This window comes from Lutra lutra, chromosome 17 (assembly GCF_902655055.1).
Source record: "Lutra lutra chromosome 17, mLutLut1.2, whole genome shotgun sequence".
Taxonomy (NCBI): domain Eukaryota; kingdom Metazoa; phylum Chordata; class Mammalia; order Carnivora; family Mustelidae; genus Lutra; species Lutra lutra.
In genome coordinates this window covers 32,939,936-33,049,933 of record NC_062294.1, presented here as the reverse complement: position 1 = coordinate 33,049,933, position 109,998 = coordinate 32,939,936, and the positions used below count along the sequence as shown (strand labels likewise).

The following is a 109,998-nucleotide window of genomic DNA, read 5'->3' as shown; positions in this document are numbered from 1 at the left end:
ACTTCAGTGGTTCCCATTACCCACAAGATAGAAAGTTTAAAATCGGGCACCTGGGTGGCTCAGTTGGTTAAGCGACTGCCTTCAGCTCAGGGCATGATCCTGGAGTCCCAATATCAAGTCCTGCATCGGGCTCCCAGCTCTACGGGGAGTCTGCTTCTTCCTCTGACCTTCTCCCCTCTCATGCTCTCTCTCACTCTCTCTCTCAAATAAATAAATAAAATCTTTAAAAAAAAAAAAAAAAAAGAAAGAAAGAAAGTTTAAAATCCTCGCCATATCCTACAAGCAGCATGACCCCTGGGCCAGGTTTGCCTGATAGAGTCCTGATAGAGCATAATTATCGACAGTACTCTGACTGCCAAGACAACCCTGGATGAGTATCAGAATGAGTTGATGGGACAGTGTGAGATCCAGGACTGGGTGTGGGACCAGGATAGAAACAGCTGTAATGGACAAAACAGACAACTGACCAAGTCGAATCTGCAAAGTGCACTAGATAACTGATTCATCAATTTTCCATCCCCAATTTGATCACTATTTATGGAAGAGACTATAGGGACAAGAGGTCTCTGGCTTTCTCTCCAATGATTCAGAAAAAACAAAACAAAACCCATTTGTATATAAATGTAGAGAGAAAGAAGAATGAAGCAAGTAGAGCAAAAGGTAAACAAATAGTAAATTGAGAAAGGACACATGGCGCTTCTCTGCACTACTCTCACAACATCTCATTGTTTGAAATGATATGAAAATGAAAACTTAGGAAACTAATATGTAAAAGGCTGAAAAAGCCAGTGCTCCAGTTTCGAGATGGAATGATACCGTTATCCAACCCACGACTCCTTTGTGTCCTCTGGCTCTGCTTGGCCCTCTGGTCTCCCACTCTGCTGTCTTCCTCACTCAGTAAGCATCGTCCGTTCTGCCCTTTATTCATGGCTTGAGCATGCCATGCTCTTTGCATCACATGTATGTGCATACCCATTGCTGCGTTTCTTTTCCCACTTCATCTAGTGAACTCCTACTATTCATCCTTCAAAACTCAGTTCAGGGGTATATGGCTGGCTCAGTAGAGCATGTGAGTCTTGATCTTGGAGTTATAAGTTCAAACCCCATCTAGGGTATAGAGATTACTTAAAAATAAAATCCTAAAAAAAAACATAGGCAGGGGGCGCCTGGATGGCTCAGTCATTAAGCATCTGTCTTTGGCTCAGGTCATGATCCTGGGGTCCTGGTATCAGGTGCCATATCGGGCTCCCTCCTCAGTGGGAAGCCTGCTTCTCCCTCTCCCCCCTTCCCCTGCTTGTGTTCCCTTTCTCACCGAGTCTGTCTCTGTCAAATAAAATCTTAAAACAACAACAACAACAAAAATGAACCCCACAATTCAATCAGTAATTCCCATAGGGAAACTTCCTGTAACCATTTAGACAAGATCAGGGGTCGGTGTCCTAGACACTCAAGCATCTTGTACCATATATTTACACTTTCTTTATATAGCACTGCATTCTTTTTTTTTTTTTTTAAAGATTCTATTTATTTATTTGACAGAGATCACAAGTAGGCAGAGAGAGAGAGAGGAGGAAGCAGGCTCCCTGCTGAGCAGAGAGCCTGATGCGGGGCTCAATCCCAGGACCTTGGGATCATGACCTGAGCGGAAGGCAGAGGCTTAACCCACTGAACCACCCAGGTGCCCCAGCACTTCATTCTTGATCAGATTTATTGAAGCTCCTGTGTGCTGAGCATTCTGTTAGCTATCGAGGACACCAAGGTAAGCAAATATAGTCCTTGTCTTACATAGCTTAGGAGCTGGTAGGAGACAGATAGAATCTATGTAAAATTACAAGTGACAAATGCTACAAAGAGTGTAGCTGAAGCTATGAGGCCACACTGGAGACCAGGAAAGACTTCTTGGAGAAGTGATAGAAGCAGTTAACTAGGAGAAGAAGCAGGACAGATCATTTCCAGGAGGAAAGAATATCATATAAAAGATCCTGGGCCAGAGAGAGTGAGACAAGGATGAGGGACCAATGGAAGCTCCCGTGTGGTGGGTGTTCATTGCAACGTATGACCAGTGAGGCAGGTGGGGGCCAGACCACCAGGGTTTTTTAAGATGTTACGTCTTTATCCTGCAAGCAATGGGAAAATGAAGTCCCTTAAGTGTTTTTTTTAACAGGGAGGGATAGAGAGGAGGGATGATATGATCAGACCAAAATTTTGGAAACCTTTGCTGTTGGAGGTGAGTCAGAGGAGAAGCAGGTGGACCAGCCAGGAGGTTACTGGGGTGGTTTGGGAGATAGATGGTGTTGGTTCTGATCAGTGTGGTGTTGATAAAGTAAAGAGATACAAAAGCAGGTGGTGATGGGTTCGACACGGGGGGATAACAGCAAGATGGAGGGAAGCGTCAGGGTTGAGTCAGGTTTCTGGCTTACATAAGTTGTTGGATGGTGTTACCATTTACCAAAATAGGAAACACCAGAAGAGGAGCAGGCGGTGGGGTGGGGCGGTGGGGGGACTGATGAGTTTTTGATTTGCTAAGTATCACATAAGTTGTTTTTGAGTGCAAACAACAGAAAATGTGGATCCACCGTCTTAAATTGTAATGAACTTACTACCTCACATAAAATCTGGTGAGAGGGCTGGTTGATTCAGCAGCCCAGTGGTATCAAATATCCCATCTTGGGGTGCCTGGGTGGCTCAAGTGTAGTGATCTCAGGGTCCTGGGATCAAGCCCCACATCAGGCTCTCTGCTCATCAGCAGGGAGCCTGCTCCCCCCACCCTGCCTGCCTCTCTGCCTACTTGTGATCTGTCTGTCAAATAAATAAATAAAATCTTAAAAAAAAAAATCCCATCTCTACCCACATTTTTGCTCTGCCTTGTTCAGAACACAGGCTAGCTTCCTTTTGTGGTTGGAAAATGGCTAGAGACATTAGGGTCCAGAGCCAGAAAGAGGACTTTCTCTTCCTCTCTCTCTCTCTTTTTAAATATTTATTTTATTTATTTAAATATTTCTTAGAGAGAGAGAGAGAGAGCACGAGTGGGGGCAGTGGCAGTGGGAGAAGGAGAATCAGACTTCCTGCTGGGCAGGGAGCCCACATGGGGCTCGATCCCAAGACCCTGGGGATCACGACCTGAGCCAAAGGCAGACACTTAACCGACTGAGCCACCCAGGCACTTTCCTCTTCTGTCTCTTTAGGAGCTGAATACCTGTCCCAGAAGCCCTCACAGCATATCTCTCTGTATCAGTCATAGTATTTAATGCTATATGCTGTAACAATCTCAATGACCAAGTGACTTAACACAATAAAAATTTATTTCCCACTCCTATCACAGTTCCATGCAAGTTGGGTGGCTCTCTTGAGGATCTAGGATCCTTCTTTTACATGATTCCATGATATTGGAGTCCAGTCCTTTTAGCCTCATGGGTGAGTAGAAGAGAAAGACCCAAGGATCTCACTTGAAATTTTAGGGCAAAGCTCCAAAGTGGCAGCTCTTATTTCTGCCCACATTCCATTGGCCAAAACTGGTTCCCACACTACCCTCACAGCATAAGAGGCTGGGGGATGTAGTCTTAGTCTGTGCCCCAAAAGAGGAGCTGAGGTCGGTCACCATGCAGCCAGTCTGCTGTATCCTCACATTATCAGCGGCCAGAATTAGGTCAAATACCTTCCTTCTGCCACTGATAAGGGGAATGGAATTACCGGGATTGGCTTCTATTAGTCATATCTGTGTGAGTCTAGATTTTCCTTCTATACTTCAATCATAACAACATATTGCAACAGATTGAAGGCAAAAACAGCACTACTGGAGCCATCTTGCAGCCACAGAAGGGAGCTAACCACCCCCTTCATTGGATTTTTTATGAGATAAAGTCATTACGGTTTAAACCAGTTGATTCACATTTTCTGTTATTTGTACAGAATGGATGTGGAAACTGTATGACCCTCTTAATAGATGCAGAAAAAGCATTTGACAAAAATCCAACATTCTTAGCAAACTAGGAATAGAAAGAGATTTTTTCAAACTTTTAAAGAACATCTACAAAAAAACCTATAGCTAACATTGTACTTAATGGTGAAAGACTGAATTGTTTTTGCTTAAGATCAGAAGCATGGCAAGGACTTCCAGTCTGACTACTTTTACCCAGTATCATATTGGAATTCCTAGCCATTGTAATAAAGTAAAAAAAAAAAAAAAAAAGGTAATATATGTACCAGAGAGGAAGAAGTGAGACTGCCTTTATTTGCAGCTGTTACGTATGTAGAAAGTCCTTAAAAGCATACAGAAAGGCTACGAGAATTAGTAAATTTAGCAAGATCACAGGATTCCAGATCATTATACCAAAGTCAGTTATATTTCTACATATTAGCCATGAAGAATCCAAAAAGAAATTCAGATAACCATCATATTTATGTTAGCATTCAAAAATGTATGTAGGAATAAATTTAGAGAAGATACACAGTATACGGGTGCCTGGGTGGCTTAGTTGGTTAAGTGTCTGGCTCTTGATTTCTTGATTTGGGCGCAGGTCGTGATCTCAGGGTCCTGGGATCAGCATCCCAACCACCCCCGACTCCCGCACCACAGCCTTGTCTTGGGCTCCGTGCTCAGTGGGGAGTCTGCTTTTTGATTCTCTCTCTCCCCCTCTGCCCCTCTCCCCCACTCTCTAAAATAAATAAGTCTTAAAAAAATAATACAGTACATGTACATTGAAAACTACAAAACATTGTTGAGAGAAATTAAAACCTACATGAATGGAGAAATATACCGTGTGCATGGATTGGAAGATGACATTTCTCCCTAAATTGGTCTATAGATTCAAGGCAATCCCAATTAAAATCTCAGCAAGTGTTTCTGTAGAAATTGATAAGCTGAGTCTAAAATTTATGTGGAGGAGCACCTGGGTGGCTCAGTGGGTTAAAGCCTCTGCCTTTGGCTCAGGTCATAATCCCAGGGTCCTGGAATCGAGCCCTGAGTCAGGTTCTCTGCTCAGTGAGGAACCTGCTTCCCCCTGCCCCCTGCCTGCCTCTCTGCCTACTTGTGATCTCTCTCTGTCAAATAAATAAATAAAATCTTAAAAAAAAATAAAATTTATGTGTAAATGCAAAGGATTTAGAATATCCAAAACAGCCTTTTGTTTCATTTTGTTTTATTTTATTTATTTTTAAGATTGTATTTATTTGTCAGAGAGAGGGGGAGAGAGAGAGAGCACAAGCAGTGGGAGCAGCAGAGGGAGAGGGAGAATCAGCCTGCTGCTTAGCAAGGAGCCCAGTGCAGGACTCAGACCTGCGATCATGACCTGAACCGAAGGCAGATGCTTAACTGACTGAGCCACCCAGGCTTCCTCAAAACAGCATTCTGAAAGGTGAACAAATTTGGAGAATTTATACAACCTGATTTTAAGATGTACTGTAAAATTATAGTTATTGAGGCAAGACATAGAGATCAGAAGAACAAAATTGAAAGTCCAGAAATAGACCCATAATTATATGGCCAATTGCTCTTCCACTGAGTTGCCAAATTAATTCAATAAGGAAATACGGTCTCTTTATTGAATGTACTAGTATAACATACCTGTAATGGAAAGAGGTATGTTCAAGAGGCAAGGTTTAATAAAAGGTTTAATAAAAATATTTTTACTAATTCATCAAGTGCATTTTTTAAAAATTTCAGTATACTTAACATACAACATCAAGCACATTTTTTTTTTAAGATTTATTTATTAGGGGCACTTGGGTGGCTCAGTTGTTAAGCGTCTGCCTTCAGCTCAGGTTATGATCCCGGGGTCCTGGGATGGAGCTCCACATCGGGCTCCTTGCTCAGTGGGGAGCCTGCTTCTCCCTCTCCCACTCCCCCTGCTTGTGTTCCCTCTCTCGCTATGTCTGTCTCTGCCAAATAAATAAATAAAATAATTTTTAAAAAGATGAATTTATTTTTTAAAAATATTTATTATCATTTTTATTTATTTATTTATTTATTTATTTATTTATTTATTTTTAAAGACTTTATCTGACAGAGAGAGAGTGAATGCATAAGCAGGGAGAGGCACAGAGAGGGAGGGAGAAGCAGGCTCTCTGCTGAGCAGTGAGCCGGACGTGGGCCTCCATCCTAGGACTCTTGAATCACTACCCAAGCTAAAGGCAGCTGCTTAACCAGCTGAGCCACCCAGGTGCCCCAAGGTTTACTTATTTGAGAGAGAGAGAGAGTGGGGTCAGGCAGACAGAGAAGCAGACCCTGCTGAGCAGATGCAGAGATCCAATGCGGGGCTCGATCCTAGGACCCTGGGATCATGACCTAAGCCAAAGGCAGATGCTTAACCAACTGAGCCACCCAGGAGTCCCCATCAAGCACCTTCTTAAGTGCAGCTCTTTTTTCTGTAAGTGGGTGATAGGGACGAATACAATAACTATTGGTACAGTTTGGTGTCAGTGCCTTGATTCATAGGAACCATCAGCAGTTTGATGAGCCATTGCTTTTGTGCCCACAGGCAATGTGTCAACACAGCGAAAAAAGCAAGTCACATTTTAGTATTATTACAAAAATAGTTTTGACCTTGTGGGGCCCCCAAAAGGGTGTGTGGAACACACTTTGGGAACTATTTGTCTAGAAAGAAGTAAAAAGAGAAAGGAGGGAGGAGTGAGACCAAGCCTTGGAGAAATCTAGTATTTGGTGGCCTGGCTGGAGGATGAACCTGAAGGGAAACACAGAAGGAATGACCCTGGGAGGTCGGAGAAAATCCAGAAAAATGAAAGGTCAGGGAATGCTTTCAGAAGATGGACGGGGCCAATCGTGTGGAATACGGGTTAAGATCCACTAAGAAGAGACATGAAGAAGTTCCACTGGTTTAGGGACATGGATAGGAGTGTGCGAGGCGGGGAAGGGAAGCTGCTAGGGAGAGAGACCTTGGGGAATTTGTCAAGGGCAAAAAGAGACAAGAGCAGCTGAGGGATGGAGTTAGGCTTAGGGTTAGGGTTGCTCATTTACTCTCGGCGAACAGATGGGTGACTGAGTCATGACTTCAATGTGGAGAAGAGAGCAAAAGAAAATCCCAGGAGCACACCTGCTTTAAAGCTTCCGGAGCAAATCAAATAATGGTCTATTTCTTGATATGGGAAAGTTAGGACCGAGCTAGGTGGAACATACCTGTAGTGTGAGTTGAGGAAGCATTTCCCTCCCTAAGAAATTCTAATTTCCTTTTTAAAGATATTGGTGTTTTTTTTTTTCCCCCTCCTATACCTTGATGCCCATTTACGATTTCTGTTGGTAAGAAGCATTGAGAGTTTCCAGGTCTTGTGTCTTGGGCTTTTTTATCTTGTCCTCTTTTCCAGTTAAAAGTTCACCTTTGTTTAAAAAAAAAAAAATCACCTTACAGGGCACCTGGGTGGCTTGGTCAGTTAACCATCTGCCTTCAGCTCAGGTCATGATCCCAGGGTTCTCAGGAGCCTGCTTCTCTCTCTGCCCTTACCCCTGGTCATTCTCTCCCATTCTGTCTCAAACAAATAAGTAAAATCTTTTTTTTTTTTTTAAGATTTTTCGTTTTATTTATTTGAGAGAGAGAGAACACAAGTTGGGGGGAGCAGCGGGAGAGAGAGAACCAGACTCCCCACTGAGCAGGGAGCCCGTTGTGGGTCTCGATCCCAAGACCCTGAGATCATGACCTGAGCAGAAGGCAGATCCTTTAACCGACAGCCACCCAGGTGCCCCTAAATAAAATCTTTAAAAAAGTAAATAAATAAAAAAACAAGTTCACCTTAGTACTCTCTAACCAAAAAAATACATATATATAATGTCTTCATGTAGTAGAAGATTCTCAAATTTTGCCCTATTGGAAAAATTTATATCTTTAATTGAAACTATTCTGGCCCACTTAATTGAGCATTTTCTTATTTTAATGAACAGAATTAACTTGAGATATTCTTTTTCTATGTAGAGTGAGAAATTATAAGCAAGTGGTTTCCAGTATTTGCTTAAGTATATTTTTATCCTCCCTAATCTTATATAGGAATCCTAATTTTGAGAACACAGCTGCCCTCAAATTTTAACATTTTCAGTGATGTATGCCTGTCCATAAAAAGAACAAATTCTTTTTGAATAAAGGAGCTCCTTTAATTACTTCCATTTAGTATGAAATCAGGAAAAACACATTTGCTACTCTCATTTGTAGGGACCCATTTCTTGAGTTTATTTAACATAAAAGACAAAGTCATTCAAGTAAAACAGGAAGGAATGAAGATTTTTAAATTTTAAAAATTTTTTTAAAGATTTTATTTATTTGTCAGAGAGAGAGCACAAGCAGTCAGAGAGGCAGGCAGAGGCGGAGGGAGAAGCAGGCTCCCTGCTGAGCAGAGAGCCCGATGCAGGACTCGATCCCAGGACCCTGGGATCATGACCTGAGCCGAAGGCAGAGGCTTAACTGACTGAGCCACCCAAGCATCCCGAAATGAAGATTTTTCACAATAAATGTTGTTAATAGGAACAGTGGGTTATTTTTAGGGCCATCAGATTTTATTTTATTTCATTTTTGTTTTTAGTTTCTTCTCTCTTAATGAGAACTTTTTTTTTTAGGTTTTATTTTTCATTATTTATTTGACAGGCAGAGATCACAAGTAGGCAGAGAGGCAGGCAGAGAGAGAGGAGGAAGCAGGCTCCCCGCCAAGCAGAGAGCCCAATGTGGGGCTTGATCCCAGGACCCTAGGATCATGACCTGAACTGAAGGCAGAGGCTTTAACCCACTGAGCCACCCAGGCGCCCTGGGCCATCAGATTTTAAATTGCAGACAGTGGAACGGGTATAAGACATAAAGCCAAAATGATTTCACAAAGCTATTTGAAATTGTTGCCTGCTTTTTTTACCTTTTTTATTTCAAAGATTAGTGTACAAAGTCAGAGAGTGTTTAAAATCACATTTTAAAAAAGATTTTATTTATTTTAGCGATAGCGCAAGTAGGGGGACAGGTAGAAGGAGAGAGAGAACTTCAAGTGGACTCAACGCTGAGTGTGGAGCCTGATGTAGGGCTTGATCTCACGCCAAAATCATGAATTGGACACTCAACTGAGTGAGCTTCCTGGAGTCCCCCATAAAATTGTCACAGTCTATTTAAAAATTTTTAATTATTTATTTATTTTTAAAGGTTGTATTTGTCAGAGAGAGAGAGAGACAAGAGAACACAAGTAGAGAGAGCAGCAGGCAGAGGGGGAAGCAGGCTCTTTGCTGAGCAGGGAGCCCAATGTGGGACTCAATCCCAGGACCATGAGATCATGACCTGGGCCAAAGCAGATGCTTAACTCATTGAGCCATCCAGGTGTCCCTGTCACACTCTTTAAAACATTACACACTCCAAAGAAATCAACCATATTATGCAATTATTTCCATTAAAATTTGCACATGAATTTAATGCTTTTCACATTTTGATAAAATAGCCTGATGGGGCGCCTGAGTGGCTCAGTGGATTAAGCCTCTGCCTTTGGCTCAGGTCATGATCTCAGGGTCCTGGGATCGAGCCCCACATCAAGCTCTCTGCTCAGCAGGGAGCCTGCTCCCCACCCCCACTTCTTGCTGCTCTGCCTACTTGTGATCTCTCTCTCTATCAAATGAATAAATAAAATCTTCAAAGGAAAAGAAAATAGCCTGATAAGCTATCTCCTTCCCCCCAGTTTATTTTTTATTTATTTTTTAAAGATTTTATTTATTTATTTGACAGAGAGATCACAAGTAAGCAGAGAGGCAGGCAGAGAGAGAGGAGGAAGCAGGCTCCCTGCTGAGCAGAAAGCCCGATGTGGGGCTCGAACCCAGGACCTGGGATCATGACCTGAGCCGAAGGCAGCGGCTTAACCCACTGAGCCACCCAGGCGCCCATCCTTCCCCCCAGTTTAAAGCCACGTGAAAGATAAAGAACTTAATCACTTTTGGTCTTTCACCTTGAATTATAAGGTAAGTAAGTTCTGCAAAATTCAAAACATGACATTTTCCATAGCTCTATTTTTTAAACAATTTTTTAAAGCTTTTATTTATTTATTTATTTATTTGACACACAGAGAGAGATAGTGGGAGACAGAGCACAAGCAGGGGAAGTGGCAGGCAGGCAGAGGGGAGGGAGAAGCAGGCTCCCCGCTGAGCAAGGAGCCCAATGTGGGGCTCGATCCCAGGACCTCGGGACCATGACCAGAGCGGAAGGCAGGCACTTAACTGACTGAGCCACCCAGGCGCCCCTTCCATTGTTCTATTAAAAGAAGTTTTGGGGCACCTGGGTGGCTCAGTCAGGTCATGATCTCAGGGTTGGTCAGGTCATGATTTCAGGGTCTGGGAGTCAGGCTCCCTGCTCAGCGGGGAGCCTGCTTCTCCCTCCCTCCTGCCCCTGCGCTCTCTCTCTCTTAAATAAATAAATAAAATCTTAAAAGAAGTTATAGTTCCTTCCAACTTTTTGAAGTTACATTTAACTTATATATTATGAAACAGGTATTACACGTGTATGATAAACAGTTAAAACAATGCCAGAAAAAGTCCATGAAAAGTTTTTGTGTCTTCCCTTTCCTCCCGGAAAAGTACCCCTACTCGTTTTGCATGCGTCCTTCCAGCAATGCTCTTTTCATAACAAAGCACATATATGTGTTCTTCTCCCATCTGGGATGCAAATGATTGTTTACTCTCTGTACTGTTCGATACCTTGATGTTGGTAGTTAATATCTTAGGAGTCTTTCCATACCCACATCCACAGAACTACCCCCATTTTCTAAACCAACTCCATAGAATTCCATTGAAGGGCTGGAACCATAATTCGATTAGTTTTCCCCTAGAGCCAGATAGTGCGGGTTCAAATCCTGACGTTCCCCCCTTCCTCACTGCATAAACTTGGACAAATGACTTAATTTCTATGCCTCGGTTTCGTATCTGAAAAAGGGAATCATGAATAATGACCATGCCACCGGCAGGTGTGTTGTTGAGTCTTAACGTGAGTTAATGTTTATGAGACACACAGATGTTTCTTATGTAAACGGATGTCTAGGCTGTTGCTAGTCTTTTTCTGCTACAGGCAATGCTGAATATTTGAGGACTTGTGTGACCGTGCACAAGACCCTAGCTAGAGTCTGAATCACTAAAGGGTAAAAAGGAAGAAAAAAAATATATATATACATAAATGTGTGTGTGTGTATATATATATATATATATATATATATATATATATATATATATATATATCCCCTTTCTCTGCTGTATTTTTCTTCTCTGGTACTTAACACCATTTGACATATACATTTAGAACATTGTATTTTTAATTCCATAAATTGGCCCAGATTTCTTCTCTTAACATTTGGAAAGAAACATGACAACCAGAAACCTGAGAAACCTCCTGCATTCTAGATTTTTGAAGAGGGCTTTCGAAAGAACAGGGCATCTGTAGTGCTCACCATGCTCTTTCCTGAAGGAGATGACAGGTGAGGGACTCACTATGTGTGGGAGGTGTGTATGTGTATTGGAGGGGTGAGGGGGGCTTGCAGAGTCCCTGCCGACAATGGAAGACCTGTGAGTGTCTGTGATATGTGTAATGACATGCACAGCCGAATAAATTCTTGGGGGGAAGAGAAGAGATGCTATTCATTTTATTGTAAGTTTCAGGACGAAAGATGTGCCGATCTACCCTCATTCTCACCACTTCGGTGCATGTCAGCCGGACTTCCAGCTGCCAATCCCCAAATTTCCTTGCCTGAGGACTCTCTTTGACCCCTAGGTCCCCATTGGCCCTAGCATGACAGCTCAGAAGTATAAGGAATGGATGAAATGATCCTCCAACCCCACCCCACCAAAATCCCTCCATCAAAGACTGGCAGGAAGAAGAAATAGGAAGAAAGAAATACCCAGCTCTCTTACCCCATCCATGGGGAGCCTCTGAGGTCCCAGAGTTCTCCAGCAGGATTAAGTCTTAGTTAATCACGCTGGGACCCTGCTTGAAGAAAACCTTTGTTGCTGTCCTCCCCTCCCTATCTGATTTCCCCTCCCCCCACTGGCATCTCCTGGGATCACTGACATAAACTGCTTGTCCTTGACACCTTGGCTCCGTGTCTGCTTCCCTGAGAACCCAAAGCAACACAAGACGTATTAGAGTTGTGTTTTGGGAAGGAGGAGGGGATTGTGCATGTGCGTAAGATTTGTAAATTCATAAATTTATATTCTGGGTGTACAATAGCTTTGTGCATTAGCCATACTGGTGGAATACTGTTAGTTAATGGGCAAGGCGATTATCTTCGATTTCTCGCCTTAGGATAGAAGAGAATTCTCATTTCCATTTATCAAACCAATTTCCGTCTGCAGATATCAAAAATTGCTTAAGTCAGTTTACATGTCTATTTAGGAGAAATTAATTTGATGCTAGATTAAATGATATTTCGGTCTCCTCAGGATCGGAACCATACAGTTGTTTGAACTTGGAAAGCGACATGTTAAAAAATTTCTATTGGGAAAATACGAGGGCACTCCCCGCCCTTTGCCATGTCATTGCTGGTTACATGGGAAGTGAATTCAAGAGGGAGGTCTTTCACCCTAAAACTCAAAACTTGCAGATGCCCGGGCATCTTCAAGGCTAAGTTTCAAGATCTAATCTGTGGGTGTGTGGATGAAAATTCTTGCTGAAGCAAGTGTGAAAGTGCAGCTGATAAGGGGATTGCTAAGTTCTTACTGAAGAGGAATGAGATGAAATGAGATACTGGAAAATCAGAGCAATACACCTTGCCTTGAAAAACAATGTATTCATTTAGGAGCAACAACAGGCATTTAAAAAGTATATATATAAGAACTCTCTTATCCAAACTGTGCCCCTATTTCTTTTTTTTTTTTTTAAAGATTTTATTTATTTGTCAGAGAGAGAGGAGAGCGAGCGAGCACAGGCAGGCAGAATGGCAGGCAGAGGCAGAGGGAGAAGCAGGCTCCCCGCCAAGCAAGGAGCCCGATGTGGGACTCGATCCCAGGATGCTGGGATCATGACCTGAGCTGAAGGCAGCTGCTTAACCAACTGAGCCACCCAGGCGTCCCTGTGCCCCTATTTCTATCTGCGGAGGGGGATCACCCTGATGAAGGCTTGGATAGGTCTGGGGAGTTAATTTAAAAAGTAGAAATAGAGTTGTTATCAAAAGACCTGCTTTTTAAAAAAAATTTACTTCTCTTTATTAAATTTTAAAATTTATTTTAAATTTATTTATTCTTTAAAAATTTTTAAATTAACATACTATGTGTTATTAGCCCCAGGGGTACAGGTCTGTGAATCGCCAGGTTTACACACTTCACAGCACTCACCATAGCACATACCTTCCCCAATGTCCATAACCCCACCACCCTCTCCCTACCCCCCCTCCTCCCGGCAACCCTCAGTTTGTTTTGTGAGATTAAGAGTCTCTTATGGTTTGTCTCCCCGCTGATCCCATCTTGTTTCATTTATTCTTTTCCTACCCCCCAAACCCCCATGTTGCCTCTCAACTTCTCTGTATCAGGGAGATCATATGATAACTGAGAAGACCTTTTAAGAGGTAGAATGACGTGAGCTTTTCTGAAGATCTTGCTCAGAGCAGTGTTTATACCAGCAAAAGATTGCAAAGCACATAAATGTCCCTCTCACTGCGGTGTGGCTAAGTCACTACGGTGTGGTTTCGTGTGCAATTCTCTACAGAGTTGAAACGATAGGCAAGTAGTCGCATGGACTAACACTGAGAGAGGTCTAAGATGGTGGAGTGAAAAGAAAGTTACAGAAAAAAATGCACATCTATATTTCAGAAAGAAACTGATTTTATAAAGATACATATGTATGTGAATCTAAGTGTGTGTATGTGTGTGTGTGTGTATGTATTGATTTTTTAAAACAGATTTTATTTATTTGAGAGAGAGAGAGAGAGCACAAGCAGTGAGGAGGAGCAGAGGGAGAGGGAGAAGCAGACTCCATGCTGAGTGCAGAGCCCCACGCAGGGCTCGATCTCACGACCTCGAGATCATGACCTGAGCTGAAATCAGGAGTCCATCGCTCAACTGACTGAGTCACCTGGGAGCCGCCGTGTATTGAATTTTTATTTGTCATTGTCTCTCCTACTAGATAGTAAGCTCTATAAAGAGACTATGTTTTCTATGTTTTGTTCATTGCTATACAGCGGCTTTGTAGTTAATTTTTTTCAATAGTTATTTTTATTTACTTTTGTGTGTATGTTCCTTTCTCTGTAGTGAAATATACATAACATAGATTTGCCATTTTAACCTTTTTAAAGTGTATGGTCCAAAGGCATCAAGGAAATTCACGCTGTTGTGCGTCCCCATCATCCATCGAAACTCTGTCCCCATTAAACATTACCTGCCTCCTCCCCTCACCCCCCCACCCCTGGCAACTACCATTCTACTCTCTGTCTCTATGAATTTAACTACTCCAGGTACCTCGTATAAGTGGAATCATATAGTTATATAATATTGTTGTTTTTGTGACTGGCTTATTTCATTTAACATCATGTCTTCAAGGTTCATTCATGTCTTAGCATGGATCAGAGTTTCCTTCCCCTTTTTTTTTTTTTAAATTTATTTATTTATTTTAGAGACGGGGGGAAAAAGAGAGAGCACAGTGGGAGGGGCGGAGGGAATGGAAGAGAATCCAAAACAGACTCCCCAGTGAGTGTGCAGCTAGTCACGGGCCTTGATCTCATGATCCTGAGATCATGATCTGAGCCAAAATCAAGAGTCAGATGCTTAACCAGCTGAGCCACCCAGGCACCCCAGAGTTTCCTTCCTTTTTAAGGCAGAATATTATTCCACTGTGTGTGTGTGTGTGTGTGTGTGTGTGTGTGTGTGTGAATGTATATTTTCCCATATAACTATCTCAATCTCTATCTATCTATAGAGAGATACATACCACATTTTGTTTATTGATTCACCTGTTGATGGACACTTGGGTTGCTTCTACCTCTTGGCTGTGAATTATGGTGCTATGAACACAAATAGGTATCATCAAATCTCTGATTGCAATTCTTTTGGGTAGATACCCAGAAATGGGACTGCAGGATCTATGGTAGTTCTATTTTTAATTTCTTGAGGAACTACCATACTGTTTTCCACAGCAGCTCAGCATCCTGTTCCCACCAGCAGTGCACAAAAGTTGCAATCTCTTCACATCCTTGACATTTTGTTATCTTCAGTGTTCTTTATAATAGTGATCCTAATGGGTGAGAACTGGTCAACAGTCATTTTTTTAATGAATCAACAGTATTGCTAAAATTAGAATAATTACTATTTATTGCATTGTATTTTGTCTAAGGATACTAGTGTTATCAAAGAACGCTTATATGCTTTTGAGATACACTGTTTTCAATAGCAAGAACACTCGAGTGTCCATTTTCTACAAGACATCTAACAGGCCCTAAATCAAAATATATTGTTAAATCCAAGTTACTATTTTAATTTAGATAATATAATGTCCATTGTCAATGTCCATTAATTCTAGAGATGTACTAAAAGATCTTTCAAGATCCTTTCCCATACCATTTCCTTTATGGCATGAAATTAAATATTTACACAGGAAAAACCAACACTCATCCTCAAAAAATTACACATAGAATTACCCAACAAGCCAGCAATTCCACTCCCAGGTATATACCCAGAAAAACCAAAAACAGGTATTTGAAAACTTGTACATGAGAACGCCTGGGTGGCTCAGTTTGGTGGCTCAGTTGGTTAGGTGTCTGCCTTTGGCTCAGGTCATGATCCCAGGGTCCTGGGATCGAGTCCCACATCAGGCTCCCTGTTTGACAGGGAGTCTGCTTCTCCCTCTCCCTCTGCCTGTCACTCCCCCAGCTTGTGCTCTCTCTCTGTCTCTCTGACAAATAAATAAAATATTTAAAATTAAATAAATAAATAAAGGGGCGCCTGGGTGACTCAGTGGTTGGGGCCTCTGCCTTCGGCTCAGGTTATGATCCCAGGGTCCTGGGATCGAGCCTCACATCGGGCTCTCTACTCGGCAGGGAGCCTGCCTCCTCCTCCTCTCTCTCTCTGCCTGCCTCTCTGCCTACTTGTGATCTGTCAAAAAAAAAAATCTTTAAAAAAAAAAAATAAATAAATAAAAAACTTGTACACGAATGTTCCGAGCAGCATTATTCACAATAGCCCCAAGGAAACAACCCAAATGTTCATTAACAGATGAATGAAAAAACTAAATGTGATCTATTCATACAGCCATAAAAAGGGTTACATGCTACAACACAGATGAACGTCAAATCTGGCTGACTCCGTTCGTAGAGTTAGACTCTTAATCTCAGGGTCCTGTGGTTTTTTTTTTTTTTTTTTTTTTTTTTTTCAGGGTCCTGTGTTTAATCCCCAAGTTGGGCATGGAGACTACTTTAAAAAAAAAGAGGTGGGGGGCCTGGGTGGCTCAGTCAGTTGAGCATCTGACTCAGGTTTCGGCTCAGGTCGTGATCTCAGGGTTGTGATCTTGGGGTCATGGGATCAGCCCCAGGTTCTGTGCTCGGCAGAGAGTCTGCTTGAGATTCTTACTCTCCCTTTCTCTCTGCCCCTCATTCACTCATGTGCTCTCTCTCAAATAAAATTAAAAAAAAAAGATATTTATTTATTTGACAGAGAGAGAAAGAGAGCACAAGTTGGCAGAGAGGCAGGCAGAGAGAGAGGGGGAAACAGGCTCCCTGCTGAGCAGAGAGCCTGATGTGGGGCTCGATCCCAGGACCCTGAGATCATGACCTGAGCCAAAGGCAAAGGCTTAACCCACTGAGCCACCCAGGCACCCCAAATAAATAAATCTAAAAAAAAAAAAAAAAAAAAGGAAAAGAAAACATTACCCTAAGCAGAAGAAGCCAGAAACAAATCCCACGTATTATATGATTCTATTTCTATAAAACATCCCTATAGGTAAATCTGTAGAGACAGAAAGCAGATTAGTGGTTGTCAAGGGCTGTGGGAGAGGAGAATGAGGACTGAGCTGCCCACCTGGGGTGATGAAAATGTTTGCAACTCTATAGAGAGATCCTTGGGTAACACTGTGAAAGTGCTAAGTACCCCTAATCATACACTTTCCAATGGTTACAATGGTGAAGTTTTTGCTCTGTGAAATTTACCTCAACTTTTAAACAAAAGTAATATACCTCCACACAGCAGGGAGGGCGGCCTAAGTACAGACAGTGGGGAAGGCTGGAAGAAACAAATGCTTCCTCCGTGCTCCCAGCCCACTCCTCTGAGCTAATGACTGTCAATGGTTTCTTACAAACCGTTAGAGAAAATACTGGTACTTAAGTTTTTTGTGTTTTTTTTTTTTTAAATAGAAATTGGATCATATCCCACACACTTCTCTTCACCTTGCTTTTTCCACTTAATGATAACATTTTAGTGATTTCTCTATGTCAACATGTTTAGTGCTGGTTCATTCATTTTAACAGGTGCATAGTAGTATTTTATTGACCGAAGGAAGGTACCTTAATTTGTGTAACTGCCTCCTTCTGGGTGGGTGCTTATGTTGGCTACTATAGACAAAGCAACTTTAAATACTTTTTTTAAAAGATGTTATTTATTTATTTGATAGAGAGACAGAGAAAGGGAACACAAGCAGAGGGAGTGGGAGGAGAAGCAGGCTCCCCGCTGTGCAGAGAGCCTGATGCGGGGCTCGATCCTAGGACTCTGAGAACATGACCTGAGCCCAAAGGCAGAGGCTTAACTGTCTAAGCCACCCAGATGCCCCTATGACTGCTGTTCTTTTTTTTTTTTTTTTAAGATTATTTATTTATTTATTTGACAGAGAGAGATCACAAGTAGATGGAGAGGCAGGCAGAGAGAGAGAGAGAGAGAGAGAGAGAAGCAGGCTCCCTGCCGAGCAGAGAGCCCGACGCGGGACTCGATCCCAGGACCCCGAGATCATGACCTGAGCCAAAGGCAGTGGCTTAACCCACTGAGCCACCCAGGCGCCCATGACTGCTGTTCTTATAAGAAGGGGAAGAGACACCTGATTTCTCTTTCTGCATGTGCACATGTAAGCACACAGGAAAAAGATGCCACCTTCAAGCCAGGAAGAGAGGTTTCACCAGAAACCAAACTTGATTGCGCCTTGGTCTTGGACTTCTAGCCTCCAGAACAACGAGATTACATTTCTGTTGTGGAAGCCACGGAGTCTGTGGTTTTCTGTTATGACAGCTGGAGCTGACTAATATACTGGGTCAAAGGATATACACATAAGTTTGGTAGATAGAACCAAAATAGTCTTCCAAAGCTTTTTCTCTGCTTTATCCTTCCGTAGACCGTGAACAAGACTAGTTTCTCCCATTCCCTCACCAGCACCGGGGATCATTATACTGTTTCACATTTATCAGTCTGAGAAACACAGATTTTAGTGTATTATAATTCAAATGGACGCTTGATGTTGAGATTTTTTCCAAATGTGTGTGTGACTTTTAATGAGTGGATTTTTTATCTTCCTTCTCCATCCCTGAAAGCCCATTATTCAGTATTACATAAAAGCTGGTCCAAGGGGCGCCTGGGTGGTTCAGTGGGTTAAAGCCTCTGCCTCAGGTCATGATCCCATGGTCCTGGGATCGAACCCCACACTGGGATCTCTGCTCAGCGGGAGCCTGCTTCCCCCTCTCTCTCCCTGCCTGCCCGTCTGCCCACTTGTGATCTCTGTCAAATAAATAAATAAATAAAATCTTAAAAAAGAAAAAAAGCTGGTCCAACTCCACAGGGACCTTTCAAGAAACGTTCTTTCTTTTTCTTTTTAGGGGTGGGGGGCAGAGGCAGAGGGAGAGAGAGAATCTTAAGCTGGCTCCGCGCCCAGCATGGAGCCCAATGTGGGACTCAGTCTCACAACCCTGAGCCAAATCAAGAGTCAGCCACTTGACTGAGCCACCCAGGCGCCCCTCAAGAAATTTTCTTGTGTACTTTCCATATTTTTGTGCTTCTTGCATGTTTTATGAGTTGGAAGGGCTACAAAAGAAATGAAAATAAGAGAACATTACTTTGGGGTCTCTCATACTTGATAGATATTTAATTCAAAGTGATTTGGAGAAATGAGCCATGGGTGATACAGTATTCTAGATGAACACAGTCTTCTACTACAGTCAAATTTTCTCAACTGCTTGGTCACAATAAAATAGATTTGAACAATTTTAGAACAGGGGTGCTTAGCACATGTGTCCACACCACCATTATAAGTAGGGAAAGGAGGGGATTGCACACTTTGTTTCTTGAAATCTGTTGAGCTAGATTCTCCCAGATCATTCTTCGTTCCTCCCTCTTACCAGTTGGAAGTCCAAAGATGTGCCACCAGGACACTCTGCTCTAGGGGGTCCCAGGTGCCCCATTTGAGTTATACATCCTTCCAGCCTGTCCTCCAGGTGCTTGCATTTCAGCCAGAGGGAAAAAGATTTGGCCACGATGACATATATTAACTAGAAACACAAGCACACAGCCATGGACCACTGGATTGTGACCAGGTCCCCTTACTTAACCCCCTCTGTGCCCCAGTATTAAATGATGGTGGAATGAATGAACGAATGTATGAATGAATGGCAAAGACTCCAGCTGGTTAAGCATCCAAATGTTTCCTGGGAAGGATGTTATTTTGGCTAAGAGGATGAGTTCTGCTTTTGATCTTCATAGGAGTCAAAGTCATGACCTTGGAGCCATGGTGGCAAGATGTGTGGCTTGAACAGATTCATCAAGCTGATGCAACCTTAGTGTCACCCGTGAGATTATAACGTTTTACACACACACACACACATACACACACACACACACAGCCCTAATTATGATTTAAAAAGCTAAATAGAAATGCTCTCTTCTCACTGTTTTTTGGCCATCCATTCACAGATGCTGATTAATCATTGAACATTCATTGTGGTTGTGTGTTTTCAGGTCCAGTTTTAGAACTTTGAACAAGGTCAATAATCTTGTTTTGCTGTGGTCATAGTCCCCTGCGATTACTGACAGTGAATAACTGAGTCTCTATTCTCTCCAGCCCTAGGAGGAATGACTTTCGCTGTATCTGAAATTTCTTATATAGACTAGTTTCGAAGCAGATCGGGGGCTACAAACTGGAAACTGTTCCACTAGCACTATGTCACAGTGTTTTTTTCCAAATGGTAACCTCGGCAACTTCTCTTTGTGGCACACGCTGTGTGGCCTCGCTGAGGCTGTGCTCTGCTCTCTGACTTGCCTTTTCTTGCTGTGTAATGGGTGTGGTCCATTTGTCCTCAGCCTGCAGAATTTTCGTCTGCTCTTTTGCACATCCGCCAAACAGATACAGAAATTGCCACTCGCCATTTTGACTGCACTTAAATTATTCAAATTTTCCTTGAATGAAATGCCTTTTGGGCTCAGATACACAATAAGGGAAACACTTGGCACCTTTTTTTTTTTGCATTTTACCTTAGAAAAAGCCCCTGTGGCTTGGCTTACACATGTCCAGAAATCAAATTTGCCTTTCTGCTTCCTTTTGAGGCGGTCCAAACATGATGTACCCGTTCCAAGCATATTTACTTCTGTTGGATAGCAATTCTCTCGTTGAAGAGGCTTGCCACAAAACATCCGGGAGGGGAGTGGGGTGGAAATGAATGACAGATCAAGTGTTGCCTGGCCAGGTTGGGCAGAGTACCAACTAAGCACTTGAGTGTTGAAGGAACAATTTGACTTTGGAAATCATTAAAAACGTGAAGTCACGGGGCGATTCGTTTCTGTTGTGTGTGGGTTGTATGGGTGGATGTGGATTTTAAGTATTTAAAACTTTGAAACCAAGGAGAAAGCCCTAATTGGCCTCCGAATTGCCTTTGGGATCATTCTTCCCTTGTTTTGAAGAATAATGTGTGAGCTCAGCTAAATGGTTCTATGGGCTGATCCTGTAAGACCCACGAGGTCGGACAGCCTTCCTTCTTTCGTTCTTTCCCATATCCTCCTCCTAGCAGTTATCCTTCTGGGGATGGCTGATTAATCTGTGGCTCCCACCCACACTCATTACCCAATAACTCAAATGGTTGCATGGCCATATCCTTATTGTTCTCATTTTTTGTAATATGCATAGGCCGAAAAATTTCTAAATCATTAAGTTCTACTTCCTTTTTGCTTAACAATTCTGTCTGTAACTCATTTCTTTCTTCTTGAATTTTACTATAAGCAGCCAGGTAGAGCCAAGCTGCACCTTCAACCCTTTTTTCTTAGAAATTGCTTCAGTTAAATATACAATTTCAGGGGCTCCTGGGTGGCTCAGTGGGTTAAAGCCTGTGCCTTCAGCTCAGGTCATGATCCCAGGGTCCTGGGATGGAGCCCCGCATTGGGCTCTCTGCTCGGCGGGAAGCCTTCTTCTCCCTCTCTTTCTGTCTGCCTCTCTGCGTACTTGCGATCTCTGTCAAATAAATAAATAAATCTTTAAAAAATTATATACAATTTCATTGCCTACAATTTCTACCTTCCACAAAACACTAGAACTCCAGGACTCCAGATTCACAACCTGAGCCAAAGGCAGTCACTTAACCAACAGAGCCACCCAGGTCTATTCATGGGGCACCTGGCTGGGTCAGTCGGGAGAACATGTAACTCTTGATTTTACGGTTGTGAGTTGGAGCCTGTGTTGGGAGTAGAGATTACTTAAAAATAAAATCTTGGGGCACCTGGGAGCCTCAGTCAGTTAAATGGGTGACTCTTGATTTTGGCTGAGGTCATGATCTCAGGGTCCTGGGATCGAGCCCTCCATGGGCTCCCTGCTCAGTGGGGAGTCTGCTTCTCCCCTTCCTCTGCCCCTCCCCTTGCTCATGCACGTGAGCTCTCTGTTTCTCAAATAAACAAATAAACAAATCTTTATAAAATAAAATCTTATAAATGAATAAATGTCTGTTCATGCCATGTGGGCTCTTTCCAGCATGGACTTTCAAACTCCATTTTCTACCTATTATCTGGTTCCAAAGCCACTTCTGCATTTTTAGGAATTTGTTACAACGGCACCCCCACTTTTCATTTTCATATGTCTGACTTATTTGGATTTATTGTATACCTAATATATATCCATATGTAGAGGGTTGTTTTTTTTTTTTTAAGATTTTATTTGAGAGAGAGCGAAAGTGAGAGAGTACAAGCAGTGGGAGTGATAGAGGGAGAGGGAGAAACAGGCTCCATGCTAAGCAGGGAGCCCAATGTGGGACTTGAGTCCAGGACCCTGGGATCATTATCTGAACCAAAGGTAACCAAATGAGCCACCCAGGTGCCCCAATATGTAGAGATTTATATGGATATTTATTTATTTTTATTTTTTTAAAGATTTTATTTATTTGTTTGACAGAGAGAGACATAGCGAGAGAGGGAACACAAGCAGGGGGAGTGAGAGAGGGAGAAGCAGGCTTCCTGCTGAGTAGGGAGCCCAATGCAGGGCTCGATCCCAGGATCCTGGGATCAGGACCCGAGCCGAAGGCAGACGCTTAAAGATTGAGCGACCCAGGCGCCCCGTATGGATATTCATTTTGAGAAATTGGCTCATGCACTTTGGAAGCTGAAAAGTCCCACAGTCTGCTGTCCACAAGCTGGAGACCCAGTCAAACCGGTGGTATAATTGAGTCTGAGTCTGAAGGCCTGAGAAGCGGGGATGCCAATGATGTAAATATTGGCCAGAGGGCTGGAGAAGATGAATTGAAATGGCCCAGTTCTATCAGTAAGGCAAAAAAAAAAAAAAAAGGGACAAATTCCTCTTTCCTCTGCCTTTGGTCCATTTGAGCCCTCAACTGATAGAATAAGACCCACCCACATGGGGGAGTCCATGTGGACTAATTTAATTTAATTTAATTTAATTAATAACCATATCAAGTAACTTTTTAAAGGTGGCGGCTCTGGACTGCATTTCAAGTTATATGGGGTCTAGCAAGAGAACATTCTGGAATGAGATTTTGATAGTAAGAGCCTTGTTTTTAGAAATGGAATTTCAGTGACAGCTGACAAAAGCAGTTGTGGGTGAGCACTTTCTTAGGCAAGACCACCTTAGGGAGGTCTTCTCTCCCTCTCCCACAGACTGCCCAGCAGTGTGCGTTAAAAAGAAATGGTAATTCAGCCGGAGTCATGATCTCAAGGTCCTAGGATTGAGCCCGGCATTGAGCTTCCCACTCAGCAGGGAGTCTGCTTCTCCTTCTCCCTCTGCCCCTCCCCTCCCTGCTTATGCTCGCTTACTCTCTCTGAAGCAAATAAATAAAATCTTAAAAAAAAATTTTTTTTTAAACTTAAAAAGATTTTTTAAAAATTTAAAAAATTTGCCTTCAGAAAAGGCAAATCTATAGAGATAAATAGTAGATTAATACTTGCCTGGGCATGGGGTTGGGGAAACAGATTGACTACAGATAAGCCCTGGAGATCGTTTTGGGGTTGGTAATACCTGCATACGTCTGTAAATGTAGTAAAAATCATTCATTAAAATGTACACTTAAAGCAGGTGAATTTGGGGGCGCCTGGGTGGCTCAGTGGGTTAAAGCCTCTGCCTTTGGCTCAGGTCATGATCCCAGGGTCCTGGGATCGAGCCCCCACGTGTGGCTCTCTGCTCAGCAGGGAGCCTGCTTCCCTTCATCTCTCTCTGCCTGCCTCTCTGCCTACTTGTGATGTCTGTCAAATAAATAAAATCCTTAAAAAATATATTTTAAAAAAGGTGAATTTTATAATATGTAAATTATACTAAAAATTTCCTAAACTTAGACACGTGTGTACACACACACATACACATACACATTCACTCCAAGAATTCCAGAATGGCACAAAACTTAAGCAATTTTGTTTCTAAAACAGGAATGGAAGAAATTTTGACAGTCCAGAACAAGATACAGGCCTCCACATTGCCTATTATTTTGAAATGTCATTGAAAAAGATTCTCCTATTTTGGAATCCTATTTGTATTTATGAGGAAGAAAAGAACCATGGTACAATGATGTATATTGTGTGCAAAAGGGAAAAGTTTGTAAAGGGGGCCCAAGTCCAAGATTATTAATACCAGGAGCAAATGCTTCAGAACCCAAACACTGAGGATGTTAATAACTTTAACTATATGACTTATCGTTTGTGATTCTTGTTAACTCTGGAGTGAAATAATATGATCACATCCTGCCTAAGATTTAAATATAATGACAATTATTAATAATGCCATGTAGTACAATGTGTGTGCCATTTCTCTTCAGTTTTATTCAAGTTAATAAATCAATGAAATCATATTTAAATTTGTTTGGTTCTTGGGTAATTTGCTTTCTTCTCATTTTTGCACTTGATTTTTACTCTGCAGAATCTTGATGTTTCAGTAAATCTTCCAAGTTGAAAGCATTGACTCAACATTTTCCCCCCTAAGAAGAAGAATACTGAGAATGAATAGGACATTAGATTATGGAGCAAAGTGTCTGGGTTTGTGATAGCTGTGTTTTTTGGCTCATCAATTTAATGCAGATGGTTTTGAAGACTGTAATAAGTGTGTTCTTTTGTTCTAAATAGCAAAATGAAAAGGTTGAGTAATCAAAATTTATTATTGAAATTAGTGTAGTCTATCTCTCTGAATGCAGTAGTAGATTATTTTGAGACAAAACACTGCAGATTTGTTGGGGAAAATGAATACATTTTTGTGTATATAGAATTCCCTGCTGTTTTACTTTAAACTGGATGATTTTTGAGGAAACTTCCACAAGAATTACTTTATAATTCTATGCCATGGTAGACATTCAACACTCATTACAATTTTATACCATGGCATACACTTCAACACTCAATTACATTTCCTTGCCATTTTGCATGCAAAGTATATTCCTGCCTCAGGGCCTTTGCACTTGCTATTCTCTATGCTTGATAGATCATTCCCTAGATGGTCATGGCCCACTGCTGCATTAATTCCCTGCTCAAATATCACTTCCTCAGAACAGCCTTCCCTGATTAGCCCATCTAAAAATAGCACACCATCACTCTTCCTTTAGCCTGCTTTTTCTTTGCAGCACTCAACAGTGTCTGACCTTACAAGCTTGCCTTATTCACTAGAATGTAAGGTCCATGAAGGCAGGGACCTCATCAGTATTGTTCCTTGCTGTATTGCTGTAGCCCCAACAATGGTCCATATTTGCTCAAGACATACTTGTTGAAATTAATTGAATAAATTGCAATTTGACTTTAAATGTTTACCTCTTTTTCCCTCCCTAACCAGGCAGTAAATTCATGGATGGCAGCCAAAGACCCTGGCTGTTTATTTATCCTCTCTAAAGCAAATAGTTCGTTCTGCATGGATGATAGACATTTAAGATTTACTGAAAGAATGTTATGAAACATGGATGTGTTATGGGGCTAAGTAGTCAGCATTCCCTGCAGGTGAACTAACAGTAATGTCTTGCCTCACAGCCTGCATTTCATAGAGTTCTTTTATTTATATTAACCCATTTGATAATTTTGCCAATACTTTAGTAGTTTTTAGGTTTGCTTAAATAAATGGGCTATCAAATATAAAAAATGTTAATTTCTTTTTTTTTCTTTTTTTTTAAAGATTTTATTTATTTGACAGACAGAGATCACAAGTAGGCAGAGAGGCAGACAGAGAGAGAGAGGAGGAAGCAGGCTCCCTGCTGAGCAGAGAGCCGGACGCGGGGCTCCATCCCAGGACCCCGGGATCATGACCTGAGCGAAGGCAGAGGCTTTAACCCACTGAGCCACCCAGGCGCTCCAAAAAATGTTAATTTCTGGTTAGAACTATTACTAACTTTGACTACTTTATTTTTGGCTTAGATATCAGTGGCATTTAATATGTTCTTGGACATCTGAAAAAACACATTTTAAAGACTGGATAGCATTTAAAATAAGTAAGTAAAAATAAAAAAGCCTATCTTGACACATAACATGCAGGGACAGGTTTTTGGAAATGTTTTAACAAAGTCTTCAAGGGGATTATTTCTATATGGTGGGGCCTTGATAATGTCTACATTTTTCAGCTTTCCAATTTACTTCGGCTTTTCTTTTTTTCTTGACCAACTGAGCCACCAGGCGCCCCTCTTGGTTGTTTTTTTTTTTTTTTTTTAAGATGTATTTATTTATTTTACAGAGAGAGAATGAGAGAGAGAGAAAGCTCACACAAGCCAGGGGGAGTGGAAGAGGGAGAGCAGGCTCCTTGCTGAGCAGGGAGCCCTAGCGAGCCTCCATCTCAGGACCCTGGGACCATCACCTGTGCCAAACGCAGACGCTTAACTGACTGAACCACCCAGGCACCCCGCTCTTGTTTGATTTTTGAAACAAATTTGAAGTCATCAAACAAACCTGTTTCTTTTTTTTTTTTTAATATATTTTTTATTTTTAGGTAATCTCTACACTCAACCTGGAGCTAGGAATCCAAACCCAGAGATCAAGAGCTGGGCAACCCAAAAGAAACCCGTTTCTATACAACACTTTATGTTTGTATAATTTGTCAGCGTGAATAGCCTTAAAAATACCACTCATTTTCCTGGCTTTCTAATTCTCAGTATAGAGCAAATTTTATTCTGAGGATACTTTTAATATTAATTCATAGTAAATCAGCAACAAATAGGATAAACCAAATTTCTATTTAGGGTTTTTTGGGGTGTGCTTTCCTGTTTATGGCCATGTTATTCCTTCAGAAGAAAAATGGTAGAGCAATGCTTCCGAATTTGACCAGTATTTTTTCATCTTTGCCCCAAATCCCAAACTTTCCAGGATACTGAGCTCCCAAAATAGAAGGCCAAAATCGGGCATCAGAGCCTCGTTCTAAACTTTGGACCAACCTCAGAGGGAACAGAGGAAACGTGCTCACTCATTTTTTTTCTCTTTATGATTTAAAATACTTAAAATTCCCCTTTCCTTGTCGTTTATTGGGAATTGGGATTGGGAAGACATGCAAATAACCACTTTATGGAAAATCTCCCTACTTATGCCAACGACATGGTCTTCATTTTAGGCTTAAAAGGTTTTGGGTTTTCTTAAACTTAATTCTGTACCGACGAGAGCTTTCCATGGCTGCTGATGCACCCCGGGGCAAGTGAGGATTCTTTCCACACCAAGCAGCATGTGTACCTGCTTCCTTGTCTGTGCATCCGTGCGCGTCCCTGTGTGCGTGTGTGTGTGTAAAGCGGGTTTTGGGTGTGTGCAGGTGGTTCTGAGCCCATGGCGTGCACGCTCAACGAAGCAGCACGTCCAGCTACGCGGGCGGGCGCAGGCTTCCCCAGTCTGGGCTGGGGTAGGAGAAGATCCGCCTCGGCCTGCTGCTCCAAAACCCCACGAGGACGCAGCGTCGCGGGCCCGGGAGGCAGCGAGGGTGCCCACGCAGCCCACGTCCATGCAGGGTCCAGGGCACATGCTCGAGGATGGGTTACGTTTTCTTTCCCCCACCGCTCCCCCGCCCGCCCCAGGCGGGCTTGGAGCGGAGATCTCGGGAGGGGTCGCGAGAGCGTAGGGTGTCCCCGAGGCCGCTGGGTGGGGGAGGGGACGATGTGGAGGCGGCGCCTCCCACAATCCATTCGCTGCGGAGCCGGCCGGCGTCCGGCCGGCCTCTCCCGGTTTCAGAGACCGGGAACCCAGATCAGGGACAGCGCGCGCATCAGGGGTGCCTGGACGCTCAGGTAAGTGCGGCTCCTTCTTCAGATGGCGCGGGGACGGTTGGGCCAGGCGGTTGTGGCCCCCGCCTTGCCGCACCGCGGCCTCTGTGACGCACGGCGCGGCCGCCGGGGCTGACCCGGTAGCGCGGCGCGGCGGGGGCGGGGCGAGTGCGGGAGGGCGGGGGCGGGGCGGAGCGAGCGGGGCGGGGCTGGCGGAGGCCCCGCCCCGGGGCCGGAGGAGCGAGGACGCTACCGAGCAGGCGCGTCCCGCCGCCGCCGCCGCCGCGCCGCCGCCGCCCCCGCTGCCCCCGCTGCCCCCGCCGCCGCTGCCGCCGCCGCCGCCGCTGCCGCCGCCGCCGCCCCCGCCGCCCCCGCCCCCGCTGCCGCCGCTGCCACTGCTGCCGCCGCTGCCGCTGCTCGCTCTATTCCGCAGCCGCCGCCGCCGCCATTTGCACGGGGACCCCAGTGACAGGGGCTCGGCGGAGGGGCGGAGGGAGGGGGGGGAGGGCCCGCGGAGCCCCCGAGGGCGGGAGCGACGCCGCCGGCGCCGGCCGGGTTCCCTGCGCGACCGCGCCGCCCGTGGCGGGCCCCGAGCAGCAGTAGCAGCAGCGGCAGCAGCAGCAGCAGCGGCAGCGGCAGCAGCAGCAGCAGCAGCAGCCGCCGAGGCCGGGCGTGCGCCTGAGGCGCGGCGGCGGCGGCGGCCCTGCGGGCGGCCGGGAGGGGCGGGGGCAGCGGCCGCCGCCGTTTGATGGATCCGAGGATCGCCTGGTTCCAGCCAGAGCAGCTCGGACCGTCCAACAGTCTGTGGATGCAGATCTGGGAGACGACCCAGGGGCTGAGGAACCTCTACTTCAACCACCACTGTCACAGCAGCGGCGGCGCGAGCGGCGGCGGCGGCGGCAGCAGCACGGCCACCGGCGGGAGCGGCAGCAGCACCGGCAGCCCCGGCGGTGCGACCCCGGCCCCGGCCCCGGCCCCGGCCGGCATGTACCGCTCCGGGGAGCGCCTGCTGGGCGGCCACGCGCAGTCCGCGGAGCAGCGGGACTTCCTGCCCCTGGAGACGACCAACAACAACAACAACCACCACCAGCCGGCGGCCTGGGCCCGCCGGGCTGCCGCGGGCCCCTCGGCGTCCCCGTCCCCCTCCGCGTCCTCGTCCCCACACTCCGCCGCGGTCCCCACCGCGGATCCCGCGGACCCGGCCTCAGGCAGCAGCAACAAGAGGAAGCGCGATAATAAGGCCAGCACCTACGGACTCAACTACAGCCTGCTGCAGCCCAGCGGAGGGCGGGCCGCGGGGGGCGGCCGGGCCGACGGCAGCGGGGGCGTGTACAGCGGGACACCGTGGAAGCGGAGGAACTACAACCAGGGAGTCGTGGGGTGAGTGGTGGCCCTTCGGCCTGGTGGCTTGGCCCTTGCACACGCGCAGCCGGGCACACGCCCACAGAAAGTGAATTGGGGGAGCCTGGGTGAGGCCACCACCTTCGGCCTGCCTTCGTTGCCGCTTCCCGGCGGGATGATGGCCTTACCTCCATCCCTCCACCATCCATACCTTCCCCCACTCCTTAGCGGTCCACACCTTTTCCTTCTTCCCCTCAGCCTTCCAGGCCTTTTCTGGACATCCCCTTAGCCATCCACATCCTCCACTCACCTCCCTTAGTCATCCACACTCTCCCCACCTTTCCTGGCCCCCTTATCCATCTGTTCTTTCCTCCCATCCCCCCAATCAAACATGCCTTCCCCTCTCCTCCCTCCAGCCCTCCCCATCTTGCTCCCCATCAGCACACCCCAAAATGAAGTCTATTAGCACAGGCAAATCATTGATTCCCTGAGAACATTCCTGTGTTAGTGCCTTTCGGTGGTATAGGACCTGGAGGTGCTTTCCTTGCCAAGAATAGAAACATCCAGAAAGCTCCTCCCCCTCCCCCAATCCCAAACAGGAATCATGTCAGCCCTGTAAGGTTTTGCCTGCTGTTGACCCTTTTGCCCATCTTTTAGTTTTCTATTTAAAATAAATTTCTGGTATTAGCAATGCCTTTTTCTGTGGGGATTGAGAAATAGGGTGACAGCTAAGTTTAGGCTGGAGGAGATAGTGAGCTCTTCTGAGGCCAATGGAACTTTCTAGGAGTTCAGGAGCCTCGGCTCCAGCTTCTCACCGTTAGGTGTCATCCTGGCAGATACAGCCAATGCTTTTCATTCTAGAGGGGGTAGGCTCATGCTAATGAGTGAATGTTGCACCATTAATGACTTTCTGTATAAAGTTCAGCTGTTACAAAATGGAATCTTACCTGGCATTTGGTGAACTATGGACATAAGCAGGGAATGTTTCCGGCTAGATAGCCCTTTTAGAAGAGCCCCTGTGAAGGAATAGGTTACTGAGCCTTTTTTTATTTTGTAAAATAAAAATTTGGGCTGTGTGTGTGTGTTTAGCTTGATATGGAGGATGAGCTTTCAAATTATTTTTCATTTTTCAGATCCTGTTTTACACTGGGGGCTACAGTAGGCAAATGCAATACCATAAGTAATCCTTTGTGAAACATTTTAGTATATTCACTCATTCAGATCTGCCCTGCTTTGGCAAGCACAGACAGTTCTGTGTACCTTTTTGGAGGTCTGGGTAAAATGAGTTGGTGGGTTCCATCTGCTTCTAGTGGGCTGGTGTCTGCTAGATGCTACTATTCCAAATCCCACCTTTTATGGAAAACGCAGTCAAGCGTTTTAGGACTGGCGCTGGGTTACATGTCAAACCCATCCTCACTTTCCAGAGGGGAACCTTTTAGAGTTGAGTCCTCTGTTGCTAAGCTTCAAGGGCGCTCTCCATGGTCATCACGTTTTAATAAAAGGCTCATGGGTTCTATCCTGTTAGCATTTCCAAGACCGAAGCATAGACCTGTGGTTTAGCAACAAGCCAGTTGATATCTAAAGGTTCTGGTAGTTTCATTTCGCAGAAATAAGCTCCAGTTAAGTAATCACCTGTCAACTAAAACCTTGAAGTTCCCTAGTTTCGTTTTGCTGAAGCTTCTGCATATGTGTCTGGCTAAGATAGGTAATAAATCCAAAACAGGCTGCTTTTCTTTTTGACAGATTAGAAATGGTCTTCTCCTCTACTTGCTGTTTAATGTTAGGGATACCGTAAAGGTTCACATTTGAACTTATGTAGAGACAGGATGTTGTTATTCCTGATTCAAATATATTGCCCTCAAAGGGATTAAGGAATTTCCATTTCCCAGAGGTATTACTGTTTAAAAACTGATTGTAAACCCGTTTTTAAAACTTTATCACTTCCTAAGACTTTCCATTCTTCTGCCTTTTCTTTTAGAGGATGTCAGTAGTAAAATTTTCTATGTTCTTAAGCAGTTTTTGGAAGAGTGTCTGAGTTTAAAGATTCTTGTTTTGATTTGTAGATCCTTGTCTTGACTTTTACAGTAGTTTTGCTATTTTTAGTACAGGTGTTTAAAAATCTGAAATCACAGTGCACCTCAATGTTACGCTGTTCTGAGATTAGATTTAGTAAAACTGTTACTAACATTCTAAGTTCTGGGGACTGACGTTTAGCTAATAGGTCAACAAATTGTAGTGGTTCCTGGCCTCTGCACTGACTCAAGTCCAGATAGGGAGAGGAGTAGAAGGCATATGAACCATGGACTGGAACTGTGGGACGGCTGTAAACATGCACTCTCTCCCATCTTCTTTGGTCTCTGTGTTCTCTGCCCCAGCCAGACTGGTTGACATACTCCCTGAACACTCCCAAGATACAGTTCAAAATCCTGACTTCTTTGTTGTCCAAATCCTTCATTTTTGTGGTTCCTCTTTTCAACTCTTGAATTACTTGCTTCCCGCTCTTGCTATAGCCTGCCTCTGTTTATTTTTCCTCTCATATATATGTTTTCTCTAACCTACTAGGTCACAAGTTAGGATGGAATTTTTTTTTTCTAAGATTTTATTCATTTAGGGAGAGTGCACAGGAGTGGTGGGGAGGGGCAGAGGGAGAGACTGCATGCTGAGTGTGGAGCCCCACGCAAGGCTCAATCCCAGGACCCTGAGATGACGACTTGAGGAGAAATCCAGAGTTGGTTACCAGCTGAGCAACCCAGGGGCTGCCAAGATAGAAATTTCTTTTTCTTTCTTTCTTTCTTTTTTAAAGATTTTATTTGTATTTGAGACAGAGAGAGACCACAAGCAGAGGGAGAAGCAGGCTCCTCGCTGAGCAGGGAGCCCGATGTAGGGCTCGATCCCAGGACCCTGGGATCATGACCTGAGCCAAAGGCTGACGCTTAACTCACTGAGCCACCCAGGCGTCCCATCCATCCATCCATCCATCCATCTATCTATCTATCTATCTATCTATCTGTCTATCTTTCTTTCTTTCTTTCTTTCTTTTTAAAGACTTACTTTATTTACTTGAGAGAAAGAGTGTGCATGAGCAGTGGGGAGGGGCAGAGAGAGAGAGAGAGAATGGCAAGCAGACTCTGTGCTGAGCACAGAGCCCAATGCAAGGCTTTGTCTCTTGACCCTGAGATCATGACCTGGGCTGAAGTTAAGAGTCGGATGCTTAACTGACTGAGGTTACTTAAATGTAGAGTAAGATTTGGATTTCATCTCGTAGCCTTCATATTCTCTTTCAAAATTAAATCCAACTGGGGGTGCCTGCCTGGTTGAATCCTTGGAGCACGTGACGCTTGATCTTGGGGTTGTGTATTTGAGCCCCACTTTGGGAAGACAGATTACTTAAAAGTAAAATTTAAAAAAAATTAAAAATCCGCTCACCACCCCAGCCTTCTCCGTGTATGCACAGACTCGGAGTTTGCTCGTGTTCCTTTTTTTTTTTTTCTTTTTTTTTTCTTTTTAAAGTTGCTTTCACCATCTATTTCTTGGAATTCTTTCCCCTCCAAGGCTGGCTGTGGTGTAGGAAGCAGTCCACCTGCTCCTTCTGGTTGTCCGTGAAAATGAGCCATAAGCCCTTTTCAAAGATTTAATTGTTGTTGGCCATAGAGAAAGAAATGATGTCAAAAAAGTAGTGAACGCAGTTACCTTCTGGGGATTCAGAGTCCTTGGTCTTGAGCCCCCTTGTGTCTAGAAGGTTCTTGTGGAAGGTGCTGGGAGCTTGTCCAAGCTCATCAGGATGGGTTTGTGTTGGCTGCATTGCCAGATCTGTAGGTATTTTTTTTTTCAAGGCTTGGATGACTTGTTCAAAATAATGTTTTTTTTTTTTTTATTTTTTTTTTTAAAGATTTTATTTATTTATTTGACAGAGAGAGATCACAAGTAGACGGAGAGGAAGGCAGAGAGAGAGAGAGAGAGAGGGAAGCAGGCTTCTCGCTGAGCAGAGAGCCCGACGTGGGACTCGATCCCAGGACCCTGAGATCATGACCTGAGCCGAAGGCAGCGGCTTAACCCACTGAGCCACACAGGCGCCCCCAAAATAATGTTTTAGAGCATGAATTTGGCTGTGGAACTTTGAGAAGGCCCTGCTGGGAAACTTGGGTTTAAGGAATAATTTCTTGACGGGGGCTCCTGGGGATGCGAACAGTAAAGAACGAGTGAGTGTGAGTGATGCTACAGGGGAGAGTGGAGAGGATCCTAACTGCCTTCCTGGGTTGAATGATCACGCTGTAGCTTTGAACCAGCATGAGGAAACACTGCTGTTATCATTGCAAGTCAGTGGTGGGATGGTCGATTTGGAGTAAAAATACAAGGTGATGTTTAGTTGACTGTCTAGCGGTGAGTTGAAATTTGGGGACCAAGGCGTAGTCCGCTTTGCTGCAGCGGGACGGTGTCCTTCCTGACGTCCACGGTACTCTAGATCGCGGTAAGTCCAGGATGCTGACGCTGTTCTTCAGCAGTAGCATTATGACCTCTTTCTGCTAATTTCTCCAGCTCTGATCAATAGGATCGCTGTTAATGCTATGCTCCAAAGTAGGTGATCAGGCAGATTAACATGGCATTGAGTATAAAAGAATTTAGAGACCTTATTCTAAGCGCTTGCCCTAAGTATTAATTTCTGTGCATTTGCAAATGTAGCCCACAGTAATTCTTTGGGGGACTAGAACCCTCAGGTCCTTGAACTTTACTGCATTTGATATCAAGAAGACATTAGGTTTCCTATGGATAGATTCTGCACTGTGTAATTCATGTTTGTGGATTTCCTCAAGTTTAGTAGTATAATGTGTTCAACTAAGATACTTCCATGTCACGACTCATCTTCGCCTTAAAATCTGTGACCTGAAAACTGTCGCTGTTAGAATCCTTCATGTGTCAGGGTGTGGAGTCTTTTTTTCAAACCCCATTAAGTTTTTAGCTGTTTAGGAACCAGTGAGTGAATAGAGCTTTTTGTAGTCTACCCTGGGTTCACACAGAAGGTTTAAGATATTGCAGTAAAGGAAGGATGGGAAAGAGCTACTAGAAGGATCCAAGGCAGGGAAGTGGAGCATGTGTTATAACAGGGCCGGTCCTGGTGTGATAGATGGCCTTCTAGCACAGCTCCTTCCATGAAACGCCTGCCAGTACATCCTAGTGTTAGGAGTTCAGAAGAGTCCATGGGAAGAAAATCCAGGGGCTCCCCTGCTGATATGGGCACTGGTCAGATGGTTGTATTTAGATATTCTTATACCTGCTGAAGCTGAGAAACATTTCAGCCACTTTTTCTATGGAAGCTAGAGAAGCAAGCTGTTGTATAATTTCACTCAGCTTTCTATTCTCCCTTCTGTTGAATCCGTTGGAGTAATATTCGGCAGAGGAAGCTATTTCAGGATCACACCCACGGCACTGGAGACTGTCTGTATTAATCACGTATACACACACAGGTGTGGAGTAATGCCGAAGGGGGGCGCTAGGCCAAAGAGGATGCTTATTTGAAGAATCAGGGTCCAGTTCCCAGCAGCTGGTCTGAGACTCCTGTCTTTGCTCATTCCTGCAGAGCTGACTGGACAGCTCAGAGCCTGTTTGAGGAATTCAGAAGACTGCCAGTAGAATGTTCTTTCTATCCTTCAGAATATTTGCTAGGGATTCAGCTGCTGCAGAATAACATAAAAGCTTTCAGTTCATTTTCCCGTTTTTAACATGATGGGGAATTATTTTTTTTCCTAAGGGAATATTGGAAATAGAGGATGGCCTTGAGCTAGACTTTACATTAATTTGGATCCAGACAGCAGGCAGTACATTTATTTTCATCTTACAAGTTTTATTCGATGATACAAGAGACTTTTGTATACTAAGGGCTTTGGACCCTAAGGAGATTGAAGTTGAAGATTTTTTTCTTTTTTTAAACATTTTATTTATTTATTTGACAGACAGAGATCACAAGTAGGCAGAGAAGCAGGCAGAGAGAGGAGGAAGCAGGCTCCCTGCCAAGCAGAGAGCCTGATGCGGGGCTCCTTCCCAGGACCCTGGGATCATGACCTGAGTGGAAGGCAGAGGCTTTAACCCACTGAGCCACCCAGGAGCCCCTGAAGTCAAAGATCTTAGAAAGAAACATTTTGGAAACATTTATGTTGTGCACTAGTTTCTTACTCACTTAAATAGTTTGAAGTCTGGAAAAAATCTTGCCCTGTCCATAAGAGATTTCATGTAGTATCTGGTAACTAAACTCAAGACTTCTACCTCCAGTCATGCTCTCAGCTGAAATAGTTTGAATAATCTGCAGAAACCCGTGTTTTCAAATTAGTTGATTGACTAAGGGCTCAAAAAAGTCAAAGTGTTCATGGTAGCCTTTTTGCCATGTTCCAAATGCTATGTTAAATTTTTTCTATTTGGTATATTAGCCTTCTCACGCATAGCCTCATGTAATTTTTTTTTCTTTTTCTTTTGAAATACAGATTCACAGAAAATTGCAAAACAAACAAACAAAAAAACCCAGTACAGAGGGGATCCCATGTTCCCTTCACCTAGTTTCATGCAGTGGTAACATGTTATATAATTGTAGTTTAATATCAAACCCTGGAAACTGACATTGTTACAGTTCATAGCCTGATGTAGATTTCTCGTGTTTTACATGTGTTCATTAGTGTGTGTGTGGTTCTGTGCGGTTTTGTCATGTGTAGATTTGTGTGACACCACCATAATCAAGATCCAGGACAATACCAGCACCTCAGGGATCCCTTATGCTAACCCTTTATTTTCATGCTCGTCGCTAACCCTGAGCAACCACTAAGCTGTTCTCCATCTCTGTAATTTTGTTATTTTGAGAGTGTTAGATAAATGGAATCACACAGTATGTTACTTTGGCTTTTTTCCTGTTACCATAATTCCTTTGAGATCTATCCAAATCGTTTCATGTATTAATAGTTCATTCCTTTTTAATGTTGAGTAGTATTCCAAAGGGTGGATGTACCATAGTTTGTTTAATGATTCACCCATTGAAGGACATACCAGAAGAGTTTCCTGTTTCTGGCTACTACAAATAAAGTGGCTATAAACTTTTGCATACACGTTTTTGAGTGAACATTAAGTTTCCTTTTTTTTGGTGGGGGGATAAATGCCTAAAAGTGCTTGGTCATATGGTAAGTGCATATTTATTTTTATTTTATTTATTTATTTGAGAGAGAGAGAGAGAGTGTGTGCACATCTGGGCAAGGGACAGGGGGAAGAGAGAGAGAGAGAATCCCAAGCAGACTTCATGCCAAGTGTGGAGCCTGATCCAGGGCTTGGTCCCACAACTCTGAGATCATGACCTGAGCTGAAACCAAAAGCCAGGTCAACCTATTGAGCCGCCCAGGCACCCCAGCTACATATTTAGTTTTTGTTTTTGTTTCTGTTTTTTTTTTTTTGTTTTTTTTTTTTTTTTTTTGGACAGAGTGAGAGAGCACAAGCAGGCAGAGCATCAGGGGAAGAGGGAGAAGCAGGCTCCCCACTGAGCAGGGACCCTGGGATCATAACCTGAGCCGAAGGCAGTCATTTAACTAACTGAGGCACCTAGGCGCCCCATATTTAGTTTTAAAAGAAACTGCTAAACTCTGGTTTAGAGTGGTTGTGTCATATTACATTTCTACCAGTGATGCGTGAGATCCCATTTCTCTGCATGCTCGTCAGCATTTAATGTTACCACTGTTTTTTACTTTGGTTGTTCTAATATAGGTCGTGATGGTTCATTGTGCTTTTGTCATATTAACCTCATAAATAGCCTCACCTAATTTTAACTTCACTTTTTATTTTATTCTTTTTTAAGATTTTATTTATTTGTTTATTTGGAAAGAATGAGAGTGGGAGTGGAGAAAGGACAGAGGAAGAGGGAGAAAAAATCTCAAGCAGATTCAGTGTTGAACTTGCAGAGCCCGACGTGGGGTTTAATCTCACGACCCTGAGATCACAGTCTGAGCCAAAACCAGGAGTTGGAGGCTTAACCAACTGAGCCAACCAGGTGCCCCAACTCTATTTTTATTTTACAAACTTCTTGGCAGTATTGAGAATGTCCTTAATTAAACATTTCTTTTTTTTTTTTAAAGATTTTTATTTATTTGACAGAGAGAGATCACAAGTAGAGAGGCAGGCAGAGAGAGAGAGGGAAGCAGGCTCCCTGCTGAGCAGAGAGCCCGATGTGGGACTCGATCCCAGGACCCTGAGATCATGACCTGAGCCGAAGGCAGCGGCTTAACCCACTGAGCCACCCAGGCGCCCCTAATTAAACATTTCTAAGTAAAACTCATTTTAACTCTTTTTTTTTTTCTCTGAAGTACTTTGCAGTGTTTCCTTTACATGTTGCTTTTTCTTCAAAACTAGTCTGAAGTAGAGCTCTATTTTCACTTTTTAAAAACTTGTAAAAATACAACTGCAGAGTTGATTTCAAAATTTTCAGTTCTGTCCTTTTGTATGTGACAAGTAGCTTTATTTTCTGTCAGCTTGTCTGTCTTTTGGGGAGTAAACACTTGTTAGTGGTAGTTTTTGTTGTTGGTGAAGTTACAGTATTTTTTTAAAAAGATTTTATTGATGTGAGAGACAGAGCAAGCACGTGAATGTGCGCACGGGGTGGGGGAGGGCAGAAGGAGAGGGAGAGAGAACCTCAAGTGGACTCCCTGTGAAGCATGGAGCCTGACACAGGGCTCGATCTCACGATCCTGAGATTAACGACCTGAGCCAAAATGAGGAATCAAGGTGCCTAACCGACTATGTCACCCAGGCGCCCTCCTTTTTTTTTTTTTTTTTTTTACTATATTTTTATATCTGAACAGTGCCTCCACACTGTGCAGAGTAAATGCTTCATCTGCACACTCAGTCCTCCAGTATACCATGTTTCATCAGAACCAGTTCCTGGACTAAGAACGGGGATCCGGTCCTTCATGTTTCCCTTACTGTTTTGATTTTTGTCAAAATAATGTAACTTTTAGTTACCATCAAGTGTTATAAATTTCTGCCACAGCAGAAGTAAGACTCCATTAGGAGTGTGGTTGTAGAGGTTTAAAAGTTAACTTCCAGTAATTTGGATTTAACGAAGTGTTAGGTGTCTGATGAGGTCTGGAATTTTGATGTCTTTATTCCTTGGAGTTAGTTATTCAGCCTTTCTTTCTTGGTATGAGGTGTTAATACCACTGTCCTCTAGAATACATGTTTTTAAAATCAACAGATTGTTTAAATACTACTACTAATTAATACTAATTGTCAAGAAACTAGAAAATAATGCCAAACCAAAGAAATAAAAAAATAGCCCCCGTTATTTTTCTTCAAAAATACTACTTCCAAGATATAAGGACTGTTAACATTTTGGTGTGAATTTTTTTTTTTTTTAAGATTTTATTTATTTATTTGACAGAGAGAGAGATAGATCACAAGTAGGCAAAGAGGCAGGCAGAGAGAAAGTGGGAAGCAGGCTCCTCCCTGAGCAGAGAGTCCGATGGGGGCTCGATCCCAGGACCCTGAGATCATGACCTGAGCCGAAGGCAGAGGCTTAACCCACTGAGCCTCCCAGGCGCCCCTGGTGTGAATATTTTTAAACTTCTACTATATGTATACATGTATTTCCTTTTTATCAATATGGATTCCTACTGTGAGTATACTCAAAATTTTTTTCCCAATTTTTTTTGAAGGAATAAACTCTTCCTTTTTTTTTTTTTTTTTTTTTTTTTAGGATTCCATTCATTCATTTGACAGAGACAGAGAGAGTGAGATCACAAGCAGGCAGAGAGACAGGCAGAGAGAGAGGGGGAAGCAGGCTCCCCTCTGAGCAGAGAGCCCAATGTGGGGCCCGATCCCAGTACCCTGAGACCATGACCTGAGCTGAAGGCAGAGGCTTAATCCACTGAGCCACCCAGGCGCCTCTTTTTTCCAATGTTAAAGAATTAAAATTTTTTTTTAAACAACAAAAATTTATTCTCTCACAGTCTGGAGGCCAGAAGTTAGAACTGGTTTTATCCTAAAATTGTTTTCTTGTTTGGGGGAAGGGCATTTGAATATTGTGGGTATACTTTTTTTTTTTAAGATTTTATTTATGTATTCATTTGAGAGCATCTTGAGAGCATGTGAGCAGGGTGAGGGAGGGGCAGAGGAGAGCAAGACTCTCAGGTGAACTCTGCGTTGAGCTGAGCTGAGCGTGGAGCTGGACACAGGACTGGGTCCCACAGCCCAGAGATCATGACCTGGGTAGAAATCAAGAGTTTGCCGTTTAACTGACTGAGCCGCCCAGGCGCCCCATGGGCATTCTTTTTTTTTTGACCGATGAAAAATTATTGATAGAATGAATATCTTTCATATAAAATTCATTTCTAAGGCATTATTTATATATTTTTGATAGAGAGTGCACAGGCAAGCATGCGAGCAAAGGGTAAGGTTAGAGGGAAGGGGAGAGAGAGAACTTTAAGCAGCTTCCATGCCCAGCGTGGCGCTGGATCTCACAACCCTAGGGCTGAAATCCAGAGTTGGATTCTCAACTGACAACCTTGTTGCCCCTCTAAGGTAATTTTTATTTTTATTTTTTAAAGATTTTATTTATTTATTTGACAGAGAGACAGCGAGAGAGGGGACAGAAGCAGGATGAGTGGGAGAGGGAGAAGCAGGTTTTCCATGGAGCAGGGAGCCCAATGTGGGACTTGATCCCAAGACCCTGGGATCATGACCTGAGCAGAAGGCAGCCACTTAACCAACTGAACCACCTTGGGGCCTCTAATCCCCAGAACTTTTTCATCATCCTAGAACGAAACCTCATACCCATTATCACTCCCCACTCTACCCTTCACTTCCAGCCCCTGGCAAACTCATCCAGACCTTCTGTCTCTATGGGGTTACTATTCTGAACATTTCATAAGAACGGAGTCATACAATACATGGCTTTTTGCTTATCCATTTACCAGCTGATGGACAGTTGAGTTGTTTCCACTTTTGGGCCATTATGAATAATACTGCTATGAACATTCACGTACAAGTTTGTATGTGGACATATGTTTCTATTTCTCGTGGATAAATATCTAGGAGTGGAATTGCTGGATCATAAAAAGCAGCTGTAACATTTTCCATTCCCACCAGCAATGTAGGAGGTTTTCAGTTTCTCTGTGTTTTTGTCAACTTTTTTCATTATCTTTTTGAATATAGCCATCCTATTGGGTGTGTAGTATCTCCTTGTAGTTTTGATTTGCATTTCCCCAAAACTAGTGTTGAACATCTTTGCATGTGCTTGCTCATAGGACTTTTTTTTTTTTAAGATTTTATTATTTGACAGAGATCACAAGTAGGCAGAGAGGCAGGCAGAGAGAGAGAGGAGAAAGCAGGCTCCCTGCTGAGCAGAGAGCCCGATGTGGGGTTTGATCCCAGGACCCTGGGATCATGACCTGAGCTGAAGGCAGAGGCTTTAACCCACTGAGCCACCCAGGCGCCCCTCTTATAGGCCATTTTTTAATGGGCTTGTGTTTTTGTTGAGTTGAAAATTTCTTTATTTTTTCTAGATGCTAGACTCTTTTTAGATAGATGATTTGCAGGTACGTTTTCCTTTCTGTGGATTGTCTTTTTACTTTCTGTGTAGTGTTCTTTGAAGTACAAAGGGGTGTTTTTTTCCTATTTCATAAATTCCAGTATGCGCATTATTTTTTTTCTGTTGCTTGTGCTTTAGGTGTCATATCCAAGAAACCACTGCCTAATTCAAGTTCGTGAAAATTAACCTATATTCCTTCTAAGAGTCTTACAGCTTTAGCTTTTACAGTTAGGTATTTTATTTTATTTTTATTTTTTATTTTTTTAAGTAATCTCTGTGCCTAACATGGGGCTCAAACTCATGACCCCGAGATGAAGAGTCACCTACTGACTGAGCCAGGCAGGTGCTCCTATGTTTAGGTTTTAGCTCCTTTTTTTTTTTTTTTTAAATGCAGGTCTTGAACCCAGGTCCCTGAGATTAAGACCTGAGCCAAGATCAAGAGTTGGATGCTTCTTTTTTTTTTCCCTAAGATTTTATTTATTTATTTGACAGAGAGAGAGAGACAGCAAAAGCAGGAACACAAGCAGGGCGAGTGGGAGAGGGAGAAGCAGACTTCCCACCGAGCAGGGAGCCCGATGTGGGGCTCGATCCCAGGATGCCGGGATCATGACCTGAGCCGAAGGCAGACGCTTAACTGACTGAGCCACCCAGGCGCCCCGGGTCTTAGATCCATTTTGAGTTCATTTTTGTATATGGTGTGAGGTAGAGGTCCAGCTTCATTCTCGTGCCTGTGGATATCCTGTTGTCTCAACACGATTTGTTAAAGACTGTTCTTTCTCCAAGAACTGTCTTGGCACATAAAGTTAGACTGGAGGGTATTTGTGTCTTGTAAGGCGTTTGCCACTCTTACTGTGGAAAGATTGAGCCAATTTACGTTTACATGATCAGTATGCAAGAGTCCCAGTTTCCCCTAAACCCTCACCAATGCTAAATGTTATATTTAAAACTGATACAAAAGAATTTTTTGTTGCCAATTTTACAGGTGAAAAATAGTATATTACCGATACAATTTGTGCATACTTTCATATTAATTGGCTATATTTTTAATTGCTTATTTCCCTTGCCTAGTTTTCTATTTTTTTCTTTTCTTGCCTTTTTTTTTTTCAAATTTTTTATTTTTTTGGGTCCATTGAGACATTTTATTTGCGTGTTATGTATTCCATCCCTAGAGAAAGAACCCAGGATTTTCCATCCTGTGTGTTTTCGTCATGCTTCTTTGTGGTCCATAAAGCCAGCTGAGGTCATCAGGACAAAGAAACCAAACTGGGGTGACGGGAACAGGTTATTCTGCCATTTTCCTAGATCTTTAAGTTGTACATCAGATCTGGGGCTGCTACTCCACACTTGTTTAACCTGCCCATGAGGTTCACCACAATTTTCCCAGCTCTGTGATCATTCGTGATGTCAGATTTGCCAATGTAACCGAGCTTCATCTTCTCAGAAAACTGGTGATGACTTTGGAGCACAACCTAGTAAGAACCTGGTGTTTGCCCCTCTCCTCAGCATTGTTCATGCTCTTGAGAGCATCTGCCAGGACATTCGTGTACACTATTATGGTGGCATGGAAAGATGGTGGAAAGAGCGTTGCCTAGCTTTCTTTCTTTTTATTTTAAAGATTTTATTTTTTTATTTGACAGACAGAGATCACAAGTAGACAGAGAGAGAAGGGGAAGCAGGCTCCCTGCTGAGCAGAGAGCTGACGCGGGGCTCGATCCCAGGACGCTGAGTTCATGACCTGAGTGAAGGCAGAGGCTTAACCCACTGAGCCACCCAGGTGCCCCTTTTGCTGCCTGTCTTACTGATTTGTAAGAGCTCTTGTTCTGTCCTATTACAAATATTTATAAATTTGGAGCACCTGGGTGGCTCTTTTGGTTAAGTGTCTGCCTTTGGCTCAGGTCACGATCCCAGTGTCCTGGAATGGAGCCCCACGTCGGGCTCCCTGCTCATCGGGGAGCCTGTTTCTCCCTCTCCCTCTTCCCTTTCTCCTGCTCCTGCTCATGCTCTCTCAAATAAGTTAAAATTAAAAAACCCCACAGGGATGCCTAGGTGGCTCGGTGGGTTAAGCATCTGTCTTGGGCTCAGGTCACGATCCCACAATGCTGGGATCAAGTCCCACATTGGGCTCCTTGCTTGATGGAGAGCCTGCTTCTGCCTCTGCCTGCTGCTCCCCCTGCTTGTGTGTTCTCCTTTCTCTCTCTGTCCCCCTCTCTCTGACAAATAAAATCTTTAAAACCCCCCACAAATATCTATAATTTTTAATTCTAATTTATGATATTTAACATGGTTTTATTAGGGCATAATGTGTAATTATAGTATTCACCCATTTAATTGTACAGTTAGATGACTGGGCAAATATATACAGTTGTATAACTATAATAATCAAGACTTAGAAAGAGATACAGAATATTTCCATCACTCAGAAAGTACCCTTGTGCCCTCATAGTCCATTCTCTTACCTCATCTCTTGTTTTAAGCAACCACTTGCCTTTTCTAGGGTTTCATGTAAATGAAATGATACATACTCTGTAGTGTTTCATACCTGACTTCTTTCTCTTACCGTGATGTTTTGGAGATTTGTCTATTCTGTTGTGTGTAATATTGGTGTTACTTTTTCACGTCAGTAGTATTTATTCCGTTGTATGGATCGATCACCGCTTGTTCATCCATTCTTCATGATCTATAGGATTCATATATGTGTCTGCTGCTTTTGATCTTGTATTACTTGTTGGTTTTGCCACTCAACCCTGCACAGGCCAGACCTGACCCACACATTTTTTGGTTGGGTAATCAACTGTTATGTGCAAAACTATTGTGCTAGACTGTGGGAAGTGATGACAGTAAAACATGTTCCTTGCCTCCTGGAAAATTAGGGTCTGCTTGGATAGACAGTGCATAAGGTAGAGAGATTGCTTTTGACTAATGAAGGAGGGGCAAGCTTTGGGTGGAGATTTCTGCTACTTGGAAAGATCGGTTAGGTTGTGGAGGTGTTGGAAAAGAAAAACTATATCAGTTTCAAATGAGAAAGCTCTAAAGGGACAAGTTGGATATCTCGTATTTAGCAAATTTGAGGTAGATAGTGAGCAGAATCTACTGTGATGGAGACCTTAACCAAAGGAGGTTTGGAATTATTCCAGGTAATTTTGTAAAACCTATTTATTGTGGAGAATCACAAACAATATGGAAGTAGAGAGGGTAGGATAGCGAACCTCCATGTACTCATCATGCAACAGTGATCAACCCTGGCCAAACTCACCTCACCTGCCCACCTTACATTCATCCCTACCCCCCTTTATTTTGAAGCAAATTACAGATGTCACATCGTTTTGTGTAAATGTTTCAGGCTTTGTCTCTAGATATGGACTGAAAAAGGAACCATAATCACAATACCGTAATCACACCTACACAAATTTACATTATTTTCTTAGTTGCGTCAAGCATCCAATGTTCATATTTCCCCAGTTGGGCCATAATTATTTTTTAATGGTTTGTTAAAATCAGAGTCCATATGAAGTTTTGCAGTGCCATCAGTTGAAATGCCTTTTAAATCTTTTTTTTTTTTTTTTTTAAAGATTTTATTTATTTATTTGACAGAGAGAAATCACAAGTAAGCAGAGAGGCAGGCAGAGAGAGAGGAGGAAGCAGGCTCCCCGCTGAGCAGAAAGCCCGATGTGGGGCTTGAACCCAGGACCTGGGATCATGACCTGAGCCGAAGGCAGTGGCTTAACCCACTGAGCCACCCAGGTGCCCCTTTTTTTTTTTTTTTAAAGATTTTATTTATTTATTTGACAGAGAGAAATCACAAGTAAGCAGAGAGGCAGGCAGAGAGAGAGGAGGAATCCTTTTAAATCTTTTAATCTACAGCTTTGTCTGCCATCTGTTTTCCCCTCATAAATTTATTTGTTGAAGAAATCGAGTTTTTCCTGTAGACTTTTCTGCTGAGTTTTGCTGATTGCATTCCCTTGGTGTCAGTTTAATATGTTCCTTTGTCCCCCTGTATTTTCTATAAATTTGTAATTAGATCTAGAGGCTTGTTCATGTTTTTTTGTTTTTGTTTTTGTTTTCAAGAATACTTCCTAGAGAGGGGCAACTGGGTGGCTCAGTCAGTTAAGCGTCTGCCTTTGGCTCAGGTCATGATCCTGGGATCGAGCCCCGCACTGGGCTCCCTCCTTTGAGAGAAGCCTGCTTCTCCCTCTCCCACTCCCCTTGCTTGTGTTCCCTCTCTCACTGGGTCTCTCTCTGTCAAAAAAATAAAATCTAAATAAATAAATAAATAAATAAGACACTTAACCAATTGAGTCACCCAAGTGCCCCAAATAAGTAAAATCTTTTTTTTCCCCAAGTAAGTAAAATCTTAAAAAAAAAAAAAATTCATAGATGGTGATGTTTACTTTTCCAGAAGACACATAATGTCTGAGTGTTTTTCTTTTTGTGATATTAGTAGCCATTTGTGGTCATTGCCTGTCTTTATTTGTTCATTATTAGGGTTGTAAACTTAAAATATTTTAATTCTCTTGAACCTCCATCAGTTGTCACCTGCAACACTTGTGAAAGGAGAAACATTTCCTCCTCAGCTCTTTGGTTATCCTAAGGGCGCAGTTTTTACAGGGGACAAGGAATAAGGGTGAGAAGCGGGATATAACTTTTCACTGGCTCTGTGAATGATCAGAAGGAAGCAAGATGGGCAGCGTCAAAAAGCTGAGGTAGGGGGGCACCTGGGTGGCTCAGTGGGTTAAAGCCTCTGCCTTCGGCTCAGGTCATGATCCCAGGGTCCTGGGATCGAGCCCCATATCGGGCTCTCTGCTCGGCAGGGAGCCTGCTTCCTCCTCTCTCTCTCTCTCTCTCTCTCTCTGCCTGCCTCTCTGCCTACTTGTGATCTCTGTCTGTCAAATAAATAAATAAAATATTAAAAAAAAAAAAAAAAAAAAGCTGAGGTAGGCTTTGGGCTCCCTAGCACAGGATGTGTGGAAAAGGCAGTTGCTTCTCCCTGTAGTGAGCCACGCGTGTCCTTCCATGGGTGGCTGGGACTGCCCAGGGAGCCCCTTGCGCAGCCATCCCTGACCTTTGCTTTCTGCTTGTGTTAGCTGAAGAAAACCATGGTGGATCTTGTGGCCCGAGAGCCTCTGCTTAGGAGACTGAGTCCTTACAGCTTTAACACAACAACCAGGAACAACACATTTGTCCTTGAAATTAAACTTGGGTTATATTTCTTCCTCTTGTTCTAATAGTCTTTAACCTTAGTGTGAATCGTCCCTGCCCTCAGGCCAGTATAACCTATATGGTATTCTAGAAAGGATTCCCACAGGTAGTAAATCTAGTGATTTTTTTTCCCCCACCATCAAATATTTATTTTAAAAGCTACTATTTACATATAAAAACCACATAGCAAGCCCTGGTGGCAGCTGTGTAAAGAAAGGGCTGTTTGACCTTGGTAAAAGAGGGCTCCAAGATGATGCCCGGGACCGGCCTCGAGGTCATAGCTTGCCTTCACTTCCTTAGGAGTTTGTGGTAGCCCCTTCTGGAAAAGAGGTAGGTAAGGTCACCTCTGAGGCCAGGCAATGTAGAGATAGTCAAGGACTCTTCTGTTCTGAGGTAGCTGTTCCTCTGTTTTTCCTCCACCACAAGGTGTGCGTGCGTGTGTTAGTAGAAACTTTTTTGAGCGGTGTTGTATTTACAGGATAATTGAGCAGAAAGTACAGAGTCCTCGTATACTCCCTCACTCCCCTGCTCCCATTCCATTTCTCCTGCAATTAACATCTTGCCCTTGTTACGTACGACTGTTGAGCCAGATACCGATGCATTACAATTAAAGTCCGTGGTTTACATTAGGGTTCAGTCTTTGTTTTGTGCACCTCGTAGGTTTCGGCAAATGCATAGTGATGTGTATTCATCATCATAGCATCGTCCAGAATGGTTTCACTGCCCTAAAAGTCATCTGTGCTTCCCCTTCCCATCTTTCCCTCTGCCTGAGCCCCTGGCAATCGCTGATCTTTTCACTGTCTTCTTAGTTTTCCATTTTCCAGAATGTCACGTAATTGGAATCATACATATCTGTCTACTTTCAGTGGTAACAAATTTAGGCTTTCGCCGTATCTTTTCCGGGATCCATGGCTCTTTTTTTTTCCTATGTATTTTTTTAATTGCTGAATACTACTTCATTGTATGGATGTAACGCTGTTTATCCAATTACATACTAAAAGACAGCTTGGTTGTTCCAAGTTTTGGCAGTTAGGAATAAAACATCTGTAGGCAGGTTTTTGTGTGTATATAAGTTTTCAGCTCATTTGGGTAAATACCAAGGAGGAAGATTGCTAGGTCGTATGGGAAGAGTATGTTCGGTTTTTAAAGAAACCGCCAAGCTGTATTACAAAGTGACTGTGCTATTTTACGTGCCCGCCAGCAATGAATGCTTTTCTGCCGTTCCCTGCATTTGCCACCACTTGGTATTGTCAGTGTTCTGGATTTTGGCTAGTCTGAGAGGTGTGTAGTAGTATCTCATTTTAATTTACAGTTCCCTACGGACATATGATGTTGCGTGTCTTTTCATATACTGACTTGCCTCTGTATATTCTTTGGTGAGGTGTTTGCTCAGGCGTTTTGCTTGTTTTTTAATTGGGTTTTATTTCCTTACTCTTGAATTTTTTTCTATAAAGATTTTATTTATTTATTAGAGAGAGAGATCACAAGTAGGCAGAGAGAGAGTGGGAAGCAGGCTCCATGCTGAGCAGAGAGCCCGATGCAGGGCTCTAGTCCAGGACCCTAAGATCATGACCTGGGCTGAAGGCAGCGGCTTAATCCACTGAGCCACCCAGGCGCCCCACTTACTCTTGCATTTTAAGAGTTCTTTGTATATTTTGGATACTGGTCCTTTAATTGGATATGTGTTTTGTAAAAATTGTCTCCCAATCTGTGGCTTGCTTTTTCATTCTTTTGACAGTGTCTTTTGCAAAGCAGAAGTTTTTGCTTTTAGTGAAATTCAATTTAGCAATACTTTTCTTTCCTGGATTGTGCTTTTGGTATCGTGTCTGAGAAGAGTCATTGCTAAACATAAGGTCACCTAGATTTTCTCTTAAGTTATTTTTTAGGAATTTTATAGTTTTGTGTTTTGCATTTAGGTCAGTCATCCATTTGAGCTCATTTTTGTGAAAGGGGGAATATCTGTGTCTAATTCATTTTTTTGCATTGGAATGTCCAGTTCTTTTGGCACTATGCTAAAAAGACTGTCTTTTCCCACAGAACTGCCTTTGCTCCTTTATTAAAGATCAGTAGATGAGGCGCCGGGGTGGGTCAGTCCTTAAGCATCTGCCTCAGTCTGCCTTCGGCTCAGGTCATGATTTCAGGGTCCTGGGATCTAACCCGGCATCATCGGGCTCCCTGCGTGGCAGGAGGCCTGCTTCTCCCTCTCCCACTCCCTCTGCTTGTGTTCCCTCTCTCACCATGTCTCTTTCTGTCAAATAAATAAAATCTTAAAAAAAAAAAAAAAAAAAAAGGCCAGTAGACTCTTTTGTGCAGGTCTCATTCCGGGCTTTCTGTCCTGTTCTGTGATCTATTTGTGTGTTCTTTTGCCGGCACCACACTGCCTTGATTACTTTAGTGGGTTTTGTTTTGTTTTTGTTTTTTATTACTTTAGTTTTTAGTAAGTCTTTTTTTTTTTTTTTTTAAAGATTTTATTTATTTATTTGACAGAGAGAGATCACAAGTAGATGGAGAGGCAGGCAGAGAGAGAGAGAGAGAGAGAGAGAGGGAAGCAGGCTCCCTGCTGAGCAGAGAGCCCGATGCAGGACTCGATCCCAGGACCCTGAGATCATGACCTGAGCCGAAGGCAGCGGCTTAACCCACTGAGCCACCCAGGCGCCCAGTTTTTAGTAAGTCTTGAAGTCAGGTAGTGTCAGTCCTCCAACTTTGTTCTCCCTCTGTGTTGTACTGGTTATTCTGGGTCTTTTTTATAACTTCCCATATAAGTTTTAGAATCAGTTTGTTGATAATGCGTAAAATAATCGTGCTGGAATTTTGATTGGGATTTCATTGAATCTGTAGATGTAGTTGGGAAGGAATGACAATGACATGTTGACAGTTTTGAGTCTTCTTATCTGTGTGCCTGGGATTGCCTTCCATTTCTTTAGATCTTCTTTGATTTCTTCCATTAGAGTTTTGTGGTTTCCTTCACAGAGGTCTTATAAGTAAGTATTTCTTCTTTTTTTTTTTTTAAGATTTATGTATTTATTTATTTGACAGAGAGAGACACAGTGAGAGAGTGAACACGGGAGTGGGAGAGCAGGGAGCCCGGCATGGGGCTTGATCCCAGGACCCAGGGATCACGACCTGAGCCGAAGGCAGACGCTTAATGACAGAGCCACCCAGGGGCGCCGCCTTCTTCTTCTTTTTTTTTTTTGGATGTTAATGTAAATGGTATTGCATTTTAAATTTCAGTTTCCTGTTGTTTATTGCCAGTATATAACAAAGCAATTGACGTTTGTTTATTAACTTTGTATTCTAAAACCTTAATGACTTATTAATTTTTTGTTGTTTCTTCAGGATTCTCTACGTAGACAATCATGTCATCACCAAACAAAAGCAGTTTTATTTCTTCCTTCCCAGTCTGTACACTTTTTTTTCTTGTGTTACTGTATCTGCTAAGGCTTCTTTCTAATATGCTGAATAAGAGGGATGGGAGTGGACATCTTGCCTTGCTCCTAATCGTAGTGGGAAAGTGATTAATTTCTCCTCTTTAAGTTTGATGTTAGCTGTAGGATTTTTGTATATGTTCTTTATCAAGTTGAGAAACTTCCCCACTGTTTCCAGTTTGCTGAAAATTTTTGTTTGGGTGTTGGATTTTTTCAAATGCTTTTTCTGTATCCCTTGATAAGATCATAAGACTTTTTTTTTCTTTAACCTGTTGATGTGATGGATTACATATGTTTATTTTTGAATCTTGAACCAGTCTTCCATACCTGAAATAAATCCTGTTTGGTCATGGTGTATCATTTTTTGGTACATTGTTGGATTTAGTTCACCAATATTTTGTTCATGAGAGATACTGGCTGTAGTCTTTCTTCTTTCTTTCTTTCTTCTGTCTGGTTTGAGGATTAGGGTAATGCTGGCCTCAGAGAATGAGTTAGACAGTATTCCCTCTACTTCTGTTTTCTGGAAGAGATTGCAGAGAATTGAGATAATTTCGTCCTTAAACTTTTGGTAGATTTCACCAGTGAACTCACCTGTTTTCAGTTTTAAAATGTTATTAGTTATTGATTCAGTTTCCTTAGTAGATATAGACCTATTCAGATGGTTCTTTTCACCTTGCGTAATTTTTTTTTAATTGAAATTTAAAAAAAATTATTTATTAGAGAAAGAACTTGCAGGGGTGGGCGGCAGGGTGGGGCAGAGAGAGGAGGAGACAAGCAGACTCCCACTGAGCAGGCAGCCTCACGTGGGGCTTGATCCTTGTATCCTAAGATCATGACCTGAACCGAAACCAAGAGTCGGACACTCAGCCAACTGAACCACCCAGGCGCCTCTCACCTTGTGTAAATTCTGATAGATTGTCTCGTTCAAGGAATTGGTCTGTTTCATCTAGATTATCAAAAAAGAGTTGTTCGTAATAATCCTTTACTGTCCTCTTAGTGTCCTTAGAGTTAGTAGTGATGGCCCTTATTTCATTTCTGATATTAGTAATTTGTGTCTTCTCTTTTTTTTTCCTCAGTTAATCTGGCTAGAGATTTATCAGTTTTACTTGTCTTTTCAGGGACTCACCTTTTGGTTTCATTGATTTTTCTCTATTGATCTTATTTTTATTTATTTTCTTGTTTTTACTTTGAATTTAATTTCATCTTTTTCTAGTTCTGTAGGGTAGAAACTTAGATAACTGATTGTTAGATCTGTCTTTTTTTTTTTTTAAGATTTTATTTATTTATCTGTCAGAGAGAGAGAGAGAGAGAGCGAGCACAGGCAGACAGAGTGGCAGGCAGAGGCAGAGGGAGAAGCAGGCTCCCCACAGAACAAGGAGCCCGATGCGGGACTCGATCCCAGGACGCTGGGATCATGACCTGAGCCGAAGGCAGCGGCTTAACCAACTGAGCCACCCAGGCGTCCCAGATCTATCTTTTCTAATATTTGCATCCAGTGCTATAAAATTTTTTTAATAAGTGCTGCTTTCTCTAAATTTCACAAGTTTTGATAAGTTGTATTTTCATTTAGAAATAGCTCTTGAGACTTCTTTGACCCATGTTTTATTTAATCTCCAAGTGTTGTCTGTTTAATCTCCAAATACTGTATTTTGGGATTTGTCAGCTATCTCTTTTTACTGATTTCTAGTTTAATGCCAGAGCATACTTTATATGATTGCTATTCTTTAAAATTTGTTAAGGTGTCTCTTATGTTCTACAATGTGGTCTGTGTGCTTGGGTATGTATTTATTTATCCATAAGAAGTAAGGTGATGTAAGGTTCACTCATCTTTATTGTATGTGACTTCAAAATACCATATGGTTAGAAAAATCAGAATGAAGCAGCTCCAGTGTTGGTGGATGAATGAATAAAAAAATGTGGCATATGCATACATGGAATATTATTCCACTTCCTTAAACAGGAAGGGAATTCTGACCTGTGCTACAACATGGGTGAACCTTGATGACATGCCAAATGAGAAAAACCCAGTCACAAAGGACAGATACTGAATGATTCAGTTTCTCTGAGGTGCATAGAGAGTAGTCATTCATAGAGACAGAAAGCTGATTTGTGGTTGCCATGGGCTGTGGGAAGAAGAGAATGGGGAATTTTAGTGTTAATGGGTACAAACTTTCATTTGGGGAAGATGACAAAATTCTGGAGTAAACTTACTGTTGTGTAGTATGAAAACGTTCTGGAGATCTGTACGCACAGTGCCTGTAACTTCTTTTTTTTTTTTTTTTTAAGATTTTATTTATTAATTTGAGAGAGAATGAGTGAGAGAGAGCATGAGCAAGGAGAAGGCCAGAGGGAGAAGCGGACTCCCCAAGGAGCTGGGAGCCCGATGTGGGACTCGATCCTGGAAGTCTGGGATCATGACCTGAGCCGAAGGCAGTCGCTCAACCAACTGAGCCACCCAGGCGCCTCCCCCCTCTTTTTTTTTTAAATGAAGATTGTTTATGTATTTGTCCGAGAGAGCATGTGTGCACAAGTGGACCTGCGGGTGCAGCATTCAGAGCGGCAGAGGGAGAAGCAGGCCTCCTCTAAGCAGCGGGACTGATGTGGGGCCCGATCCCAGGAGTCTGGGATCATGACCAGAGCCAAAGGCACCTGCTTAACTGACTGAGCCACCCTGGCGTCCCTGCCTATAACTTCTAAGACTGTACTGCATACCTAAAATTGGCTAAGAGAGTAGCTCTTCTAAACAGAAAATAAAGGGGGCAGGAGGAAATTTGGGAAGGTGGTGGATATGTTGCTGGCCTTGATAGTGGTGACAGTTTCGTGAGTATATACTTAACCCCAGACTTACTGAGTTCTGTTTCATGTCAATCATAATTCAATAAAGTGGTTTTAAAAAAGGTTCTGTAGGTGGATAGTGGTGGTGGTTACATGACATTGTGAATGTACTTAATTCCATAGAACTGTGCACTTAAAAAATGGTTCGAATGGTAAATCTTATGTGTATTTTACTACAATTTTTAAAAATGGAAAAAAAATTTCTAAAAATTAGAATGTTGCCAAGGAAAAAGTGCAAGTTATTTGAAATTTTTCTCTCATGCCACATGTTTTTATTTATCTTGGGACTTATTTGTCTAGTTTAATTTTCATTTATGATTGATCTGATAGGTCATTGTGTTCAGTAAGGATTTCTTACGGTGTGATGAGGAATGGGGTTTTTATGTAGACAAGCACAGAAATACATATCTGATGAATCTGAAACTTGTAGAAGATATTCATGCATTTAACTCTGCTTAGTTAGCCCTGACTGACTTATAGCCATGGGGTACAGTCATCATGGGGTTTGAGATCAAATGATCTTCTTGAGGTTATTTGTTCCAGTCCCTTTAAAAAAAATTGATCATTTGAATCTCAGAGAGGTTAAAAAACTTCACCAAGTTTCACATTACCTTTATCTGCCGTCAGACCTGCTTAATCCTACCTTGTAGCAGGTCTCAGTGCATTGAGAGTCAGCGCCCTATGAACCCAAACTGTGTGACCACAAATAAAGCCCTATGTCAGTGTCCTGGCCCCTCCCCTAGCACGCTGCTCGTTTCTGCAGCCCAGGCACAGAATGGCGTTCTGCTTAATGAGCTAAGAGGAGCTCCTAAACCGGTTACTTCAAAGCAGCATTCTCAATCCGAGGAAATTAAAAAAAAAAAAAAAAAAATTCTGATGACTGGAACCTGCTCTTCAGAGATTTTGATTCAGTAGGCCTGCCCGGGGGGAGGGGTGGCTTTCACATCTTGTGGTAAGGAATAGTCATCGTGTGCAGCACAGGTTGAGAAGGACTGCTTAGAGCATTTTTTTTTTAAGATATTTATTTATTTATTTATTTATTTATTTATTTATTTATTTATTTAACAGAGACCACAAGTAGGCGGAGAGGCAGGCAGAGAAAGAGAGGGGGAAGCAGGCTCCCCTCTTTTTTTTTTAAAGATTTTATTTATTTATTTGACAGACAGAGATCACAAATAGAGAGGCAGGCAGAGAGAGAGAGGGAAGCAGGATCCCCGCTGAGCAGAGAGCCGGTGTGGGACTCGATCCCAGGACCCTGAGATCATGACCTGAGCCGAAGGCAGCGGCTTAACCCACTGAGCCACCCAGGCACCCCCTAGAGCATCTTTTAAAGCATGGGTTCCCTGACCTGGCTAATTCCTAAAATCCCCTAGGGAGCTCAGAACCGTCAGACCTCCCTGCCTTGGAGGGACTCCTTGCCTGGGAGGGAGACGAAGTCCTGGAAATCATCTGAGGCTATGCTCGCCCTGCCTCCCCCTAACTTCGTCTGGGTTGATTAAAACCAGACCAGGTGAATGAAACAATTTCAAAAATATTTACGTGGGCAACAGACATTTTAATGAAGTGAAGTTTGGCTCAGGTCTTGTAGCACTGTCATTTTTTGGATTAAAAGTAAAAATGCTTATTAAATAATTTGAGATGATGTGTAAGATGTTTAAGAAATTTGGTCTTGAACTAAAAGCGCTTTTTTCCCCATATTTTTTTGTTGGGGGGGTCCGCATTTGTTTTTAAGCAAGGAAGAGCATATTGTTGGAGAGGCACAGAGGGGAATGTTTGTGTATTTAAATGTGGAGACAGTGTGCTTTCACTTAGATCCAAACCACCTGCGTTCATAGAGGTTGGAATCCCCTTAATGAAGTACTAGATAAAGCATATGCAATGTACCACCCAGAGATTTGTCTTAAATGGTAATTACGTAAGTCAGGCAGGCATGCATTTATTCTTGTAAAAACTTGTAGACGTTACAGAAAAGTCCAGAGTCTCACGTGACTGCCTTTCTTAATGCCAGCCTCTTCCTCAGCGGGTGAGGTCGTTTCCACTGTCCTGTGGATCCTCCTAGAACTTTTCCTTATCAGGTTGACTGACCAAAGAAAATACATACCATTCTGTAACTTTTGCTTGGAAATGTGTTCGTGTAAGCGCTATGGAGAATTCAGCTATAAAACTGTGCCATAATTGTTTAAGTCCTTTTCCTGTTGATGAACACAGAGGCTGTTTCCAGGGCTGTGGTAAGCATCCTTGTGCAAGGCTCCATGTGCACGTGTGCCGTGTGATTGCTGGTGTGGGGTGGGGGGGTTGGGGGAGTGTATGGTTCAGCGCTAAATGGTCCTCGGGCCAGGCAGAGCTGCAGAAGCTGATGGAATTGACTTTGCTGGGCGTCACCTAACTTGCAGGGATTTGAGTGAAGACATGAAATGGCAGAGCAAATGTCAGCTTTTTGTTCGTAATTGTCATAAACATGAGGAGTCTTCTGGGTTTTATGCTGAGCACTCCCCTCCCCCCGGCCAAATAATGTCTGCTAATAACTAACTGTGTGCCCTGTGCCAGTGTGCTGGGTGCTGACTTGGAAACATTCTGTAAAAAAATGCTGAATTAGGTTAGTGATGTGAAGATGATTAACAGATAATGGTAGCTAGAATAATTGTGTCAAAACAGCAAGAAATACCAAGAGAATCTGACATGTTCTGCGTTTTCTCTGGTGCTTGTCTATTTTAATAGTGTTAGAAACTTTATGTTGTATATATAATAATCTTTCTTGGGTATTGGGTCCGTTTGCCTGTAAGATAACAAACATGGCCGTTTCAAAGAAGCTCTTCATTCTAAGGTATCAGCTGTTTCCGAGTCTCCATAAACTCTTCTCCGTGTCGTTGTAAAAGATCTGTTTAAAAATTGGTTTTCATCAGGGCGCCTAGGTAGCTCAGTCAGTTAAGTGTTTGACTCTTGATTTGGGCTCAGGTCATGATCTCAGGGTTGTGGGATCGAGCCCCACGTCAGGCCCGTTCTCGGCATCGAGCCTGATTAAGATTCTCTCTCTTCCTCTGCTCCTCCTCCGCTTAAAAAATAAAAACAATTTTCATCAGCATGCATGGTCTTAGTGCTTCCCCCAGTCTACATTTTGCATGGTCTTTTCCATAAATGCAGCCTTTTTTTTGGAAGGGGGTAAATATATTTTCCTATGGGACTGTACCAGGGTTACTTAAGCTCTCCCCTATTGTTGGACATCCAAGGCACTTTCTATTTTCTTTCATGAATAAAGCGTTGGAAGCATACTTTTTTTTTTTTTAAGATTTTATTTATTTATTTGACAAAGATCACAAGTAGGCAGAGAGGCAGGCAGAGAGAGGGGGGCGGGGAAGCAGGCTCCCTGCTGAGCAGAGACCCCCCCCCCCCCAATACGGGTCTCGATCCCAGGACCCTGAGATCATGACCTGAGCCGAAGGCAGAGGCTTTAACCCACTGAGCCACCCAGGCACCCCTGGAAGCATACTTTTACACAGAGTGTTGTTTGCTTTTTAGCTCTTATCTCCATCTGTGTTCCTTAGAGTAAGTTCACCGGCTTTCTTCTTCTTCTTTTTTTCCTTTTCTTTTTTTTTTTAATAGGCTCTGTGCCCAGTGTGGGGTTTGAACTCACAACCCTGAGATCAAGAATCGCATGCTCTACTGACTGAGCCAGACAGGCGCCCCATGCTGGGTTTCTTCTCATAAGTTGCCAGGAAGATGGTGAGGCGAACAGTGAAGGAAGGGAACTTTAAGACTTTTCTGAAGGCTGCTCAGGCTCTTCCCCCCACCCCCCCAAGTAGATGAGGCTTTATTGTTTTATTTATTTTTGTCTTGGTGCCGTGGTTGTGAGATTTTTGCCCCATGGGTTTGTGGTGTGGGTGTTGGTATTTTGACATCTGTGAAGGTGTGTTGTTCTGATGTTCTGCTCTGAGGTTGCACTAGTGTGTTAATGTTTTCATTTTTCTCATGCTTATCACTCTCTTATCTGAAAGTGAGGCGGTGATGGACTTGGCACTGTTGACTTCAGGCAGTGGCTGTTTGTCCTTGGCCCGAAGATCATCTGACCAGGAGTGAGGTGAGGTGAGGGATTCAGCAGTTCCAGAAACGGGTGGTTGCATCGTGCAGTGGAGAAGAATGCCAAAGAATTGTCCGAGTCTGTGCACCTGTCTGTGGAAAGTGACAGGGCTCCCTAAGTAATTGTAAATTTAGGGACATGTAATATGCGCTCATTGGTAAGGAAGTGCATGGTAAAAAGAGGTTTTGGGGGGTTTTGTTGTAGGTGTTGTTGTTACCTTCTGTGGATGCTTGAAGATTGTCCTGTGAAACCAGCAGCACCCAGGAGGGAGCTTGGATGGACAGGTGCAGGTTCATGGGCTCTCCAGTGACACCTGGAGAAGCTACTGGGACTCGAGCATTAGATTGTTTTTACATTAAAACCTGTCAGTGGCCTTGGTTGGTGACCCTGGGATTCCTAGACATTGGGGGTCCTAATATAATGTGGTCTGCAGGTGTTTTCCATATTTCAAAAATTGTAACACTTTTGTCTGTTCCCTTGGGAACAGTTGGTTTTGATTTCATTTGGTTTGAGTAAGTCATTCATTACCTGGATGTATAAATCTTTTTATTGACTTACAGACTCTTCTCGTCCTCTTTTTTTTTTTTTTAAAGGTTTTATTTATTCATTTGAGAGAGAGACAGAGCATAAGCAGGGGGAAAGGCAGAGGGAGAGGGAGAAGTCAACTTCCCTCTGAGCTGGGAGCCTGATGTGGGGCTCGATCCCAGCACCTGGAGAACATGATCTGAGCTGAAGGCAGTGACTTAACCATCTGGGCCACGAAGCTGCCTCTCTTCTCTTCCTCTTACGTTGGTTTATGGTAGCATAAAAATGAATGCAGAATCTTTATAGGGCTGTGATGGCAGCTTGTCCTGCCTCCCCCCCCCTTTTTAAAAAAAAATTTTTTTTTTTTTAAGATTTTATTTATTTATTTGACAGAGAGAAATCACAAGCAAGCAGAGAGGCAGGCAGAGAGAGAGGAGGAAGCAGGCTCCCTGCTGAGCAGAAAGCCCGACTCGGGGCTCGAACCCAGGACCTGGGATCATGACCTGAGCCGAAGGCAGCGGCTTAACCCACTGAGCCACCCAGGCGCCCCTCCCCCCCCCCTTTTTTAATAGCAGCACCATTGAGTTAAAAATCACAATCCTGTAGTTCACCCATTTAAGATGTCCAGTTCAGATAGCGTTTAATGCCTTCACAGAGTTGCGCAGCCATCACCAGCATAAATTTTAGAACATTTTCATCACCTCCCAAAAGAAATCTCCCATCTATTAGCAGTTATTCTCTGTCTTTCCCGAAAACTCGCTAGGTAATCAGCAGTCTACTTTCTGTCTCCATGGATTTCCTATAAATGGAATCCTACAGTATGTGTGGTGTCTGCCTTGTTTTTCAAGGTTTCTCTGTGTTGTGGCATGTGTCAGAGCTTCGTTCCTTTATGTGGCTGAATAACGTTCCATTTTATAGGTACACCGCATTGTGTTTATCCATTCATCAGTCAACGGACACAGGTTGTTTTCACTTTATTGCTGTTGTGAATAATGCTGTGAGTTTTTGTGGGGGTTGCTTTTTCAGTTCTCTTGGGTAGACACCTAAGAGTTTCCCCTTTTGGGTCTTAGTGTCATTTTGACCTGGTATGCTTTCACATCTCCGATACTTGCGGAGTATGAAATAGTGTTAGTAGTGAAATAGAAATAGCCTTCAGCAAAAAGAAGAAAAAAAGGCCTCCTCGTATGTGTCTGTGTAGGGGAAGACTCGGGTTATTCCCACCCTGATCTTATTTGTACAGTCTTGATATAAACAGGCAAAAATTGCAGTTCTCACATTTTTATTAGTGACTATTTTCAGTTACCTGCAGTAAGTGATGATGAAAGTCTTTTTTTTTTTTTTCTTTTTTTGAATAGGGTTCCACGCCCAGTGTGGAGCCCAACACAGGGCTTGAACTCACCACCCTGAGATCAAGACCGGAGCAGATAAATCAAGAGTCGGATGCTTAACCGACTGAGCCACCAGGCACCCTGAAACGGTCCTTAACTGTTTTGTTAGCCTGATGTGACTTGACTTGTTCATTGGTAAAAATGATGCAGTCTTTACGTGAATTCTAGCGGGAACTAGTGTTTACTTAACTTACAACTTGGAGGCAAGCAAAAACTGCAGGACTTTTGTGTTCTGAGTGAGAGGTCAGTCTGGCTAGCGAATGCTGACTGACAGTTCTGATTGCCGTTGGTGGCGTCTTAGATCTGTGGGGAGAGAGGAGGGAAGTCGAGGTGCTCTTGACGGTGAGTTGGGAACATGGCCTGTCAGTGGGCTCTCTGCTCATTCATTGTGTAGAATGGCTAAAGGAAGTTTTAACTCCTCATTATGTAAACTTCTGATTCTTAGTCATTTTGTATTTTTCCTAGTAACTACTTTAAAGGTGTAGAGAGGATACAAAGTGCCATAATGAGCCTTTGAGTACTGGATTTAACAAAGGTGTCTTCTTTTCCTTTTTCCTCCCTCTGTCCTCTCCTTCACTCCTTTTTTTAATTTAAGGACTACAGCTTTTTGGAGGCACTTGAACACCCTTTGGTACTCCTCCCAGTTACCTCCCTCCTTTTCCAGGGGTACCCACTTTTGCAAGGCAGATAGATAATGCCCTCTGCATCCATGTTCTTATGCTTCTGCGTTTATGTCCATAGGAATATATATCATTATGGGGCACCTCGGTGGCTCAGCGGGTTAAGCCTCTGCCTTCGGCTCGGGTCATGGTCTCAGGGTCCTGGGATCAAGCCCCACATCGGGCTTTCTGCTCAGCAGGGAGCCTGCTTCCCCCTTTCTCTCTGCCTGCCTCTCTGCCTACGTGTGATCTCTCCCTCTCTGTCAAATAAATAAATAAAATATTTTAAAAAAGGAATATATATCATTAGTATCTGTATTTTTAAATATTACGGAAATAGCTTAATTGTTACTTCTAACCCTGTAGCAGTATCTCTCAAATTACAGTCTTCACAAAATATTTTTGGCAAATATTCAGTGTTACTAAGTTTTTCTTATTGTGATAAAATATGCATTACATAAAATTTACCATTTTAACCATTTTCAGGCATACAGTTCACTAGCACTAAACTAAGTACATTCACATGAGCAATCACCATTTCCAGAACTTTCTTGTCATCCCAAGTGGAAGCTCTGTACCTATGAAACTGTTATTCCCCATTCTTCCCTCCCCTGCCCCAGTAACTAACCTTCATCCTACTTTTTTTGTTGTTGTTGTTAGGTTCTATATTTTAGAGAGAGAGAAAGCAAGAGAGAGCACAAGTGCGCAAGTACGGGGAGGGGCAGAGAGAGAGGGAGAGGCAGGCTCCTGACTGAGCAGGGACCCCAACTCAGGACTCTGTTCCAGGACCCTGGGATCATGACCTGACCCAAAGGCAGACACTTAACGGCTGAGCCACCCAGGTGCCCCTTGTATTCTGCTTTTCCTATGAATTTGCCTATTCGTGGTACCTCATGTAAGGAGAATCATACAGTTTTTTTCCTTTTTAGCTGGCTTATTCCACTTAGCTTAATGTTTTTACAGTTTATCCATATTGTAACATGTATTAGAATTTCCTTTTATGGCCGGCTAATATTCTCAGTAGAGTCATACCACATTTTGTTTATTCATTCGTCTCTTTGTGGACATTTGTGTTGTGTTCATCTTTTGGCTCTTGTGTACAATGCTCTGAATATTGGTGTATGGGTATCTTGAGTTTCTGCTTTCAGTTCTTTTGGGCTTAGCTCTCTTTTCTTTCTTTCTTTTTTTTTTTTTAATTTAAATTCCGTTAATTAATATATAATGTCTTACTGCTTTCAGAGGTGGAGGTCAGTGTTTCGTCAGTTGCACATAACACACGGTGCTCGTTCCATCACATGCCCTCCTTAATGTCCATCACCCAGTGACCCCATCCCCCCACCCCCTCAGTTCTTTTGGATTTATACCTAGGAGTGAAATCGCTGGATCATATGATAATTCTATGTTTAACTCTTTGGGGAGCTGCCAGACTGTTTTCCATCACAGCTAAATCATTTTGTATCTCCACCAACAGTGCAAGGACGTTCTGATTCTTCCACATCCTCACCAGCACTTGTTATTTTCTGTTTCTTTTTTCTTTTTCTTTTGGATAACAGCCATCCTAACAGGTTGAAAGAGTATCTTGTGGTTTTGACTTGCTTTTCTCCAGTAGCTAATGATGCTGAGTATATTTTCATATGCTTATTGGTCATCTTGTATCTTCTTTGAAGCAATGTCCATTCAGATCTTTCCCCAGCACTGTTTTTTTAAAAATTTTCTTCCCCCATAGGCTGCTCTTGGTACACGAGCTTAAGTTGTTTTTAATGTAAGAATGCATACAAAGATATATTTCTTTTTTTTTAAGATTTTAAAATTTTTTAAATGATTTCTTTCTTCTTCTTCTTCTTTTTTTAAAGATTCTATTTGTTTATTTGAGAGAGAGAGAGTGAGAGAGCATGAGAGGGGAGGAGGTCAGAAGGAGAAGCAGACTCCCTGTGGAGCTGGCAGCCAGATGCAGGACTCAGTCCTGGGACCCTGAGATCATGACCTGAGCTGAAGGCAGTCGCTCAACCAACTGAACCACCCAGGCGCCCCAAAGATAGATTTCTTTTGCTTAAAAGATTATAAAACAAGACAGATGAACAGATTACAGATAAAATGGCAAAACCAGTAAAATTAAAATTAATTTTATGGGACAGATGATGTTTTACTCAATTTGTATAGTCAATGTGAATATAGTACCGTGTGTTGGGAGCTCTCTGGGAACGCCTGTGTCACCGGGCCACGTGACTGCTCTGTTCTCTCACCACCTTTCTCTATTCCGAAAACAGTAAAACTACACAGGGGTGACGTCGGACCATTAACTTGCATGTGTGCATCATATACTTAACCAGGTCTTAACTCCATTCCCGACTGTTAGTACTCGCCCATTAAAATCCTGTTATTCGGCCCAAGCCTGATGGTGAACACAACAGCACACACGTGGGCCGGGAAATCCCTGGGCAGCTCTCTGTTTCCAGGGAAGCATCTGGATGGTCCCAAACAGGCTTATGTTCCTGTTTTGAGAGTAATATTGAAATGAAAACACACAATTTAAAAATTCTCATAGAGAATGTATGGACTGGGGGAAGTGTCCACAGACCCAATTTGAGATACACTTGTGAGTGTTTGACAAACACTGCTTTATTTCCTCTGCTGCTTGTAAGTTTAATTTTTCCCCCTCACGTTCAGACAAGGTAGGGACGCTTACATTCAAGTTTGGCAGGAGGAGCTTGTTTTGCCTTTTTGTTTTCTTTTTCTGTAGGAACCACTGAGAGGGTATCTCACAGCGGTCTGCTTTCTGTAATAGGTCTGCTGTCCTAGCTGATGGTTAGCGTTCCTTCCCTTTAGCTAGGGGGTCTGCATTTTTTCTTGATCACATTAACTTTAGTTATTCCTTTTTTTTTTTTTTTTTAAGGATTTTATTTATTTGAGAGAGCTTGCATGCACGAGCATGGGAGCATCGGAGGGAGAGGGAGAAGCAGCCTTCCTGCTGCCACAGGGCTTGATCCCAGGGATCTCCGGGATCATGACTTGAGCCAAAGGCAGACGCTTAACCAACTGAGCCACCCAGCTGCTCTCAGCTTCAGTTATTCTTGATGTAACTTCAGTTTCTCTTATTTTAGTGTTTTTATCTTAGTGCTTTTTCCCTTGAATGCAACCAAAATCAAAGCTTATATTCTTCATCTCAGATCTTAGATACATGTGTTTACAAATAACTTTACTGCCAAGAATCTGTTAAGTTGGCTTTCACTACATTAGTTTTGTTTGATGTGGTGAACATGACCCTTGAATACCGTGCCTTCTGACTGTGAAATTCTCTGCTGAGTTGTCCCTGTTTACAGTGTGACACTGCCAGTGTGATTTTAAAATACTAGAAGTGAGTTATGGTGACAGAAAGCTGCGAAGAAACAACCTTCACATTCTTTTGATTCTAAGTGCCTTTGGCATTTGTTTCTACTTGGAGATCACTTTTTCCTAATGCTTTTTTGAGGAAAGACCCTCTCTCTTCTTCCGACAGGTCTGGGGGCAAATGACTAAGACACAAACTGAGGCCTGGGCTGCCTCCTGTCAGATCACCTTCCTGCTCTCTCTCCAGTGTTCCTGGGTGTAATGTGTTTCTTATTAATGTGAACTCCTATATATAGCACCTAAAATCAAACTTGACATGAAGTAGTACCCTAATCTAATTCCAGGACGTGATGAAATATTTCTATTAAAAATGTAATAGTTTTCGGGGCGCCTGGGTGGCTCAGTGGGTTAAAGCCTCTGCCTTCAGCTCAGGTCATGATCCCAGGGTCCTGGGATGGAGCCCCGTGTCAGGCTTCCTGCTCAGTGGGGAGCCGGCTTCTCCCTCTCCCTCTGCCTGCTCCCCCCCATACCCCTTGTGTACTCTCTCTCTTACTCTGCTCTATCTCTCAAATAAATAAAATCTTTTTAAAAAAATAAATGGAATCATACAATAATTGTTCTTTTGTGACCGACTTCTTTCCCCTAGTTTTCAAAGTTCATCCATGTTGTAGCACAAATCACTACATCATTCCTTTTTATATCTATTGTATTGGATATATTTTATTAATGACAAGTCTTTGGATTGGTTAGCTGAATTTTATTTATTTGACAGACAGAGATCACAAGTAGGCAGAGAGGCAGGCAGAGAGAGAGAGGAGGAAGCAGGCTCCCTGCTGAGCAGAGAGCCCAATGCGGGGCTCGATCCCAGGACCCTGGGATCATGACCTGAGCCAAAGGCAGAGGCTTTAACCCACTGAGCCACCCAGGCGCCCTGGTTAGCTGAATTTTTAAAAATTTTATTAAAATATACATAATTTAAAATTTACCATTTTAACCTTTTTTTAAACGATTTTATTTATTTGACAGAGAGAGAGACAGTACAGCAAAGGGAATGGCAGGCAGAGGGAGAGGGAGAAACAGAAGCGGAGGGAGAGCAGGGAGCTTGATGCGGGCCTCGATCCCAAGACCCTAAGATCATGACCTGAGCCGAAGGCAGACACTTAATGACTGAGCCACCCAGGCACCCCAGATCTCACTTTTTGAGGAACTCCCTAACTGTTTTCCGTAGCAACTGCACCATTTTACATTCCCATCAGCAAAACACAAGTAATATGAGTTCCATTTTCCCCACATCCTTGCCAATGCTGTCATTTTCTGGGGTTTTTATTTGTTTGTTTTGATAGGTGCCATCCTAATGGGATTTTAATTTAATTTAATTTTTAATTTTATCTAAATTTCAATGTATACACAAGCACATAGCTATTAACATTAAGGTTTTTTTTTTTTTTTTTTTTTTTATAAGCAACAAGTATGAGCTTAGTTGACCCTTTGATATAAACTGGGATGGGAGCATGGAAGATGTTGAGGGCATAGTTGTTACTATAGTACTTCTAAAAAATTGTAGGATTTTTTTTGTTTTTGTTTTTGTTTTTTTAAATGTTTATTTATTTGATAGAGATCACAAGGAGGCAGAGAGGCAGGCAGAGAGAGAGAGAGAGGAGGAAGCAGGCTCCCTGCCGAGAAGAGAGCCCGATGTGGGGCTTGATCCCAGGACCCTGGGATCATGACCTGAGCTGAAGGCAGAGGCTTTAACCCACCGAGCCACCCAGGTGCCCCTAAAAAATTGTAAGTTTAACTGCATAGATTTATTTACCCCCCAAGTCCTGGACGAGGTAATGCACAGCAGTATGTGGTGTAAATTGGTAGACTCAATCTCTCAGGTTATGCTTGGATAGATTATGGAACTTACATATAGAGGAGGGGGTCAGCAAAGTTTTTCTGTAAAGATGATAAGTATTTTAAGCATTGTTGGTTCTCAGGTCTTTGTTTCCACTACTCACCTCTGCTGTTGTAAGCCATGAAAGCAGCCATTGACAATATATAAGTGAACAAGCGTGACTGTGTGCTAAGAAAACTTTTTGTATGTATACAGTAATTTGAATTGCATGTAACTTCCACCTGTTCCAAAATGTTACTACTCATCTTTTGACTTGAAACCATTCCAAAAATATAAAAACATTCTTACCTTGTGGGCTATTCAGAAGTAGGAAGTGGGTAGGCTGGGTTTGGGCTATGGGTGTGGTTTGTGGATCTGTGGTAGAGAGGGGTCAGTGGATGTTAGAGGTGGTGTGGAACCCGGGTGATACTTGGGTTATTTGTTGTGAAATACTTTGGAGTTAGCTTTTGGTCCTGGCAAGAGGCCAAGAGCTGAGGGAATCTTCTGGAAAGGAGTAGTAAGCTCAGAGTAGCAGATCTTCGAATCCCAGATGACGTGTGTGTCTTAAGTAACAAAGATTGATCTGACTAACTTTGGGCACATCTTCGCCTTCCGTAAGTGTTTGTGGGAATGTAGGATGAGGAAGGTTAAGGGAGATCTGAAGGATGGGGGCTGCCCTATTAAGTGGCCATGCAGTTTGGGTGGACCTGTTTTAGAGAAGTCACTGTTCATACCCTCTCATTGCCTGTGTGTGTGTGTGTGTGTGTGTGTGTGTGTTCACGAAGTCCCGAGGCAGCTGAAGCCTGGGGTCCATAAGACTCTGAAGTGTACCAGGTGCCAGGCGGTGGGCTGGGGGCCTCACGGAGCTGCTGGGAGGGTAGTACCGTCCCTGTTTTACGGACACAGGCACTGAGACGGAGGGAAGTTGGTAACTGTCGAAAGGTCACTCAGCTGGAAAACTCGTTGCTGGAATCTGAAAGTAATTTTACCTCTGCGATCCTTTTTTTTTTTTTTTTTAAGAGTTTATTTATTTGACAGAGAGAAATCACAAATAGAGAGGCAGGCAAAGAGAGAGAGAGAGAGAGAGGGAAGCAGTCTCCCCGCTGAGCAGAGAGCCCAACACGGGACTCGATCCCAGGACCCCGAGATCATGACCCGAGCCGAAGGCAGCGGCTTAACCCACTGAGCCACCCAGGCGCCCCTACCTCTGCGATCCTGATGGTTGGCACATTCTCGGGAGGAGATCTGTTTTTCAGATTTGGTTCTGCTGTTGATTTTCTGTGTGAGCTTAGGGAAATTATTCTCCGTTAAGGAAAAAAAAATTTTTCTAGTTCAAGAGTAACTTCTACCAAGCCTGCCTCGCAGAATTGTTGTAGATGATTGAATTAGGGAATAGATAAGAGCTCGTTGAAAAATATGAAGTACCATCCAGAAGCAAGATGCTTTGTTGAGGCGAGGCCCCCTTCCAAAGGGCACTCTTGTCCTCTCATTGTCATGTGGCTCTCAGAGCCTTGCCCCAGACCTGGGAACTGGATTCTTCCGAGAAACCATTAAGCTCTTGGTGAATTTCCTTGTTTGTTTGTTTTTTTTTTTTTTTAAATGCCTGTATTAAGTGTGGTAGGAGCCGGTCGAGAAGGGGCTGAAGTCAGAGTGGTGAGAATGAACTGAGAGCAAAGCCGCAGAGCCTGCCTTCGGGCCTCATGCTGCTCCAAAGGTTGCTGGACAGCTGCAGGTGTGCGCGTGGTGGCCCAGTTCTGAAAACGGAAGGAGAGCTTTTACATTATGTCCGTGATGGTAATAGAGCATGTTTCTGTCATTATCAGAGTATTAGCACGTAGAGAGGAAAGTCTGGCAATGCTTAGATATTTCATCTTCTGTTAATGAAGGCTAAGTGAAGCTTTATTTCATAACTATATTCAGGCTCTCTTTAAAGTCACCAGAATGCTCATAGTTGTCTTCATGTATATTTTTCACATATGAAAAGTATATAGAACACATACATTTAATTTCATAGGCTCATCTCTTATTTTGTCTGTAGGTCTTAAAAACTCTAAATTGTTTTCAGGGGTTAGTGATAAATTTAGGGAGCGTCTTTACAAGGTTGGTGAGTAAGCATTATTATGATAAAGTTCCGTGTGGCCCAGTATAGACATATTAGAAATACTCTTAAAATAGTAATCATCTCAGGCCTCACTTTGGAGTGGAAGAAAATAGCATGGAAGAATTTCACAGTACATTGTGGAGATGTGACTGCTAATGACTTAAGCAGATTTCTAAGAGACGTTAGGTGGTAAATGAGACATAATGTATTTAAAATAAATTTGGTCTGAGAGATTTACCCTGATGAAACAGTACAGGGTCCAGATCATTTTTGTAATCAATGTTTTAAATATTATGTACATCCAAAAAATAGGTCTTCCTGTTATATGCTGGTTGGCTACTCAGTGAAAGTATCAGATGTATTGTTTCTATTTTGTTTTGTTTGCTCTTCTGTTGAGTTAAGAGAATTACCTCGTTGGGTATGGTGGGGAGGGGGAGGGGCTAACCAACTTTTTATCAATTTTTATTTTTTTTAAGATGAGGATTGTGGGCTTCTGTTTGCTTGTTTTGTTTTTTTTTTTAAGATTTTATTTATTTATTTGACAGACAGAGATTACAAGTAGGCGGAGAGGCAGGCAGAGAGAGAGGAGGAAGCAGGCTCCCTGCTGAGCAGAGAGCCCGGTGCGGGGCTCGATCCCAGGACCCTGAGATCATGACCTGAGCTGAAGGCAGAGGCTTTAACCCACTGAGCCACCCAGGCGCCCCTCTGTTTGGTTTTAAACATTTTTTGTTTGTTACTATGTTTTACTGGCACGTTCACAAAATTTGTTAAGGGGGAGGCCACATATTTAGAGTTGGAACTTTTCCTTTATTCATCATCGTCGTCATCATCATCATCATCGTTGTCATGAAGAAAAGAAGCTACCGTGTTGCTTTATTCTGGCAAAATGTGGAACACATACTTACTGAAAATAACCTTATCCGAGGGAAGCCTTAAATGAAATTTGTTAATTATTTGTATTATTTGGCCTTATCTTGGTAATTCTAGCCCATGAAGTAGGGCTAGAAAATTGTCTGATTGGCTTTGAAATAAACATGCAAAAATCAGTAGCTTTTCTGTGTAACAAAATCTAATTTAAGAAAGGAAACAGATTTTACTCATCAGCGCATCAGAGCTCCCCAAATAATTGAAAACAAAGCCAGGAATGTGAAGAAAACAAAAAACGTTACAGTGGGTTTCATCTTTTGACTTAAAGAGGTTAAATGAACTCATTAATTTTTAATTAGTGCAATTCAAAGAAAAATCCCAGTGATTTTTTTTTTTTCCCAAGTGGGGAGAGTGATTTGTTACAGTGATTTTTAAGAGCGTCTGGAGTTGCGAACAGGGAAGAATAGCCAGGGACCCTTTGAAAACTAAAGGTGAGTTTGGGGAGGATTGGTTTTGTAATGTCAACTATTTATAGATTTATGCAAGAATTTTAAAGAGTAATCTGAGCCCTAGAATAGATCGAAATAGCAGTAGATCTGAAAAGAAAGCCGAATACCTGACCCAGCTGTGTTTGAGTTTAATATATAGGCAAAGGCTTTGCCTGTAAATCAGGATTTTTTCAAGTGTGAGAGAAAGAAAATCAATCATCTTGGTTAAACAGAAAACAAAGACATTTATTTTGTCAAGTGCCTGGAGTACCCTTGGGGTGAGACTAGCTTCAGTGACTCCAGAGGAAGCTCAAATGCGCTGTCTGTCCTGACTTTGCTGCTTCCCCGGGGCTGGCTCCTCTTTCTCCTATTGCTGATGGGCTCCTTTCTGCAGCTAGAGGAAAGGGAGGTGTGGTTGTTGATACTTCCAGGCTTCTATTTTTACAGCCTAAAGTCGAAGAAGAGATGACCTTCCTTGGGTCAATATGTAAAGTCTTAAGGAAGGACACCACGTGGGCTGCTGGGGTCCTGAGCCCCTCCATGGGCCATGACCGTGAGATGCTGCGCTAACAGGTCACCCATGGCCGCTTCTGGCCAGGGCTCCAGCTAGCTCTGCTGTGCAGCCCCTCCGGAATCACAGGGAACAGTCAGAGAGGAATTGTTCCGTCGGAGGTGGGGGGAGGCGGGAAGGTCAGGGCAGACCACTGGGTTGACGGGAGTGGCAAGCGTACAGTATTCAGTAAAGGGTGCTGGATACTGGTTAACTATTGAAAAATAGAAAGTTACATCCCTGCCTTTCACCATGTTCGCTTAAATTCCAAATGAATAAATAAATGATCGTTAAACAGGAAAAAGGAAAAAATTAACTAGAAGAAATAACAGATTTTTTTTAATAGACTTGATTTTTTTAAGCATTTTCAGGTTCACAGCAAAATTGGAAAGTACAGAGATTTCCTCCCGTATCCCACCAGCATGCAGTACATTTGTTACTGTTAAGGAATCTACGTTGGCACAGCACTATCACCTAAAGTCCAAGGTTCACATTAGCATTCAGTCTTGATGTTGTACATTTTATGGGTTTGGATAAATGTATAATGACGTGTATCCACCATTATAATATCGTACAGAATAGTTTCACTGTCTGGAAGACCTTTCATGCTCTGCCTGTTCATCCCTTCCTTTCCTCAGCCTCTGGCAACCACTGATCCTCTTACTGTCTCCACAGTTTTGCCTTTTCCAGAATGTCCTGTAGTTGGAATCACACAGCATGTAGCCTTTTCAGATTGCCTTCTTTCACTTGGTAGTAATGCATGGAACGTCTCTCCATGCCTTCTCATGGCTTTGATAGCTCATCTCTTCTTAGTGCTGAATAATGGTCACTGTCTGGATGTACCACAGTTTGTTTATCTGGTTATCTACTGAAGGACATCATGGTTGCTTTCAAGTTTTGACGATTGTGAATAAAGCTGCTGCAAACACCTGTATGTAGGCTTTTCTGTGGACTGAAGTTTTCAGCTCCTTTGGGTAAAGATGGAGAAGCATGGTTCCTGGATCTTAATGGTAAAAGTGTGTTTAGTTTTTTAAGAAACTGCTAAACTGCCTTCCAGAGTGGCCATACCATTTTGCATTCCCAGTGGCAATGAACGAGCGTTCCTGTTGCTCCACATGCCCACCAGCATTCGATGTTGTCAGGGTTCTGGATTTTGGCCATTCTCATAGGTATGTAGTGGTATCTTCGTGTTGTTTTAATTTGCATTTCCATGATATAAAAATTTGTGTATCTTTTCATATGCTCATTTGGCATCTGTGTATTGTTTTTGGTGAGGTGTATGTTCAGGTCTTTCGCCGATTTTTAAATTGGGTTATTTTCTTATTGTTGAGTTTTAAGAGTTCTTTGTCCTGTGTATTTGGATGCCAGTCCTTTATCACATTATGTGTTTTGCATATATTTTCTCCCAGTCTGTGGCTTGTCTTCTCATTCTCCAGATAGTCAGATATTTTTCTAATCTCAAGGTAAAAAAGTCTTTTGAGACCTAGGAAAGCAGAGACTGCAGGCTGACGGCCTCTTGGCTAGAGCAGACCTGTGCACGTGCTCTATTTTACTTACACAGTTGTGTCTTGTTTAATTTATCTTTTGAAAGGTGTGCTAGAATTTAAAATAGAAAATTTATCTACAAGACTAAACTGTTGGTTTTTCTTGAAAAAAATGGGAAGTGTTGGCAACACTGGCATCAGATTCCTATATGGCAACAACCGGCTAGCATGAAGGGGCAGCCCCTTCCTTTGGATGGGTTGTGAGGCTGTCAGGTACCAGCCCCTCGGTCACGCCCATGTGCATCCCAGCAGTGGAGTGAATGTGAGCTGCCCTTTCTTGGTACAGTCACATTCACTTACCTTAGCTGTCCTATATTGTATATTATATAATTATATATTATTAGGTATTTTATATTGTGTATTATGTATATTTATATTCTGTATTACTATATACATTAGGCATTTGGGGAATTTTTTTCCCCAAAGTATTAACTGTCTGTAACTTTTCACTAAAGTATTCCTCTAGTAAGAATTTATTCTAAGAGAAAACTTAGAGTTGATTACAGATTTTTGTGCAAAGATAGCATTATCACTCTAATCATAGTACTGAAACTTTGGAAGCAACCTGAATGCCCAAAAATAAAGGAATGGTAGAATAAATTAGGATATATTCATGTACTGGGATAATATATAATCATTGAAAATTCATTTTTATGGTCTCAGACGGCCACTGCATGGCCACTGTGTGTTTCCTCCAACTCTAAAACGCTGTGTGGGGGAGACTTGCAGTAAGTGTTGGGCAGCGTGTGTGTGTCTGGTGCACACGCACCCCGGCCATGTCTGCTGCTGTGAAAGGGGGAGCAGCTGTGAGAGACTTTTCTGTTTGTTTGTTTTTTTCCCTGTGCGCTTTTCCAAACAGCTGTAAATTTCCCTATTTCTTTCAGAGTTTATGATGATGTTGTTAACTGTGAAAGAATACAGGGCCTCATAAAGTCACCCAAAGTTGACAAACATGTATTTTGTGAATGTGTAGAATTCTTTGTGAATTGATTTATTTTCCTTTCTTTCATTTCAGCTTTTAAAGTTCTGTAAACGGGTGCCTGGGTGGCTCATTTGGTTAAGTGTCTGCCTTCGGCTCGGGTCTTGATTCTAGGGTCCTGGGATGGAGCCCCCCATCGGGCTCTCTGCTCAATGGAGAGTCTGCTTTTCTCTCTCTCTGCCCCTCCCCCCAATTTGTTCTCTGTCTCTCTCTCTCATGCTTGCTTTCTCTCAAATAAATAAATAAAATAAAAGTTCTGTAAACAATTTCGCTCATCCAAAAGATCTCAATAGCACAGGAAAAAAGCAGTAGATTATGGAAGCCTTGCTCCAAGGTAGTCTAGTTCTCAGTTCCATTACCCAAGGTAATTGTTATCAATAGTTAAAATATTTTAAATATGCATCGGGAGTTTACCCTATTTAGTATAAATTATTTATTAAGCAAATAGTTCCCTTTACTATGTTTTGAATATCTGGATTTTTATGAGTAGTGGTGCTTGAAAGGTACCCTGTGTTCTGTGCCCCTTTTGTCAGAACCCCAACACGGGAAGAAGATGTTCCAAGTGCTTATATATTTATAGAGCAATGTCTGTTCTTAAACACCAGCCCCTCCACCAAGGATAGATACGTAAATGAATAAATAAAAAATAAAATTTTGGTGGTAGAGTTGTGTGGGTTAAACACATCCTCATTTCATTGTCCTACTTAAGAATATAACAAACTTCTGTAGAGTGAACTATTTTTATTGGCATTTGGACCTTGTCGATAAGGAAAGATTCAGCCTCATTTATTTGTTTTTTTTCCACTCAGCAAATATTTGAGGACCTCCCCTTTGGGGAGTAAACTTAATAACAACCTTTATTTCAAGATATTGGATCTCAGTTGGGGGATGTTTTCAATAGTTCTTTGAGCTTCCCAGCGTTATGCAGATTTTCTTAGATGTACTCAGTCATGGAGGAGTTCAGAATTTTTAATTTTTTTTTTAATCTTTTTTTTTAAAAGATTTTATTTATTTATTTGACAGAGAGAGTGAGCACAGGCAGATAGAGTGGCAGGCAGAGGCAGAGGGAGAAGCAGGCTCCCTGCTGAGCAAGGAGCCCGATGTGGGACTCGATCCCAGGAGGCTGGGATCACGACCTGAGCCGAAGGCAGCTGCTTAACCAACTGAGCCACCCAGGCGTCCCAGAATTTTTAATTTTTAATTAATGGCTAGAATTAGAGCAGTTTCTTTCCTCTTTTCTTCTGCTTTTCCTTATAATTGCTTGAAAGTAGTGTCTGGGTTGGGTGTCAAAAGTAAGAGTCTTGGGGAAGGAAGTCAGATGATTTGCATTCTCTCTCTTCAGAGCAGTAAAGGGCGAAGGGACAGAGGAAATCAAATGAAAAAACCATCCTTCTGAAACACTGGTCTAATAAAGCGGTGGTCCAAAGATAGAACAACAGACAATGGCATTGAAAATGAATGTTCTCATTTCTAGGAAAGCAGGTGTGAGCACCTCCGAAAAGAAGAAAATGAAAACGTTATGATCTAGTACACAGAAACAGGATTCATTTTCTGTACTTTTACCCCGGGGTCCTTAGCAAGGAGGGGTTGACATAGCGAACAGAACATTCCTTAACTATGAATAACAGTTTTAAATGCCTCCAAAGTTTGCAGAAGATTGTAGACTGTTTTTCCTTTTAATTTTTATGTCATTATATTTTCTCTCTACTTTTATTTTTTTTAATTTTATTTTTTTAAAGATGTTATTTATTTATTTGACAGAGAGAGATCACAAGTAGACGGAGAGGCAGGCAGAGAGAGAGAGAGAGGGAAGCAGGCTTCTTGCTGAGCAGAGAGCCCGATGTGGGACTCGATCCCAGGACCCTGAGATCATGACCTGAGCCGAAGGCAGCGGCTTAACCCACTGAACCACCCAGGCGCCCCTTCTCTCTACTTTTAAATCTTAGGATACAGTAAGAATTATTTGGGGGTGTGAATATGTTTCTTGTCTACAAATAGAAGAGGTAGAAGGCTTTTTCCTTTAGTTTTGATATTGGTGATTTTCCTAATTTAGTTAGGCATGGCTTTTTTTCAAGTGACCTTGTTGTATCTTTATCAGTACTGTAGAAAATTACACACATGGTGCAGACCTTAAAATATAAAGATAATAAGGTATTCTATTTTTTTAAAAAAATTATTTATTTATTTATTTATTTATTTACTTGACAGAGAGATCACAAGTAGGCAGAGAGGCAGGCAGAGAGAGAGCGGGGGAAGCGGGCTCCCCACTGAGCAGAGAGCCCGAGGTGGGGCTCGATCCCAGGACCCTGAGATCATGACCTGAGCCAAAGGTAGACAACTGACTGAGCCACTCAGGCATCCCAGGAAGTTTTTTGTTTTTTATTTTGGTTTGTAGAGGGTCATGATATGGAGACCTTTTAGCTCCAGAGGATAAGAAAGAAGGATGAACCAGGGAAGACTGAAATTTCCATTTGGAGAAACAATAATTCAGGGAGGAAAACACAAGGAGAAGTAATAGGTTTTGGAGAAAGGTAAGGAATTTAGTTTTGGATTTATTGATTTTGAAGTGACAGCTAGGTAGGAGTGTCTAGCTGGCAGCTGAAAATATAAGAGCGTGTGTGTGTGTGTGTGTGTGTGTGTGTGTGTGTATTTCTTTGTAAACTTTGAATTCTAGAGCCTCCTGAAGATGCCATTCAGACCGCACCGGTCTCACCCTGGGGCTTGCTGTTACTCACTCCTCTTGGTGCCTACGTGCATTTGAGAAAAATCAAACAGTACAGAAGGGTAGAAATCCCTCAGCACCTCAGACCTCAGTCCCAGTCCCCAGAGGAAACTACTGCCAGCAGTGTTTATGTATTCTTCCGGAACTTTGTCTTGCATATACATAAACTTCTCAGTCTGTAAATCCCTGGAAAGGGTGAGTCAGAAACCAACAGAAACTCCATACATACCCTGTGTCAGGCATGCGGCATGTTGTGTCCTGTGTCTCTTGCTCTGTGCGTGGGCTTGGGGTCCCTCTGTGTCCCCACGGGTCAGTGCTGTTCACAGACTGACCTCTGAGTTCCTTCTGCAGATGCTCAGGTTCCCCAGTGGCCCAGCATGTAACTTTTCGGTGTGTGGGGCTGGATACGTGAGTCTTTTTCTCCTTTAAATGTCCGTGAGTATTCACTGTCGTCATAAAAATAGACAAAGGTGGGCGCCTGGGTGGCTCGGTCAGGAGAGCATGATCTCAGGGTTGTGAGTTCAAGCCCCACACTGGACACAGAGCTTACTTAAAAAAAATGGTTAATTAACAATGGTAATTAACATGTATGAGTTTTTTAAAAAGATTTATTTATTTGAGAGAGAGGCCACAAGTGAGAGGGACAGAGGGAGAAGGAGAGAGAATATCAAGCTGACTCCCCACTGAATGCAGAGCCCGAAATGGGGCTTGATCTCATGACCCTGAGATCACGAACTGAGCCGAAGCCAAGAGTCAGATGCTCAACTGACTGCACCACCCAGGCCCCCCTAACATGGATGCATTTTTAAAAGGTGGACTATTTAAATGTATATGTATTTTAGAAGATTTATTTATTAGGGGCCCCTGGGTGCCTCAGTTGATTAAGTGTCTGCCTTCTGCTCAGGTCATGATCTCCGGATCCTGGGATCGAGCCCCATGGTGGGCTCGCGCTTCTTCCTTTCCCCCTTGCTTGTGCTCTCTCTTGCTCTCTCTCTCTCTCTCTCTCTCTCTCTCTCAATCTTTAAAAAAATAAAAAAATATTTATTTATTTGAGAGAGAGAGAGAGAGAGTGGGTGGGAGGGGCAGAGCAAGAGGGAGAGAGAATCTCAAGCAGACTTCCTCACTGAGCGTGGAGCCTGATCTAGGGCTCAGTCTCATGACTCTGAGATCATGACCTCAGTTGAAATCAAGAGTCAGATGCTCAACCAACAATGTCACCCAGTGGCCCCTAAATGTACACAGTTTTTTTTTAGATTTTATTTATTTATTTGACAGAGAACACAGCGAGAGAGGAAACACAAGCAGGGGCGGAGAGAAGGAGAAGCAGGCTTCCCGCTGAGCAGGGAGCCCGATGTGGGGCTCAATCCCAGAACCCTGGGACCATGACCTGAGTCGAAGGCAGGTGCCTAACGACTGAGCCACCCAGGCGCCCCTAAATGTATACAGTTTTAAAAAGCGAATCCGTCCCCACCCCTGATTCACTTACCAGATTTAGTCACTGTGAACAGTGTGGTACGTGGACTCTGTTCTGTGGGTTGGGAGAAGTAGACACACACACACACACACACACACACACACACACACACTTCTACGTGGGAAAATATAAAGAAAATGACAAATGGCCTGTAATCATTTTAGAAATCTTTTTTTTTTTTTAAAGATTTTATTTATTTATTTGACAGAGATCACAAGCAGGCAGAGAGGCAGGCAGAGAGAGAGGAGGAAGCAGGCTTCCTGCCGAGCAGAGAGCCTGATGTGGGGCTCGATCCCAGGACCGTGGGATCATGACCTGAGCCGAAGGCAGAGGCTTTAATCCACTGAGCCACCCAGGCGCCCCTGTAATCATTTTAAATAGATAATAACCCCTTTGGAAAAGCAGACAGACAAACACACACGGACGGTGTGAAGAGAATTCTCTAGTTTTACTGTACTGCTCTATACTAGGACAGCATGATGTTAAATAAAACGTTGGTCTCCCTAACCCTCCCTGTCGTGCCCTGTCCTTAAGGTAATCACTGTTAACTGTTCTCCTTCCAGAAAATTTGTAGTGCGAATAGAAACTCTGTGTGTATGTGTGTGTGTGTGTGTGTGTGTCGTTTTAATGCATGTGAAATCTTGTTAAGCACATTGTTCTTTTTTCCTTTAAGTTTTACACATCGTGGATCATTCTCATCAGCTCAGATAGCTCTGCTTCCTTCTTTTGGATGGATGATTGGCTGTCATTTAAGGGGGTGCCAGTGAGTGCTGCTCTGATTATTTAACTGGATTCCATTGATGGACATTGAGGCTGTTCCTTAATTTTTTAATATTCCAGATAATGCTGTGGTGAATGTCATTATTCCCTCAGTACTTCTGAAGGATGAAAAGAAAGGGACTTTAAATAAAAACAGCTTCACTGGAGTATAATTGATACACAAAAAACTGTATGTAGTTAATGCAAACAGTCAACCTTATGAGTTTGGACATAATGCATACACCCCTGAAACCATTGCCACAGTTGGGGTACTAGCCACCCCTGGGTGGCTCAGTCAAGTGTCTGGCTTCAGCTCAGGTCATGACCCCACATTGGGTCCATGCTTAGTGGGGAGTCGCCTTCTGCCTGCCCCTGCCCCGGGCTTGTGCTCTCTCTCTCTCAAATAAATAAATAAAATCCCTTTTTTAAAAAAAGGTAATAGACGTATCCAATACCTCCAAAAGTTTCCTTGTGTCCCCTTCCCCTTTTCTGTGATAAGAATATAATACACTCTCTTAAGAGGACATTTTTTTTTTTTAAAGATTTTATTTATTTATTTGACAGAGAGAGATCACAAGTAGACGGAGAGGCAGGCAGAGAGAGAGAGAGGGAAGCAGGCTTCTCGCCGAGCAGAGAGCCCGATGCGGGACTCAATCCCAGGACCCTGGGATCATGACCTGAGCCGAAGGCAGCGGCTTAACCCACTGAGCCACCCAGGCGTCCCTTAAGAGGACATTTTTAAGTGATTAATACAGTGTTGTTGCCTGTAGGCGCTGTGTTGTGCAGCAGATCTCTAGAGCTTATCTTGCTTAACCCAGACTTTATGCCCATTGACCCTCTCCCCAGCACCCCTCCGCCAGCCCCTAGCAGCCACCATTCTGTCATCTGCTTCGGTGGGTTTGGCTGTTATAGATATCTTGTTATGAATGGACTGGTTTATTTCATTTAGAATAATGTCCTTCAGGTTCATCCATGTTGCAGGTTTCAAAGATTTCCTTTTATAAGGCTGAATAATGTAGGTCTGTTCCACATTTTCTTTATCTGTTCATCTGTTGGTGGACATTTGGGTTGTTTCCATATCTTGGCTCTTGTGAATGATGCTGCAGGAAACACGGGAGTGCAGAAATCTCTCCAAGAAAATGATTTTAATGAAAGAAGAGGAACTTTAGGGGCACCTGGGTGCCTCCGTCAGTTAAGCGTCCAACTCTTGGTTTTGGCTCAGGTCATGTCGTGAGATCCAGCCCCGCCTTGGGCTCCACAATCAGTGTGGAGTCTGCTTGAGATTCTCTCTCTCGTTCTCCCTCTGCTCTTTCCCCTGTTTGCATGTGCGTGCGTGCTCTCTCTCTCTCTCTAAATAAAATCTTCAAGAGGAAAAAAAAGGGGAATTTAAAAAAACTATTCATATAAATGTTATCATTAAGACAACAACCATTGGAGGGGTTTAGTAATTTATACTTTCACACATAGCGTACGAGTGAGTGCCTTTTCCATATATCTTTGTCAAAATTGGTTATTATTAACTGTAACATTTTTGTGGGGGGAAGCATCTTGTTATGGACAGTAATTGAATAGAACTTTGTCAGTGCCTTCATGGGAATGTGGAGTTAGTGATTAATGAGGACTTCACTTATGAAAACTGGGAAGCTTGACCTTGGTGTGGAGGTGGCCCAGGCAAGTTGCAGGCCTGGCAGGTGTCCCTCAGAAAGCGGGGTTGGCCCCTGAACAGGTGTTGGGTGAGCCTGCAGTGGGGGGCCGGGGAGGCATCAGCGAGGCTGCCTCTGGCTTCAGGGATGCTGAGCTCCGGAGCTACTCATACCCACCTGCTGAGCAGCCCAGTACAAAAGGCGTGAAACAGGGTCCTCCCTTTAACATAGCCAGAGAAAGTGAGCCCTTAACACCCTCTCCTTATGATGAGCATTATGAAAGTCGTTTAATTTTGAAAGGCTAGCACTTCTTGGTAGAACTCCTCTCAGAGCTAAAGTCATTTTTTTCCACTTCTCTGTTTTGACTTAAATGATCTTATTTGTTTTAGGATTTTATTTATTTGACAAAGAGAGACACAGTGAGAGAGGGAACACAAGCAGGGGGAGTGGGAAAGGGAGAAGCAGGCTTCCTGAGAGCAGGAGCCCAGTGCAGGGCTTGATCCCAGGACTCTGGGATCATGACCTGAGCCAAAAGCAGACACTTAACAACCGAGCCACCCAGGCGCCCCCTGCGTTGTACTTTTTAAAATACAGTAACTTTTTTGTTTATGTCTCTGCATTGTCACACTAAATCATTATCATTAATTTTGAGGTTAATGTAAATTTTACCCCAGGAAATTAATTTTGATTACATTCTTTTTTGGGGGGCATCCTTTCCAGTTACTTAGTGGCACTTATTTTATCATATTGCTTTTCTAGAATATACTCTTCCTTTATAAACAGGGAGTGGAGTGCTTTCTTGCTCACTTTTCCTTAAAACAAAACAACAATACACCAATGCCCTGACAGAAGGCACTGACATACTTGTCACGTATGAGTTTTGATCGAGAGTTATATTTTCAAATTAAAATGAGAAACTGTAAGGCCGGGTAGGAGACATTTGGCCGTATTTACCAGTTTAACCATCCTGAGTTTTGATCCAGATGTGGGAGAAGCTGAAATTTCCCTTTGTGGCTGGAGGATGTCAGAGGCGTAAAGTTCCACTGATTGGTGAAAGCCAGTCTACAGAGTGTCTCCAGTCTCCAGCTTTCCGTGGGTCACTGTGCTGCAGGAGCGCATAGTGGGCAGTCCAGAAATGGGACATTGTTCCCTCAGGGTTCTTTAAGCACCTCGATGTACATGGCACCCTGCCAGGAAAATTACACAGTCCGCAGAGATAGAGTGACCTCGAGATTATTTAAAAATCTGTATTGGGGGTGCCTGGGTGGCTCAGTGGGTTAAAGCCTCTGCCTTCGGCTCAGGTCATGATCTCAGGGTCCTGGATCGAGCCCCACATCGGGCTCTCTGCTCAGCGGGGAGCCTGCTTTCCTCCTCTCTCTGCCTGCCTCTTTGCCTACTTGTGATCTCTGTTGGTCAAATAAATAAATAAAATCTTTAAAAAAAAAAAATCTGTACTGGAGGTTTTTTCCTTTTATACTAAGATCTCTCACTCAGTTCTTGAAGTTTACACATAGCTAGTTACGTGTAGGCGAGAGAGGCCATGATGTTTGTGTCCCCCGTGTGGGCAGGAGGTGGGTTCTCTTGTTCTTGCTGTTCAGGTGGGTTTGAGCTTCGCTAGCCATCCTTGGCCCCACCCTCCCCCTCCTCCCCTCTTCCGTTGTCATACGGGCAGATCAATGAGAGAGTTAGGATAACCTGTGGAACCAGTTCTTCCTAAATAGGGAGATGGTTCCATGGAATATTAATGCTTAGGATGGTCTTTTTTTTTTTTTTTTTTTTTTTTTTTTATTTGACAGACAGAGATCACAAGTAGGCAGAGAGGCAGGCAGAGAGAGAGGATGAAGCAGGCTCCCTGCTGAGCAGAGAGCCCGATGCGGGGCTCGATCCCAGGACCCTGGGATCATGACCTGAGCCGAAGGCAGAGGCTTTAACCCACTGAGCCACCCAGGCGCCCCATGCTTAGGATGGTCTTATTTTACAAGCTTATCTGGCTTAAGGTGCTCATTAGAAACCTAGAATCCCAGTGATAAATGGGATTTTAGAATCCTTTCCATTTTCCACAAATTCAGAAGTGTCTTTGGGGTACCTGGCTGGGTCAGTTGGTGAAGCATGTGACTCTTGACCTTTGCATTGTAGGTTTGAGCCCCACGTTGGGTATAGAGGTTGCTTATAATTTTTTTTTAAAGATTTTATTTATTTTAGAGAGAGAGAGAATGCAAGTGTGGGGAGGAACAGGGTGAGCGTGGAGCCGGGCTGAGCCTAGAGCCCGACATGGGGCTTGATTCCCACAACCCTGAGATCCTGACCTGAAATCAAGAGTCAGACCCTTAACCAACTGAGCTACCCAGGTGCCCCTAAAACCTGAGGGAAGGAAGGAAGGAAGAAAGGAAGAAAGAAAGAAAAAGAAAGAAAGAAATGTCTTACTAGATCTTTGTTTGCCTCATGGTCATTTCGTTTATTTACCCTTGTAGTGACGACCTCACCACCCTTGAAGGCAACTTATTCCATTCCCTGCAGCTGTGGTCCTTGGAAAGCTCTCCTTCTGGTTGTCCGAAGCCTGCCTATGGTGGAACAGTGTGGAACTTACACATTATCTGTCACAAAACTACTTTAAATGAGTATTTCTTTTCATTAGATGGAAATCACCCAGGACAGGGATCATGTTTGACTGACTAAACTTCTTTCCTTCTAGTGTGTTGAACTGGGCACTCCGTAACGTTTAGAGAATAAATTCTCACTCAGTTTCTTGTGATTTGAAGATTAACTGAAAGTGGGGCTAAATATTTTTTGTCTGTGTTTGAATTAGAAATGGTGTAAATGGGCCTTTTGTGGAGTAGATACTGTTGCGTTTAGGGGTTTTCCCCGTTGGTTAAAATGAAAGTATCCCCTAGTGGTTTGGGACCACAAATACACTTCGATCATTCATACATAGCAAACAATCTGTTAGGTAAGAAGAAATCTGTTTTCCTTTTAATTTGTGGTCCTCGTCCTTCTGAAAGAGCAGCACAAGCTGTGAACTTTCTAGACTGATCATTTTGGCTGTTTTCTTCAAGAAGCTGAGGAGGTTACCCTTGGAAAAAAAAAGTCTGGGAAATTTTAAGAAAAAATCAGAAGGTGAGCTCCTAAGGTACCCAGCAGGGTACCCGGGAAGACTTGACCCCACTGGGAGTGTGCGGATTCGTGTGCAGAACTCCCTAGAATTTTAAAGTCCAGGGTTTTTAATTTGTTTTTTTGTTTGTTTGTTTTGTTTTGTTTTTTTGGTGGTGGTGGTTTTGTGTTTTTTTTGCAGTATTTCACAGTATGCAAGCCAAACAACACTACAAATCATTCCCTACCAGATGGCCCAGGTTTTGACATGAAGGGCCGGAAAAGGATCCTGGTTGCTAAAGCCTAGTTTGTGCCTGAGGACACTGCGGCTGGAAAGCACCAGTCCCTTTCTGAAGGAACACAGCTGCCCTCAGGCAGAGCCCCAGTCTAGAACTCAAGTTTTCTGACTCTCAGTCTAAAAATAAAACATTAGGAGAGGCAGAGACTGTTGATTGCTTACTTGGCCATGTTTTAAATGTTCTACCAAGTGGGGGTTGGGAATTAGGCATTTTGTTTTCCTTCCTCAAAATCATTTTTGATTTCCTGACGCTTCCAGTTTCCTGCGACTCCTGTAGCCTCTCTAAACCAGGATCCTTCAGGACCGTGTTCCTGTGAGGCTGCCCGCATGCATGCCCACCAAGCCCGCAGGGGGCCCTTGTCCCTCCCCAGTACTTGGCAGGCACTTGGTAGCCGATTCTGTTAGCGCTGTCCTCCTGGCCTCCTGCAGAGCCACCACTGTTGGAGGAGACCCTGCGAGATCCGTCCTCATGCGGCCACTGCAGCTGCCTGCAGCCGGCCCCTGGGGTCGCCAGCAGTCAACACCAGTTTAGCTGATTTCCTCCCATTTCCCCTTCTTTCCCTCCTAACCGAAGCTCCTCCCAGCTGCACCTGCTGCCTTCGGTGTCTTCTGTCCTCTGCTAGTGCTAGTCACTGAGTAGCCAGCCTGGGGGGCTTTTCCTTTCCTCCTGCCCACTGGTTGCCCAGCCTCTCAGGCTTCCGCCCTTGCTGGCCTCCTCCATCCCTCCTTCCCAGTGCGCTGGAGCCCGTCCCTTCCCTGCGCCGCCCCTCGGCCGCCCAGCCCTTCCGCAGCTGCAGGGTGTACGGGCTGCTCCCCGCATCCAGTCTCGTCTCTCCTCCAGTCCGTCGTTGGCTCGGTTGCCAGATGACTCTTCTTCAGACGCAGCGTTTTTGACGTCCGTCTTTCCTTGGTCCCTCTCAGCAACACTGAAGTAGCTCCTCGTTCCCCTTGGGAAGTCCAAACTTCTTCGCTCCCCATTCGGAGCCCGCTGCGGCCAAGGGCCTGCGTTCCCCGGTTGCTTCTCCCCTTCCTCCGGCGGCTGCAGCCTGTGTAGTTTGCAGAGTGCTTCCTGGGGAAGCCTCGTTCCTCCTGGGCTCTGCAGGTCTTCAGCTCCTTCATGGAGCCTCGTCTGCCAGTCATTCCCTTCAGGTCTTTGCAGACGGTCCCTGGCTCACTTGTTCAGCTGACGCTTGAAGCAAACATTACAAAGGACATGCCACTTTGCTCCTGTGAGGAACGGATTATGGATTATGGGGGGGTAAGAAGGTCAAGTCTCTGTGGCCAGGAAGCTCGCCCGTGGCATCTGGATTCTGCATCTTTCTGTGTTTGTGTCTACTGGATTGCAAGCGTAAAGGCAGAGGCCAGGCCTTACATATTAACATTTAAAAATTTTTAAAAAGTCATCAGCACCTGTCCACCGAGCAAGTATTCTGCACAGACATGTAATAAACTCTGGGAAAGCTGCTACTCTGTCTCCATTAAGACTTGTCTTCTTAGAATTTCTTATTTTATGTAACTCTTCTGGCGTTTTTTAAAAAAATTAAATTCTGTATATTTAGCCTAGCATCAGTTGTAACATTAAAATTAAGGTAGAAACAAACCTATGGGGGCTCCTGGGTGGCTCATTTGTTAAGTGTCTGCCTTCAAGCTCAGGTCATGATCTTAGGGTCCTAGGATCTAGCCCCACATCAGGCTCCCTGCTCAGTGGGAAGCCTGCTTCTCCCTCTCCCACTCCCCCTGCTTGTATTCCCTCTCTCACTGTGTCTCTCTCTGTCAAATAAATAAATAAATCTTAAAAAAAATTTTTTTAAGGTAGAAACCTATGAACATAAAGTCATTAGCAAAGTTACAAGACTTAATTAGATAAGGTTATTTAAGATAGTGATTTCTCATTAGACTGGGCTTGCCTGTATTAACTTTTCTGCTTTTCTTTTCTTTTCTTTTTTTTTTTTTCTTTTCCTTCCCTGCAGTCTGCATGAAGAAATCAGTGACTTTTATGAATACATGTCTCCAAGACCGGAGGAGGAGAAGATGAGGATGGAGGTGGTGAACAGGATCGAGAGTGTGATTAAGGAGCTCTGGCCCAGCGCGGACGTGAGTACCGCCTGTCTGGGTAGCTGAGTGCCGAGGGCCATGTCCCTGTCCACAGGATGGACAGGGTCTGAGGAGTCCTCACACACAGGTCTATGTGCATTGGAACGCTTACAGTCCAATTAAATTTTAAAGGCAAACAGTTTCATCTAGCCGTTGGAATTTGGGGCATCCTGATTTTTTGCAATGAATTGGATGACTTAGTTAAAACTATTTCTCTGTGCTGAATAGCAATACTAAAGGTGAACTCTATTCAGGAATCATTAGTATACAGAGAAGAAAGACCAAGGCCTTCTTGTAGTAGTGTGTTATTGGATCTGATGTATGAAAATCCCACTACTGTTTTGTTCCAACCTGCCGGTATAAATGTTATGTGATTATTTACAGCTGAACGAAAATGTCAAGTAGGAGTTTCTCATGTCATTAGAAGTGCATTTTCTTGGGCGAATGCAGGCATAAGTCTGTTTCCTCTCTTGATATTGCTATTTCCTTCTTTCTGGCCCGCCCTTGTCTCCCTGTGCAGACCCACCCAGTGAACAGAACTTTGGCCCAGGATTTCCTCTTTGCTTATTTGTGGTTCTTGTTGAAACTAAGTGAATACCTTTTTAGGGCTTTTTTTTTTTTTTTTTTTTTTTTTTTGAGGGTCTTTTATACAGTTTTGTGCATTCAAAGAAGTTAGAATGCATTACTCTGTGTTAAATGGCTTTTCTTTAGACTTTGTCATGGGATGGTGATGGGGGAACCAGGGAAGTTTCCTTTGTCCAGTTGGCAAAACAGAAGAGCTTCGAATAAAATACTGTAGGTGAAGGGAATGGGGTGGGGGAGGGCACTGATATTTTATTGAGCAGCTGCTGTGAGGTCACATGGATTCTTCTGTGTGATCCCAGTCCATGGTTCTCAGTGGTGGCTGAGTTTGCCGCCCAGGGGTTCCTTGGCAATGTCGGAGACATTTTTCGTTATCATTGACTGGTAAGGTGCTCTCGGCATACGGTGGGTAGAGGCCAAGGGTGTTCCTAAACGCTATGATGCCCCTCCCAGATGGCTGTCTGTCCCGAATGTCAGCCGTGCTGAGTCTGAGAAACCGGGATTTGGATTAATCCTCCTTCTTTGGAGGTTGGGGGTTTTATCCATCTTTTTGTTCCCAGAGGAGAGACCCATAGCTGTGATTCCATTCCCAGGTCCAGCTCACCTCTGGGCTGAGCGTTCACCCTTTCATGCAGCTCCTTGCCCACCCTGAGCCTTGCACCGTGCTCCCCGGCTGGGGTAGGATGTGTCAGCACAATGTTAGGATGACACCACCTGCTGTTCCCCGGGGAGCTGGCCTCCCGCTGGAGTAGTCTGACCCTAAATAACTCAGGGGCCTTGAGAAGATTCTCTCTTAGGAAACCCAAGTTCCACCTTTGTTGAACAGGCCTCTGGCTTATAAGGGAACACAAATGACTTGAATATTACTTTTGAAAGTTTTCTGTTTCACTCTGCATTTGATATTTTAACCTTACAAGTTTAAAGTATATTCCTAATGTCTGCGTAGGAGGAAGCATCCCTGCTTCTGGAAAGCACGGTGTTACTTTAAAAAAAAAAAAAAAAAAAAAACTCTTGTAGTACTAAAAAATACCAACAGAGGGTAGCAGAACCTTGACAGTTCTCCATTGCATGGCGGCTTTCATCGGGTCCATACCTTAATGCAATAATTTTTTCTATTTCAGGTCCAGATATTTGGAAGTTTTAAAACTGGCCTGTATTTACCTACTAGGTTAGTACATTTGTGAAGCTTTCAGGGGATTGTGCATTTTTTTAGATTTTGGCTGTTGATGGTGGAAGAGTAGAAGCAGAAAGAGATTTATGATATGAAAATTCACTTTATCAGTATTTTATTCGAATTACCTTGAGGGTAGAGTGTCATTTGAGGTGACCCTCTCAGACTGATACCTGTGTCGTCTGGGATGGAGGTGGAAGGGCGCAGGTAGCAGTGGGCTTGGCTAACCGTTCCAGCAGGTGACCGCCTGCCTGCGGAGAACTGTTCGCCTCCATAACTCAACCCACTCACTCAGACGTCACTGTCATATTATGGCAAATCACATGATCATACAATACAGCCGTGTACCCCCCACACCCCGAAGGCCAGCTCTGTCATCTGTTCTTAAGAGCTCAGACTATTAGCTGCTGTTCTAGCCTCTGGACCCGGAGCTTCAGGCTCCAGACTCTTCTCTGAAGAAGGCCCCTTGTTAACGTCAGTCTTCTTACATGAGGCCAGTCGCGGCCCCCCACCTGGGGCAGGGCAGGGCCTTTTTGGGGATGATAAGGCTTCCCTGGGGGGCAAAAACATGTTTTCTATCAACTGAAATTTCACCCTGTGTTTGTTTTTGCTTTTATTGTGGTAAGAACACTTCATGTGACATTTACTCTCCGAACACAGTTTTGGGCGCACAGTCCAGTACGATTTTAACTCTAGGCATCCATCATGTTTTTGATTTTTGAGCTGGATTTGATCTACTTTTCCCAAACTTAAAATGTGTTGATGTGGAGAGATCCTAGCAATTTCTGTTCTGCCCGTTGCTCTCGTAGGCCTGCAAAAGCCGTAAAATATCCAACTTGGAGTTCATGAATAGTTTTCCTTATTTAGATTCTGAGTGTCAGCAAAACCCTGAGTCACTCTGAAAATTTTAATTGAATTTTCTGAATATGTAGTACATTCCCATAGTTCAGATTGAAAAGGCACAGCAATAATTACCATGAAAAGCGCGGATCCCACCTGTGTCCCCTGCTCCTTGGAGGAGCCCCTGGTACCAGTTTCTCACACATCCTTCCATGAATGTTCTATACATGTAAAAGGAAATGCGTGTGTGTTTTCTTCCTTTTTCATCCAAATGATGGCATCCCACATACACTGTTTGCAACTTAACTTTTCACACTTAATTACCTGAATCAGAGTCAGTCCATCTCATGAACATGGGCACATCTCAGGTTTTCTAGTCCCAGAAGCCTTTATGAACAGGAAATGTTCACTGGTGTTTTTCGATGTTTTACTTCTTTCAAAACCCCCCGTTTCCTGAGGCCTGACTTCTGTAAAATGACCAGCAGGAGATGGTTGTTAAGGTCACCAGCCTCTCCAAAGCAGCCACCACCAACACATTTGGTCTTCATTGGGCAGTGCGAAATAGGTTTTCACTGCACTAATTTGAAGTCTGGAAGCCTGAGCATGAGTGAAAACGAGTACAGTTTCTTCTTCAAACAACTTTTGTGTGTATGTTCTGTGCTCAGTGACATTGATCTCGTGGTGTTTGGGAAGTGGGAGAACCTTCCCCTCTGGACCCTGGAAGAAGCTCTTCGGAAACATAAAGTTGCTGATGAGGATTCGGTGAAAGTTCTAGACAAAGCAACTGTAAGTTCTTCCAACATTTCATCTAAAAATTTCCGGTTACTAATGCATGAAACTTGCAAAATTAAAATTTAATTTTGGTAAGCAGAGTTGGTGTCTCAGTAAATAATTCTCTTCTTTCATTAATGATCATAATCCTTGTATATAAATTTTGTTTGTGAAATAAATGAACTCGTTGTGGTTATATAGTTCTTTAAAAAATAATACTCAATTTTATTACACATAATACCACTGTAGAGTTCTTACATATAAAAAGTATAATTAAAAATATGGCTCTCGGGTGGTTGGGTTATGGACACTGGGGAGGGTATGTGCTATGGTAAGTGCTATGAAGTGTGTAAACCTGGCGATTCACACACCTGTACACCTGGGGCTAATAATACGTTATATGTTAATAAAAAATAAATAAACAGAATACTAGAAAACTAGAGACAAAAAAGATATGGCTCTCTATTAAACAGTTTATAGTTACACAGAAGGTCTTGCTCATCTCTCTTACTTTGTGTCCTTGAAAAATTGTATATGTAGTTGACCTTGACCAGCGTGGGGGTTCCCTACACAGTTGAAAATCGACATGTGACCTTGGATGCCCTAAAAACTACTAAGAGCTCTCTGTTGACTAGGAGGATTACTGATAACATAAACAGTTGGTTAGCACATATTTTGTTATATGTATCATAGACTATGTTCTTAGAATAAAGCAAACTAGAGGCAGGAAAATGTTAGGAAAATCATAGGGACAGTACATTTACAGTATTGCATAAAATTGTGTAAAGTGCAACCACACAGTTGAATCTTGTGTTGTTCAGGGGTCAACTGTGAAGGAAATTTTATAGATGAGGAACTTGATATTTTAACTATATCTAGATTGGCCATTGAAGAAGTTTTGTGGGTGCTCATCATAGAAATAAATGTATCTATTTTAGAAGTTTGGAGTTTTGTATGTTAGCTTTTCTTAGAACAAAAACAACTCATACTATTTCTTACCAAAAGCTATCAATTTGGAAACCCAGTTCTGCACACAGATTTTGCTGGCCTGAGTTTTCTAATATATGGTGCAAATAGAGCCTTTAAAAAAAAAAAGAAAACTTATATAAGTAATCTCTGTACCCAGCATGGGGCTCAAATTCACAACCCTGAGATCAAGAGTCACATACTCTTGGGGTGCCTGGGTGGCTCAGTGGGTTAAAGCCTCTGCCTTCGGCTCAGGTCATGATCCCAGGGTCCTGGGATCGAGCCCTGCATCGGGCTCTCTGCTCAGCAGTAAGCCTGCTTCCCCCCATCTCTCTCTCTCTCTGCCTGCCTCTCTGCCTACTTGTGATCTCTGTCTGACAAATAAATAAAATTAAAAAAAAAAAAAGAGTCTCTTATGGTTTGCCTTTTTAAAATTTTTTTAAGAATTTTTAATATCTCATATAAATCATTCAATCATTTTTTAAATTTGAGACTAATTCTATGTCTTAACTTCTCTTGGTAGGTTGTTTTATAGGCTAGTTGCAAAACTGACCAATAAAATACCAGTGGATTATTGTGCTTAACCTAATCTAACAGCTTACTCATTAGGAACATTTTGCTGGTGGGCCTGACATTCATAAGTCTTGGTGTTATACTGAGTAGGAAACTGTTATCCAAAGCACAGAATATTGAGGAAGGTTTTTGTTACCTGATTTCAAAATCCTCAGCCAATAGAAATGATAGAGGACGGGCGCCTGGGTGGCTCAGTGGTTGAAGCCTCTGCTTTCGGCTCGGGTCATGGTCTCGGGGTCTTGGGATTGAGTCCCGCGTCGGGCTCTCTGCTCTGCAGGGAGCCTGCCTCCTCCTGTCTCTCTCTGCCTGCCTCTCTGCCTACTTGTGATCTGTCTGTCAAATAAATAAAAAAAAAATTTAAAAAAAAAAAATGATAGAGGACACTGTGTGGGGCTAAATGCTGAATACGTAAAGTACCCACAGGCCAAGTGAACCGTGGCATGCAGTATTCGGGACCCTCGAGGGTTTTTGTGTCCTCATGAGGAGGCTGAGACCTCAAGTCTAGTAACCTTTCCATCCCCCGACTGTGTTGTTTAATTTGGTTCATGTATTTTAATTTTGCCTTTCTTCTCTTTCTAGGTACCTATTATTAAATTAACAGATTCTTTTACTGAAGTGAAAGTTGATATCAGCTTTAATGTACAGAATGGTGTGAGAGCAGCTGACCTCATCAAAGATTTTACCAAGGTCAGAGAATTCGTACTGTTGATTCAGTGAAACTCTTGAGAAATGGAGTTTTGTTTGGAGGTTCTGTTGCAGTAGTGTTCTGATACGCCTTGCTAAACCATTTTTATGTGCGTATTGCTGACCAGTGTTGCTTTTCTGTGCAGTGGCCTTACTTTCCTTGAATCTGCTTGTAATAATCAGTCATTTATAATGTGACTTCAAGTCCAGGGTTTGGAAACCTTCTGAGGAACTTCTCTGCTCTCGATTCTTCCTTTTAGGGGAGATAAGGGCTGAAATGCTGAATAATCCTTCTTGTCTGCTTTTAATCTCTTAAGAGTTTAGATGAGGAACATCCTGAGCCCCCAGGTCTCCTGTAAAGGAGTTCCTGCAGGTTTCCCTGCTTTGTCTTGAGGTGATTTCATGTCTATTTTCATTTGTCCCACATTCTTCCAAGACATGAAGAATTTGTCAACATCTTCAGAACATTCTCATGCGTAGACATGTCAGCCTGTTTCTCAAGAAACGTTAACTGCTTCACATAGAATATCTTTTCTGTACACTCAAAATACTTCTATGGACTCTACAGATTCACCTTTTTTGTTTCTTTATAAGAAAAAAGTGTAACTACCTTATTGTGTCATAAACATTATATTCTTGTATAAGTGTGTAGAGTATAGGAAAGCAGAGAAAGGAAAAGATTATCTGTAATCCCACTCTTTTGGAGGTGTTGGTTGTGTGGACATTTTCTTTTTCCCAGAAAAGAAACCTTTTTTTTTTTTTTCAATTGAGAATATGTGTGATAGAAAATTCTACCAGTATCAAAGGAAAATGGAAAATGAGTCACTTTATACCTTAGGTTTAGATCAGTTTCATGGGATTTGCCATCATCAGCCTTTCTTTTTGGGCTTGTTTATCCTGTTGAAATTTTTGTTTTTCCAAGAAAATTTTCAAGTTTCTGTGAACTCTTGTTATCTTTTTCTATCCACCCCTCTCTCCTCCAGCAACCCGCACTTTGTTTCTGATGATTATCCTCTTGAAATGTTTAACAAAATGGCATGCTATATACACACCCTCTCATACTTTTTAGAGGTTTTCATGCCAGCACAGACCGGTTTCCTCCACAATAGTCCTTTGTCAGGGTATGTCCTGCTTTGTGTCACTGCCCCTGCCCCGGGGCTCTGCACAATCATCCGGAAACCCTGGTCTGCTTGCCGGAGCGCCACCTGAGGAAAGTGCTTCCTTCCATTCCCACTAGTGTTGTGTTTTACGCGTTCAGAATTTGTCCTGTACCGTTTCTGTTAACCTGTTTACAAGTCAGTAGCATATGGTAATAGACAATAATATGGTGAGAAATAAATAGATATGCAGTGTAGTAATAAATATGGTAATAAACGAGTGTCCTCAAATATATGCTCGTGTGTCTGTCCCATAGTGAGTGCTTGATGCTGTTATTTACGTCTGCCTGTTTTAGATCTTTAGATGTGAGGAGAAAATCCTTAGTTACTCACAGCTTATTTTTTTTCTAGCTTGCTCTTAAAATAGAAAATTAAGTGGATTGGATATCTTCACTAAAGTTTTTAATGTAAGGGCCAGTTTACGCTCCTGATAATGCTGTAGCACAATTACTGAAAAAGGAATTCACTGAAAATATAATTTTCTTTTTCAGAAATACCCTGTATTACCATACTTGGTTTTAGTACTGAAACAATTCTTATTACAGAGGGACCTTAATGAAGTATTTACAGGTGGAATCGGTTCATATAGTCTCTTTTTAATGGCAGTCAGTTTCCTTCAGGTAAGTTGTTTGATTATACCACGCCTAGTGCACACCAAAATAAAATAGATCAATTTGGAATCATTTTGGGGGAAAATGGAAATCAAGTTCTAATTGGAATGCTTCACTTTATTACTTATGACTTTTCCCTCTAAACTGGGTACCTTTTTATAATTTAACAAATAAGTATTTTTAAATCCCAGGAATGAATTTTTTTGTTTTTAATCTCGTACGTTCAAGTAGTTTTGAGAATCCTCACTCAGATTTTAACATGTGTGGGTATGGCGTGTTTTCCATGAGTGTAAGTAGTAGTATAAATGTAAAAATCAAGAATCACTTCTAAGCCTCGAATCTTAGAAGTTCAGCTGGAATTGAGATGGGCTATCTGGGTGGAGTGAGTTTTGAAGTCTTAACATCGTCTGTGACTGTGTGTATGGGGCACAGTGTTTCCAATTGCCTGACTCTGCTCGTGAGTCAGAATGGCTTCCCTGATGGGCTGGGCCCCGTCAGCCCCGTCAGCACCCTTGGGCAGCTGTAAAATTCAGCCTTGAATCTTATAAACAGATTGTCGCCCCCCCAGTTGTGTACCCGTGGGCTTTCGTGTTGTCTGTACCAGCAGTTTATGGCCGCCGTGCCTCCATTTCCCTGTCAGCTGCTATCTTCGCCAAAATTAGGATAGTGCTGTTTTGTGAAGTTACGATGTCACTTATTCTCCCTACCTTGATAATTTAGAGAAAAGCCAATGTAATTTCTTTTTTTTTTTTTTCCTGGTTTTAGTTACATCCCAGGGAAGATGCTTGCATCCCCAATACAAACTATGGTGTTCTCTTAATAGAATTTTTTGAATTATATGGACGACACTTCAATTATTTAAAGACTGGCATCCGGATAAAGGATGGTGGTTCATATGTGGCCAAAGATGAAGTACAGAAAAATATGCTCGATGGCTACAGGCCGTCGATGCTTTATATTGAAGATCCTTTACAACCAGGTATTGAAATTAGGTAAATTTGTGGGCATTCAAAGAAAGGGCATTGTCAGTATTGAACTTCAAGCTCTCTTTAGAGGCGGGGCCCCTGGCCAGCTCAGTCATTGGAGCATGTGACTCTTGATCTTGGGGTCGTGAGTTCGAGCCCCAGGTTGGGTGTAGAGATTACTTAAACAAATCTTTCAAAGAGAAACCTCTCTTTAGATGAAAAATGAAAGATTAACTTCTGATTTACTCATTCTTTTTCATTAAAATCTTCTGTACGAAAACACACATGTACGCGTGCACACACCAGAAAAACACGCCTCATACTCCCAGTGTGTTGGGAGTAGGATCCGTCTGACCCTGAGAGGCCAGGGAGTATAGGTATAGGTCTTAGCCGCTGGGGCGGGGCGGGGCGGGGATTGTGCGCATCTCCAGACTGAAGGCCGGTTTTTTTGCTTTGTTGTGTCCTCATTGCCCCCGATTCCAGCCAATTGTCACCCAAGGCTTTCAGTGAGGTTTCTGAAGCCCTCAGAGGCAGTGAGCCTGGTAAATACGTTAGAAATGATGAGCAAAAGGGCTCAAGGAGACCATTTGTTTGCCTTTTGGGCCCCTTCTTTCATCTTCTAATTTTATTTTATTTTTTATTTTTTTTAAAGATTTTTTATTTATTTATTTGACAGAGAGAGAGATCACAAGTAGACGGAGAGGCAGGCAGAGAGAGAGAGAGAGAGAGAGGGAAGCAAGCTTCTTGCTGAGCAGAGAGCCCGATGCGGGACTCGATCCCAGGACCCTGAGATCATGACCTGAGCCTAAGGCAGCGGCTTAACCCACTGAGCCACCCAGGCGCCCCTCATCTTCTAATTTTACATGGTCTCCCTGTGCCTTTCTCAGTTTCCCATTGGCTTGAAAGGGACCAGGAGATCCCTTCCCTGCTTACGTGGGGCTATGTTTGTTTGCTTGTACCCTAGTTTTTCTGGGCAATATTTTTTCTCACCATAACTGTAAAAATACTTAGATTCTACGTTATCAGACTTCAGTGGAGATGCCTTTAGTCATTTGCTTAACGTGCTAACTTTGAAAATGGATAAGGAAAGGGAGTTGAGAGAGAGGGTAGTTGCCCAGGGGCTCTTTTCTGGCTGATTTGTCGTATTATAAGCATTAATAGTTCTGCGTGTTTATTCATTGAGGAGATGTTTGTCAGGGGGCTACTCGACCCAAAGGGCACAAAGATTTTCAGCAAGATGGCCCTTGCTTAAAATTTCTTGCCAGAGATATTTGGATAGCTAATAGAAACAAAAGATTCGGATGTCTTGTCTTATACCTTGGTTTCACTCTTAGAAGAGCGCAGGGGGTTAATTCCTTTTGTTTGCATGACTATGTGGGATAGTCCCTGTTGGGCCGGAGTGCATTTAGGCAAGTTCTATGCCATAACATACATACTGCATGATACACACGTTCAGAGACTGGGGAGTTGTGGGGACGGCTGCCCGCCCAGCTTCTTTGTGCAACTGTAGCAGGAAGGCAATTGCCCATGCTCTTCTGGAACCGGGCCCAGGAGCATTTAGTTCTTCCTAAGTAATGGTCACGCTTACTATCTTCTATATGCATTTCTTTTAAAGGTAATGATGTTGGAAGGAGTTCATATGGGGCCATGCAGGTGAAACAGGCCTTTGATTATGCCTATGTTGTTTTGAGTCACGCTGTCTCACCAATAGCCAAGTACTACCCCAACAACGAAACGGAGAGGTAAAGGCTTAACTAAAGTCAGCCCATTGGGTCAGAATTGATTGTGGCTTCTTATCTCCAAATTAATGACCCTCTCTTCTCTTTTTTCTTTGAACATGTGCAGCATACTAGGTAGAATAATTAGAGTGACCGACGAAGTTGCCACGTACAGAGATTGGATCTCAAAGCAGTGGGGCTTGCAGAACAGGCCCGAGCCTTCGTGCAATGGTAAGAGCTTTTCGTTGATTGATTGACCGAGCATTAGTGGCTTTTCTGTGTTGTGTGTGTTTAATGGGAAGAAACGTTTTCCAATCTTTTGCCACTCTTTCAGGAAATGGTGTTACCTTGATAGTAGATACTCAGCAGTTAGATAAATGTAATAATAATCTATCTGAAGAAAATGAAGCCCTTGGAAAATGTAGAAGTAAAACTTCGGAATCTCTTAGTAAACACTCTTCAAACTCTTCATCAGGTCCAGTGTCTTCCTCTTCTGCCACACAGTCCAGCTCTAGTGATGTCGTAAGTATGAGGACATGGCTTTTCTGAACCTAGACACTTGGGAGTTCTGTTGTGGGGGTGACTCTGTCTAGAGGGCTAAGCCTATCTCCTTCTCTTATTTGCTACTGGGAAATTTTAATAACTTCACTGATTGTACACGTCCTCCACCCTGGATGGAAATTTTTAAGCATATGGCAAGAGTGAAAGAATTTTAGCGAGTGTCCGTGTATATCATCATTAGATTCTGCCATTAACATGTGCCTTGCTTATCGCCAAGCTAGCCGTTCATTCATCCCTCTATCCACTAATTCATCTTATTCTTCAATACGGTTCAAAGTAAATTACAGACACTTACCCAAAGTACTACTGCGTGCTCCTCATGACCAGAGTTCAGTATTTGTGTATTTTTAATTTTGATATAAAATCGACGCACAAGGAAATTTAATTGTACTTAACCATGCTATACACGTGTGTAACCCCAACTATAACAAGATACAGACCGTTACCGTCCTCCCATAGAAGTCCTTCATGTTGCTTTCCAGTCAGTCCCGCATGCACCCCAGAGGTAACTGCTGCTGGGATTTTCTGATACCCCGGGTTGGTTTCACCTGTTCCAGAATTTCACGAGCGGAATGATTACAGCGTATACTCTTTTGCCTAAGGCTTCTTCCACTCAGTAATGTTTTTGAGCTTCTTTTTTTTATTTTCTCTAAAGATTTTATTTATTTATTTGTCAGAGAGAGAGAGAGAGTGAGTGAACACAGGCAGACAGAGTGGCAGCAGAGGCAGAGGGAGAAGCAGGCTCTCTGCCCAGCAAAGAACCTGATGTGGGACTCGATCCCAGGACGCTGGGATCGTAACCTGAGCCGAAGGCAGCCGCTTAACCAACTGAGCCACAGGTGTCCCTGTTTTTGAGCTTCTTGATGGAAGTTTCAAAAATTGAGATATAATTCACATAAAGTTCGCTGTTTTTAAAATGTGTAGTTCGGTGGTTTTTAGTGTATTTCAGTGTATTCACCACCATCTAAGTCTGGGACATGGCCGACATCCAGAGAGAAACCCGGTAGCAGCCCCTGACGATTCCTCCTTCCCCGCCGCCCCCGGCAGCCGTGCCTCTACTGTCTGACTCCAGCCCTGACTGAATTTTTAGGATCAGTTATACCTACAGTTTTCCTCATCAGGGTTAATTTTGAGTTTACTTAATTGAAATATAAAATGGGTTTACCCATTACTTGAATTTTGACTTTATTAGTGTATGATGTAAAGAGTAATCTAAATATGGAAGGGACGTGATTTTATGCTTTTGTTGATGACACGTGTCCTGGTGGAGTCAGGAATCCTCACGTGGCAGTCTCCTGTGTGCCTCTGGTTCCCAGAGCAGAGCTGTGCAGGACGCCGCTGAGCAGGAGGTCCTAGATGCAGCAGGGTGGGGACAGAGACGGCCACAGGAGGGAGCCTTAGGGCCCAGGAGTGTGTGTCGCTGGGTAGAGCGTGGAGGGGAAGGGTCGATCTGAGGGGAGAAGTAGCACAGTCCAGGCCCAGGCAGTCCAGAAACAGGTGGGGTGCAGCCCATGGTCTCCAGGAAGGCCTTCACGGGGCCCGGGGGGGGGGGAGCGGTTGGAGGCCTCACTGATGGGTTATCGCAGACTCGCCGTAATTGAGACTTCAGAACCAGTCATTTTGGTTTTGGTTGAGTCAGGCAGGACCTAGGGCCCTGTCTTTGCCACGTTCTTTCCACGGTACCGTGGTTCATTTCCTGTAAATAGTTGTGCAAATAAACTTGGACCTCTGTGAGCCCCTTCAAGGTCAGTTAGCGAGGTTGGGCATGGGCAATAGATTTAGCAATGAACAGAGACCCTCTGATAAAGTAACCGACTTTGAATGTTTGGAGGGGAATTTGTGGAAGAAGGAAACCTTAAGCAGCTAATTTTATAAATTCCTCAGGGGGCTTCCTTTAACTCCCAGATGTTTAAATTTAGTCCCGAGAGTACCTAGCCAGTGTTGTTTATCCTCCTGAATATTGAATTTCTAAATTATTAATATGTCCCATTGTAACTCGTATGACTCGTATGACTTGTGTTAGGATTCCGACGCGACGCCATGCAAAACCCCGAAACAGCTGCTCTGCCGTCCGTCCACGGGGAACCGAGTAGGGTCGCAAGATGTGTCCTTGGAGTCCTCTCAGGCAGTTGGGAAAATGCAGAGCACCCAAACCACTACCACCTCCAACAGCACCAACAAATCTCAGGTGTGTGGAATGTGCGGTTTTGATCGTTAGTATTCAGTACAAAATATTTAGAACTTCTTACGTGTGAATTTCTGTATGTTACATGGAAGATAGACATATATATATACACATCATAGGTTTGAAGAAAACTCTATGTTTAAAGGACAAACCTGGTTTTTCTAAGAAGTTCCACAGTACAGTGCTTCTAGTAATAGGATGTCCTGAAGATCGTCATGAAACACCACTGTAATGTAAACCTCTGATGGGAGTTCAGTGACTTCTCCTTATAAGGTGTCCCCGCCAACCCACCTTATTGCAGATTCAGCATTTTAAAAAATTGCATTGAGTCATAAAAAGATTGACTTGTACTTGAAGTGAGCTCCTGTGAAGCTTGTGCATGACCTCTCGGCAATGTCGTGCATATCTGGGAGTAACAGATCCTTTTTTATATTTTAACACTCAGTACCTAGTTGCTTGTGTTGAAATGATCAGGCAGTAGTCAACCATGGTCATTCAGTGCCTGTCAGCTTTGACTTAAAAAGGCCACAGAAAATACTCTATTTTCAGTTTTGTAGTTGCCTAAAATTTTGTTGATCATGAAGAATGAATCAACATGAGGAGAGGAGCTATCTCATACTGGGCTCTGACCCTCAGTGCCCTGGGGACCCTGCAGAAGGCCTCTAGGCAGTAGAGACGGGTTCTTAATGTTCATCACTTCCTGTGTGACCCGACTCAGAATCCAGTGTACCTCTGCAGCCCTCATCATGTGCACCAAACCCAGATCCATTTAGAAATGGCAGTTAAAGTGACAGCAGGGAAGGGGCTGCTAGGCGTGACGACCACTGATGGGGCAGTGCACCTGTGTGTCTAAGGGCTTCTTCCAGTAATGCCATTTATTAGGTGCTGCGTTGGTGGGTAGGTTCCTTGAGAAAAGTGTTAACATTCCATGCCCTCTGTGAGGAAGTCAAGGCAGTATTCCAGTATTTTCAGTAAGTGTTAGAGCGCGAGAGCGTGAACCCCTGTAGCATCGTTTTCTGCTAGATAAGTCAGCCTATTCCTCGTGTTGAAAGCGCCCCAAGTCAGGTCTTAGCGACGGTCTGTTGAATCCACAAGACTGATGTCTCTTTGACCACTTTGTTTCTCTGCAGCATGGATCAGCAAGGCTCTTTCGTTCTTCCAGCAAAGGCTTCCAAGGTACAACTCAAACAAGCCATGGTTCCTTGATGACAAACAAACAGCATCAAGGCAAATCAAATAATCAGTATTACCATGGCAAAAAGAGGAAACACAAGAGGGATGCCCCCCTCTCAGACCTTTGTAGATAGTCGGCGTTGTACGATGGACTGTCTTCTGTGTGCAATGATCTCATGCTCAGGACAGTTGGATAGGGACTCCTGGCATTCGGGAGCCTTACACTGTTCAGACTCTGATTTAGCAACTGCGTTTTTTCCCAGCTCGCCACGGAATGGATCATGAAGACTGACAACTGCAAAAACAAAAAGCAAGCAAAAAAGGGGGAAAAAAAAGGCTGCTCATTTGATAAGTCATATGCTACAACAGGGTCATTTTAAGATTTAAAGCTTGAATGTAAAATAAATCTATTTCTCATTGGCTTTATGCAGAGTTATAGGGAATAGTATTCAGTGTGAGTAGGGTGATAGAAACAAAAACCGATTTCAGAGGATGGGGTGGGGGAAGGAAACAAAAGTATCTCATAGGAAGCCCAGATTCCAAAGGGGAAAGTGATCTGTGCATGTTTTCTTTTTTTTTTTTTTAATATTTTTGCATATATTTACCATTTTATTGTGTGTATATATAGATGACCATATAGGAAATTGATATTTGTAATAGTGGATTTGTTAATACTTTTTACATAACATTACTGTTTAAATTGTAAACAGATTTTTCTCAGGATTAGTTTGAAAAATAATCTGACTCGTCATCTTAACATCCATATATAGGGAAGTGATTAGTTCTATTACTCAATTTGTTTTCCTCAGCATTGAAATGACTTACTAGAACCCTTGTGACCTGCTGCAAAAATTTTTCCTCTCTAAAGAAAAGGTTTATGGTGGCAAATGACGTTTTATTTTGTAAAAAAAAAAAAAAAAAAAAAAAAAATGTACTATGTACTTTTGTGTAAACACTGAAAAATCTCTAGTCATCTCTAAGAATTACCTTGCAACTGTTTTTCTATAGTGCTGTCGTCTTGGGCAATGGGCAATTACATGACTTTGTGTTTGTTTCCTTTGCAGTCTTTTTTGTTTTCTTTTGTTTTTCTTCCTAATAGGAAAAAAAAAAAAAAAAAAGGCCACCCACGTCCGGTCCCGTTGCTGTGGCAGTGACTCCCCGAGTTCCACAGACTTTGCATGCTAGCTCCTCTAACCCTGTGTACCGCGCGCACTTGTTTTTCTCATCTCTTCTTCTTTTTTAAATCCATGCTTAACTACTGTGGGAGAGAATGACTGTAAACAGCTTTAATTAAATCATACTTATAAAAAACTATTTTCTTATACTCCACTTTATGCTTTTGGTATTGTTGATCTTTAAAAATTAAATGGTCTTTGATAATGGATCTATTTTGTATTGCCTTATTAAGACCAAATACTTCTTGTCATCCCATTCTTTATCCTCTCCTTCCATGGAATTGTTATCTTTAATTAAAACTTTTTAAAACATCGGCTTGTTTCAATCCTACTGTAAATTTTGGTTGTGGTCCGCTTTGAGCGCCAATGAGATATGTAATTCTGTTATCCATCACATGCTGAGTTTGTAACTCGGGAATATTGAATATAATAGGATGTAAGTGACATTTCTGAAGATGCTTTCTTTCAATGTGAAAGCTCTTATGTTTAGCATCAGTGTGTGTGGCTCTGTTAATTATAGCCATTTCTGAAATGAGATTCTTTGATAGATACGTATATATATACATATAGTGTGTGTATATACATGTGCACACACACGCACACACACATATAAAATACTATTGGCTTTTAGGAATTTCTTTTATATACATTTATGAACTACTAAAGACCAATCAGACCATTAATGGACACTTAGTGTGACTTTTTATAAAGAGAATAATGCTAAAGTAAGACCCAAACTGATGTCATCACTGCAATTACCACTTTTCGATCTGTTCGTATTTTAATTCGCAACGGAAAAATGTGTTCCACAACCGGAAACTCCTAATGCTTGTGTAAACCTGTGGAAAATTTTAAATGTGATGTTATCTTGACAATGTTTTAAATTTTCGAGTCCCATTTTATTCTGATCAGAATTTTTATCACGATGTTGAGCTTTCGTTCTTTGGAATTAGTTTGTCATAACATATTGTGCATAATCACAGTATTTATTTCTAGGACTCTTGCGAACGTGTAGACTGATGTTTACCGCGAAGGGCACAATTATTTATAAAATACTATTAAACCCAGTATTAGCCTCCTATCTCAGACACTTAATACTTGCAGACATCCATTGGTACATTTACCACACTGAAGTTTTTTTCTTTTCTTTCCTTTTGTTTTAAGAATCACCCTCATTGTTGAAAGTAAATGTACTCTTAGGATGCAGATATTAGCGTTCCAATAAGCATGTGATTATATTAAGGTGGTGGTAGCGGGAAGATAATCTTGATTCCATTGGGAATCTTAGGTTTTCGTAAATCTATTGGGAAAATAGTTTTTCCTGTACTGCTGAAGTTTCTTTTTGGTAAACAGTATCTTTCTAAAAGAAAAAAGCATGAAGGAGAAATTGAGGTGTGTCCTTATCCTCAAATGACCAGCATTGTATTCGTGAATACTGTGTATCTTGCAATGAACAGCGTGAAGCTGTTCATTTTTCAATCTGAAGTAAAAATACTTTCAAGAACTTTTAGTTTGCCTGCTCATTTGTTTTTGTGCATTTCATCTCTGTATTTGACTCCTGTCTTTTTTCTTTTTTGAGTTCTACTACTTCCTATAAAGATTTTGTGACGATAGCAGAAACGTGTCATTTAAATACTACAGTCCATCCATATTCATGAGTCATAACCTTCCTCTGCTCGTCCTCGTAGAGAGAGGGATCTGACAAATTCTGCTGCACTGTGGGACATTGCTCTGGCAGTCGGGTGTGTGTGTACCTGGTCCGTGTCGAAACTCCTTGAAAAGTCCTAACAAACAGCTGGTTCTAGAGGTGCTGATAGGTCATAGACATGTCCGCACAAAACCTGAGCGCTTATGTCTTGATGACAAAGATAACTGCATTTTTCCCCCTCCAGTTTTAAGGTGTCCATTGAAGGTGCCTGGTTTCTGGTGTCTTTGTCTTGTTGGGAGATGTTGCATGTGGTTTTCAAACCTCACTTCGATCTCGCGATCTGCTGGCCTGACGTGTGGTTGCCCTCCGGGCTTCAGCAGTTGATCGTAGCATATTTTTGTCCTCATTTCAGTGTGTTTTACCTTTACGTGCATTTTGAGCCTGTCGTTACAACTTGGGTGATTTGCTTTGGCTCCAGATACTCCGGGGTGAAGTCTTCCCAGGGTAAAAGCCTGCGTGTGCATGACTAATAGTCTTTTCTTTCTTTTTTTTTTTTTTCCCCTCTGAAGTCTTGTACCTCCCAAGTGTTTTGTCATTCCCTCCCCCCTGTCATGGTAAGTGTGAGCTGTGCTTGTCTTACCCTGTGGACTAGCGTTTGGGGTTTCCAGAGCTGTAGGCGGGCCAGAAGAGAGAATGGCCATGGTCAGCTGCGGGACCCTCTTGCCGCCACGTGCTCGCTGCAAAGACCTCTCCCCCTTGGCTAGGATGTAGTCAGTTATTAAGGCTGCTGTGTAGAAACCCCTAGAAATCCCCATTATCAGGTATGACTGTTAAGTTGCATTGGCCTTCTTACTGTTCATGGTTGCGTGCCAATTTTATTTTAACGCTGACCAGTATAGGTGAACGCGGGTCCGTTCCTTCAATGGTAACATGCTGTTGATTTCTTAGCTGTTTCACTAGGAATTCGTGGGAGGTTGGTTGCTTCTCAAATAACTTCAGGAATTAAGTGGTAACATATAAAAAAAGACAGTCCCAATTTTGCTGTGATAAATACCGAGGTGTTCAGCTAACGATGGGAAGAGTGCTTTCTCTCCCATCAGATCTTGTTCTGCGAGCTCATTCAGCGGCTTCCATGAGCAGAGAGCAACATTCTCATCAACTGTTTGGTGAGGAAAACATTCCATAAATGGCCCTATTGAGCTGCATTGAGTAGGAAGTTATATTTAATAGTCACTTTATTGTAATTTTCATCAGTGACAGAATTCATCTAGTGAACTATTTAGAGAACCACGCAGCATCACCGTGGGAATAAAGATGTCTAAGAGCAGCTCCTCGAAAGTGCTGTGTCTTGCCTCAGCTTCTGAGTTTCAGGAGTATCTTGTCAAAACATTGGAGGGTGGAATCGACGTTAAAAGAACAAATTGCAATACGCTGCTTTGGTATCGAACATAACTAAGAAACCAGTCAGATTTTACCATGGGAGTTATTTGCATGGCTCGAAAACGATGTAACCCAGAAGCCCGTTTCTCTCCCATCTAACTTAGCGCCTCGAGCAACCTTTTTTTTTTTTTCCCGCCATCAAAGATGATGACCTAACCAGCTGTAGAAATCAAATGTTGACAGCATTATTAACCAGGAGAATTGCTTATAAACTCTGCTGATCTACTTGCTATCCAGAATTAAATATTTAATTAAGGGCTGTTTTTAGTTAATACACTACTAATGTTTGTCTTGCTCTTAGGCAGGTTTTGTGATTTTCAGTATTTGGCCTCTACTTTTCTACTTAAGTATACGCCCTATTAAATGTAATCTAGTTCACAGTCTACTAGCCAGAAGGAGGCCCCACTATACAAGAGATTGAATGGGGGGGAGAGAGAGAGAAAGAATAAATGGATCTCCTTTGGTAGTTGTGACCCTGAGGTATCTCCCAGATTTACCCAGGGGAACGTGCGAGGGGAACGTGCGCCGTATCACTAACCGCAGTTGAGAACAGGAAATCTCTTGATTTGTGTATCTCAGCGCAAGTGTATATTAGCATTTGCACATCATTATCTTTGCATTTTAAAGGAGGTCCCTGTGGTCCCTGTGGTCCTCTTGTCCTTCCCACAGCTTCTATGTGACTACAAGTGGGGGGGCTCCCCTAAGCAGTCTGGGTGAATTTGCTAGGAGTGTTGTTTTACCCTAAAGACGCTGGAGTAACAACAGATGATGAAGTCTCACAAGCTGGTCCTTACCAGCACCATGGGGTGGGCAGGTCAGGGAGGGAGAAGCACTGTCTAAAGCCAGTAACTTACTTGGTGCCTCTAACTCAGCACTTGTCTCTTCTAGATGAGTCTGTTGTACCTTCTAAAGAGACTGAGATTACTTACTGGCTATCAGCTAGGTTTGTTTTTTTTTTTTTTTGAGTTTACACTTATCTCACCTTTCAGCTTGAGTTCTGTGCAGTCCATGGCTGTGCCCTAAATCGTTTTCATGATGACCTTTTATAGTATGGTTGCGGTTTTTTATAGCTTATCTCTTTGTCCCTAAACTGAAATCTCCAGAATTTAAGATCCCTCTCTGATTTTTTTTTATATATATAATTTGAAAGATTCACTTGAAAAAAAAAAAGTCTTTTGAAAGTACTGTGATCCTCAAATAATCCAAACACTGAGGACAAGTATCCCAGCCTTCACTGTTCTCGTCACCAAAGAGCACTGTCTTACCGCACGGTGTGAACGGTGAACATGTGGTTTCTGGATAGAAAACGTGAATAGACGATTGAAAGAAATATCTTTTAGTGGAATATACATAGACGTATATGTATTTAGAAGTTTGGCAAGCCAGTGTTTGTTTTTATTAACCTTTTCATTTATTTCCTTCTTTGATTAGCATTGCCTTCTGTGTTAAGAAATGCGGACTCCTGTGAGGTGCTGGAGGTTTGAATCATCTTGAAAGCTTTCCAATCTTGTCTAGTTACCGCTGCAGAGACACTAAGGAATTTACCAGAAAAAGAGATTTGATACAAATGATTTATGAAATCTCGACATTTCCTGAGGTCATATCCTGGGCACCAGTTACCAATACTATGAGTGAATTGCACACCTGGAAGCTTTTTTTTTTTTTTTTTTAAGCTAACGAGGATTTCTTCAAAGATGTCAATTGTTTGCCTCAAAAATTTTATAAATTGCATTTCTACGCACATCTGCCCCCAGTGCTTATCATTGGGCTTATTATTCATAATCTGTAATTCAATAAAGGCCTTGTGCTTTCATTTATCTTCAAAACCTCTGGTATGAGCCTTTATGTAAAACTTGAATGGCTATTAAAGAAAATTACCTTGTAATTCTAAAGGCGACCCTGTTTAGACTGATAGGTTTTTCCGTACAGAGATGGCATTACTGTGTGTTTTTAGCCTTTTTCCCAGGACCCTGTGATCATGACTTGAGCCTAAGGCGGAGGCTTTAACCCACTGAGCCACCCAGGTGCCCCATGAGTATGTGACTCTTGATCTCAGGGTTGTGAATTTGAGCCCCATGCTGGGTACAGAGAATTCTTATATAATTTTTTTAATGCCAGTCTCGGAATAGGAGACCCTTTAAGATGCTATTTTTTTTCTCCTGCCCGGGTCCTAGCCAAACAGAGATGGGCCTCTCCACAGCCGCTGCGGACTGAAACCCGCCCCCTGTAGTCTGTTATTCACAAATAGCAGATTCTAACCTTTGCTTTAATGCGGGGGGTTGTGCTTGCTGTTGGGCTGTGCCCAGTTGGAATACCCAACCGTAGTTTTCATGGAGAGACCCCGAACAGAGAGAAGCCGGGTTAGTAACCAAGTGCAAGCCAGGTACGTTTCCCTGAGGGAGGAGTGGCAGTCCCAGGACTTGGATGGATGGTGCTTGCCTTGGAGCCCAGCTGAGTGATGGTGAAGAAAATCCTGGATAGTTTGCTTCAAGATCATCACAAAGCTGATGCAGCGTGAAGAGTAGCTCAGCAGGTTATAGACAACCGGCTGGGAAAGCCAGCCTGTCCCTGAAGCCTGGCCTCTTCCGCTCACTTCTTACACATTGATTAGAAATGTTTTTCTCCTCCTCCTCCTCCCTCCTCCTCCTCCTCCTTCCTCCTCCTTCCTCTTCCTCCTCCTCCTCCTACCTCCTCCTCCTCACCCTCCTTTCTTCACCTTCCTCCTCCTTTCTCCTTCTCCTCCTCCTTTCTTCTCCCTCCTGCTCCTCCTCCCTCCTCCTCCTCCTCCTTCACCTTTCTTTTCCTCCTCCTCCCTCCTCCTCCTCTACCTTCCTCCTCCTCCCTCCTTCTTCCCCCCTACTCCTCCTACTTCCTTCTCCCTCCTCCTCCTCCCTCTTCTCCCTCCTCCTCCCTCCTCCTCCTCTTCCTTTTTTCTTTTTAAACAGTATAATCAAAATATCCTGTTAGCATCCCAGAAATTTCTCAAATGGTAAATTAGAGAATGAACTGAATATACAGGACAATTTTGTCTATCTACCCAGACACAGTGAATTTACTTAATTTCTCAACAATATGTGAATGTTCCATTGTGAAGAAATATAAATAATATGTAAAAACCTAAATGAAGGGATCTGGTTGCCCTTTACCCTCTTTTTTTTTTTTTTAAGATTTTCTTTATCTATTAGTGTACAAGCAGGGGGAGGGGCAGAGGCAGAGGGAGAAGCTGGCTCAGTGCTGAGCAGGGACCCCTATGCAGGACTGATCGCAGGACTCTGGGACCATGACCCGGGCCCAAGGCAGCAGGTGCCCAAAGGACTGAGCCCCCAGGCACTCCATGCCCTTTACCCTCTGATCCCGCGTAGCACCCCAGAGCTAACCACTTTCATATTTGGGGATGTGGCTGCCTAGAGTTTTTAAAAAATGCATTTATATACATAAACCTATCTGCCCATACATAATGCCAGGTGGTCTGTTGCCCTTTTACCTAAGTGCTATCCCACTGTGGTATTCTGCAAGTCCCGTACCCTCCAGGGAGCTCGTGCCCCATCAGTACAGATGCCTATTTCATTCCTTTTCATGATGCTGACTTTGGTTTGCAAGTAACTTTAGTAAATTACCATGTCAGACACCCCAAGGTCCTTATAAGCGGATAGATCCTGTGAAATATCCAGTACTTCAGCTTACCTCAGATGGGTTTTATTTAAATACTGCTATTTCATGGCACTTCTGAACTGAGTTTTCTAGGGGAAAAAAAATTTCCCCCAGTTTTATCTTCTTTTTTAGGTGAGTTTTTATGAGTTGCTTTAAGACGTTTCATCTTTGATACTTTCACTAGGACTGAACTGTAAACGCAACGTGGTCATCTGAAGCTTCTTAGAAAATGTGGCCCTTGACAGAAGGGATTTTAAAAAGCCAGTTACTGATCATTCCCCACCACCTGCCCCCTAAAACTTGGTGGGTTTATTTTTTTATTTAAAAAAAAATTTTATTTATTTATTTATTTATTTATTTGACAGAGAGAAATCACAAGTAGGCAGAGAGGCAGGCAGAGAGAGAGGAGGAAGCAGGCTCCCTGCTGAGCAGAAAGCCCGATGTGGGGCTCGAACCCAGGACCTGGGATCATGACCTGAGCCGAAGGCAGCGGCTTAACCCACTGAGCCACCCAGGTGCCCCTAAAAAAAATTTTTTTTAAAGACTATTTGTCAGAGAGAGAGAGAGCACACGCAGGGGGAGCAGCAGGCAGAGCAGGTGTCCCAAACTTGTTATTTTTAGTCTTACGATCCTCCCATAACTGCACATAACAACAACTAAAACTCTAAAAATGTTCTCTGTCTTGGGGCCCCTGGGTGGTTCAGTGGGTTAAAGCCTCTGCCTTCAGCTCAGGTCATGATCCCAGGGTCCTGGGATTGAGCCCCACATCAGGATCTCTGCTCGGCAGGGAGCCAGCTTCCCCCTCCCACCCCCGCCTGCCTCTCTGCCTACTTGTGATCTCTCTGTCTGTCAAATAAATAAATGAAATCTTTAAAAAAAAATGTTTTCTCTGTCTTAAAGGAGGATGACTCGGATGGTAAGCCTCAGAGAGAAGGAACTCTGGCAAGAAGGAGTCAGTTATTTGGGTCAGAGAGAGCAGAGAGCTGCCTTGAATTTTTGTGGGGGAAATCTGGAAAATTCTGTTCAAGAAAGAGGATGAAAAGGTGGCTGTGGGAAGTCCTAGACAGTGATCTCCCTACTCCTTAGGAACATGGTGATGGTTTTGTTTTGTTTTGTTTAGGAGATATTTTCCTTGAAATCGCTTTCTTGGGCTCTCATTATGTGCTTGTAGAATTTCTGCTGTAATTTCTATTCATTAGTGTCCAGAAAAGTCTGTTATGAGATGTTTTATATTTACCAGGTCAGGTTTGACTTTTAAATTGGGAACATTTTTCACCTTTTAAGTAAAATGTTTGATATTTTTTGTCTAAGAGACCATTTAAAAGACCCAGACAAACTCATCCATGAAATAATCCATTTAGGAAATAGCATAAATGTGTGTGTGTGTGTGTGTGTGTGTGTGTGTGTGTGTGTGTGTGTGTGTTTCTAAAGCAAGTAACTGACTCCTGTTTGAAAACATGGGATTAAAATGTTGAAGAGAAACCCGTGAGAGATAAAAATGTCAGGGTTTAATGCCAACATTAACATGAAACAGGGGAGGGTTAAAACTCTTAGGCGGCCTGTTTAAATCGTGTATCCATTTTCAAAAGAGATACTGCTCACCTCTGCACAAATGCAAACCATTTTTGTACTTAAATCACCCAGCAGGTACCTTCAGGAATGTGGCTTTACACAAAGACTCAAAAGAGTTGTAAGGTGCATTGCATCATGCATCTTTGTATTTTAAAATCCAATTCAAGAGAACGGTGCTTTCGCATAAGTAGGCAAGACCTCTGCACAGGAGCACGGAAGGTAAGGGGGAAGGGCACACAGGAGCTGCATATGGAGAACAGGCGTGTGCAAGGCTGCCCGGCAGGGCTGGAGCAGCACTAGGCAGTTGGGCTGGGCCCAGCCAGGGAAGTGACTTCTGAGCAGGTGGTTGGGACGGAACAGTGGTTTTGTCCTAAAGTCAAGTTGTTCTCAACGTCTTTCTCCCATCCCTTCCTTCTGCTTTCTCCCTGTCCTGAGTCAGCCACTTCCAACTTTTGGTGGTTTGGGGCAGGTGGAGTGTTTACCCTGATGTCTCTGAATAATATACTTGCAATGCCATTCCTTTTCTTAAAGACTTTTTTTTTTAATTTTTAAAAAAAGATTCCATTTATTTATCTGACAGAGATCACAAGTAGGCAGAGAGGCAGGCGCAGAGAGAGGAAAGCAGGCTCGCCGCTGAGCAGAGAGCCTGATGTGGGGCTCAATCCCAGGACCCCGGGATCATGACTCGGGCCGAAGGCAGAGGCCTCAACCCACTGAGCTACCCAGGCGCCCCTCTTACAGACTTTTTAAAAAAGATTTTATTTATTTATTTGAGAGAGAGAGACAGAGTGAGAGAGCATGAGAGGGGAGGTTAGAGGGAGAAGCAGACTCCCCATGGAGGTTGGAGCCTGATGTGGGACTCATCCCAGGACTCCGGGATCATGACCTGAACCAAAGGCAGTCGCTTAACCAACCGAGCCACCCAGGCACCCCTTAAAGATTTTTTTTAAAAAATATTTTTAATTTTGTTCTTAAGTTATCTCTACGCCCAACCTGTTACTTGAACTCACAACCCCGAGGTCAAGTGTGTCAGGCTCCACCAATGGAGCCAGCCAGGCACCTCTCTAATGCCACTTCTTGATTTTCAGTTCTTGAAATTCTGTTTGGGGGCACCTGCCTGGCTCTGTTGGGGGAGACTGCCACTCTTGACCTCGGGGTTGTAAGTTCGAGCCCCAGGCTGGGTGTAGGGATAACAAGATAAAATACAAAAAAACAATAGGGGTGCCTGGGTGGCTCAGTCAGTTAGGAGTCAGACTCTTGATCTTGGCTCAGGTCTTGATCTCAGGGTTGTGAGTGAGTTCAGGCCCCGCTTTAGGCTCTACTCTGAGTGTGGACCCTACTTGGAAAAAAAAAAATACGTTTTGACTTAATACCACCCCTGAACTTCTGGGACCCAGCCTCCCAGTAGAATTACATTGAATTTTGTTTGGCATAATATTCAGCATTTATATCATCGTGACTGTGTAGATGGCAATTCTTCTCAGTTGAACTGTATGGTAAAGGTTCCTTTTTTTTTTTTTTACTTTTTTTTTTTTTTTAAGATTTTTATTTACTTATTTGTCAGAGAGAGAGCATGTGTGTGTGCACAACCAGGGGGAGTGGCAGGCAGAGGGAGAAGCAGACTCCCCGCAGAGCAGGGAGGCTGATGCAAAGCTGGACTCCATCCCAGGACCCTGGGATCATGACCAGAGCAGAAGGCAGACGCTTAACTGGCTCAGCCACCTGGGTGTCCCTGCACAATGTTTTGTTCATTTGCTTTTTCTCTGAAGGGTTTTTTTTTGTTGTTGTCGTTAGTTTCCCATGTACTTCATTTTTTAAATAATTTTATTTAAATTCAGTTAATTCACATGTAGTGTATTATTAGTTTCCAAGGTGGAGGTCAGTGATTTGTCAGTTGCACGTAACACCCAGTGCTCATTCCATCACATGCCCTCCCTTAATGCCCATCCCCCGGGGACCCCCTTCCCCTACCCTTCCATGTATTTTAGTGACTCACCCTCATCTCTGCCATCTTCTAAGATTCTGCAAATGCTCAAGGCTCAGGTATCCCATCACCTCCGTCTTGTCAGGGGTGCATCTCCTGGAGTTTCTGCCCAGCTGTACCTGGTGCACCCGCGCCACCCTGCTTTCTCTGCAGGCTGCCTGGTCCCTGCCACATACCCTGGGGCAGCTCCTGTTCTCCACAGCCCCACGCTTCCCTCTTGTTAATAAGCTCTCTCATCAGGGCGCAGTCCCAGGAGCTCCCCAGGAGAGGAGGTGCAGAGGTAAACCTCTGACACTGTTCCTCATTTATGCTCATGTGATAGTTTTGCTGGACACAGAATTCTGGGTTGGAGAACATTTTTCCTTCTGAATTTGAAAGCATTGCTTCATCGCTCCTCATGTTGTTGTGGGAAAAGTTTGTTGTAATGTATTTCTTTTCTTGTTTTTTCTCTTGAAATTTTTCAGATCTTCTTTTTGGTTCCCAACATTCTGAAATGCCACTGTTACGGAAACAAGGTGGGTCTGTTTTCACCTATTGTACAGGGCACTGGGTGGTATGGACACTTTCCATCTGGCACCACGTGTCCCATATTCCTGGGAAATCTGGAATCCTTGTTTTTGTTTTCCTCCCTTCTGGGTTCTCTGGACCCCATAGTGACTCAGATACTGAGTCTCCTGGACAATCCTCTAGTTTTCTTATCTCTTCTACCCCATATTCCATCTCCGACGTTTTATTCACCTTGATCTTCCAGCCCTTCTGCTGGTTTTTCATTTCTGCTATCACATTCTTCATGTTCAGTTCTTTTCTGCCCCCAGATCATCCTTGGTAGAAAACAGTATCCTATTTGGTTTCGTGGCCACAATATATTTATTGAATCTCTGAAGATATTAATGATAAAGTTAAGTTTCTGTGGGCCCACCTAGTCTCTGTGACCATCTGTTGTCTTGGACTCTCCTTTCGGGTTTAGGGACCTTCCTCTGATTCCTGTTTTCTGGTTCCTGCATAGGTTTAAGAGGGGGGCCTACAATGCTCACAAGGTCTTCTGCTACTCAACATGGCAGTCAGCCACGTGGCTCCCTCAGCACGGTCAGGCTTGATGGTGGTGAGGAGAGGATCTCTGGGACTTGGCTCATGGAGTTTCCCTAGCCTAGAGAATTCCTCTAGCCTGGGGATAAGGACCTGGCTGCCTATATACAGGGCATGTCTCTGTTTTCCCGAAATATCTGCCTTTTCAATTTCTCTCTTTTTTCCTGCAGCTGGGCTTGGTGTGGTCCAATCCAGACTCTGTATTTTAGCTTTTCCAGAGAAAAACCCTGCATGCAGACTCTGCTTGGGTGGGGAGGGGTGGCAGCTAGCTGGGCAGTGGTGGTCAGGTGTACAGAGAGATGGCACTCTTAACTCCTTAGATGTTCAGCCTCCCTCCTTTAACGACAGCTCTCCCCTGCAGGTGGAGATGCTGGCCCTTCCACCCTTTGAGCCTTTGCAGCTGACCCATGTAAATGGGATTGATTCTCAGTTTTCCCAGCGGCCAGTTCACGTGTGCATTTCTTGTGTCTCCCCAGTCAGTACCACTGATCCGTTTGCTTTCCTCCTTCCACCTTCATGTTGCTGTTCCAGCCTCTCATTCTCTCTATTCCTAGGGGTCCTAAAATTCTTTCCTCCCTGTTCTAGTGGAATCATGGAGACAGCAAATGTGCATGATGGGTTCAATCCACCATTTTTCTGGCCAATTTTTTCCAATTTTATTGAGATATAATTGGCACACAGTACAGTATAAGTTCAAGGTGGACAGCATGATTTAATCTGGTTAGTTTTTTTTTTTTTTAAGATTATTTAAGAGAGAGAGCTTGAGAGGGAGGAGGGGCAGAAGGAGAGAGAGAGAATCTCAAGCAGATTCCGAGCTGAGCACAGAGCCCTATGTGGGGCTCAACCTTATGGCCCCGAGATCATGACCTGAGCCAAAACCAAGAGCCAGATGCCCAACTGACTGAACCACCCAGGCACCCCGATCTGGTTAGTTTTGTTTTGTTTTTCCTTCCTTTTTCTTTTTTTCTTTTCTTCCCTTTTATCCCCCTTCTTCCTTTCTTTCTAAGATTTTGTTTATTTATTTGACAGAGAGAGTGAGAGACCACAAACAGGGAGAGCTGCAGAGGGAGAGGGAGAAGCAGGCTCCCCACTGAGCAGGGAGCCCGATGCAGGTCTCCATTCCAGGACCCTGGGATCATGAACCAAGCTGAAGGTAGACGCT

General features: G+C 43.0%; 1 protein-coding gene and 1 pseudogene across 3 annotated transcripts; one reads left to right on the top strand and one right to left on the bottom strand.

Moving 5' to 3' along the window:
• Positions 1-27,909: 27,909 nt before the first annotated feature.
• Positions 27,910-102,343, top strand: TENT4B (terminal nucleotidyltransferase 4B). 3 transcript variants are annotated; one of them, XM_047711151.1, is made up of 13 exons: positions 27,912-28,902; positions 82,200-82,323; positions 84,027-84,073; positions 85,582-85,702; positions 87,806-87,913; positions 89,559-89,687; positions 90,444-90,657; positions 92,259-92,385; positions 92,489-92,592; positions 92,696-92,883; positions 94,946-95,110; positions 96,238-96,283; positions 101,975-102,343. In XM_047711151.1, exons 1-13 carry the CDS (start codon positions 28,271-28,273, stop codon positions 102,025-102,027), a joined length of 2,058 nt encoding a protein of 685 aa, XP_047567107.1. In that variant the 5' UTR covers positions 27,912-28,270; the 3' UTR covers positions 102,028-102,343. The 3 variants fall into 3 exon arrangements, with proteins under 3 accessions (XP_047567108.1, XP_047567107.1, XP_047567106.1); XM_047711152.1 differs by lacking the exon at positions 101,975-102,343 and having other exon boundaries at positions 27,910-28,902; positions 92,837-92,883; positions 96,238-98,960; XM_047711150.1 differs by lacking the exon at positions 101,975-102,343 and having other exon boundaries at positions 27,915-28,902; positions 96,238-98,960.
• LOC125089465 (40S ribosomal protein S15a-like) lies at positions 39,009-41,963 on the bottom strand (annotated as a pseudogene).
• Positions 102,344-109,998: the final 7,655 nt, after the last annotated feature.

Coding starts and splice junctions, on each gene's coding strand:
- TENT4B (XM_047711150.1), top strand. CDS start 28,271: ATGGATCCGAGGATCGCCTGGTTCCAGCCAGAGCAGCTCGGACCGTCC. Junction 92,386..92,488: donor CCCAACAACGAAACGGAGAG/GTAAAGGCTTAA, acceptor GAACATGTGCAG/CATACTAGGTAGAATAATTA. Junction 92,884..94,945: donor AGTCCAGCTCTAGTGATGTC/GTAAGTATGAGG, acceptor GACTTGTGTTAG/GATTCCGACGCGACGCCATG.